Here is a 124,458-nt window from a genome sequence, read left to right on the forward strand (position 1 = left end):
GATTTTTCCTTTCTGCACTCAGGAGTAAGAAGCAGGTTCAGCAGGGGATGAGAGCGACCAGGTAGGATGAGGGATCATCTTTGACGCTGCAGGAAAGAAATGCTACTTGAACATCAGGCTCTAAGGGAAACATGGGCAATCCTGTAGGCCATCAAGCAGCAGAGAAATTTAAAGAAATGACCCTGGCCTCACAGATCTTGAAGGGCATCAGTAGAGCTTGAAAGTAGTGGGGACTGCATCTGGGACAGTATGAAAGAAACTTTGTGACCAATGTTACTTTTGGTATCTTCCCTTAGATTCACACTAGTTTACAAGTACGTAAAGTTTCCCTAAAAAAACATTGAGGATTCTCCTATGAAACACAGTTTGTCTAGCAAGATAAACTCTGCATAAGCAATCACTCACATCCAGTTCCTCATCGAGCACACCAACAGCTTTTCAGTGCAAAGTGCACGGTCAGGGTCGGGGCTGGAATGTGAAGTCCAGCCCTTCCTGGACACAGGGAGCATGCCTGAGAGTAAGCCTAGCTGAGGAAAGTTTAGGGCAGCCCTGTAGTCGCTTTTGCCTATTTCTATGAAATGTGTTAAATGAACGACAACCAAAATAAATCTCCACAGGAGGCTGAAAGCAGCAGTACTCAAGAACAACTACAGCCAAATATTCATAAGTAGTCCCAATTTGGACATATTCTTAGTTTTTAGATGCCTGATAAAGGTGTCCCACCCAGAATCCCCCAAATCAGTTGCCACATTTTAAAAGACTGATTTTCTTACGCTGACTTACCTGCCACAAAAAGTTCTGTGTAGCCATGAAAAGCTCAGTAACTTTATGAAACTGCAGGAATTTCAGATCTTTACATTGTAATTGAAAATTGAGTTGTAGAAGCATTTGAAATGAAAATTTATTGCAAGTATTGTTCTAGTGCTTGTTCTAGTGGTTGTTTATGAGCACTGTGAACAAAACTAATTCTATACTCAGTTTTAAAATGCATGTACAGCAAGCATTGCATTAGCAAATGAAGGAATAGCCAAAGAGGAGCAGCATAAGGCAGAGGCACACCCTTCTGAGACAGAATGCAAAGCAACACCCGTAAGTAAGAAATAAATAATTCATCACAAATTTTATACCTTACTCTTCTCTGTTTCAGGGGTCAATACATAGATATTTTGTAGATGCTATCTACAGGGGAAGCAGGAAAACGAATTAGTTGTACATGATTTTCCTGTAGTAAATAAAACAAATTGGGAAACCATTCCTAAAACCTCATAATTTCTTTACTTATGTTAGCTGTTACAAGAAGAAAAGTGACCAAGGCAACTGTCTCTTAAGCATTTATGATGAGCCAAGAAGAAATAGGGGAAATGTAGATACATGACTGCTAACATCACTGAGACAGCAGTCAAATTAGAAATAGCTTTTTTAATTAAACCTTGATCATAAAACTGAGAAAGCATGATATCCTTGAGAAGTACCACATTTAAACTCAGAGTGAGTAGGTGCTCACAGACCTTACGCTGTTGTACTCTCATTGTTTGTCCAAGGCTGCCCTCTAGCAGCTGAAAACCAGGGCACAGGATTCATGAAGGTTTTTCTCAGAACGCAGGTTGTCTTTTCCTTTCAAAAAGCGTTAGTTGTTTGCCACATCTGTGCTTTAAACTGCATTTTAAAGCTCTCATTTGGTAAATTTTCTACACTAGTTGCGTTTCTCCTGGCTAAAGAAAAACAGCAAAATTGGCTACTTACTTGCAATGGTGAAAGTTAAACATATTTGGAGACAACTGCTGCTTTATAAAGATATATATACCTGACTAATCTTTCCTCTGTCAGACCACCTGATCCCCCGATGTATTAGGGTTCCAGCCCCTTGCTTACTCAGTGCAAACTGCACTACAAGAAAAACAGTCTGGTGCCAGTGAGCTCAAGCAGTGGCTCCACATGCTTCCAAAGACCTAGGTAATACCTTGTCATTTTTTCTAGCGCTACATGTACAAGGTACATTCCAGTTCAAGGCTTGAACGCCAAATCCTAATCACACTAGACCACACTCACGGGGTCTGACACATCCTAGCCCATTCTGCCTCTCTCACACGTTCCCCCATAACTTGTGATAGCTCTCTGCTGCTAACTCAATCCACCTGGGACTTAAGATGCCAATAAAATACATATTAATTAAATCAAAAATTAAATCACTAATTTTTAAGGGCAGTTATAAAACAAATACCGTTTTGTTTCTTCTTTGGCCTGGTAAAACACATTAAAATTCCCAAGGCCTGTGTTGATATTCAGGCCTAGGCTAGCAAGGCATCGAAGCACATCCTCATCTCTCGGGTGCGCTGAATAGTAGCACTAAAGTCAGGATGAGTTAAAGACAGACTTACAGACTTTTCTGAATGCCTGGCCTAAACAGAAGTTAAGATTCTCATCTCTAATTGAGTTGAAAGCCACTGAAAAGGGGCTTCATTTAGAGAATCTTGTTCTGATTAAAACAAACCTAAACTGGCTCCAGACCTAAACTGGAGAGAAACCTAATGAAAAATTCTGATTAAATGGCTTCCATGATTACAAAAAATAAACAAACAAACACAAGTTTTCTGTTAAAAAAACCAAAGCCATCTCAGGGAAAGCACCAGAAATGCTGACAAAACAACAAAGGTGAGCTGGCAGCCACTGGGCTATGGGAGGCTCTTCAGCTGCCTATGAGACCAACCTGTTCTTTGAAATGATGCAGAATTGGAAAGTCATAGCAAAGTAAAGGTCAGGCATCAATAGAAACATACTTCAAAAGACAACTAAATTTGTATTTTACAGAGTATACTCCCTAAGGGCCTAACAAAAGATCACTGCTGTCTTGTGAATTCAGCTGAGCTGAGGAAGCATTGACAGGAAGACATCAGTAAGATGCATTTGACTCCCTGCTTCTCTCCCTACCATTACCCTAAGCTGAATTAGACTGCCACAGGCTAATAGCACCCATAGGCTGGGCGACCCAAGATGGCCATCCTGACCTACATGTCCTTCTTCCCCTCTTTCTTTTCAATGTCTTTTGTAGACAGCCCAAGTGGAGGGGGTATGGCTACCAGGAATAGCACATTTGCCCTAGAAAATCTCAGCTGTGTATTTCATGAGGCTTTTGTGTTGCCCAAATAGGACAGCAAATTGGATCACTAAGTATCAAACATTACATAAACATATGAGGGGCAAAGGCATGGTAATGTATCTGCCTCAGGGAGAACAGGGTACTGAAATTTCATTTTGCAGTAAACTGCTACTTTGCATCTGCTGAGAATCTCATATTAAAACCAAAGTATTTCCACTAACCTTTTCCCCAAAAACTTGAACCTTGGGAGGGGTTTATAACTGACGCTACTGAAAAGCATTGTGCAGTAGTGGAAAAATGTGTTATATGGAACAAATCAATAGATTAAAATCTCCACCTCTATTTGTTCGAACAAATAGTCTTTTCCATTAACCATAACACAGGAATCCTGTACCACAGTCTTTGAGGCTGATTATGTGGCACTGCTTTTAAATATTACTTTCGTGTTTCTCTTTTTAACTAACCCATGGGACATTCTTAAAATACCATCAAATTCTCTCCCTTGCTTAATATTAATAACAACACTTTTTGAAACGTTCAGCTTCTTGTCCACACCCAGTTTGCTGAAAGGTCAGAATTAGATCCACTAGGGATTCATACTGGATAATTTTTCAGTGTGTTATAACCAATAATTGTCAAATAGCGCAGTTAGATCTTGGGTAGGATTCTAAGGCCTCGGGCAAAATTCCTGCTGTAGTCATGAGGATTTTTCTTGAGAAAAGACCAAGGGATTAAACTGTTGAAGGAAAAGAATAATTTTATGGAGCCCTGCTGGCCAGTTTACACATCAGATAAACTGGTGTTGGAACTGGCAGGCTGCTTGGACAGGAGCAGAACTATCTTACCCAGTCAGACCTCAGCTACTGCAAAATCTTGTCTCTGGAAATCAAAAGCTTGGATCTCTAGGGGAAGATGAGAAAGCCCTAGTACTGAAGATACCTCAGAATAGTACTGCTGTACCTCAGATATGAAAATTACACTCAATCAAAAAAAATGGTTAAATATAGTCCTAACATAGTCCTAAATATGGTCTTACTGCAATGTAAACCTAATTTCTGGTACATGTTTCAGTGCTTTCCTGATTCAAGATATTAATGAACACAGTGTTTCCTACAGACAGTACTATCTAAACTGAGAAATACAAAACTTCAAGAGCACATGTAGACACAGAAGATGTCTGACATCTTCACTCATAGAAAAAATACCATGAGCTGATAAAAATACCACTGCCATGGAGAAATTAGATGCAGAGTAAAGAGCTCTGAGGGTCAGAAAAGGTAGCAACAAGTCTCTGAGGTGAAGAGAAATTTTGGAACAATGGTACACACTGTGAAACCTTACTGCCATTGCATTTTATTCCTCTGTATTCCTCTTTGTTTGAGGGTTGGGGTTTTTTAGCTGGTTTTGGACACTACCAAATTTCCGCAGTTTCAAAATGTATCACAAATCAGCTACAGATTCAAAAAAAGCACATGCTGGGGTTCCAGTCTGGATCCTGACATATTCTTCCCATGCAGCTCTTGACAAGTCATTTAACTTCTCTACTCTGTTTGTCCTTTATTATAAAATTGCTACCCTACCTCAGAGGACTACCATGATACTATTTTGCTACGTATACTTTCCCAGGATATTTAGATAGTCTACTGCAGGCAGCTGAGATATAAAAAGTATGTTTAAACAACAGGAACCTCTAAGCCATCTTAGAACAGAATCACTGCACTGGAGACAGATGATGATGAGAAAAGGGAAAGGCAACACAGCAACTGCAATAGTGAATTTTCCCCACAGTCAACATATCAGACAGAATGACACTGATGGGCTTCAGGCTGCAGCTGACTTCTAATGACACCTTTCCTCATTTGTGCACTTAGAGTAAAATCGAGCCCAACAAAAAAGCCCTAGCTCTTTCACAGAATTCCATGCGTTTAGAAACTTTCCTTTCGGTCACTGTGAAGCTCATCTCAAGAAATTATATACCAATTATTTAATTCAACTTCTACACTGGTCTGAAATGTGTATGTAAGTTCAGAAAGAATTATTTGGATTTACAGCTGTACAATGGAGCAGGACCAGGACCATTTTGCTTGCTATTCTCCCTAACATTCAGAATAAAACTTCTGGTAATGGAGTTGTTAGTATCCAGGAGTCAGCTGCTTTGGAGTATTTTGGTTTATACTATTGCAGATACAAAACTGAACAAACATAGTAAGGCCAAATTGAACGCTTCATAGCAGGGGAATAACGGTGGGTTTGGTGGTTGTTAATATCAATTTCTTACTATATTCTCTCACTTTGCAGGCAAACCTGCAATGCTCGGGCCAAGCAGATGCAGAATGTATCAAATTAGTACCTTAGGGCAAGGAATACAATAAAATGTTTCATTATGAACTCAGGGAAGCAAACTATATCCTTGATGTACTCTGCTCCCAGACACTGCTGAGGCAGTTGATTTCTTTATGTCTCATGTGAGGATCACCAGAGAAAATCTCTGGAACTAGTCATTAATCAAACAAAGCATAGCACAGAGTTAGAATTTTTGAAACGGTGCCAAAAGCAGTTCTGGAAATTTGCAATGACAACTGATGAGAAATTCAGTGCCTAGAGGTAGAGCAGGGTTGTGGCTTTCCTCTGTTGTTTTTTTTTTTATTTTATTTTCCACTGATTGTGACAGAATCTTTATAGAGATCTCACAAAATCTTCCAGTTAGTCCTCTGCAGAGAAGAAAATCAATTTTACAAGAAGTTTCTATTATACTGGCACCTTTCCTGTAGTTATACAGGAGGAGACTTCTCCATCCCAACAGTAGGTTTCCAACTACAGAAGAAAACCAAAATACAGGGCAACAGTATGGGTCTGGAATAGAGTATGGTGGGATAAGCCACAATCAGAATGCACTTGGCAAGGGAGATGGGGATTAAAAGTGGGTTTTAAACACAAAGGAGAAAACCCAGACAGTAGGGCAGAAAGACAAAAAAAAGAGAGAATAGGAAAAAAAAAAAAGAGTGAAGAGCTTCTGGTAGATAACAGCAAGTGTCTATGCCTAACTGTCCTTAGCTAGAATAGGAGGAATATAATGTAGCAAGCCCATGTGAATCAGCTGTCAGGTACTGGAAGGGGCCTTACTTTTCAGGTTCCTGTCATAAAATGAGATATTTTGTACATTTTTGCACACTGACTAGATAAACAATGCTAGCTATGGATCGCTGTAGTGAAACAAAGAAAAAGCCAGTTGCAGTAATCAAGGCCATTAACCTCAGGTTGCCCTGTCCTATCAAACCCGGACCGTTCCTGTTGGAACAATTCAGCTAGACACATTCTTCAAGGCACTAACACTTATTCTTATGATATTCCCTGGGAAAATAGTGATGCCTTTGAGGACATAACATAAGGCAAAAAATATCCATATTAAAAATAACATACCCTCAGAGAATCAGTGGCTTTCCAACCAGAAATTTTTTTAGCATATAATACTGATCAACAGATTATTCCAAGATCCAGTGGACCTTATGTTTAGGCTTTTAGATTGGCATTTTCCAAACCACTGTGTTTGAATTGTCACTTAAGATCAAACAAAGCATCTAGGAACATATTACATGAAAGGCATCACAGAAGAAGGTTGATTTGATAACTTGAATGAAATGGGGGAAACCTTTTAAATGCCCCAAGGAACTCACAATTGTTTTGATTCAATAGATCAAATTTAACCCCACATTGTTAATCTTTGGCAGAGATATTTTGGTGTTAATTTAGTGATAGCAAAGTAAAAGCCATTAAAATTGCTCTGAATGCTGATATTTTTCAATTCTAAGTTAGGAAAAAGAGTAAAATAAAATTTCAGCAAATAAAATCTCAAGATTTATTCATTTTGCTTCTTTGTTCCTATCATGCAACTTTCCGCGTTATTTCATAAGAAAAAGCAACACATGAGATGTTAGACAGCTAAATACACCTTGGCAGTGAAGAGTTGGGATTATGCCTGTAACAGTTTCAAACAATAATTTATGGTTAAGGTCTACTCACTACCTTAGCTGCTTTAACAAAGGATTTATAGAAACTACATGTATTCAGCAAAACTACTAAAATTTCACAAGGTACCGCTGAACGGAAGATAGCTGCCTTTATGGGTACAACATAGGTGTTAGAGCTGAGTATTACATTTCTAGCATTTCATGAAAGCATAATATAGTATTTTATTCTTAAGGCCATTAATTATTTCAGCATTAACAGACACCTTCAGCAGATCTTCTCCAAGTTTACTACTTTAATTATGACTTCATCTAGCATCCTGAATCAAAAGGACTTTTCCTATTGATTGCAATGGGACCAGGATTTGGTCGATGTTCCTTCATGTTATTAAAACAGGGATTTTCTCCAACCTATTAGCCAAGGTATTATATTAATTTAATGATTAGCTTGTTTTGACTTCAGAAAACTCTCATATGAGTTTTGGTCTTTCTTTTTTTAACTCCGAGTTACTTCAGGTAAGTTCATCCTTAAAATTTTCATACTGCAGTGTAAGGTATTGTGCTACTTCTCTTCCCACTGATCTTATCAGGGCTGGCATTTGAGGCCTTTTTTTCAAATCACGGTCACAGTTTTGGATAATGCAAAATGTAATTTTTGTACCAACCCTAGCATTGTCATAAAAAGATGATTATCTGTCAATACACTGGAAATTTTCCTACTTCAGTGATTTACATGTGCCAGGCATAATTTTGAAGTTCATGCTCCAAATGGTTCCCTGAACAAGATACTGACTAATAGGAAAAACAATTGGTGACACCCTGCCCCAGTGAAGTGTGTAAAACATTGACCTGCATTTCCTGGTTTATTGTGTTCAACAAGTTTCTGTAACGGAGTTCTCATTTACAGACACAACGGTCTGGTGACTTGATTGCACTGGTAGAAAAAGGACTTTGTTTCTCCAGATCGACCAACACCTACAGGCAAGAACTCTCAAACATTACTGGATGCTGAAATCCAAATCCTGGTGTGCCTACAGACACAACGGCAGACAATTTATTGATCACACTAGACTGTACAGTAGGCTCACAGCTAAGTCAGTCCCAGTGGGATAGCACTTGTTTCAGGTACTTCTCCCCTTCTTCCCCAAAAAATCAAAGATGAAAGCCAGTACATAGCTTAGCCTGGGTGCTCAGGCAAAACTCAAGTCATATGATATTAAAGAAATGACTGAAGTGAAGAAAAGAAGAACAAGAGCATTCAAATATTTATCTGTCAAGAGCATGTTAGATAATTTAGAGGTATCATGATACAAAGCATCATGCTTAGTGGAAGAGGTACTTTCTTCATACATCTATTTGATAGGCACCATAAGCATTAGTGTTTCACTGTCAGAATGATGAATGTATGCTAACATCTTTGTTTCCATGCCAAACCACCCATCTGTTCTCTGCTCAGAATTCTGTCATGCTCTTTTCACTTTTGCCCTATCTTATAGTTAAGTTAAAAAATACAAAAATATGCATTATCTCATATATATAATTTACGACCTAGACTCTCAGTACTAATGAAATTCAACAAAGAGAATGGAACAAAGAGAGAATGGTTCAGAATACTAAGTTTCCAGTTGTTCGAGATGAAGCACTGCTTTACTGTGTTTCATTAGCAACCTCTTCATAACAAGGAGAGACAAAAGGAGTGTTTGAATTAATGACCTCATTTGTGGAGAAAAAACATCTAATTTTTTAATGTATAGTTCATCTGCTAACACACAGACACTAGCCTCTAATGATAGCCTTATGCTGATATATCACTAGCACTGTACCATACATGATGAATTATCCACTAGCTGTCATTATTACTGGCTTTAGGTTTTATTAACTTAGAAAAATGGTGCCTACAAAGCCTTTTGTATTATCACTTGCTGCTTCAAAGACAGGAACAGAGGTTTGCATTAGGAGTTTTTAGGAGATTAGTCATCAGACTTCTTGAGCTCACCATGAAATTTATGAGATAATATATACCAACACTAGGTATGTATAAGTGCTTACTGCCTTTTGTCTGAGAGTGAATGCTGCAACATGAATCATAATTATTTAGGCCATATTTATAATATTCTACATTTCCTTTTGGTCAGCAGAAGTACTTCAGAAAGTGCCTGCTGGGTTATAAATACAAATAAAATGACCACCCTACTTCACGGATTGCCTACTCTTCTGTTGACTAAAACACCACTTATGATCAGAACAGTTAGAACTGTAGATAGACCAAAAGACCTGGTAATGGGCCTTTTTCTCCAAAGCACCTACGAAAGGGAAGGTCATAAGCTAGGGATTCTCAAGCTGCCCTTGTACATGTGCAACTAAAATGCCTATTTATTTTCATAGGGCAAATACTTAGCTCCTTAACCTCACAGAACATCACTGTGAGTGTGAAAATACAGCAACTAGTATATATTAAATACATGCACATACACACAGCATCTTCAAGATAAAATGCTCAGATACTCTTAAAGAAGCTTCGTCACATAAAGTGGACAGTCCTACCAGAATGATTAAGTGATTGCACACCACTATGGTTGAAGCACATTAAGTATTTTGTTCTCCCTATGATGCCATTATTGTTTGGCACATCTTAAAAAACGGTTAAAACAAAATCACATTCTGAAGTAAGGGCAGTATTCAGCTCTTTTCTCAGATGCACAATTGCTTTCCAAAGCAGCAGTTTCTCATAATCCAGTCCCATGTTGCTTGAATCTGACCCAGTTATAGTACTGAAGCTTTTTCCCTTTTCAGTGTCAGTACAAAGAAAAGTGGGGAGTAGCTCCTAGTCCATGCTCTGGCAGGTTTAATACTGTCCTAAATAGGTTACTGAGGACTACTTTTGGCACTGCTTGGGAAACTTAACTGGTGTCAAGCCAATGTACCCAGCTTTGTGCCAACTGCTTCTTGTTCTCTTCTAAATCGGGGAAGTAACATAAAAAAGTGCCAGGGAGCAAGCTGAGGACCAGGGCTAAAGTATGCTACACTCTGGTGATCTATGTAAGTACAAGGAATCCATAGGGGACACTTATAGACCAGAACAAACTGGAGTTGTCCTTAAGTTACTGTAATTTGTTCTGGGCACAGAATAGAGATACCAGTGCCTCCTCCAAGGCTGTACCACTCTGGCAATTCTTCATATTTTGTCCATAAGTCAGCGTTTGCAGAAAATTTCCTGAAGTGTTATGTTATCCTTCCTTCCTTCCTCAAAACTTTACCTGAAATCCCTTTCATTCTGTGGGACCACAAATGCCTTAAAGGGGGTATTTAGCATATAACCCACACAAGACTGAGCTTTCCAGAAGTTAGAACTGTGTGGTTTCCAAGACCTCTGCAAAACACCAGTTTGCCTGACTGCTTTGAAATTTAGGAAATAGGGCAGTGCTATAACATATTGTCACCTCATCACAGATACTACAGTTGAAAAGAACTTTGTTTTGGTCATCTTTCCTCTTCCATCTGCTATTGCAGAACTTTCTTCCATGCTGAACTCTTAAGGGTTAACTGGCATTGGGTGGAGGAGGGGGAAATCAGAGGTCAGCTCATGCTCTGATACCAGTGAACTCACAAGTTACTCCTTAAGCATGTGGTTTCATCCTAGGTTCTTCCTGCCAGCAATTTCTCACTTTAATCATACACCCACAGCAACCCAGATCTTTAAATTCAGCAATTCTTTCTCAGGTTTCAGCAAGTCATTGGCAGCCTGAGCTATTTTTGGGATATTTTCTCTACTGCAGATGCAGCTCAGGAAAACGCAGGGAGCATGCTAAAGACCTGCAGCTATTTGCCTTGTACAATTTGCTCATTTCTCTTTATTTCTCTGTTTTCCCGCACTGATCACTTAAAGGACAATCTCTCTTGCAAACTAAATCCCCGGAGCCTGATTAGAGGGACTGAAGGCTCCCAGACACGGATTGCCTGCCAGCCACAGAACGGTAAGGACATGGACACTTTTGGCTAGCCTTGCATTGCAGCTTTTTAAGCTTTGCTGAATGTTTATTTGTGTCCATCGCTTCCAAATCAACACTGCTGGCATGGCAGGCAGTCTCCAGCTCCTGGTCTCCATTTTCATTCCCTAAAATCCTCAGCACTTGTAAGTAATACATTTATACTCACCGTCTCTTTGTGTGTTCTAGAAATCAATGACTGACACTAATTTTGATCAGTTCCAGGGCTTGGGGTTTTTTCCTTACATTTTAGCATCTTTTGAGATCTGTAATTTGTAAACCTGATTGAAACTGTAGATATTTCTATCGCCTGATCGTCCCTATTTTAGGTATATTGCTAGTCTTATTATTTAGCTCAGCAAATTATTCAAATCAGGGAATGGTTTTATGTACAGTAGATGGAAGCGTTATAAAAAAGACCTGCTACTGCTGATTTACAATTATATACATAGCTTTCTTGTCTTGTGTACCGGCTCTGCTTAAATACCTTTAAGCTGCCACATAGCAGTGCGCTAACACTACAAAGACATATACAGCATAAAACCAATGCAGCAGACCGAGCTGTACTAAAAATGAATAGGTTTTATCATGCAGTTCTTTTTATACATGCTCACAGAAATGCACCAAGTAAGCTCTGCAAGAATGGTGAGATTACAGTTTTACAGGACATACTATTCTATTGAAATACTTGTAAAAATAGTTTAACATCCTCAGGGACATTTTACTTATACGTACTATTGCAGGAAGATGAACACAGTTCATGTCTAACGAATGTACAAACCAAATTCTGGGAATCTCTGGTGACAGAAATTGGAAAAGGGATTCTTTTGGTCTTTTCCTGTACTTCAGGCTTTTTAGAAAAACTGGAATTGCTTTACGTTTTATCCTTTCATGTTCAGTAATACAATGGTTGTAAACAGAAAATTCCCCTGAGGGCTTAATATACCTAATCCAAATATTTGACTGCAACTCTGTATTTGTTGTCCTATTAGGAGAAGTTTTAGAAAGCCTGGCTTTGCGCTAGAGCTAGCTAGGGAAGCCTTCAGATAGAGTGAACCATCAAAAGCTACCTGTGTCTGCCACTGTACAGTTGTAACCCCATAATATTTCCTATCAAAATGCTTAGACATTACAGTCTGCAGCAGAAACAAAAGTTAGCACAGCCTTTTGAAAGAGTATTTTAGGAACTTATTCAGACGTCAGCTTTCACCTTTTCAATACAGGAGAATTTTTTGTTGATTTTCTAGCTTGCAAATGTTTCTTGAATGATTTATAAAACTGATTGGAGGGATCGGAGAAATGCTGTATGTGCACATGAGTGGACTGAAGGTCTTTAAAGCTTAATTTTCAGCATGGAGAAAGTTCTGATGTTGATATTAAAAAAAAAAAAAAGCCATGCAGGATGTCATGATTTAAAACTCAGAGCACTAGAAGAAAAAAGTGAAACTTCAACTGGTATCAACAAATTTAGGATCAGGCTCTGAAAGTGGTATTTTTGCTTCTGAAAGACTCTTATCAATTTTGAGACAATTTCTATGATACGGTCTATGTTGCTTCTGAACATAAGACTGATCTCTGAACCTGGCTCTCTCCTCCCACTGGTGAATCTCTGCCTCAGTTTCACTGAAGTCACTGATACGAAGTTAGCTTAATGAGAAATATGAATCGATCCTTTAGTCCTTAGTTCCATCTTCTACTCAATTCCAAATGTTAGCACTCAGCTTGCTGGAAATCTTGAGACTCAACATGTTTCCCAGAGACCGCAGGAAGAAGGAAATTATTATAGCTGGATGTGTTTTGCTAGAAGTTAGCAAAGCATTTGATTGTTTACTGTTAACAGAGGAACTGATAGTTCATTAGACAAGTTACACAGCATGCATGTAAATCTAGATCCCATATTTCTCTCTCTCAAAAAAAAAAGTTACTCTCAGCACAAACAAAAGTCAATTGAAGGCAGTTCTACCAACAGGACAGTTCTGTGCAGAATTGAGTGTTTGGGGAATTCACTGAGATAAAACTCAATCCAGCAATATACTTTTACAGATAACCATTCCAGTGGTGCTTGCTTGGGCTCATTTTAGAAAATGTCATACTAAATTGTGCCATTGATAAAAATTATTATTGGAAAGACAATGCATGTTATTTCACAGTATGGGCAGAAAGGAAATAATCTGAATAACGAAAAAGCAGATGCCATCTAGGATATATTAACTTTTTATTTTTAAAACAAACTGTGGCATACAGGAGGTCTCTGGAAGTTGAAAACACTGTCTTTGTTAGAGAAGGAATATGGACCACGGGGATGAGCAACTCTCCAGACGTTCCCAACTGAGGATACACTTATCTATGTGAATACACTTTTTGTGTGTGTGTGTGTGCATACACATTAAATCAGCCACACACAAGACACTAAAGATTAACTGACTCCATAAACGTACTAATTTATAATTCAGCATCAGCTATGATGTCAGGCACTCCATAACTCATACTTGATGGTCCTTGCCTAGAGACAAGTATATATAGAGAGAAATGGCTAAAGTGGAACCCATGCTGACTAACAGTAAAACTTGTTCTAGAGTCAGAACATGTGTCAAAACCACAATTATTCCTTCACTTGAACAATCACAGAATTGAGTCCCTCCAATTTTAATGGTATCCTCAGACACACACTAAAGTAACAATAAATAAGTTATTGTGCATGAGCACAGCCATAGTAATTGGCCAGCTATACTCTCTTCACCTGACTTTTTTTTAAAGTTTACTCTTTTCAATTTTAGCTTAAAATTCAGTGAAAACAAGGTTTAATTGGTCCTGCATTACTCTGTAAATAGCTAGACTATAAGCGTCTATAGCCTCAATGGCTCCATTGACATGCAGTAACTTACTACACTGCAACAACCTCATCAGATGGCTGAGCCCTTCATTAAAATGGAAGGAGCAGTTTTATTTTTCCTGGCTGTCACTTTGCACCAAACCAATTCTATTAAATCCAGTTGAGGGACTGGGTTGAAAGAGGAATCATCAACAAAAAGTGAATAGTACAAGAATTCCTCAAGGACTGGGTCTGAATTTTAATAGTCTCATAGAGCGGCACTCTGCAATAAAACACTGACAAATTTTGCTGGTGATACGCTGGAAGGCAGCATCAATTTAGAGGAGGAATATCAGAAATAACAGAAACGAGAGGGAATGTAGTAGAAATGTAAGGTTCCTGAGAGGCAGGAATAAGCAAATGAGGGAGCAGCCTAAAGTGGCAAGCTGCAGACTCGAGTGTGAGGAGGTAGGCACTGGCTTGGCTACTCTGAGTAGCTCAGCTTTGTCTTCTCTGTAGCTGCTGACCCCTGGCAGCACCAGCAGGCCCCAGCCTTCTCCCAGGTGGGAGCAGAAGTGTGGAGATGCTCTGCAGACCATTTCTCTCCAATCCTCCCACCTCCATTTCTTCCCGCGTCACCCATCCCACAGCAGGAGCAGGCCTTGGTCTGCTTCTGGCTCTCACCTCAACCTCAGCCTCTGGTAACAGTTAGAGAAGCACAAGGAGGTAGTAAGGGCTACTTGGGAAGGATGAGAGAGGGGCTACAGGGCCTGGACAGCAGGGTGGGAGTGACACAGGAATGGGGATGTAACAGGACATCCTGGGAGGAGTGTGGGAAGCGACAGGTAGACAAGCAAAGTGCAGCTGCTTCCACCCAACACTTCCCAATATGATACAGCTGAGAAAAAGACAAATCCATTTTACAGTATGCCACTAAAGCTAAAGACAGTAGAGACAGTATAGCACTGATGGCATCCTGTAAGTATGGGTGAGTCCCTAACTGGAATATTATATAATATTAATGCAGAAAGATCAGTAAGTGTCATAACAATGAGCCAGGAATATGAGTGCTATTGGTAAAAATACCATCAGGGAAATTAATTATTTAAGATGTATGACAATGTTGGCCCAAGAACAAACAGATATAAATCAAACATAGCAACTAGAATTAGGAGAATACACTGAAGGAGTGAGATGGGAGCAAGAATCCTAACTGACTTTTTTTTTTTTTTTTTAAGATGAAGCATGATCAGCTACCAAAAGCACTGTATGTTTTTGCAAGTTGCTGCAAAACTATAATCGCTCCAGGAGTTTTCTAGGTCAATGTGATACATGTTAATATAAGTGAGATAAAAACCAGTTCCTGGATGTAATGCATGGATGAATGGATGGGTGCTGTAATTTACTTTAGCAAATGCTCCTCCTTTTGACATCACTTGTATGTCTATACAAAGATTAAGATAACATTGATTCGATAACATCAGCCTCTTTAAGACATACCATAAAACCAGTACTTTGAGTTAGAGAAGAATGAATGGAGCAAACTTGGTTCTTGTTGATATTCTGAAGAATCTAGAAAACCTGTTATGCAGATGCACAGATTAGGGTATACTGAATGTATTTTAAGTGTAAACAAGTACCAAAAAGTTATTTTCATGTTAAGATTTTTCTCTTTGGCTCAAAAACCAAGTTGACCTGGTAGGCCAACAGGCTGCCCTCACTGTGGAGAGAGTGGAAGACTGAGCGCATGAGACCCTTACTTCCTTTTTCCCCAAAAGAAAATGAAATGGAATGCCACATGGATGAGAGACAGAGACTGTAGCATAGGTCTGGACTGATTTGTCTGTCTGACACCAAAGCAACAGACCTCAAGCACCACGGCTAAAATTTTTGTCAAAAACATGTCAGAGTATAACAACTCAGTTTCTACATAGGTTCTACAACTGCCATATAGATCACAGTATGTTTGACTTGCGTACTTCAGAGGTCTTTTCACAGGCTGCAGTATCAATAAAGAGAAGGCTCTACAGAGCCTTCAAAAGAAGTCAGCATTTCTGTTGCAATTAACCTTTAGAAATGGATGGCTGTTCTTTTCAAATTCACTTTTGAAAGATTTCCTTGAAAAATTTATGACTGAAATTCCATCCCAAAAACTGGAATCAGTCACAGCAAATTCCATAATATTAAAGTATTTAAATTATCTTCAGATTGCAAGGCAGTGAGCTCTCACAGGAGGAACAGGGAGTACAATATATCAGAGAGATCCATTTAAAGATGACATGTCTGAGGCTACATAAAACAGCAGCTATAAGAAACAGTTCAGCTGCAGTCACTGGGTAATTTTACCTTAACTGCACTGAAAAGAAATAAATCCATTGGATGAAAAGACTAAATTTCTGGCATTTAATGTATCAAATTTGTTGCCAAAATAAGTAAAATTGTTGAAAAAGGTAAGCTGGATACTTTAAAATGTTACCTATATAAAGACTGACTTAGTTGAATCACTCAATAATTTTCCTTAAAACTAGTTGAGAGAACAAACCATTGTCATTAACGTTTCATGACTTTCAGTGATAATGCTTTGCAGTCTGCAAGATAGATAGATACAACCCCTGATACCATCTTTCGGCTTTCTAGACATTGGCTCCAATTAAACACAGCTGCAACAGACTCCTTAACCTTCCCCATCAAATCTGACAACCTTTCTGTAGTCAGCTCTGGTGGATATTTCTCTAATCTTGCGGATTCTTGATTGACTTTGGTTTTACTACATATGATGATCAGGCCAGCAATCACAAGGAGGAGAGCCATTAGCAAAGGCATCTAAAAATGGTATTCATTCTGTAAAGTTCAAGCCCAAGTCACTAAATCAAGTCACTGACAGATACTAATGAATTACAGCAGATCTTAAGTACGACTTCTCCTCATTATGCAATACCATTTCCTCTGCCATCTCCTGTTAGTACCCCAAGTCACTAACTTTTATCTAAAGCTAGATAAAGTATACTAAGTCAAAGAATATAATACATCAATGCAGCAACGGTCTCCTAAATATAAATACTACTTTTAACAAGGATAACAAATGCAGGCAAAATTCATTAACACTGTCTCTCATTTATCCCTAAATCATGTATGCTGTGACTATGTCTTTCTTGACAATAGACACAGTATTCAGCTGTCAGTCCTCAAAATCTGAAGGTATAAAAGGGTTGAAACAAATAATTTTTCTGTTTGCAAAGGAAAAACAAAGGCCTCAGCTGGGAAAGAGGAAAGAGATTATTACCACTGAGTATGAGAATGACTTCATATAAGATAGTCATATTTATGTCTAATAATTTAACCATTTTAGAATTAGATGGAAACAAATGATATTTCAGCCTTGCAGAGTATGCTGACATCACACAGCCCCCAAATTAAGTTCTTTCATGTAGTTTGCCTGTGCTGGTGTTATTAATAGGCACACTGAAATGGGAACTTCACCCTGGCTCAGCTTTGACTCACTGAATGGCCCTGGGCATCACATAACCTCTGTCACCAGCTCTCTATCTACATAATGCATTTGTCTATCTAGTGACTTCACAGAGCCATGGGGCAAATAAATGAGCCACTTCACAGAAGTTTTAGATTGCAATACACTGGCTTCCCTTATAATCCCTGGGTACTTTTGTAATGTATTTCCTGAATTTTACCGTAAACTTGCCCTTTTCATGAAGGCAACCAAACTGTTTAAGCAGAAGAAAGAACTATTTAAAACTTCCAAATTAAGCCTCCTAGGATTAGTACCTTGAAGTAAAAGAATGGAACCATAGCCACATAACCAAGTTTGTAGTCTCAGAGCCCAAAATATCTTTATTTGGTGGTTTTTAAAAAATCTCTTCTCTGTCCAGGGGAAAGGGAAGAAAGAAGCTTAATTTCTCACCTTGCAAAGAAATAAAGGATAACGTGGTTAGTGAAATCTGCACTGCAAAGTATGGTCTGGACATACCAGATGGAAGAATCTGTCAACCAGTCTCCTTTATTAAACTGGCAGTGAAAAGCGCTATTTTATTTTGGAATCCAAATTGGCTCTGAGTGCAGGACAGTCATACTCATTTGACTGCACCAGAGGACAGAAATCCGTGGTGTAGCTGAGATGATTTGCCCAAAGGTAATCAAGTTATTTATATGCTTAATTTTTTTCCTATTGTCCACTGAAACACCCAATTTTTCTAGCCTTCTCTAGATCATAACTTCTCTGTTCCAAGTCTGACCCTTTCTGTCTCAAAGAGATAGAGACCCCTTCCCATCAAGGAAGCCCCCAAGGGGACTTTTAAGACATTGACATGCAATAATCAAATGTTCATTTAGTTATAATGGAAGCCTAAAGCAGATGCAAAAATAAATTATAGAGCCATCTGGCATTAGTTTAAAATGCAAAGATGGACAAAGCAAGCACATAAATTATCAAAAGTTGAATAGTTCAACACTGATTATTCCATCAGTGAATGCCAGGAGATAATCTCCATTCTGCAGCTTTACAAAGTCCAGACATTAGGCTAACAACTGATGCCTCATTAGATACAAGTGATTGAAACTTTCAAGGTGGTATTCTTGGATGCTCAGTCATCCATCATTTTCTTGTTTTTTCTTATGACTTGATTTACTCTTTGCTTGGACTAGGGTCTAGGTCAAAAATGAACAGACACTAGTGTAAAGGAATATTTACAGTCCTGGGATGCATGAGACATACGTTGAACAGTGTTGCCTTAACTAACTGAGCAGTGAGTTGTTCCCCAAAGTTAGGCCCTCTCAGCTATGCTAACCAGGAGCATGGATCTCCAGATAGCACAAATCCCAGAGAACGGTAAATGCCATTCCATTTATAGTTATATCACTACAGAACAATGAGAAAAAGTAATGTATTACCCACACAGAGCTGCATGTAGATATGTATGAATGCATAACAGATACCTGTTGTTGGAAGTACCTTGTCCACTCCACAAGAAAAAAGAACTCAGAGCTCCAATCTAATTCACAGCTTGTGTCCTCATGGAACTTGGCAACAGGACAAGGAAAAAAACCTCCAAACTGATCTAATCACTAATAATGACATAATTATTATGACATAACTACAAATCTATGATATATCTAGCCTGACAATGCTATTTTAGAATGATAGTTCAAACAAGGATGCAAAAAACCCAAAGCCTAATTCATTCCCAGTGTAAACTGGCAGTATTCCCATTGACTTCAATGAGATTTACTTGTTCACCCCAGTTCTAATTTTGGGTCAGCAGCTTTCCAATATTTAGGGTTGAATTGCACCAGCCTAAAAACTACTCACTCTTAAATCCAAAGTAAGTGTCTACAGGGAGCTGGGGGAAAGGCATATTTTCATGTAAGTATCTACATTTATATAGAACATTTAGATCTACTGTTATTGGACTAACTTACCCAAAGAGAAAAGTTCATTAAAAAGAAAATTTAAAAGCCTCAGAGGCAGAGCAGCAAGAGCCGGTCTAAAATATCTATGTGACTCTCTTATATCCAGATAATCAGAAATCAAGACTCAAAAGTTGCTTAATGACTGAGCAAAATAAAGTCTAACGTATGATTTCATGGCAATGGTTCCAAATGTCAGATGGAAAAAGGTACAAATCCTTAGCAAAAAGAAAATGAAAGATAATGGGAAATTAGGGTATATAAAGCTCCCCACCATGATCCTGACTAGCAGACAGGTTTACCGCAGAGGAAACCTCCGGTCATGTTAGGCTGAAGAAAGAATAGGAGTAGTCCTTGAAATAGAGAATAACGAGGAAGAAAGAACAGGCAGAGCCTTAGATACATGTAATCTGCTTGGGTTGTGTAAGCAACACTAATAAAGTCAAACATTAAATCAGAATGAAATGTTTCTACTTTTTCGTTTTGCAGGAAATGGGGTTTTGTTTTCATTGTGATGCAACCAAATAAGAGTTTCAAAACAGCAAAATTTCCTGAGGAAGGGAAATTTTGAGTTGTGCTATGCAAAATACGTTAGTCGTGTTAGTGTGTGAATTGCAGTAAAACACAAAAAGATACTCCACCCTGCTGCAACCCAAACTGACAGCAATGACGCTAGGGGATCAGTAGTAGCCCACAGCCAAACCAAAAGTATTGCAACAGAAAGTTCTCGATCTTGCAGAAAACATTGCACCATAGGTTGGGCTATCTTTATAATTGCTGTGATGAAAAAGCTTATATTTCGATACGTTACTGTATTATCTGAGGGATTTTGCCACAGAGTAGCTGTATGAAGGGAAAAATAAAGAGACAACTGAGGCAGCCAAGTGGTCCATTATGTCTTCTCAGAAGACACAACAGTGAGTCATTTATAATTAGTTTGATAAGCAAAACCACTGGTTTTAGAGCTTACCTATAAATACATTTTTTATGTGGTTATTGATTTACTATTTAATGATGGTTGGTTAAAAGATGAGGTTGGCCAAGATCTGTATCCATTACCATTAAGGGATAAGTGCCTAGGACTTGTGGATAGATGTTGTTTATTGACTTTGATATATTGCGTGTATATTGTGGCCATACGTAAATGACTCGTGTCAGGGCGTGTTGCTCAAAACTCTCTACAAATGTTGAACATTGTCATAACATACTTAATCAGTATTTTATATGTTGAAACATAAAAAGAAATACGAGTTTTATGAAAGCACAGGACTTGAACAGTAGTGTCTGAGCTGCTAGGCTACTTTCAATAATAATCACCCAAATTTTCATCCACTGCAACTATTGCTTCGCATCAAAAAGAAAAGAAAAGAAATCGACTGGGCTCCCTTGCCTAAATGGCACTGCAAGTTTCTGCCACTAGAGTGTGTCAAAGCATATGTGAGGACTAAACCTCTTCACACTCGGTATCCTTGAATTCAAACGACTGCCATAGCATTGGACAAAGACACGCAGCTTGAATGTCCCATTTTTCTGATTTTCTGCTTGACTCTAGAACTTGTTTGACAAATGTTAGAACATTTGACAAATGTTATACTATTGAGAAAAGTTCTCATCCCATTACTCTGCTTATGCTTGGCATAGGGATTTTCAGATGAATACTGAACAACACAAGCATCCAGAAACAGTCCAGCCCATTTTAAGATCCATTACACTGTGCCTATGTTTACAGTTCAATGTCAATGAAATATCCCTTCCAGGCTAAGACTCTTACTTTGATGCAATACAATAACCCTGTTATTCTGTATTGAAAAGTCAACACATCCAGTCAATGCATGTAAATCTGTCCCTCCCTGCTTCTTTCTCTGCTAGATGTGTGCAGTTGAACAGTTGCAGTAACATTTGGGAAAAAAAACCCCACATACCTATGCAAAAACTGAAAATCTGCTGTTGTGCTGAGAATGGAGATGCTCTGCTGTATTTAAGAAATCAGTTTGAAGAGAAATGATAAAAACCCCTCTCTTTGATAGTAAAAAAAAATCAGAACAGTTAAAATTAGAAATGCGTAGGCATAAAGCATTGCCAGTATCAAACAGAATATGTTGAAACGTACACATTTGGAAATGCTAAAAATCAGGTTCTGCCTCCATACTTCAGTGAATCAAGGCTTGGCCCCTTCTCCATCTGTAAAACTGCACTGACAGCACTCCCTTCCTCTCTCTTTTTGCTCATTTTTGTCTCTTTAGATTGCAAACTCTTATTAGCTGTTTTGATTACAAACACTAGCTCTTAGTAATAGTTTTTCACTGCCCATAGTATCACCCTCTTGCTGAAGATTTTAGCTACTAGATCAACCCTATTAACTTTTCTTTAAAATGCTTTTTAAAAAAAAGAACAGCAACAAACCCAAAACAACCACCCAAACAACTACTGTATGAGAGAGAGGAATCCTACACGCAAATTTGTAGTCACATACATGCTGAAGTGGTGTTCTAAATGGAGACATGTAGCACTTTATTTCATTATCTATTTTACTTCCCTTAGGAAAGGTGTGCTAAGCCTTCTTGGCAGTTGTATCAGCTTTCTGAGCTTCCAAAGGTCCACAGCATTGTAGTGACAATGCTGACTGAGCAAAACATCTTCTGAAATCTGTTAGGATCCTCTCAAGTCAAACACACAGGGTCAATACAAACAACAGGAGAAACCCCCCAGATCTGAAGATTTAGCCTTTGAGTTGCCCAGATCAGCCCGAGAAAGAGAGTCTCACTGGGCACCTGGAGTTCTCATCTCCTGCTCTGTAACTTTACATGAAAATTTTAAACATTGTATTTATTTGAAATGAACTGGCAGCTGACAAGAGAAGGAGGAACATGAAAGACAAGAATAGGAAGACAAGGGGAAAGATCTGTGACCGATAAGTCTCTTTTACCCGGTGTATACTGAGCTAATGATACATTAGGCTGTTATCCCACAATCACATCAGAACTAAGAGATCCTCTTTTCATGTGTAGCCTGCTGAAATCACAAATGTTTCACGCCATTTAAAAAAAATACATTTTTAAATTTAGACTAATTTTGAAGTGGAAAATGGTATTTCAGTTTCAAAAGATGAAAAATTTCATTTTAAGAATGTTGAAATATTTCCTTTAAAAACTGTGAAAATGTTTTAATATTTTTCCTATTATTTCACTTGATACTATTGGTCTAGTTCAACCTAATCTCAAAAATGGTCCCAGTCCTTTCAAACCTCTGTTATTCTCGGAATTTAAAAATCGTTCAGAATTTTCGTCGTGCTTGAATTCATAAATGCAAGCAACATTTTGGCCCTACAATCTTGGGAAAGGAAATATTCAAGAGCCTTTCTAAAATACCTTTCCATTTCCTGCTGCTGTGTCCCTAGTTGATATTGCTTGTATCCTTGAGCAGCAGTAGCTCTACCTCCACCGTGGCAGAGTTCTTCATTAATCATTTTCTAGAATTAGAGTGTGAAGGCTAGAAAGTGAATTTGCTGCTTTTACAAAGAGGGAAGAACAGCCAGAAGAAGGTATTTAAATCATGTCCTGAGGCAGGATGAAGTTGATTTATGTCAGGGATTATTTTTAACTCTCCGGTCAACTAGAAGTTATGCGGCAAAGCCTGCATAAGCACAGACATACAGCACTGGTTTGTACCAGACTCTGACAGTGTTTGAAAATAAAGGAAACTTAACGGCAGGCGGAGCTCTGCCCTTCCGCAGCCCTTCTTGCGGTTCTCCGCAGGAAGGTTTTCCCAGGCCAGCCACCCAGGAGCTGGCTCTCGGCTCAGGTAGGCACCGGATCACCCAGTTTGCACGGCTCAGGCAGTACAAGCCAGACTTCGTTTGCAGATTGCCAGAAGAAGGAGACTGTTGCATTTGGCTCCTGCATGTACCGCTCTACGCTTGTCCTGACATAATGATGATGGAAAAAAGGGATGGCTATGGCAGAATCCCATGCCCCATTCTTCACTCGCATGCTGCCACTAAACATCTCTAATCCGTGCTGAGATGAGGATAGTTGAACCATGAACATCTGGGATCTTTCTTCCTCCTTTTTAGGCTGGCTCTGACACAGGAAAGAATATAGTCTTCCACCCCTGAGACCTCAATCCAAAGCCCACGACCTTTCCATTGATTTCACAAATGTTCAGATAAAACCCTATTCTGCAGAATAACAACAGGAGAACCACAGCAAAACCCCACAACTGTGAAATTACCTCTGGAAGAGGAACGGCTATTTCCGAAAGATCTTTTTCTTTGAAAAAAGGCAGTGTATTTACTGAGTGTTTAACATGTAGAGGCATGTATTCAGTTGGCTCAAAAAATATGATCTAAAACCTTAAACCTCTGCCTTTAATTTCCATGGGTAGAGAAGGAAAATCCATAAAAAGCTGCTAGAACAAAAAATAGAGCAAATGTTTCTGAGCAGCCTACTAAAATAAATAAATAATTAACTTTGATTTTAAAATTCTCATGCAGTGCTCAAAATACAAACATTGCACCACATTTCCAGTGCTTGCAAGCAAGAACAAATTCATTATAAACTGACATAAAACTACATTTTCCTGTACCACTTGTGAACAGTGGTGTGCAAGCTCATAAATAAGAAATTTAAATGCATTTGTATGTTAATAAATGTAACGATGTATATGGCTTAATTTTAATCATCTAGTGAATATAGTTCCTAAATTACAGAGGGTAAAGAATTGGATTCTTCTCATTGTGTCTGTTGGCTTTGAGTAGTATATTGTGCGTTCCCTAGAACTGAAAAAAGACAACACTCTGGAAAAAGGAGGAGTTACATCCAGAGGCCATCAAATAGCTTGAACTTCATGATGGGGAATGTTTTATCTTTTTTTCTTCTTTTAAATTTTCTAAGTAAAAATACCACTTATTTTAAGCAGGGCCACATCCTTTGAAATAAATACAATTGAGAATCAGTGACATATGTTATAAAGAAAAAGATAATTCTCAAAACAGCAGCTAAAAGGAATAGTTCTTAGAGCAACTCATATACTTGAACCTCTTTGAAATTTCAGGCAGCACATCTTCACAAGAGCTAAGATGTGATTTTACATTGTTTAATACAAGAGTAGAGATGCAGTGGATATATATGTTTTCCTAATGAACCTATCTCTGAGTTCTCGACATTTTAAATCAGAGCAGCAAAAAGCACTGGGATGTAAGATGGTGTAACGCAAAAATAAAAGATTTTTAAAAGAAAAAAGTTTCTTTACATGTTTTCTGCTAAATTCACCATATATACAAACTACACTCACAAGCTTCATTCCTTTCTTGGCATGGATTTTTATGGCAACATTACTTGGAAGTAGAACAGAAAGATTATAACATATATTACAGATTTAACACATATAAATAGTGTTCTGCCAACTAAAATCCAAAAAATTTTTGAGTCCTATATTGTACTTGATTATCTTTCTTCCTGTTATGAGAGGAATCTTGTATCATTCCTATGACATAATGACATCTAATAAGAGCAGATGAAATTTGCACAGTAGTTTGCAAGAAACAGAACTATTTTTTAATCTCCATTTTACATAAACAAAGCTGATAATAGCAAACCTTCTGGTGAATAAATTATTAGCAATTAGCCTTAATTTGGGTAGTGTATACTATCGGAGCATTTCAGTGGTAGACAAATGCAATTTGAGAGAGGTTTGTTCTCTCTACAATTGGCAGTAAAATAACAGGCTGAGGTCACTTTAAAAAAATGTTTGAAATGCAGTGTATTATTAGTATTTCAATCACTGCCAATTGTCTTTACTTACCATAATTATTGTTTCATAAGATTTAGAACAAACATGTTTTGCTATCTGCTGCAAGACAACTTATCACAAATTGAGACGATTTATATTGAGACTTGTCTTATTCTAAGCACATTCTGAAGCAAAGACTTTAATCCTAATACAAATTACCCAAATCTCCTCACAACTGTACCTGTTTCCTTTAAAAAATAAAGTAAATTTTGTATTAATTTTGCCCACCCATCTCAGACATGGCTGCTCCTCTGATTCACTTAGTCAGGACTTGCCCATTCCAAGTATTAATTCCTTTCTACCGCTTTTCCTTTCCTAATTTTCCAAAAGGAATCTTAGTGACCACAGTTATTTGATTTTGTAAAAAATAACTAATTTACACCTTTCTACAACCTTCATGAAATGGATTCCCTTTTTCCACAAAAGGGTGATGCAACAGGCCACCCTGTTTTACCTAGCAAATTAAAAGCAAACATTGGAATAATTTACTTTCAATCTAATGCATTGGTAACAAACAGAAAACTATCTGATAATGTTTCTCATGATAATTTTTTGGACGCTGTTGTTGGGGATGACCAGCAGTGGCCTTGCTGAGGGAGCATATGGTTGGGACACTGATGACCAGAGTCATCACGTCAATGACATGACATTGACTTTAGTGACTTACCTAACACTTTTAAAGCAGACTGTCTTCTGATGTCCTAACTTCTAAGTGGTGATAGTAAGATAATAACATCAGATTTTCATAAGTGAAAAGTACATACAATTTCCACTGTCATCTGCTGGAGAGCTATCACAGCATTTCTCTTCTTGTGCACTTCTTTATAATAACAAGTACCTCAAATATTGACAATCATAAATACATTGTAATATTAAATGCTGTATAAAAAAGTAACTATCTTTCCAACAGATGTTAAATGTTTTAAAATGGAAATTTTAAAAGTTACATAAGAAATGCATTCATAATTGGCTTTGCAAAAAAAACCCCAAACAAACCTCCAAACTTTTAATTTATCTTTCAGAGGAAAAAAAGGTACATGTAGGATAGTTAGCACGAGCGGCTGTTATTATCTCCTTGGTGTTGGAATCTGTGAATGTATGAATACAATGGTTCATACCACCTGCTTCATACATCACAGGTTTCCTGCATTGTCCTCAGGGGGCCCATAAGAATTGAAACTCTGTACTAAGGCCATAATTCTAATCAAACCACATACTTCAGCCAGCAATCCACACGACTCAGGAAGGAGTTGGTTTCCCTGATGCACAATTAGTTTTTATCTATTGGATTTAGGTTTGGGCATTTTTCACCTCCCTCTGAAGCATCATCTCAGCCCTAGTTGTCTGGAAATACAACCAAACTCTACCCACCCAGATCAAGTCAGAAGTTCAATCAGATAATGCCAACAGACTTTTTAAATTAAAAGGAATTTAATTCAGCAGTGTATCAATCGTATTCTTCCACTGGCAGCTATGAACTTCTAAAGTTCACCTGGTGATTCTTGTTCCAAAACAGAAAGAAGTAATTTTATCATTTAAGTTTCTTAAACAATTCCACAAACCTTATACAGCACAAACGGCTTCTCTGATATTTTGATTTATTTTTCCCTAATAGTGAAAACTATATAAGTAGGACTACAAAAGTGTACTAATATGTTACAGAATTCTGTTCTGGTTAATATCTTTCTAGTCTTTGTGACTTTTTTCATGACTGTACAGCATGGCCCTCATGCTCCACAATCCTGAGACCCTTCCCTCTCTACTTCCTCCCTAATCTGCATTTTTTGTTTTTACAGACCTTTTTCTCAAGCACACAGCCTAGGTCGGTCATGGAGTCCACCTCATGACTGACTGCAGCTTCAGACCTAGGAGTGAAATACAAATATGATCACATTTGACATGGCTTCTTTTCCTCCTGATACCAGCATGACAACACAGTTGATGGCAACATAGCTGTGTTAGAGCCTGGGCTGCTGCTACGGAGAAGGGAAACTTGGGAAAACATGGTAGCAATGTGACTTTAAAATCTATATGCATACAAGGTTTTTCACACATCTCCTTACCTCTATACTGGGAAGAGGAATACAGAAGTCACATATGGCATTATTTCTCTATTCCTTGGATAACCAAGGAGGGCTCCCCATGGGATCAGAATTCATATAGAAATCACAATCTTCTTTGCTCCACCTGCATAAAGTCTATCAAGATCACATGTAAGATTTGGGGAGACAAGAATTCCGCATCTCTTTAAGTGCTGACAGCACTTAGAAGACTCTTAATTTGATCTACTTCAGATCCCTTTTCTGTTCTTGTCCTTGGTGCAGGTAGTTCGAAGAACAGGATTTTCCTTATTCCCTCTTCTCCTCCTCTGCAAGTCCTTTGTGTTGTTCTCTGAACTTTGTTCTAGGCATTTCATACTTCCTTCTCTGCCTGGCAGACAAGGCAACCTTTGAGACCCTTGTGCTCTTAGTGTCACCAGAGGGTAGAGGTTACAATCCATAGAAGAGCTGTCTCCTGCCAGGCTGTCAGCAGTATGCTAATGTGACAGCTTGGCAAGTATTTGAGAATGTCACTTCTATCAAAATAACTGTCCTGAATGGTATTTGTCGTCTATACAACCACATATCCATCAACAAAAAAGGCTTACAAAATTCAACTCTAATATATATTTCAAATGAGATGCCCACAGGCACTTATAACACGAGTACACGTCAGTAGCCGTATGTGCTGTAATCCTCCTCTTTATACATATACCCAGCATAATCCATTCGTGCACCATATATCTAATCTGTATTCTCTGCTTTGGAAGCAAGATGAATCTAAAAATTTCAGAATTGATTCAAATACATTAAATAGAATATGAATCTTCACTACTTTAGCTACCAAGCAGTTAAAGAATGTGGCAAATGACCAAATCATCAGTCTGCCATTCAGTTTCAGCTATATGCTCTGCTACCATTTCATTTCAGGTTCTTCAAAGCCCTGCAGCTAAACTACAGCCGAGTATTTAATGCAGAATTCTATCTTTTGGGGGAATGTGTTATTTTTAAATGCTTAATAATTATGAATTCATTTGCCATTCTTTTTATAAGCAGGGGATCATAATGAACTCATCTGTTATTCATGTGAATGTCAAATGTGTTCCCACAGGAGTTTTATTCTAATTCACTATTAGTTAGTGGACTCATAAAATAAAATGTTATCCATTTTTTCATCTAAACATTTAACGCTTGGTAATTGTTCATCAAAGGGCAAATGTAATATTTTTCTTTGATAACTCTGAGTTCTGATTTAACCAGGTAAAGAACTAGGTTTAAAGTAAGGGTACATTTAGAAACAGTTAGAAGTAGATTTGATAAGCTGGGAGTGTTCCATTTAAAATGCAATGAATGAGATTATCGTGAGCTAGATTTTAAAAATGTAGCTGTATTATACTATAAGCATATATGCTTGAACTACATGCACTGAACATAACAAGACAAACCGTACCCCAGTAGATAATGCCTAATGATAGTTCAATGCAAGACACATTTTCAGTATTCATGAGGTGATCACAACAGTTTTCATGCAGCTGTTCTGTTGCAATAGAAAATTTACAGGTGAGATACTTACAGGTCACCACAGGATTTGAATGTGATGACACTGGACAGTGAGACTTTGACCTGTGAAAACAAACAAAGCAATAGAAAAACAGAGAATTCAGACTTTGATTTGTTTTTTTCCAGAGTTAAATACATGGTTTTTTTAAATGAAATTATTTCCTAATTTCTTCTTAATCCCTAATCTAAACTGAATGCTAGCTGTAAGGACTTAACTCCATGAAATGACAACCCTGAAACAGTTCAGCACCAGTTCCTTAGATCTGACATGCTGTGCTAGGCTTCTCCTCAAGTATGTCACAATGACTTCTTCCAATCTCAAAATGCTCTTTAGAAATCCTACCAAACTGAATGAATTATTATAAAGATCCATTTTCAAGGGAGATAGTAACAAATCCAGAATCCCATTTGTAATTAGAACCACTAGATTAATGTATTTATAGTTTTACTTTAAAATACACAAGATTTTTTTTTCAGTTGAAGTAAAAGAAGGATATGATTTTAGTGTTAAGGATTATCTCATTACTTTTTCCTGCATGGAAACGGTAATTTCCTCAAATCAAACATACAGTGTTTAAATCAAAATATGTTACCCCTGTGGAATTTCTGGCAGTCAGTAGGTTATTAGAATATTAACCATGAAGAAACCATTGAGAAAAACAAGCATGTAAACCAAAGCTCAGATGGGAGTCTTGATGATCACAGATATTTCTATATGGTACAGATTGTAACTTCACATTTTGTAATGGTTAGCAGAAAAACATAACAAGCAACAGTGCTTCCTGAATGCTATGACTTCTTTCATAGTTGAAGAAATGCTATTTACTTTACTCTTATACAATATTTTTTACTTTATTTAAATAATGATCATGTTAAAAACAAAAGGTCTGTCTCAAATTGCTGTAATGACAGATAGGAGGGACTGGGTTATATAGATAATGTGAAAATAGGAATATCAGGAATAGTGAATGAAAGGAAGAATGCACAAGAGGGCTAACACTACTATGCCAAGAACTGGGTGAAACTTTTTTGAAGCTTGCATGTTTATCAGTCGCTTTTTATTCAAAACATTCTACACATTAAATAACCGTATCAAAAATTATCACCACCAGCAGGGAGACTGAAGGCCCTTCCCTAGAGTGAGAATACAAATGTGGGAGATAAGAAGAATGAGAACACATACAGTTTTGTTTAATGGAATTTATGTGTGTACGGACATGTATGTATATAAATACCATTTTCCTTGAAAGCAGAGGATAGCTCAGGAGACCTAGGAACAGACAAATTCATCAATTTACAAGAGAACCTACAGTTTTAAAAGGCCTGATTTTGAACTTATCATTCTGTAACGGTGAAATGCTATTGACTTCATTGGAGTAATTTGATTTATACCTGTCTGAAAGGACAATTGACTTTTGCAATAGAAAGCACATTAGAAAATATTATGCTGGAGAACATGAATTCTACAGAAAGGAAGCAATAAAACTACGAATAAGTAACTATGAATAAGTGAGGTACCTATTCCACAGATTCAAGCTTGCAGGACTTGGGGTTCAGGCTTGCTAGCCTCCTCTGAAGCCTTAAGGATACAAGAAAGAGTTATGGATGTGGTGCACGTGAGCTGTTTGGCTTTTTCTATCACACCCAGAAGAAAAAAAAAGCATAACTTGCAGGACTGAATACATGAAAGCAGATAGGGTGAGGGTGAGAGGTGACCCTGAAGTACTGTGAGGATCAGCCTTACTGGGGCAGCAAATTGCCAGTGATGAAAGTAACAACTGCAGTGAGAAAGGCTTTGCTGGCACCCCACTGGCTTTTTGCCACAAAGGGTAACATCTGCTATTAATTGATACTCTATTTATATCTCTAGGCTCTTTTAAGATAGTGTATTTAGTGCTTTTAGCAATTACAGGTTGATAGTGCTGGAGCACCAGCACCTTTATGGCAAAACACTGGCATGTGTCAGTTTTTATTTTATGCAGAAAAAGAGAAAGGTAAGTGCACCAAAGTGATATAAATGGTGATTTTATAAAACTAGCCACAGAAAGGAGGATCGACATGACATTCAGGGTGACATATACAGATCAGAAGCACTGGAAGTGAAGGTTAAGTAATTTAGGCATTGAGTATAAAGAATGCTAATACTTCTAGGGAAAAAGGGAAAAATACGTTCAATAAATAATAACGTTACTATATTGAACAAGGAGAAATACTTAGAAAAACATGCATGTCAGTCATAAGCTGCAATAGTCTACTGCAGCTAATGAACATTCCTCCAAAGCAATACCCAAAATATTTCATGAGGTGTGACTAAAAACATCCAATATAAAGTGATAAGATGTTCCCACCTGGAACAGTGGAAGCAGTTCTTGGCAATCTTAAGATTAACAGGTTCTTTTATAGAAGTGAGAATGGTAAAGGGCAAGCAGAAGGATTCACTGATTTTTTTGCTGCTCACAAAGATTAAAGAAAAAAGTTCTTCAGTCTTTGGAGGAAAGAACAGTATATCTCATTTCTCTGAAAGGACTAGAGAGATAACAGCTCCGATGCTCTCTGAGCAGTGTAAAATGCCAGAGCAAGGGAGCATGAACCTAACCTAAGAACTGGCCATTAGAGGAATGGAGGTGGAATTCCTTCACACCGGGCGCTAGATAACATGTGCAAAAAGATAGCAAAAGCAGCAGCCAAAAGAAATTAAATAATTTCACAAGAAAATGAAATAACATCTGAAAAAGGAAGCTCAACACAGTCTTACATCAAAAGGAAGATCAAAATTTTATGCCCATTAGCTTCCTTATACGGGAGCATTTCTGTCACCCTAATCAATTAACATTGTTAACAATCAATTAACATTGCTAACACTCCCTCTCTTCTGAAATTTCTGCTCCTTGCAATAACTAAATTTACATGAAAGCTTCATTTTGGTGTTTTCAGATGAGATATAAAATCAAGTGCTGACCACTTGGGATGGTTAAAGATCTAGTGCAATTCTTAGACACAAACAGGCATGTAGTCATGGTGTACTGATCAGATTTTAATTCTCAGCAATTGCCTTCTATCCTCCTAATTTACTCATTCATTTGAAAATTGATTATCACATTGTTTCCTAGTACACTTCAATTGTTGTGTCCTATTAGATTGTTGCTGGGTTTCATTAGGGGTGGCTGTATGACTGCACTGGTTAAACAGACACCTATATATTGTTCTAAATTTGTTAACGTAAAACTCTTAACGCTAGCACTTTAGACTCTTCAGAAGAAATTATATTAATACATATGGTTGCTCTACAGTTGTGGAAAACATTTTGTGAAGGAGACCAACTACAAACAGCTGTGTCAAAAAAAATATCCTAAGGCTTATTATTAATGTATCAGCTAGCATAAATCACTGTAGCTCCACTGACCTCAATGAAACCATGGTGAATTTGTACTGAGAATATACCTATGTGAGCTACATCTTCTTTTACTACTGTACAATAGAAAAATACATTCAAAAAGGACAGGATAGTGCATTAACATAATATTTGAAGAACATTCCAGCTCACACAATTAAGTGAGAAGAATTCCATTAAAAAGCTGCTACTACTAGTCTCACCTTTCATTTATCGCAAGTGCTTTGATCCTTAGGTTTTTAATTAAATAACTTTTCTGACTCCATTCACACATTTAATGTTTTTATCTCTAGTTAGAAAACTGTCCAGTCCTAGGTATTTAGCTTGACAAATAACATTTTGGTTTTCTTGTTTGTTTGTTTTGGGTGTTTTGTTGTGGGGGTTGTTTTAACAAACCGACACCCAGTTTTGCAGTGCAAGCTCCACGCACAGATGGTTTAACAGGACCAAACCCTAAATTCGCCTAAGAGTGAAAAATGTCTGTAAAACAATGTTAATTTTAAAATAACACAGATCAGAATCACAGTATGGTGAAATTATAACATGGCTTAAAATATGAAACAGGGCCAGTAACACAGCATGTGAGGACCTTTTGTCTGCTGGCTGGTATCACATCCTGAGATGACTTTTTGTACAAGATTTTTTAGAAGAGACTTCAATAGGGTCTTGATATATAGAACAATAGCAGGATATGGCCTCTAACTGGTAGGAACAATTACTGTTCTCTGACATGTGCAAGTTAACTTTCATTAACTTTATTGGATTTTGTGCACACTTTCTGGCCTAGATTCAGAGCTGCATCTAATTTCTCCTGGGGACAGCTGAGGCAGGGAGTGTACTGAAGAACAGTAACTATTCTGTCTAAGCAGAATGTAGTGAGGAAAACTCATATGAGCCTCAAGAGCATGATAGACCAGTTTGGGAACAATGTGAGAAAGTAATACAGGCAAACCCACTTTCTCCCTAGCTACAGCCATAATGCCTTGTAGGCTGCAGGGCAAGGGAAGACGTGGCTAGACTGTCTCCACAACGGGTGGAAACTCCTCCAGCCAAAGGAATTCTCAGCATGTAAATCTTCCAGTTTTACGGCAAGCCCATCCAATAAAGATCATTATGATGGGAAGACACAAAGATAGAATTTAACCTTTGAATTTTAGGAGATGTAAGTACAGACTCTTCTCTAGAATTATAACTAACTAGAGTAATAACTAATAACTTCATAGAGATGCTAGCTGCTTGCACTGTTCAATTTTTAGAGTTTGTTTTTTACAGAATTAACTGTGGTATAATGTTTCCTTTAGTTCTATGAAAGTGGAAAATGTTACATTTTGAAAAGAGGACTTTCCGTTTCCCTTTCTTTCATTCCCTAGGTCTGTCTTTTCTACAGTCTCAAGCAAAAACTACTTCCCTTCACCTTCAAGGCCCTTTGTCCACCCCTTATCTTTCATATCTTTCCTGAACTGGCTTTCTTCACCTATTATTTAGAATTCAAATACTTTTATGATTCCTGACATTTCCCCATAAATATGTGTAATGCCACCTTAGGCTGCATCTTCTAATTTTTAACCAGTACTGTTTAAGCTGCCCAAGGCTATTAATTCTCAATTTATATAGCTACTCCAGTAGGCCAACACAGATTTTTGCACAGCCCTCTGATAAACCAGACTGGAGAACTGATTTGGCTGAAAAATAATCGAGGGAAAAGAAGAATTGTTTTCCAGCTTGATCTTTTGCCTCACATCTGCACAAACAGCAGATGCACACAACAGAATGGGTGGGACAGGAAAGAGAACAATTAGCTGAGGTAGTGCTGCTTAAACCAACATTACTACTACTGCAGAAATGCACATGGAACCACAGCCTAAACGTGCTATTTTAAGTACCCTTGTAAATCCCTCACCTGTCACAGTGCCTATTAAAAGAATTGATACTACTAAAGCAAGGATTATATCACTCCTGCTTACCGATGCAGCCCAATTTTGGCTCATTGTTTCCTTGTTCTGGTTGTTCTTGTCTTATAATTAGATTGTGAGATACTCAGAACATCATCTTTTTGCCTGCTTGAGAACAATCTGACTTCTACTACATTCAGTGCAAATTTTACCTTGGATTCAAAAGGAATTGGATCATGTCTGTTAGGATACCATTTCCCCCAGATACTAGTCATTCTGGGTTTTTTGTTTAAGAAGGGCACTCCTTCAGAGCAGCTTTGGATCACTGAGAAACATCCTTCTGCAAACAATTCTATTTTTCTTATCATAATTTCTCTAACAGCTCTTTTAAAGAATCATGGGTCGTGATTTTTAATTAAAAAATTAATTTCAATCTCTCACTTGTAACAAGTGGCAATTCTAAAATCACTGGGGCTTTAGAACATGAGGTGAGCAATACTGCTAAACAGATGGAGTCATAAAGGAGAGCTACATCACACGTAAATTAAACTGATCTAATTGCACTAACCATACTGACTCCATTCGTACTGCTGAAAGTTTGTTTTTCATACTAAGTTCACTCACATTTGACTGCATATGAGGCACAGCATAGTCATCAACCAACAGGAGAAAATCTGCTGAAGTTAGCAAAATATAGACATACTATATACATGAAGGAACTGAACACATTCAGGGTTCCTTTTAATAAGAAATGTAAAGGTCCTTGAGACTTAACTGAAGCAAAGGGCCAATGAAACAGATGTTGCAGTTAACTGAAGCTGTATTATCCAAAGAATTAACTCTCCTTCAAATATAAATGGAAATTTTCCATTGAGCTATGAAAAACGTTTTGCAAGTCTACAGTTCTCCCTACTCCAAGATACTGACACAAATACTTGATAATACAATTGTGTCTTCCTGATTCCACTAAACAATAATTTCCACAGTTGTGTTCATGTATTTGCTGTTGTCTCTACAAAAGGGAGATTAAAATAGGAGTACAACTATAGGGAAATACAGGAAAGAACATCTGCAGAGGTAGAAAAAGTAAGGTGTTTTTAATGAATAAGTAATATATTTAATTTATCCTTTCATTCAGGGACCCTTGCAATACAATATTTAATCAAAAAGTGATCGCTTTTTTACTGTGCGCTATCAGTAGTCTTGATACCACATAAGGGTATCAGTCCTAGCTCTGAGACTTACACTGAACCTTACAAATATCTGTCCCAGTGGAGCAAACAATTTATATTTGTGTCTGTATCATAAACTTTTGCAATTTATATTTTTATAAATGTTGGTGTTAAATAATGTAGGATGGTAAAAAAAAAAAAAAAAAGAAAAAGCCAGAATTCACTACCTGGAGAAACTATTTTCCCAAAAGCAACAGAAGGTGTCACTGCTAACTGATTTTAAACAAATGAATCCCATAACTGAAAAACACTGCCTTTGGTTTGAAAGAAACTTGAAAGTTGTTTGAGAGAGAACTGGGTTCCCTTCTCAAGTATTCTCCAGCTCCAAACATAAACATTAAATTCTAAAATGGAAAAGACTATCTAATTCTTCTCCTGTTTGCTACTATTCCCTGCAGCTGTTTCACCTCAGGCTATGATTCACAGTCAATGCTAGAGAAGTTTAGGCCAGTATTTGGACAGAAACTCTCCAAGGGCTTTTTAACCCATTACTATTAGAGCTCTAGCAAGTGGGGATTTTGTCTTCATGATAATTCAAGAGCCAGGCAAAAATTATGACCATAAGGATGCTAGAAAAACCACTTCCAACAAGAAATGTAGAACTGAGTCTCTAAGTAGTTTGTGGCAGTGAAAACTTTCTGTAGCCTGCATTTTAGCTTGGATAATAACTGTCTCTCTAAACTTGCGATATCATTTTAACTCTATGTGGCAGTCCTCACTCCCTTGTCTTATGTGATACTGTAGTGTTGCTATTCTGTGTTAAACAGCTGTTACATCCCATGCCAGAGATGGCTGCATAACACTGACGGGTGAGGTGTTATTTTCTAAATATACATACACACAGCTTTTGAAGTACTTCATGGACGTTTGCAAGTCTCCCCATAAATTCATAGATATCTATAAGTGAGGCTAATATAAAACACATTTCCCCTCCCACACCAGTAGCTTGGTAAGCTTAAATTTAGATGCCTGGAGCACTGCAGGAACTCACATATTTTTCCCTCTGGACTTCCCTTCCCTAGAGGTCTCGCCGTGAGGAAGCCTGGGCTGCAGGCACCGAGGGCCGTGGTCCCACAGGGTCATGGCCGCTTGCCCCGTAGCTGAGGGCCTATGCTCTGAGCTACTTATTGGATGTGAAGTAATTGGCAAAGCTGTAATGAAAAAAAAAAAAAAATATGTAAAGCCCGTGGCTTTTAGCCACCACGACTGCATGTTTAATAGCTGCATCCAAGCACTCTCTGCAGGCTCCCAGCCTGACGAGTCCAACACAGCCTCTTGCTTCTCTTCTTTCCCCCCCCTTCCCTTCCCAAGAGAAAGGCATCTCAGGTCACTTGAATTATTCAGCGGGGTGTTTTTAACCATCTCAAGGGCTTTGCTTCTGCCGTGCAGCTCCTACGGAGATCTGGTTTGTGGGTTTATTTTATTTATTTTTATTTTTTTTTTAGCACACGGGGTGGAGTTGCTCCACTTCCCTGGCAGAAGGAGGAGAAAAAGCACGGGGGGGGGGGGAAGGCGAGAGGGGTGGCTCGGCGTGTGGAGGGGAGGGGAAAGGCCGTCAGGCCCCGCCGTGGCCGCCACACCTGCGGGCCGCGCTGCCCCCTCAGCCCCAGCCCTGTCAGCTGAGGCCACTCACCGGGTCGCTCTAACGCAGCTCTCTCTGTCTCTCCCCACCCCTCCATCCTCCTCTCCCTCCTGCTCCTCATTCATTCTTCCCCCTTTCCCGCCCCCTCCCCGTTGCAGGCGGAGCGGGCCCGGCAGGAGGCGGAGCGGGCCGCCGCACGTCCCCCGGCCGGTCGGCCGGCCCCCCCGCCATGGGTCGGAAGCGCTGCGTGGGGGGAGACGGCTCCAAGATGGCGGCGGGTTGCTGCGGGGTGAAGAAGCAGAAACTCTCCAGTTCCCCTCCCTCGGGCTCGGCCGGCCCGGGAGGCGGCGGCAGCGGCTCCCACTGCGGCGGGGCGGCGGCGGCGGGGGGCGAGCCGGGGGCGCTGCCCCCGCCGGGGGGCCCCCGCCTCAACGGCCTTGGGGGTCTGGCGGGGGGCGCCGCCGGCTGCGCCCTCTCCCCGCCGCTGCCGCCCAGCTGCGGCGGGGGCCCTGCCGGCCTCTCCCCACCGGCCGCCTCGCTGCTCTCCTCCCCCGGCGCCGGCTCCGGCGGGCCCGGCTGCAGGAAGATGGTGGTGTCGGCCGAGATGTGCTGCTTCTGCTTCGATGTGCTCTACTGTCACCTGTACGGCTACCAGCCCCCGCGGAGCCCCCGCTTCACCAACGACCCCTAGTGAGTATCGCCGCCGCCGCCGCCGTGCCCCGGCCCGCCGCCCCAAGCCCGCCCTCGTGGGCGCCTCGTGCGTGCCCGTTCCGCCCGGCTCCCCCGGCCGGGTGCCCTGCCGGCCCCCGCCTCCTCGCCCGGCGCCTTCCCCGCCGCCGCCCGGCCCCTGTCCTCGCCTGGCCCCGCACGGCCCGCCTTGTCCCGGGGCCTGGCCCGCGGGCGCCCCCGCCGTGCGGGCGCCGGCCGGGCTCCCCGGCGTGCCCTGGGGGCCGCGCTGCCCTCCCGCGCCCGCCTCGCCCCAGAGAGCGCGCCGCTCCGCGCCGCCCGGCGGCGTGCCCCCCGTGGCCGGTCGCACCGTGAACCCCTGCGGGCCCCTCTTGGCCCGCCGTGCACTGGACTCTCTAGTGGCATCTCCCCCCGCGTTCCCTGACCCGCCGGGCCAGGCCTGCCCCGGCAGCGCCCCGCTCCCAGCAACCCGCCTTTGTGCGGGCGCGTTGTGCCGGGCTCCGCGGGGACCTGGCTTCGCGGCGACACCCAGCTGCGAGCGCTTCACGCAGCGCCCCGCGGTCAGCGCCCTCTTCCCCGCGCCTGGTTTGTGTTCGGTAGCTCCCCAATGGACCCGCTCCGTGCGCGTTTCACCAGGAGTCCTTACTGGGACCCTTCACTCGGCAGCCTCTCTCTGCCCCTGTGTTCTGCACGAGTGTGGGCCTCTACTCCACCGGTGTTGGATGGTGAGTACCCAGTGTAAGAGACCTGTCGTGCGGATCCTGGGTTTGTGAGCACTGGTGTACCAGTACGTTCCCTGTGCCAGGCACTTGTAACGCTACTTAGGTCTCAAACTATGCAGAGACCATGCTTTGTAACGAGCCCTGAAGATTACCCAATGTTAGACATCCCGAGACCCTGAGTAATCCACCACGTCAAAGTCCCAGAGTTTTGAACAGATCACATGCCCACCTGTTACTCTCATTGCCCTCCTCCACCTCCAAAGCCTCCTTGGAAGAGCATCCACCAAGGGCTTGCTTCCTTCCCATCCCTGGCCACTCTTGTTCAGCGTTTGTCTTGAACCCCATGCCCTCCTGCTTTTGGAAGTGACCCACCAGGACGGTGTTGCCCCGCATGTCAGCACCTGCAGCCTGCCTGCACCGGGTGACCAGGCGTGCTGTTGCAGATAGAGTTCAGACACTTCAGGGAGTAACTTTTCTCTGATGGCAAGTTACTTCTTCTCAGTTGGGATGAGCTAATGGAGTCGCTGCATGTTCCAAATCTGCTTGAATGCAAAGTTAATGTAAGGAGTTGTTGAAATTAAGTTTCTGCTGTTTCACTTTGCTTTAGAAGGGATGGAGCTTATGTGGTGAGTTTCCAGGCTTCAGCTGAGACTCGAGTGCATTGGTCCACCAGAGTGCATGTCACTTGTTTCCTCTTAACGTATAGCATGACTATCAAATCTGTGAGAACCTGTACTTTATTGGTACTTAATGAATACAGTTTTTTGTGTGTATGTCCTAGACCTTTGTGCACCCTCACCAATGCAAATGACTATCATGCAGTCTTGTATTTCATTAATGAGATGTAGTATATGCTTCTGTGTTTAAAATACTGTAATGTATTAATGATCTTATTTGGAGTCCTTGCTGTTCTAACACCCAGGATCTATACATCTCTTGCATACTTTCAGCTGCTGTCATGACAACCCAGCTCTGTGGATTCCTACTTAACCTGCCACCCCAGCAAGTCTTCCCTATATGCTCTTCATAACTCCTATGTGATTACATCAGAGTACCAATAATGAAAGGAGGGCAGGGAGACTCCACTGTGAGTTTCTTTACCGAGGTCTTTTGTAAATCCATGTCTGTCCTTTTGTAGATACCAACTGTTTAGGAACTGCTGCTCAAAGTAGCCATTTTGCTTCTCGTTGTCCTGTATCTGTTCTCCATCCCAGACCACTATAGGTTACAGCATCAGCTTTGTGCCGTTTCACTCTTTTGTTGTTGTAAAAGAGTTGAATTCTGTCTGTGTGTCTCTGTAGCAGTATTACCTTGTTCTTACTGTGTTTTTAAATTGTATTGCAGAATGTTTTGTTGAACGGATTAGTGCTATTGTCTCTGTTTTATTAGTGGAGGAAACTGAGGCTGGGGTGAAGATCTCACCACTGCAATGTTTTCCAATAAGCTCTTTGATTCCTCTTAGTAACCAGTAGTTCGCTTCACCTTTCTTCTCCCACTTCTTTCTTTAACAAGAACACAATAGTAAATTAAGTAAAACAATTTGTATTTTTCCAAAATTCATTATGTGTGCTTAAGTGTTCTTCAGATTCAGTTGCTAGGCCTGGTGAAAAGTTGCTGCGTCAATGGACTTCTGAAAATGGCGCTACCATTAAAATTAGTGATATAATTTCCGCTTGCTCCCATGCTTGTGCCAGCATGCACGGTTATACAGATTGAGAAATGATCTAATCATAACTTTATTTTTTTCCCTGATTAGTTTTCACAGAGATTGGTTCTCTCTAGATTGTTGCATGGCTTCACAAACACTTGTGCCTGCACAAGTGTGAGGTGGGAATAAGCAGACAGATGGCAGAACTGCTGCTTTCAGCAGCCTTGTGAACTGATTATGTTTGTGCACTTGGGGAAGCAACTTGGAAAAAGTTCTTCAGTATTACATGTAAAATTCTAGGTCGGTGAATAAACTGCTCCAGCTAGGTGTTCAGAGGAGGCATGACTTCTAGCATTCAAAAGACTTGCAGGCAGGCTTAGTGATAACTGGGTAGCTCACAAAGATATGATGTTGTCTTAGAGGCTGAGCTTTGTCCTGTACTGCAAAAAAACCTGAAGAGAACCGTCATTTTTCAGTGAATGTGTGTTGTAGCTTTCTGCCTGGCATCCTTTTGGAGGTTTTGTCTGTAGACCAAAATACCTATTCTAAGAGTAGGACTCTAAAGTAGGAGTTTGGACGTGAATTCTAGAAATATTTTTTTTAATTATGTTAATTATAGTGAGGATGAAAGACCCATAAGTGGGTATCCTCATACAAGCATGACTCATATTCCTTGCAGGTCTTTGAACAATGAAACTGGGCACGATCAAAGAAAAGCAGGTGGCTGAATCACTTAGGCAAGGGGTTCTGGTGTGTAGTCTTTTGAACAAAATCTGCTTGTGACACCTCCGGATTTTTGTAACTTTTTGATGCCAGGATGAAGAGCACGGCAGGGCTCGAAGGGAAGGAAATTTGGAGCAGTTAGTAGGAATGATATGCCTGTTTTGAAAGGGTACAGGTTTTGGACTCTAGCACAGCCCATACATGGATGAAATAGTTGGCATTTTCATATCCCTGACTAGTTCCTGAAGCACAGGGTATGGGGTGTTGGTCAAGGGTCTTGCTAGGGAGCTGCTGGGTTGGAGAGAGTGACTCATGGAGTCAAAAAAAAAATAGCTGGAAGATACTGAATCTAGCAGTGTTTTGGTGAGAATAGGCTCAGCACATCCTTCCAGGCACAGGCATCCTCTTGTCGGCTTCCATGGATCTGCCAGCATTTTATTCTATCACTGTCTTAATTAAAGAGCTTTCTTCTACCTATAATTTCACTTTGACTTGCTCTCTAAGCCACCCCTTCCCTTCTTCATGGGGTATGCTCTGCAGGGCATGTGCTTTCCCCTTGCTTCTACCAGTGTAGTGGCTCTCAAACTATAGGTGCAGAAGGAATGTAAAAAATTATCCTGGAGGTGTGGAAGCTGATACAAAGTTTGAAAATTGCTGCCCCAGACAAAAATTACCACTTACACAAAGTGTCATTCAAACACTGTTTTTGAACCTGTTTGATGAGTAAAGTTATGGAACATTGCAGTTGATTAAAAGCAGTTTTCTTAGAAGTGGCAACAGAAATAAATTCTAAGGGCATGCAGGAAGAGTTGTAAAAACGTTTTACCTCTCGTTTAAGGAGAAGGGAAACTGAGTAGCCTTTTTTTCCTCTTTTTCTTACCTTTCTGACAAATAACTCGCATCCCTTTATTTCCTTTCTGGTTTGGTCTTGTGCACACACCCTGTGCCTGTGATCAGTAGAAATAATACCATGTCCTGCCTTCCATTGTGGAAATGGAAAAGGGCCACCCACCAGTGTGAAAGGGCTCAAGGTTCATGCTACTCACTACTGTTTTTTTCTAGTAGGAAAGTGTTTGAGTGGAAATGCAAGCATGTGCAAGAAGGTTGTGACAGGATGGGAAGGGTAAGTGTGTGAAGAGGAGTTCAGTTGAAGCTGTGCTGTGGGGAATGAGGAGGAGTTTTTTTTATAAAGATTCTCACATCTCTGCTCACTCTAAAGGTTTCCCTTGGCACACAGAAATCACCCTTCTGAGTTTTTGATCCTGCACAGTGTCTGCCTCAAGCTCTTCAGCTTGCCTACTTAATTTTAATGTCTTCATATTTGCGGGGAAGACATTGTATGGCAATCCAGCAGGTTAATTCATTTGCCAGTTCTTTGCTTCTTATAGTCCCTTCCCGAAGGTTGCCTGCTAATGAACAGGATTATTTCAGTGGTGACCACCCATACTTGACACAATTTGTAAGGAGAATTGTTTGCTCTGCCCCTGTCATCTGGTACCTGGTAACCAAGCACAAGATTTTGCAGCTGGAATGGCTAATGCTGTCCGTGCCCTGCTTCCCATTTGGCTGAGGAGCTCTTGAGAAAGATGTTTACCACGAGTGCCTTGCATCAAATGTGTAGATGATGGCTTGTTCATATCCTCCTCATCTGGCAGCGCGGGGCTGTGCCAGAGGCATTAAATGGTGTGTATAGCTGATCTGCGTACCTGTAGTAGTAGATCTGGTGCTTTAGGGAAGCAGCAGACCTGCTGTGCCTGCACAGGCTGCCAGCGCTGCGTACGCGCGGAGGCTTCAGCCGTCAGACAGAAGCGTTACTGGCAACCACATTCTTTGCTGCAGGAATAATCTGTGTGGCTTGACTGTCTTCTGTGATTGAAGGCCTCTGGATTAAAATACGTGCTAGGCGATATCCAGTCTTGACCTAAAGACTTAGCTTGGAAATCCATCAGTTCTTTCTTCATTGATGACTTTTAGTATTTTGCAGCAACTGTTCCATTTGGCTACAGGACAGATACAGATGTGCTGTGGTGTCGATGTGCCAGACTTTTGTATTTTATTGTGTTTTCAGGTCTAAGATCTGTCAGTTTACATATTGTAGAAGGGTGTGGGGTAGCAGTACTACATTACCTTAATTCTTCATTACTGAAGTTTGGAGACATTGCAATTCAATACAGATAAAAAATGTGGAGCTAGCTAATCTTGAACCCATTAGTTTTCACACTCTCAAAGAAAGTTGTGATTCTGCTCAGAGTGAGTATAACTTGACTGCAGTAAAGAAACGGTTCTAGGGTTTGGTAACTGGCCACCCAATTTTTTGCCTTAGTTACTGTGTCTTGATACTATGTTGGCACTAGTGGTGATGACTTGCTAGTAATTTAGATTGAATTGGTTTAAAATCTTCCCGTACAGTCCCAAAGCTGATTTTTTTCCAAAATGATAAATTACTGTCTGATGCTTTCTTTTAAGGCATTGAGGAAAGATTAGGCTTGTCTGTAGGTGTATACATATGCTTACACATCTATGTATAACACATAAAAATGTTATAGCTTGCAAGTTCATGGAATTATATGCTTTTCTCAATTTCTTGTTTCTTGGCTGCAGCCTAACTTCCTGTTTTAGTCTCTACAACTTACTGTAATGTTTAAAGTTGGAGCCTTGTGCTTGACCCCTTGCTTGCCTTGGTATATTTTTGTTATAATTTTTTAATGTGTTTATATATATTATATATATGTTTCTTTACAAATATTTTTGTGAAACTTTGCCTGGAAGCTTACCAAAGTATGAATTTCATATTGTCTTAAAAAAGCCAACGTCCTTCTTCCACAGTCTCTACTCGGAGTTCAGCTATACCTATTGACATTACTATTCCTGATGGCAGAAGTCTGAAATTTTGTTATTTCTCTGCAAGACTTAGCTGTATGTCAGTGGAGATGTACTTGTGTAGCAGACTCTGTGCAATAATTTGTATGTATTGTCACACTCAGTAACATTACACAACAGCTATAATGATTGCTTGGTCACGGCTAAAGATCAACACCAGTCACACAAAAAACCCACAGCAATGAAACACGCAGACAGGGAAGTTTTCTGTCATGTCTGTGTGTCTGACTTCATTCTGGTTTTCATGTGTATGTCATGTGGTTTTGTATAAACTTCAGTATTTTCTTCTGACTTAACACAGTCTTTACTGTTGAATATTGAATGTTGGAATATGAAGTGGTGGTTCTTTCAGTGGCATTCTATAGTAGACATTTTTAACATACAGTGCAGTAGAAAATGTGTATTTTGGCTGGTGTTGGAAGTACTCAGCAGGGAATTCCCAGCATATTTGAAAGCAGGACTGGTGAATGCATCTTGGTACAGTAGAGGAGGAAAAGGGATGAAACTGCATGGCTTCAGAAAGAACTTACCTTTACCAGTAGGTTAGTCTTCCCATATGATTGGTGAATGGAGAAAATATTACTATCATAAACTCCAAATTAGGTCAACTATTTGAGGGCTTTTTCCTTCACAAGCTCATTTTAGTGATGTCCAAATGAGGTAGTTTCTATTAGTACAGGAGCTGACATCATAAGACAGTCTTAAGGACGGACCTTGGTTTTGTTTCTTCAGCTAAAAGCAGTCACCACGAAGTTATAATAAATGCTCTGAATCACTGCAACACTAGTTTTGCAGAAGTTAATTGTTCTTCCATCCCTTGTAGAGTGAGGACGAGTCAGCAGCCACCTCTCCCTCTGCCATCAGTCTGGTTATTCATTTTTATTGCCTCCTTTATTTTAGTTACATTCATATCACATTTTCTTTTATTCTATCTTGTACTGAAGATAACTTCCTGATAAAGATTGCTGTGGATTTTGCAAATTCAAATTTTGACATTGTTTTTGACATTATATATTCCTATTTAACCTGTCTGCCTGTGAGAAGAATATGTTTTGGGTCTGGAGTTGACTTGCATCTTAACTCCTAATATTATTTGCTAGCAATTCTTGAGAAGCTAATGATTTAAGAATGCAAATATTTTATGTGGAGTTACTAAAAGAGTGCAAAGCTCTGCCTCTTCAGTTGTGAGTTAAACATGTTGTTTCTTATGACATCTTTGTAATCGTAATGTCATCTAGTATTGTATGCTAAAACAAGTGAAATCTAATGTTGGCACTTTTTTGTTATATCTGTTAAGAAGCAAGTAGGCATCATCTAAGTGTATGGATAGTTCTGTTATCAAGCTCTAAATATCCTTTTAACCGTTCATCTCCAGATAGATGAGGAGTAGTTGCTGTTGTTGACAACTATGAGATAACCAGGAAATAAATTTTTGGAAGACCAGGCTAGCTCAGTTCACTTAGTTTACAGATCTAAGCTGTGACCAGTCAATGAACGAAACGTATCTAGTCCATAGTTTTTGGTTCTCTCAAGGCTCATGCCGTAGTTAATGAGGCAAGCTCGGTATGCCAAGCTGTCTATTTTTACGTTAAGTACCTGTTTACTGTTAACTGCAGGTTTTTCCATAGCATCAAATTATTGTCTTCAGAAGTAGAAGTGCTGGTATGCTAACACAGAAGTTTGGCCATATACTACTGGTTTCTGTGGTAAGAGTCTCTATGGAAAGAAGGAAAGATGCAAATTATTTAAAAATAATAGTAGACTCATCAGAGTTTGGCCAATACAGAAACTGTTGCTAAGCTGGAGGCCAAAACAAGTCCAGTCAGGACCTGACCCTCATTAGCCAAGCATTATGAAAATGCTTGACCTCTTTTATGATGTTTATGCTCCTATGGAATGGGGTATTATAGTGGTACTCAGTTTAGCATTGCAAAGTTTGCATTTAAGTAACAAGGTGGGGCAGCTCTACTGCAGTTAATTCACAAATTCTCAAAAACACGTCCTTAATAACAAAGCACCTTAGGGAGTGCAATAGCAGTAGAATGGAATGTAGCTGTTAAGTTGGTCCTAGTGCTGCATTCAGATACCATGTAGTTAGTTAAGAATTTGAACTTGAATTGATGCATTCTCTAGATTTCCGTGCTGTGGTATACACTGACTGACCAAATGCTGTGGTGTTTTTCAGTCCAGCACTGTAAACAACAGTAGGTGTCTTTCCTGGGCAACTTGTATGAGCTTGTAGAAAGCCCTTCATTTTCATAACTGGGGTCTTGGCAAAAGGGCTCAGTGTAAAGGGCTTCATTTAAGTGGGATACCCCCCTGCTCCGCTGGCCATAAACGTTTATTCAGTGAGATATTTGTTGCATTTGTTAACTGTCCTGCTGTCCCCGTAACATATTGCACATATGTTTCTATGCCTTATAGGATATGCCTTAGGTTTTTGTGATCTGACTGGCCTTTGATAGCTTCCTGGAGGGCAGCATTTGTGAGTACATGGATACTGCTTTGCCACACTGAGTACTTGCAGCCAAGGTTATTAAAGTGCTAATTTCATGAGAATGACATTTTATGGAATGCAGAACAGCTCCACTGAGTTGTGGCAAGGTCACTGGGACAGCAGCCATATAGAGATGTGTATGTCTTCCCAGAGCACTTGTGCCTTTCTGTGTTATAGGGAGTGAGTTCTCACAATCCTTAATGCCATAGAAAAATCTCATTTTATGCCCTTCTTCCCATGAGCTTGAACTCTGTGGCATTTTTGGCAAGGTCCTGCTTAGAACTGTGGTGTTTGTAATATATGAGCCATAGACATACTCCTGTAATTTGTCCTTTGCCCCTCTGCCAGCAAAGACGTCTCCTTTCCAGGCTTCGCTGGCACATGATGGGTTCCAGCATCTGCGACACTGCCTGCTTTACAGGGTGGTACTTGGAGTCCATGTTTGAAACAGAAAAGAAAGGAGGGAAGGCTCCTTGTCATAATCCTCTTCTAATCAGCATCAGAATTACTTCTGCTTCATCCTTTCTAGAGGGTTAAATCACTTTCCTTGTTTTCCATGTGGCATTTTTTACAGAGATGAGAATTGTGTGGATGAAGCTCTAGAGTTCGTAAGTTTTAGGTGTATTGGGAAAGGTGGAAAAAAGTGTGTGATCCTCCACTAATGGACAACAGTGTGGGCCAGCTAAGTAAATGAAATGTGGTCATCTCCAGCCCCTTTTCCAGGTGACTGTAAGAATATGGTGTGGCACCCAATCCTTATTTTCCTTACACAGTGAGTGAGCACAAGTTCAGCTGCCAGTGCATGACAAGTTGCAAGGCAGTTCTTTTCTGTAAAAATAAACATGCTAAAAGATTGGCTTTTTTGTAAGATGAGGTGATAGGTAGAGGTCCCTTGTAAGCTTCATGAGGAGAAAAAAAAAATTCTAGTCCTCAGTACTTCAATTTGACTGCCACATTAAGCAGACAGTGAATGCCTGTCAGAGAAGCGCTGCACCGGCCTTCACTAAGTAGTCTTTCTGCAGAGAGAGTATTGGAGGCTGAGGAGGTGGTTGAAAAAAACCACAGAAAAGGTGTAGTCGTAGTGAGGAAAGAAGCCGTCTTCAAAGACTGCCACAGCCCCTGAAGGGAAGGGAGTAATTGCAAGTGATGTATCCCTTAAGCATGAAGGGAAAAAAAACTTCAGCCAGCCACTGGCCCAGATGAAAAACTGCAAGCCAAGCAATGGAAGGCAAGTTCTTTCGGTACAGTGTTGTATGAGCAGTTAATCCAAACTCTGAAGAACCAAATGGAAATGTAATATTAAAGCTAATCCCTATTAACATGCCGATAGAATGTGAAATTCCAGTGATTAGACTCACTCTTCCTTAAGGAATAGCAGTGTAATTCTGGCTGTGGTTCAGTTCAACTGGAACTGAAAAGTAAACAGATAGAGAAGAGGCAGGTGGCAGAAATCTCATGTGGGGTACCTGCCACCATAATATCTGAATTCCTGTAAAATATTGGGAGTAAAAGCTGAAAGAAGATAAATATTGGTGCTGTTCATTTGGAAGGCCCGCTGGATAAAATCAAATATTAAAAATAAAGGGTTATAAAGAAGGATAAATAGAATACAAATTACTTTTATTTCACAGAAAAAAGATTCAAGTGAGACAAGTATTGCTGTCTACGCTTACCATTGTGGTCTCTTTTCACCTCAAGGATGAATTACTGCGGTTTGCTGTGCTTGTGCTATATTTTAACATAGAAATCTTAAGTCACTGCAAAAAGTAGCTCCCAGTAGTACCTCTTTTTGGGAGAACATGAAATCTGTGTTTCAGGTTATTTGGTGCCAGCTGCTTTTTCTTCTTTCTTTTTTCATTTTGGAGGATTTCAAGGTGTTAGGTGGTTTTTTTTTTTTACATATGTAATGTAAGTGGCTTGGAATAACCTACTCAAAGACTGCCTACTACCCTATACCATTCTGTTAACTTGAGTGTGTTTTCTTCCTCTTTAAATGTGTCAGAGATGCTCAGCAGCAGATGAGTCTTATTTGTCAAAAGCTGAAAGTAGTTACACTATACAGGATAGACAAAGATAGGAGGAGATGATGAGCATTCTCCTGCTACAATGTGTCTTATGCCAAGTGGCTGGAAATCAGAAACTTTTGTCCCTGCTAAGTAAGTGGGCTGTTCCTGAATGGTTCCTAGTACGGTTTCTGTAATTTTTTGCAGCTTTTTTAAGAATGTCAGAATTCATAAATTGAATTATGGAGGCTATAGGTCTGATTATTTCTGAAGTTTTCACTGAAATTTTGTCTTGGTTTAAAAACAAAAAAAGTTCTTGTTCGGTGTGTCATGTCCGTCTCGTGTCCCCCCCCCAAGAAAAAGCCATTGAGACATGCTTAGATATGGTTTCATCTTAAAAGTCCATATGCTACAAATTGGACATGTGAGATTTTTTTACTCTTCTTCTGAGCAGTAGTCATCTAAATGTATGGATCACAGACATACATCCAAAAGTTAGGCAACATAAGCATAATATACTTTCTTGGTTGTCATTTTATGTAGAATGTTTAATGGAAATTGCTCTGGAGGGAAAAAACTAGAGCAGTCCAGAGTGGTCTCTGACATTTAGAGGCTAAAGTTTAGGTTTTTGGTGATGCCAGAAATTTCTTGGAAGAGGCTATTGCAGGGACATCAGTAATCTTCAGATGGTTCCACAGATAAGGCCTGCATTTTTTTTTTCAAGTGATTGGATTAGTTTAAAAAGAAAGAGATAATCTTACATAAAAACACTGATTGGCCATTGGACCTCTTAGTGTTTCTAGGGTTTTGCAGGTTCTGTTCAACTTCTCTGTATAGAAGTTATTAGAGGCGGCAAGTGTGACTTAAGGATAAATGACTGCAGTGAGGTTTGGAAGACTTGTGTTTTGTTCCTGACCATGTCATTACGGTGGACACATCTGGATGAGACCCTCAATCTCTCTGCCTTGTGTTCTTACTGAAAAACATAAGGTACCTCAATCTACTTTTCTTTGTTAAGTTAGTTGGAAGAGGGACTACAGAAATTGGCTATTGTTGTGATTGTTCTTTCTCTTGACTGGATTACCCTGCCAGGAAGCTCTTCAGACTCTGCTTAGTTATTTTTGCCTAAATCGGCAACTTGGAGGCATACTCTTCTTTTCTCCCCCCTGCCCCCCACCCCCCAACTGTTATCCATTATATCTGAAACGAATCACAGTTATATTCATGTTAGCTTGAATCCTTCAAAGGCAATTGTTGCTTCTCAATTAAGTCACAGAATTTTCAATAATTTTTTTTTTCCCCAGGATAGTTTTCTCCATTGGAGTACTCTTAGCTGCAGTATTCTCCTTCGTATTTTTAGGCTACTGTTCAGTGCATCCTTTCTCTGAGAATAGCTTAGACAGTTTGAAGTCTGCTAGCACAAGCTGAAGACAAAACCTTCCAAAAATAATTTTGCAGAATTGTTTCTGCTCTAGACATCCTGTTTGTCCTAGTCGCAGGAATGCAATTCGTTTATGGGCATTTTAGAACTGCGAGGAGAGCATGGTTACCCATTTACTGCCCTATTAGAGCCAGCAAACTATGGTTCTGTAGTGAAACAAGATTCCTTGCCTTACTGAACGTTGAAAACTGGAGATGAGCAGAAAGAGAAGGTAGGGTTGCAAGGAAGGTACTATCAGTGACTGTGTAATAGTACTTCCCCAAATATTTTTCTAGTCTTTAGCAACTTGCAGTTTGGGATGTCTTGAGCCAGAAGTGATGTCTTTTATCAGTAATTCTTCCCAACACCTTCCCTTCCCTGCCCCCAGTGGGTATATTATAATGAAACTTTAATAAGGCGAAGTTGGGAGGAAGGTCAGAATGCTGTACAGGAATGACTGAAATACTTTAGGGGCTATACTGTTAGCAATGTGATGAAAATCAGTATTTTATAGAGCAGCTTCAAGTACTTCAGGAGTAATTAAAAACTAATTCTGTAAGTTAGTTTGTTTCTCTGCTTAGTGGTTTCCAGGTATTACCAGTTGACTGCCAGTTGTCTCTTAGCCTTCATTATGCTACAGATACGTAAAAGGCAAGTGGCTATTTTAAAGAGAAATTATTCGTTAAAATAGAAAAGTATTAAATACAATTGTACAAGAAAGTGGCTGAGATCTTCCTTCTAAAACTTTATGGTTCTGCTACTCAAGAGAAAGACATTTTCTGTTTGCAGAGCAGGGCAGCCAGAGTGCCTAGAAGAAGTGTCAGATCAGCTTGCAGAGGAAGATGAGAAGAGCTAGGATGCTTTGGAGGGCCAGGACAATAGCTGAGAGGTACACCATTTGGAGGGCGGTGCATATGTATAATCTCTAAGAACTGTTAGATGAACTCTCTGTAGACAGCTTCTGATAGAAAGTGGAATAACTTATTTTTGAGCAGATTATTTGTTTCAGTTTGAGTTCAGAGATGCCCAAGTTGGTGCTCTGTGACCTGTTTAGGTCTAGCAGGATCACTAACTTAGTAGGTGGGGTTTGTTTTCTAATAAACTGTTTTGCTTTGGCAGAGAAACTTTTACTGTTCTTTCCACCCTGCTTTTGGCTTGAGTAAGAATTTATGTCTTTCTCAAGGTGGAGATGAAGAGAGGTAAATGTTGGTCAATAACAGAGTTCTGTGGGGGTAATGAATTTGGAGAATGTTATGTGTATAAATAATTTTTCACTGAATTGGAACTGAATCATAATTCAGTAATGGTTCATGTTGAACCGGGAATGGGGATATTGCTTTTCTGAACACATTATCTTTGCTGTTAGTAAAAGGCGTTGCCAAAAAAAAACCCACCAAGGAAATTACAATTCAAATGGCAAAGTATTGGTTAAGTGGTAGTTTTTTTAAACTAGTGATACTGGAGACTTTAGTACTTGACTTCAGCCAGCTAACAAAGTGGATTTTGATTTGCACAGCAATTCATGACAGCAAAGAAATGGAGCAGTTTAGGAGCACAGGTTCTACGAAAGGGAGTAACAGGGAGATGAAATGACAGGCTCACCCTGAAGTATCTGGGGAATTCAGGGCTTCCATGTTTACTTTGAGATGTCAGAAGACTTCGAATTGATAGGTTTTGAAATTGTGGTATGTGAACAATTCTTTAAGCAAAACTGGGTTTTGGTCAGTTGGTTGTTCAAAAAAATAAACCAAAAACAACCACAAAACAAGCCCAAACCAGCAAAGTGAGACAGTAGGTGATTATTGCTTCCACGACTGATATATATGTTGTTTATCAGTGTTTTTAAATGGTTGTTCTTCTGTTTTCCCTCATCTCAGTGGAGCTTTCCCCCATCAGCTGAAAGATAGCCACTGCTACCTGTGTTTTGGGCTTGGATGCAGTTGAGGGAGTAGCAACCTCTAAGGAGATAAAACTGGAAACGATGGTCAAAGGAAGAATTTGGCCTCGTGCCATGAGGTAAACTGCTGAGGTTGAACGTGCCACCTCCCGTTCACGTGTACGGTTTGGCAGAGAGCTGAGTGCTATTAGCGGGGTGGATGCCATACCAGTGGCTGTACCTGAGCAAAGTCAAGTAGGTAAATCCATGCTTTAGTTTTCAGCAGAACTTGCCAATCACAGTGTAGACCCACCTGTCACAGGTTACCAAAAGAAAAATAGGTGCCAACCTCCTGCTGTCAGGTCTGGTGAATAAGAATTGCAGCCTGGAGTCTGCTCAATGAGTGAGACAATAGTTGAATTCTTCTGCCTTGGAAGAGGTGAAAATAGGAGGCCTGGCACCTTGAAGCATTGCATTGAGAAATCCAGAAAGGCACAACTTGGACATCTCCGTTGTTTTCAAGGAATTTAGAGCCTTTTTCATAGTCCTTTAATAACAATCTAGCATTATTTTTAAAAGTGTGTTGCTTTTAAAAATAAATAAGCAGTAAGATGGTTGAATCTTTAGTCTTCTGGAATAAAGATACATCTTCAGTGGTTTGGCCTTTAGAAACTTCACTGACCAACCAATGTACCCATTTAATAACAACAAAATAATACTGCCCTTTAGGTCAGTGATTTGGTCCACAGCTGTTTTATTTCAGTTAATTCCCGGAATAATGACTGAATTATGGTTGTATGGGATCTGCTTATGGATAGTGAGTTGTTGGGGGCTTTTTGGTAGTATACCAAATACCTGTCTTTAACAAAACTAGCAACTTTATCCTATATAATTTTGTGACAGAGTTGCAGCATACAGTATTTTTAGAGAACTCCAGTGCTACTTTTGAATGGCAAAATGTAGTTGTAATTTTGTGTTAGCTTCAGAAATGTTGCATAATTTTCAAAGTTAGTTTGAAAATGTAGTTACCACTTTATGAAAGCAAAAAGCTATCTAGTGAAGGAAAACAAAACAGGAACACACAGGTTTTAATGCGTCAAAATTAAAATGCACCCTGGTTATTTTCCAGTGTTTCCAGGCTGATGAGGTTTTTGAAATTCAGTTTTGACATTTGAAGGGATCTTACTGAAGGTGTTCAGTACATAGTTATGAGAGACTGTTTGTATCTCATGTGGTGTTTGAGGAAATATTTAATTTTAGAAAGAAATGTTTGAGCTTTGTTGTGGAAACATTGTAGTCTTGCTGCTTGAGGTTAATTCTAGGTTTTCCAGAATTTTGTTTTCCGTTAGTATTGTTAGCGTTGAATAGCTGACTATCTTATGCAGTGTTTTTCTATCCTGTGAGCCACTTGAATGACATTATAGAACTGGACTGTAGTTCACAATCTGACTTCACATATCAAATCTATTGCAGGCATAATTAGTGGTATGACTTTGGTCTGCTGGTTTGGGGAACTAATGTGAGTTAAATGCAGCTTTTGGATGAGACTGCATGCCCATGGCAAACAAAACATCCTCATACATGTGCCCCACACCCGCACTTGTACTACTTGCATTGATCAGGGTATGCTTGCTGTGCTGTTTCTGCTTGATAAGTCAGCAGCAGATACTCTACTGCTTTTTGTTAGCTTATTTTTTTGCTGAGTCTTTTGATATGTTAAATGCCAGAGCTAGCTTAAGGGATTGGGTCTTGGAGGAGATGGGACCCTGGCAACCAGCTGTTATTAATTTTAGGCTGCCAAGAACTGCAGCTTAAGTTGCTTTACCCTGGATTCATTTTCTGCTCTGAGAATGTAACTGCTCTCCAGGTTGAGACCATTAGCCTGCTACTGTCTCCAGCAGTGCTAAAGATACCAGTGGAGAGAAATACTTGAGTTTCAACCATTTTGTGGACTCATCTCAGTGACTTTTTCCAACTTTTGGCACCATCAGCAGGTAGATTGGTGCCTGCAAGTACATCCAGAAGCTATGGAAGAAAAAGCAATCACATATGACAAACTTCCTGTTGTGTATTTGCTGTTTGCAGTATTGCCAATTGTTTGCCCTACATCCAATTCCCAAGTCGTCAGAGCAAGGCTTACAGGCTGGAATATAAGGCTAAAGAAGGTTATGGGATTTTTTTTTTTTCCCCTGCTGAGTTCATCTGGGTGTGTCATGGTGCTTTTAAGCAAACCTGTGCGTTGTGGTTTTAAGATGGTGAAGTTTACCAGGAGCCTGCAATATGTAGCAGGGGAATGTGCAGGCTGTCACAGAAAGTTTTGAGCCCCTTTTGGGTGGCTGAAGATTACGCTTACAAGTTTTTTCCAAAATAATCCTGATTGAACCCTTCTATAAGACTATCTGGTGTTCAACCCAGATATTCAGTGGATCCAACAGCTTAGTCCCCAAATTCAGAGCGATATGTAAGTTGGCACCAGCTGGGGGGAAGAGTTGTGGTCTTGGGAGGATTTTCTTTCATGGAAGCTGTGCATACTCTTTCCAGCAGACTGCGGTTGTCTATGTGCACAGTCATCTGATCTTCTATTTATTTTGCAGGGATGGAAATCACATGTGCTTTTCTTGTAGTGCCGTTTCTTCAGGGTCTTTTGTGTGTACTGGAGTTACACTGGCAACCTGTTGCCCAGCACTTCTTCAGTTTCAGGTTTAGAACTGTCCTGTAAATGCCTGGTCTAGGTGAACTATGTCTAACGTGTCTATTCAGCCTAATGCCTCCTCTGTATTCAAATTGACTTAGTCCCTGTGACCTATATACTATAAAGATAGCTGTGAAAGTCTCCCCAGTCACTTTACCAGTAAAGACTGGGAACAGTGTTCAGTGAGCTTCTCTGCACTGGTGCTGTCATCCCTGTACCTCTTTTTCATCTTGGTCTGCAAGAGATCCCACTGTTTTTTCTACTTGACTTCCTGATTTTGGTGCAGTTAAGAAACTTTGTAGGTGCTACCCAAACATTTTTAGTTCTTAGTTTTGACCTACCATGTGTAATCTCTTCTGTTCTCATTAGGCAAGCTTTCTGTTTTTAAAAGCTGACCTCTCTCTGATGCTTCCCTATGCCTCCTTAACTTCCCTATTCAGTCATACGTGTAGGCATTTGTTGCTGGGGCTGAGGTATTCTTTTGACTGCTTTTGTTTTTTCTACTAACTGTAGTGGATGTTTTACCTGGTCTTTTAATACAGAATTTTGTCTGCTTTGGGTTTGGTTTTTTTTGTGGGGGATAGTGGTTTTGTTTTCTAATAGCCTCCAAGCTGTTGCAGTCTTTTTGCTGTTTGGATTGCTCCCTTTTAGCCTTGTGTGGTTTTGGGTTGGTTTGGTTGGTTGGGTTTTTTTTGAGGGGGAATGGGTTAGGAGGATTACTAATTACTTCAATTCTTTTACATTGTTCCCTTTCTTGAAATTCATTATCCATGTGCCAAATATTTTTATGGCCTGGTGTATTCAACTACAATGTTGAAATACAACTGCATTGCAGGCACAGTTACAGAGCAGCTTTACTATCGATATCCTTTAATTAGGTCTAGTGTACCGCTCAAAACCAAATAAAAAATGGCATCTTTTCATGTAGGTCCTAGCACTAATTTCCAAAGAAGCAGTCATTATATGGGAAAAATAAAATTCTCTACGTGTCATTCTGATGAGGCATAGGGTCCACTTTATATCAGGAGATTTCAGTTGCCCGCTGTTACTACCTTTCCTAAACCTGCAACTTTATAATCTCCCTGAACTGGTAATGCAGTTGATGATACATCTTTATTACTTGATTATGTGACTCCTACCATAAGAAGTTCATCGGGTTTCTCTTCTCCTGTAATACTTTATGCCATGAAATGTTTATATGTACTTCACATACAGTGCCATTCCCACCTGCCTGTTATTTGTCATTCCTGTTGCAATTGCTGAGTAAGTTGGTGGCCTCTCAGCATTACACAGTATTGATTTGTCCTCCTTTCACCAAGTCTTGGAGATGCTTGTTACTTCAAGGGTGTTGGGTGAGGCCAAGTGTTTGGGCTTCCCATGTGTTACTTCTGAAATTTCTAGCAGTAGTGTAGAAGTGTTTGTAAGTTCCAAAACTCTTATTAGCATGCCAGTCTGGCTGACTCTGGCATGACTAATGTGCATGCCTAACAAGTTCTTCCTGTTCCCATCATGCCTAAATCCTTTCCCTCTGTATCACTGACTTCCTACCTCAGCCTTCCTCTCAGGCCTCGTGTGTGAGGCAGTGTTTCAGAAAATAACACCATGAAAATCCTGAGGGTAAGTCTTCTGCCCAGTGACCTGAACTTACTCTCCAGAGCATCCATCCTCTGTTTCCATACACTACTGTTACTAGTGTGAATCCCGTGGACTACTGTTTTCTGTGCTGAATCACCAAGGAGTCAGTGTAGATGCCCTGTGAGGTTGCTACCTTTGCATCTGATGGGCAGCGTGCCGACTGATTGTCAGATGCCACAAATACAGCCAGTGTGTCTAGTAAAGTCCTCCGATAGCCCCGCCTGCTTCTTCCTAGTCTTGAAGTCTGTCTGCTACAAGGAGGATCCCTAGTTCAACAGGACACATTAATAATCAGATGGAGGGTAGATTGTTTCTAAGAGATTAGCTCTGACCCAACAGCAGAAAACATGATGAAGCATGGGAACAGAAACCAAGTAGGCAACATGAGAGCACCTTTTCCAGTGGCATTGCTAGTTACGGATTATAAAACTGCAGTGAGCTTCATATGAGGCAGTGTTTTGTGGTTGGTTTGGGGATTTTTGATACTTTTTAGATTTTTTCCTTTGTAATGAAAGCATAACCCTAAACTTGTCAGTCTTAAAATATAAAAGTGTGGTTTTTGGAAGCAAAAGTACTGTGTTGTAGACGGCATCTCTGTATCTGTGTGAACTTGTGTTTGATAAGAGACAGTGAAAGAACTGATGTCCCAAATGAGGTTCCACTTAGCCCTGTATGTTGTCTCCCAGGGGTGGCCAATGGCAGGTACTGGTGGAAGAATGTAAGAACAGGGAAAGCCTGTAGAGAAGCTGCTGTATCCTCCAGTAATTTCCTATACTAGAGCTAGTGTCTTTGTGTTTATTGGTTGTCTATTTGTATGGCTAGTGACAGTGTGTAGTAACTGGTATGATAGTTGCTCAGCAAATGACGCTTTGTCTGTTATCTTGGTGTCTGAGAGTAACTAAGGCATGTCTGCTGCGTACTAAAAATTGGGGCCTCAATTAGAGACACTGGCTGTAGGTATTACTGCATCATTCTATCACCAACTGCAGTTTATGCCTTTTCCACAGGGACCAGTGACTGGTCAGTTGTCCTGTTGGTAACACACTTCTCTGTTGCCTAAATGCTAAGTGCTTTTCTTTGTTCAAGGTTAGCATGGTTACATTTACATTATGAGCAGTTTTGTTCTGTCTTGGGCTTTGCCTAATCTGCTAAAGCAGCAGTGTGTCTGAAAGCTCCTCTGCTTTTCCTAGCAGTATAGGCTGGTCTAAGAAAAGTAATTATCTTTCTTTAAAAATCTTACTGCTGTTCCTTTTTGTTTAAGCTCTACTGCATACATTTCTTCTTGTGGGGTGCCAGATGTAAGCAGTCATCATCCTTGCCCTTTTTCACTGCCCCTTTTGCATCTTCCTTTCTTTTTGAGCTGACATCCCTGCACATGCTCCTGCGCAGTGAAACAGAGCAGAGAAACAAACTTGGTCTACGTTAAACTGGCAAAAAGGAGAAAGAGGTATTTTTAACCAGATCAGTTCCCTAATCATACATGTTTGTTCCAGAACGAGAAAGGAGGCTGTCTGGGGATGGGACTGTTGGGTGAGGCTGTTTTTATTTAAGCAACAGCTCTGAACTTCACTGTTACTCAACCATCTAAGCAGTCATTTGTGATTTAAGGGGTGGAAATACACTGAGAAGATCATCTAGTTCACCTCAAGGCATGATATCTCTGTATTTTATACCTATGCTGACTGACAGATGTCTGTCTTTGTTAAAAACATCCAGTCTCCATAGCAGACATTACTTCCCAACCAGTGAGAACTCCCTGATTTTGAATCATCTTTGTCAGTCTTAAAAGCACTGTCTTTGGTATGTCTCTTTTGTGACAAAAATACAAATTCCGTTTGGCTGTAATTCCAGCACTGTATTTAGTCTGCCTTTGAACTGTTGTCTCGTTGGTTAAATTACATGGCTAAGTTCTATACAAATAGTGCAATCTAGAGTGCATTGATTTAATAGTAATTCTTGTGATCCAAAAGATTAATTTATTCCAGCTGTAGAGTTAGTAAAGTCTGAATTAGAGGGCAAATTCAAATTCTGATGAGGCTTGTTTTTTAGTTCATCTTGCAGCATTGTCCATGAGCTTCTTAAAACCAGTACCAAAATAAAAAAGTGTTTATTAAATTTTTGAATTTATGCATTTTAAAAAATATTGCAAGTATACTCTAATATATCTTGCTATTGTATAGTTCCTAGTGTTTCAAGTCTCTTGCAAGCTACTGTTATACAGTGGACCTTTAGAATATGTAGTTTAACATGAAGAAGGATCAGTGGTTTTTAAAGGAATCATTTTGAATGTTTTGCTGAATTGCAGTCTTTCCTGTCAGCTGACACTTTGGCATATAAGTTTTGTAACATATTACTGCTATAAAAAAATCCTGTGCAGTTCCAGATTTTTCTTAGGTTTCTTCAAATATTTCTCATTCCTTTGAACTAAGTTCCATTTAAGCCGAAAACTCCTCTGTGTGTTGATTTCTCACAGGCTTGGTAAATTCTCAGTTATTGGCATAATTTTTTTGTTCAGCTGTTTATGTTATGCCCCTAGGTGGTTATGTCTCAGCATGCATTGTGCATTTGGCAACTAACGAAAAGCATTTTAAAGGTCCAAATGGATGCCTTTATCACTGTATATCTAGTGTCTCATATGTATAAAGTGTGTGAATTTAATTAACAAAGTTATTTTCCAGAACAAATTGCATACATTTCTTCCTGGTTCTACTAATTCATCTAGTATTTTGAAAGAATGTTTCTCACAGTTAGCTGAAATCATTAAAACATAAGTTATGATTCACCCATAGCAGCAGAATCCCACTTACAGCTCTAACAAAATCTTGTGTGACCTTTTAATAACTACAACTCCTGGTTTTCACTGATGTCTTGACAAACTGCTGCAGGTAATATTTCAGCAGAACAAAAAAAACCACACAAAAACAATTTATGAAAACCGAGCATCCCTGTTGCTAATGGTCGCTGACAGTTTGGGTAAAACTGTCAAGTAATCAGAAGGAAGAATTTAGTGTCTTTGTTGGCAATGAGAACAGACCTTCTTTTAAAGTAGCATGTGTACACTTTATGGGTAGGTGTTGTGTGTTAAGCTGCTGTCTGAAATCTATGCAAAACAATATTCTCTGGCTTCTGGTTTGTAGTTAATGTGCAGCAACTTCTTGCAAGCATGGAATTGCTTGCTCTCTTGTAAGAATGGAAATGGTGGTGTGCTGCTAAACTTCCAGACTTTTAGTGCCTAGAGAACGCTTTTTCTCTATCAATTTTCGAAACTGATTTTATGCCTGAATCATCCTGCTAGTGATAGAAGGAGAAATATTATACTAGTGCCTCAAAACTAATGTTTGCTGCATTTTTGTTAGTGACTTCTAAGGAGACTATTCTTATCTGATCTCTCTAGCATTGTCTTCACTATTCTTTTATAGGGTAGAAGTTCTGGGGGCCTTATGCAGCTTTCTAAAACATTTTTGGATGTGGTGTTCTTAAACATTTGGTTTTGGATATATTTTACTTCCTGAAATTTTAGGAAAAGGTTCTGCTGAATCCTTTCAAAGCATTAATGGGGGGGGGGGGAACACAAAAACACCCACAAAAAAACAAACAAAAAACCCCCAACAAAACCCAAAAAAACACTATTTGAAGGGAAATGCTTTCACTAGAAATATTTTGTCTCAACTGCAGTTACATGAGATCTTTGGTGGTACTGAAATTGTTTCAACTTTGACTTGCAAAGCTTCCAATTGTATGTTTTTAGGGTGACTGTGTTGCATCCTTTAAAATGTTTTTCTTTGACACCAGTATCTCTAATTCAGGACTGCTTGCTCCTCCCTGAGAGGAGACTGCATAGTGTTGCTGGGGGAGGATAAATAGTGCCAGTCCTCTTAAGTGCTTGTTCATTTGTTAACGTGTTTTTTAATCTGACTGCACTTGAACATGGGGTACATGGGGTTTGAGCTCATTTTTAGATATGGGAGCAGCATGTGGTTTTAAGTTGCTTGCTTTCTCTGAAAATTGGGTGGGGAGGTGATAGGCTGCAAACTATCCAGTTCAAAACACTTAAAATGTAGCCAAAGTTACTTGATGTAAACTACTTACCGGATCACATGCAGTATTTTCCTGGTTTTTCTGCCTACTGATACAAAAGGGCACATCAAATCATTTAATGTGTTCTGGGGTATGAGACAGTTAGGAATATACCAGGGAGAAAATACCAGCTTTGCTTTAATAGTTTTTGTCAATAGTTTTTGCTAACAAACCAGTAGTTTCAATGTATAATCTGAAGTTAGTTTGAGTTGATTAAAAGTAGCATAATGTATGACTAATAATAAATGTTTCAGGAAACAAAATTACATTTCTTAGAAATATTTAAATATGCCCCATAGAAAGTCATAATCAGGTGAGTGCATGCTGGAGTAATAATGTTAATAATCTGTAATGACACTGAATTGATTTATTAACTTCATAAAGTCTGATTTTTCTGCTCTGGTTCATAATTGTGCAATTGGGGAAAAACAATTTGTTTAAGTAGGTCAGAGCATAAATGTGAATAGTTTTATAATCTAACTATATATTGTTATATAATTTTATTAAATGTTACAAATGATGGTGTCTTAGTAACCTAGAATATGTTCACACTTGTTCTTGGTTGCTTTTGACATTTAGAGCAAAAGTTTATCTGAAGGTACAGTCGTTACTGTGGATGCATCGAATAAGCACGTGTACTGCCTTGAAAGACTAAGCATGATTTTGATAAGAGGAGTTAAGTCTTCATGTTTGCATTCCAAAATTCAAAATCCATTTTCTCATAGCTTTTTACTGAGTTTTTGGAACATACTGAATGCTCCAGAGATTTTAATCAAAATGAGAGCTCCAGAATTTATGAAAGCAAATAGCAACCCTTTTAGGGAGAAAGGCCTCAACCCTCACTGGCTTGTAATGGGCATGAGGAATGCAATTACTTGAGTATTTATTTCCTCTCCCTCCTTTTCAAAAGCTGGTCACAAAGGGAGATAAGATTAAGTATGAAAAAGATGGATGGAGGACAGAAATGGAAAAGGAGGTGGAAGGGGGAGGGAGAAGGGAAACAAAGGATAAAAATACATGAAATACAGAAATGAGCACAATGGGCAGAATTAATTTTGAAGCTTTATGAATTTGGAGTCTGAGGGAGGCAGGAGTACACACTTAAACTGTCAGCTGCCAAATAAACAATTGTTATTTCAATTTGTATATACCAATGGTATTTGGCATTGACGATGTGTAAGTGCCCTGCTACTTCCCATAAGGAGCTGTGTACAGATGAGCTTCTGTGGCTTCTCCATCCCTGCCATTCTGATGCTGGGCTGCTGAGAAGGCTGGAATCTCATGGGCTGGAGGGCTCCCTGGTTTGGCAAGAGATAGGAGCTGGCAAGTCCTGCCTCACACCTTTTCATCACCTTTACCTTCAGCAGTATCAACAGTGCCCGTTACTGCTGTTGTGATTTTTTTGGTCATTTATTTCCCATTAAGTAATACCTTGTCACATCTCAAATTGTGTGAGGCTGGTAATGCTGATCAGAGAGATGTTATGTGGTTATGGCTCTGTTACAAAACAGTGTACAGTTCAGCAACTCCTGATGTAGTGCTTAATAAGAGCCAGAATCAACTAGGCTGAGTGCAGAGCCAGCCTATCTGCTTTCACACGTATGGCACTGTACTGCTCAGATAAGTGTGCTTGCCTGGAAGTAGCTGAGGGATGTCTGTCTTCAAGCTGCATTGCTCCCCCTTGACCTGTACTGAGACACTTGTATAGACAGAATATATATAAAACAATAAGCCTTTTAAAAAAGTAAACCTGATTATTTATTCTCTTTTGTGATTTTTGGTGTTGAAATAGACATATTTTTTTTTTTGTTGGTTGGTTGGTTTTGAGGAGCATGTTCGTATGTTTACCTTGCTCGTCAGGACTTGGATAGGATTAGCAGAAGTTTACAAGATAGAAGGCTAAACCGACTAGTCAGAGGTAAATATGGAAGAGCAGGGGATCATCGTGTGCATGATCACAGAAAGTACTGTGATAATGCCCTGGTGAGGAGCCTTGGCATCATAATTGGTGTGTTTTAAAGAGGATGTAACCCCTTGTCCTATTCTGGTAGTTCCTTTTTACATCATTAACTTTTATTATTTAAGACTAGCAGACTTGTTCTACTCAGCATTCAGAGGAAGATGAAAAAACTCATCTCTTTCCCAACTGTTCCTTCACTTCCACAGTCTTCTGGAGAAGCTATGAATTTTCCATTTTACTTCTTGGTTTTTTTCTTCCTCATGTCTACTTCTCAAATCATGTCCTCCCTCCCCTCTTTTGTGTGGGTGATGGCTTCATGCCACTGTTCTTCATCATTGCAAAGAGTATTTTAAATTTGAAATGACTAATGGTTTCCCTGTTGCATGTATGATTCTGACAAGAAATAGTAAACATTGAGGCTGTGTTAACACTGCTGTTGCTAAGATCAGTGGCCAAGGTGCTGGAATAACCTTGTGATACTGCATTGGCTAATGCTTGGGTCATACTTGGAAAGCTGTCTCCACAGCTGTATGGGCTAGAAATATTTTTAAGGTTTGTGGCTTTTTGTTTTGTTTTTAAATAAATTTAAATAAATTTAAGAAATAGAGCCATGCCTATACCCTTTCTGGCCTAACTGTATAGGATCTGTGTTGGACCCTCACTTAAACTTGATCTTAATGTCTTGGAAATACAAATGACATTAGTGGCTAAAGTACAGCCCTAGGGATTGATGTTCTGAAGATACTCAATTCTAGATGACTTAATTTAACTTAATAACTTAGCAGCTATCCAGATGTATAAACCTGGTATCTGCTGACTGAGGTATAAAACAGCTTGATGATCTTGAAGTCTGTGGTGGACAAGAACTGCAGTTGGAACATTGTTGAAGCATTGTAATTTGAAGCAGTATGAGCTGATTAACCGGTATGTCCTCTTGGTTAGTGTACGCACGCTCGGCTGTGTGTCTGTGCGGACACCATGATGAATCAGTCCCTCATACAAACTCAATTTATACTCAGTTGAGGTTGTCATTGTGGGAATTTGGGGAAGAAATATTCAATTTTAGAGGAAAATTCAAGTGTCTCACCCTAAAACAAGAGACATAGACTTAAAGATGCGTCAGTAACTCTAAGCAATGACGCGAGTATCTGGATGACCTGAGGAGTTTCCAGGTGCCCTGCTGACCTGTGGTGCTCTGACATTGCCACCCGTACTGCTCTGAGGAGTATCTCTGTGGAGGATGTTATGACTTTGAAGATGGTTTCTTGAAAGTGCAGTTATGTCATGCTGCAAGTCGTTATGTTCAGTATCAAACACACTTGTGAGCTGGCAACATTAAAAACTGTCTTGAGTGTAGAAGTGGGTAAAACAAGTTTTGTCCTGAGCCGTGGTTCTGTGCTTGTGTAGAACGTAACTTTTACTGTCAATTTTGTTTCTCTGAGGAACTGTAAATACTCAAATCTTTTTTAGCAATGCTAAATAAGCCTACATAACCAACTTGTGTGATTTCTGAGTAGTTCTGGATTTTGTTACATGTAAATATTTATTTTAGCAAAGTGAACAGCTAACTTGGGAACATATGTCATAGAAACTCAGTTTGTTTCATGCAGTTGATGGATTGTCTTGTAAGAGTTAGAGGGAGAAGGTGAAAAAGAATGACTTTGTAAATACAGAGTAATGTCGGACTGAGAATCCAATCTGGGCATACCTCAAAATTGCTGTCGTCCCCTTATAAATTGTTATTTTTACCTTCTCTTTTCTGGAATGCTGCCCGTATTCCCTCAGCTTGGCAAATTGAGTGTACAAGAACAGCAGCACTGGTCCTGCAGCTGAATGAACAGCCACATCATCTGGCTGTATTTGTGAATTTATGGCCATTTAAAAAATGAGTTGTAATATATTGAGTGCAATCTTAATGAAGGTGTTGTAGGTTTACTTTAGAAAATGACCTACCAGTAAGCAGTCCTCTTATTTTTAACCCTGATTATGCTGTTGTTTAAACTAGATTTTCTTAAAATAGTAGCTACTTTCTGACCTTCCTTAAGATTAGCTGCTTAGATAAGCAGAACTTGATAACAAATTCATACCTAGCCGCTCAGGTTTTGATTGTGAAGCTGATCTCTCTAGGGCATGTGATGATTTGAGGAAAACCACCAAATATACTGTCTGTTACATGGGTAAAGAAAGAAATCTTTAAATGTTGGTTTCTGAAATACAGTAGTTGGAAGAATTGCTCATTTAGTCCTGAGAATGACTGAAGGAATATGCTGTGCCCTCAGAAGTGTTTAATAACTTTTTCAGTAATTGTATAGTATTTTAAATTTAAAAACTGCAGATCTTTCTTCCAGCTTCTGAAGCCAGTAGATTGTGGTGATTGTCTTCAGATCATCATGTATTGCCAATAATGAACCTTCTTCATTGACTAAATGTGTTGAAAGAGCAATGCAATATAGACTGTTTTTTAAGAATCTCTTTCCCACAAGAAAGAAGAATGTTGTCACAGAATAAATTTCCTCCTGTCGTCTTTAGATGTGCTCCAGTCTTTATGAATTTTGTTAATTAAGTCATTACCCTAGTAAGTTGGGGGGGTTTTGTGTATATGTGTGTAATTGGACACAGGCAGGGTAATGGATTTCAGACACTTTACTCAGTAGCTAATTTTCTTCTGATTCTGGAAAAGTAGTCAAGCAAGTAGTGCTTTTTTTAACTCATGTCAAAATACATGTTAAGTGGAACTGTACTGGAAGAACTAGCTTTTTGTTTGTGTCTAGGCTAACTAGGCTGAAGGAGAAGCTGAAGTCTTTAAGGTGAGCTAATTGTAGAAAAAAAGTTATCTTTAACGTTTCCCCAAAAGGCTCTGTGTATGTTGGCTTTCAGAATAGGAAGAATGTCATCCGTGGGCTTCTCTACATTTTCATGTCAGAGCCCACTTTGAACTTGTAGATAAGTTGCTGAAGAAACTTGCTTCTGTTCCTGATTCAGAAAGTGCTTACGCACTCAAATGTTGAATAGCACCTTTAACCTTGCTGAAGCTACTCAGTCTTACAATCTTTGAAGCAATAAATAAATGTTTTCTGATGTTTAGAATATGGGTAATGTTTCATGTCTCTTTACTGACTTTTGTAATACTGCTACATAGAAGGAAACATACAGAAGTGTAAGATGAATGTGTGTTTTCTCAGATTTCCCCCGCACCCCTGTCCTGGAGGTTTGTAATGACAATTGTCTCTCCCACAATTTAACAGTTAGTTTAATGTATGAATTGTCCCTTTGTTCTCTTACATTGCATCATGCAAAATCAGAAAAGGAGTCTGCAGTAAACATCAGGAGGCCATTTGGTCTCTTCTCGTGTTAAAGGGCGGAATCAAATATATTTACAGTATTCCTGACAGTGGCCTGTTTTTGGAGGCCTTTGAGGATACCCTGATGATGGCAGCTGTGAGTCTGCCCAGGCTGTCAGTCTCACCATTCTTATTTCTTACCGTTAGGATTTTTTAAATGGAACATTTTACAGTTTGAGTTTCTTAGCATCTTCTGTTGCCAGATGTTCCCCTAAGTCTCTGGGTTAAGTAGCTGGCCAACAATTTCCTTCTCTTTCCCTTCTCATAAATGATAGTTGTTTTTTCTTTACACTCATTAATACTCATGTTGCGAATTGATTGTCTTCATTGTGCCTCTTTTTCTTGTGCTTTACTGTTTTTCTGACTTTCTTTTCAATAACTTGATATATTTCCAATTTCTCCAAGTGGATCTGTTACTGTGTTGGTCTTTTTTGCACTTGTGCTCATTTCCTTTGAGGAAATTTCCTTTGCCGTGAGGAGCTACTGACTTTTTCTTCCTTTTCTTGCTTCTCCTGTCTTCCAGAAAATTTTATGTATTACTTGTCTACATTTATCAAATTCTGTCTTTATGAATTGGGATGTGGGTGTCTGCCATTCTCTCTTATTCCCCTTGAGAGGTTCCTGAACTCTTGTCTTGACTTTTTTGTGTCTTACCAGATTTTTTCCAGAATATATCTGGTAAGCTAAAATGTCCTCGCACCATGTTGTGTGCTTGTATGGCCATTGCAAAAAGGCACTCACCAGATATTTTTTTGCTGTTTTTGACCAGCTCCGTAATATCATCCATCGAGTTTCCCCTTTCATCACGAACTAGATAACTTTCAACATTTCTGGCCCCCTCCCGTGCCTCGGAGCGTATGTAGAGATGCCCTTGATAAAGCTGTCAGTGTATACGTTCCCGCCTCTTTCATTACTAAGCTGTATTCTCTTACATTGAGTAATGTGAATTAGCTCACTGGATTGTGACATCTGGAAATGCCTGGAGTATAACAAAGTTCAGAGTGCATCAGTTAGCAGGGAGGCTGCTTTCCTGAGATTCTGAATAAGGCTGGCACTGCTTGTGCGAGGGATCGCGGCGTACTGTTCTAACGATAAACTTTAATTTCTCCAGATGCTTCTGGTTTGAAAGAGTGTTTTGGGAGGGTTTAGCATTATTTGAAGGTGTAGCATGATCCCAAATAAGATAGAGTAAGCTTTATGTTTAAAAAAAAAAGTTAAAATTTCTAGAATTTAGGAAGAATAACTTGTTTTCCTTTTTGTTTTACAAAAGTGAACACTGCCGTTGCAACTTTGGTTGTTTAGAGTACTTTCTGGGCATGTTGTAGCTTGGAAATCCTCAGAGCTGAAGTGGAAGCACCCTGTTCTTACAAAGGGATGAGTGTGCTGACTTTTCAGTGTCTGATCCTACAGCCCTGGTGTCAAGTAACATTAGGGCTATAGAGACTTTCTTCCCTTCTCTGGTTATAAAAGATGGTAGGTTAAATAACTCCAAAATCTCTGTCTAAATATAATTTTACCTCCCAGTTCATCAAGTTTAATCCTTTTCACTTCAAAGCCCTACAGTTTTTTTTTTTTATTACTTGGAAGTCTTCAAGTGAAACAAAAAAAATTATCTTTTTATAAAAGTAGCCAAATATTCTTGATCAGTTACCCTCCCTTTCCCCTGTTCTTCCCATTTTCCTCCCCTTTCTTCTTGTTACGGATAGGAAGGAAGAGAAGCTTTTCATGCTGCTTCTGATGGTACCAGAAAAAGACCAATGTATTCACACTTATTGCCTTCTCCCCCACACCCCAACTTAAAGAATCCCTTTGCTTTTTTATTAAGTGTATTCACAAATAAAAGGCAGCTTGTATCCAGTGCTGCTTTATATTAAAAGAGGATATTTTTAACAGTGCTTTCTACATGATGTCAGTGTATGTTATTGGCATGCTGACTCTTACTGTGATAGCTGACTGATGACTAAAATAACTTACACACTTTTGCTTTCAGTCTAAATATTTTCAGTAGCATATAGTAAGCAGCTCAGTAATTGGTTTAGGTGATTTTGATTATAAAACATTAATAAGAAATATGCTTAGGGCACTGGTAAGCACTGTAAGAGACTTATATAAGAGACTTATAATAAGTCTTATAGTATAAGAGACTATTTTGATACTTTCAATGTTTATATAGGTTTATACCTTGTGACCTTGATGTGAAGTGCGCCAATTCTTCAGAACCTGTAACAGATTAATGCTCAAGTACAGGGCTGTCCTAGTTTCCTCATTAATGAAAATAGTGTAGTAGTAGCTGAAGTGACACATGGGACAGAACTCTGATCGCATGACCCAGGCTCCTGTGCTTCAGCCACACATTTTCTGGCTAGCCTTTAAGGTCAGTGTTTAGGGTGTTGGATGCATGCATATATTCCAGTAGTCTGTCGAGGAGACAGACTATGTATGCCCCTTTTGATGACAGCAGTTGTATATAAGGAAGCAATATTAGTTTGAACTTTTACTGTGTTCCAAGTGTCTCTTTAATTCAGTTTTGCAACTGAAAGTAAGGAAAAACAATATATATCATCAGCTGGTTTTCATGGAGTAGTGCCTGACAACCTCTATAGCAAATAACTGAAGCAGTTGCCTGCTTTTTAGATTAGGGCTGGGCAAGATTTTTCAATAAATAGTAAATTAGGCAATGGCTGGATGGGAAGTTTATAGTCTTCAAGTAACTTGTTAATTTGCTGTGGCACCTGTAAATAGTTTTAGATGGAAATACTGTTTCAGTGTCTGGCTCACAAACAAACAAACAAAAATCACAAAATGATGACAGAAGAATGATTAAGATATTTACAGATGCTTCTAAGGGTCTGGATTTGGTCCATTCTGCTTCTGTGCAGTTTGAAACATCTTCCACCAGGTTTCAGCTACGGAGTATTCGGGATGCTCTGCATCACTCCTGTTGTTAACATGGTCAGCAAGGGTATGTCAGAGATTCCTGGCACCATGATGATTAGCTGGATAACCCACCAGGCAAGTACATTTCTAAGTCTCTTGGTTCTAGAGGGCTCACTCCCAAGCTCGGAGCTGTTTTGCTTTTTAATAAGATGCTTCACCGTAAATTAAGTAGGAGAACTACTTGAAGCTGATCGTTAGAGCCCTCCCAAAGAAGCGCAGCTTCGGTTTGGTGAATGTTTTGGTTTTTTGTTTTTAAAACAAAGAAGCAACAACAAAAAAACCCCCCACCTTTCATACTACATCGAGAGGGAGCCAGAGTCAGAAAGGTGAGCACATTCCACCCCAATGTGCTCTGCTACTCTTGTGGGATATATGGCTTCAAAACCTCTTTAGGCAAAAAGAGGAATCAGTTCTCCAGCATGCAATGCCTATCCTTGCTGTATGTCATTGGATAAAAGGGACTCCTAGCATCACTTTTGCTGCCTCTTCTGCTTCTTACTGAAGATTTTATCTTTTTTTTTTCTTCAAGTGCCTGGAGGTACAAATTTTCATTTTAGGTCTAACAATGTGTTGGTCAAAACATACACCCTTTTTATCCTAAGAAGAACAGATAACAGATTAAAATAAGGAATTTTTCAAGTTGAAAATGTACATCTTTACTTAGCTTTTCTTCACATTGGTATCTGTGGAGTTTGGCACTTAGCCTCGGATCTCGGATTTGCAGTTATGTTGGATGGCAAGTTTATTTGTGGGTTAATGGCATTAAAACATAAGAAAAGCATTACAGGCTTGGAGAAAATAGGCAAGCAGCCGAAACCAAGGATGGAAGCATTAAAGCAAGTGTGAGAGCTACGTCTATAATTCTGCCTACAGTTCTAGACACTGATGTTCAAGAAAGCGCATTTAAACTGGAAAAAGGTGTAGAGAAGAGCTGTGATGGACAGAATGGAAAGAGCCCCTTTGAGAGGAAACTTAATGAACACAACCTGTTTAGCTCAGCAAAGTGAAGTCTGAAGAGGCAAGCAAATTCTTTCTATAAATACTTTGGGGAATAATAACCAGGAAGGGAAGAGAACTATTTAAACTGAAGGACAATGTTGGCACAAGAATAGCTAGGCCCAAGCTGACTGGGAAAACATTTCAGCAGGAAATCAGAATGTTTCCAGAGGTTCTGAACTTCAGTGAGGTTTTGAGGCAACCTTCTAATTTTTCATTTTAGGGTTTTATCCCCATTACTTTTAGTAATTTTTAAGATGGAGAATGTGGATCATTTATGAACAGAATTATATAATAGAACTATTCCTTACAGTAGCAGAAGCCCTGAAGGTCCCTTTCAGCCTTATTTCTTGAATCTTAAGAGGTAGAATCCTTTTGGGTCACTGACTGCTCTGAACTTTTAGTCCATATTACACTTTGAAGACATCTGTGATGGTAATGAAGAAAAGTAATTCTGTTCAGGAGGCTTACATCTTCTGTGTAGACTATGCCACCTTTAGTGGCTACTGAGGAACAGGAAGGCAAGTGTTGGGGAATACAAAAGTTGAGAGGTTAGAGAAACATCTCTAGTCAGATTTGGTGATGTATAGCTGCCAGTGGTGGTTCATTTACCCAATGGATAGAGGTTTACATTGGTATGGTTATACTACTACTACCACTAGTACAAAAATATATGTATATAACCTTTACTTTTCCTGTCGATACTCATTGACAAGGAACTTCAAAGCATATGCAAATGTTTCAGTAATCTATTTGACATTCAGTGATGGTCTCTGGACATTTTCTTCTGTTGTCCATTTGAAGTAGCAGTAACGATGCATCCTAGAAGGAATTCGGTTTTGACAAGAAAGTAAATGCATAGATGTTTCCCTGAATAATAGTCCTCCACTAAGTGTATTAGAGCTAATAAATCTCATAATCCAAAGATAAAGGTCAAAAGAATAATCCTAAAGTCCAATTTGAATCTGATTCAGGCATGCTTGTGTGCAAGGGGAGAGAGTGTCTTCAGTGCCATTGCAATCTAATAATTTGGTTGATAACATTTAAGGGTGCCAGGATACCTTTCTTGAAAATGTTAGTAAAATGCCACTCGTTGATCTGAATGGAGAATAAATGTTAGGTAGTAGTCCTTTATGCTCTTCAGTTTTTATCCAACAACTTGGGGTGGGGGGGAGGCAAAAAGAAGTAAAAGGAAATCCAAATCCAAAAGATATGACTTCAGCTTCCTTTTCTATTCATCATCATTGAAAGAAGGGAACTTGTCCAGTTTAATCAAATAAGGAGGAAGTTGCTCTACCAGCAGGCGATAACAACAGGTTTTGGAAAGTTATGAGAGGACTGGATGCTGCTGCCTTGGTGCTGTAGAGACTGCGAGGCATACCCTTTTCTGCCAGCACATGATGAATATCTTGTGCCACACCAGACAAAGAAAATGGGATGGAAAGAGAAAAAGAATATGGGCTATTCCTTGAGAGTCCAAAACCACACACATACCTATACCCCAAGTACGGTTACATCCATCTCTTACACTGTGTAGCGATTCATGCAGTTGTGCAATGATGGATCTGCTCATATAATAAAGCTCTTAGCCTTAGTATATTTTAAGAATCTCAGCATAGCTAGAAAGGCAGGTTCTGTTTCACAAAATACAGAGGAACTTGCAGACTGTATTTTTACCGATTCCTCAGATGAGGAGTCAGACAAGACACAGATATCAAAGGTGGTCTTGCAGTGCAGCAGTTAACCTTACAGCGCACTGTTGTAAATCTGCTTGTTATTTGCAGCTGGTAGCAGTAACAGAAGAAGATTCTTATTTTTTGGTGCAGTCAACTTGACCTTTTGTGAACTTTTGACTGTACCTATGCTTCTGGATCTGCTCCCCTCCTTAAAGGCACACATCTGGTAATTATGGTTGGTTTGTAATCTCCTGCTTCTCAGATGCTAACCTGAGGAAGGTTACCTCATGTTAGACTTCTTGATCTCCATAGCAATGGACTATATACTAAGGACACTGTGTAGGAAACAGCTATAAAAAAACCTCAAGATGAATCCAGCATGATGGTTTGTACATGTGTGTAACAGTGAAGAGCAGTGCCTGATCAAATAGCGTTGGAGAGAATCAGTTGCGCATCCTTAAATGTGCTTGTGGTGCTCGCTGGGGCTCTGAATGTCAGCGATGCACCTTGCTCCTGTCGGCTTTCCTGCAGCGTGGCTGTAGTCTTCATATCAAGAATTAGATATATTTATGCCTGAATGGCCTATGCTTTTCCACAAAAATTTAACAACAGATTTACTTCAGGATTTAAGGGGGAGGTGCTCTGCAGTTGGGGGGCAGGGTGGGGTTGCTTGTTCTGCAGAAATGTGAACCTGTTTGTGATCAAGAATGCTCTGTGTCAAGTTGTTTAACTGAAATGACTTTTTTTAAGTCCTATTTTTTTAAAACCTAACAGTAGGGGAAAGTGCACTCTTGTTTGTGTAAACCACTTTGTCTCCTTTCTAGAAAAAGACTAAATTTATACGCTTTTCATCTCTATACATTCCTGTTCATCTCAGGACTAGAAATCTTTGTCAGAGTTCAGAGGACTGGGTATCCAGGAGCCATGTGCACTCCCTTCAGAAAGTCAAATTTGTGTAGTTTTCTGTTGCTTTCGTATTGCTGCAGTGCTCTAGAACTGCGAGGAAAACCTTGGTCCCAAAAAGCTGTATGGTTTGTCTCCTCCTTGTTAGCTTAGTGTATAGACTGGTACACAGTTGTTAGTTACAAAGAAGTACTTCTACTATCAATCACACCCATATAACTGAGACATGTTCAACTTGCTAGAGATTTTGCTCCACTCCTGGTCATTTTTGAGATTCTTAAATACTAACTTGAGATCCACGGAGAAAATATCCTTTCTCAAGCAGTTCTTTGGAGAATGTTCCTAACTCTTCTTGTCTTCCAAGGATTTCTGGTAGTTTCTTGCCAGCAGTGTTAAGGACCAAAGTATGTGTGTTCAGGTGGAGGGGTGGCTAGTGTGACGGGGGTATTTTTCCCCTCCCCTGTAAAGGGTTCCTTATGTACAGATGTCTAAGGCGAGGCTTTTTCCGTTCACAGGAGAAGTCTAATGAGTAACAGTGAGGGACACTGAGCATATCCTATCTGTTACCAGGCAGTTTCATTCTGTCCATTAACTATTCCAGTAGTCTTATTTTCTATTATATCATGTGAGCAATCTTTCTAGAACAGTCGAAAGAATTGCAAAGGACACTTCTAAATACTATGGCCTGCTCAGATACAGGTATTTTTTGAGATTTGGCCCCCCATTGCCTGAAATGGAAGGGCACTGTCGCTGAAATTTCACACTGACTGTCAATATTGCTTCTGTGATCATGTCTTTTTTTCTTCCCTAAAACAGCCCACTGTTTGTAACGTGGAAGATTGGTCGAGATAAACGATTACGTGGATGCATAGGTACTTTTTCCGCCATGAACCTGCATTCAGGACTCAGGGAGTACACACTTACTAGGTAAGATTTTGTTTTCTGTAGCCTTGACTTCGTATTTAAATAGTCTACTGAGGAGATGATAGGTGTGCTTTGGTTTGTTTTGGGTTTTTTGGCTGTGTCACTGTACTGATCAATGAAAACTTGTATCTCCTTTTGATGCTAAGTGTATTGCCTGGTTATTTGACTACCGGTGTCATGAGGCTATGGTTTCAGTTAAAAACCATAACTTGAGCCTTCTTTCTTTTTATTGGTCTGGAAAACTACTCTCCAGTAGCTTATTGTAACTGATTATTACAGTATTTTTTCCGGTGTTCAGACAAATTTTAACCTTAATAGTTAATGGCAGGGCAGAAGACCAGAAAGTCAGGTTTGGGGATTATCCTATTCACACTTCTAAAACAGCAGGTATTCTCACCTCTTCTCCATCAGGTGCTTCCAATCAGATGCAGTTAATTTAATGCTACAAATTTCCATTACATGTTACTCTTCAGATACATCCCAGCCCCTGAGTGGGAAGCTTCTGGATGAGGGAGGTAAGTGATGATAATCCTTCACTCCCTGGCAGCATAATCCTTCCATTTTTTTGATCTACACCTAAATTCATTCACCTTAATATTGTTCCATTTCCTTTGCATAGAGTGAAAACTAATAAGTTTATCATTAGAGCTAGTAGCAAGCTTTCTTCTTGTTTTTTCTAAGAGTTTTCTTAAGTTTATTTTCTAAAGAATCAATGGAATTTTGTTTCACTCAGTTACAATAGACTGTTTATAGTGCTTTAAAATAGCAACTACATTCTGGCATGTGTAGACCTGTAAAACTGTCATCACTTAAAATAATTGGTGCTTCCAGATCACTTAGATTTGAGGCTTTCCTCCATTAGAGGATCTTCGTCTTTGCTATTAATACTGGGATTGACAAGGCTTTTCAAGTAATATTAAAATGAGACATGTTCTTTCTTACACGTCTCCCTAGTTTGTTGCAAGCTGAAGTTCGTTTCATACTTCTCTGCTCAGCTTCAAGAAATCAACTGCTCGTCTCCTGGAGTGCTTACAAACTTCTGAAAGATCCAGTTATCTTTATTGTATTGGTTTTATTTATTATGTGGTCTGAAATGTTTCTGGTTGTGTCCTTTAAAAATGGTCATTGAGAAGAAGCTTATAATAAAATTCAAAGCAATTTATCTGTTAAAGGATAAAAGCATTAAAATCTTAACCATTAGTGAACCAGACTGGAGGACAAACAACTTGCCCCCTCGCACTGGAGAGTGTTTCATTTAAGTGTACATTTCACAGTGCCTGATCGAGAACAATGAGCTTGTACAGAAAATTACCCTGTAAGGGTAGGAAGAAGGTGATAGCCAAAAAAGTAGTCTTTGTTGCTCATAGATTTTTCCATTCTCACAAATCAAATAGGGCTGTACTCTTCATACCCTTAAAAATGCTTATAAGGTTCCTGTCACTGCATTTTAACTCTGAAAGCTGAAGGTAAAATATATGAAAAGTGATGCAAATTAAAGGGAACTGAAATATTTTCAGGGCAGTATTTAAACAATGGCCACATGCTGTGGAAGTTTATACTAGGCTATTCAGAGGATAGATCAATAATTTTCAAGATGAGAGAAACGAAACTATATACCAACCTACTTCTCAAAAATCTTTGAGATTATCAGTTGTTTTAAAATAACATATTACATTTAGTGGCCTATTGGATTTTGTTACCTTTTATAGGGAACCTTTTTCATGTCTATGGCACCAAAAATGTTTCCTGTTGTTTTTTTATCACAAACTTCAGATGTGACCACTGAAATGTAAAGTTCATATCTGAATGTATGAAAAAACTTGTTCCCTTCTATCAATCATTATTTTATAAAGGAAGAGAGGGTTACCTGTGATCAGTTTCCTTCGTGGCGTTGGCGTTAGTCTTTTCAACTACAGAGCTTCCAGAGGAGACCACTTGAGAAATAACAGAAGCACCTTTGAAACGGCTATGAACTTTCAGAGTTTGGAGCTCCACAGGTCTCCCTAGGAGGGATCAGAAACTAGGACATTATGGCTTGATCTAGCAGTATGTGGGCAATAGGCTCCTGCAGAAGATATGACAATTCCTGAAAGGGGTGGGGGGCATGGGGGTGGTGGAATTCTTCAGGGAAGGCAAAAATTAATCAACAAAGTAGGTAGAATGAGAATGGACTCTCCATTTTAGAAATTGGAAGAAATTTTCCATTTGAGGATACAGGCAGATATTCTTCTGACTGTATTTTACTTAGACACTGGGATGCACTTTTCTTCAGTTATTCTGAAGATACAATGTGGATAAACAGAACCAGGTTGTTTGTCTAGTTCATTCTTTTTTTCAGCACTTTCTGTGGAATTGTTGCCCAACTTTCAGTGAGTAAAATCGTACAGAAGAACAGCTGCTCTTAAAATGCCCTGATGTTTAGTGATCAAAATATCCTCAATTTCCTTCATGCATGATTTTACAAATATGCTGAGTAGTCCTTAATTCTAGTAGTGATCTCTAGTTGCGTATTGTATACAGTGTGTAGCGTGTACATCTCTGTCTGCATACAATAGTGTAGTTTCTTCAAAATAGCATAATGATAGCTCATCTAGGAATCTGAAGTAAAGAATTTCTCACCTGCACCCCTGCGCCCCCCCCCCCCCCAAAAAAAAACCCCACCTTTTTGCGGTCTATAAACAAAAATGGTGATAATGTGTGACCAAGTGAGTTTCTTTTCCCCATTTTGAGCTCTAGGTTGTTACGCTGATACTGCCAGTATGTTCTAAACAGGAAATATATATAGAATGATTCATCATTAATTGGATGCATCTGCCTAAATTGTGAGGAGGGATGAGAATACCCATAGTTAAAAATGCTAGTACTGTATTCCTAGTAAAATCTACGTGTTAGAATTCAGTTTTCTCTGCAGTTATATCGGTGAAACACAGGGGAAAGGAAGTGTATTATTAAAATCTTCTGCAGAACTTTATGAAAAGATAAATTCAGATATGATGATTTTAATATAATTTTACTAGGAGGTTAGTTGGGTAAAAATCCAACCTTGTCCAAAATGTTTTACAGTATTGAATATTGTATATTAGGACATAAGGAGTTTATCATGGGCAAAATAGTCCTTTAGACTGAATGTGTTAATTGAATATCCCATCTGAATGCGTAAAAATAAACCAATCCAGATTATGAAAAATACCTTGTGTTTTACAGCTCCTTCAAGAAAATACAGTGAACTTGGAAGCAGGTTACCACAGAATTTCATAACAGGTTGATAAATTACTTTTTCATGTATTCTGTTCAGCATTAAGACTTAGGTTTTGGCATTGAAGTTTTAAACGCCTGCTCTCTTAGACTTAAGATATTGAATGAAATGGTTTCATTTATTCATTTTAGTTTAGTTTTTCTACCCATTTCATATAATTTGAAGTCTTATTTTATGCTCGGTGGATATAACAAGTATTAGGTATATAAATGAAGTTTGAGCTGCGTTGGTTTATACTGTCAAGGCTGGAACATGTATCTGGGGAGGGCAATAGTAGAGAAGAAACAGATAAAGGGAGATATTATGTGACAGAGCCTTCTGTCATAGAAGAAAGCAATGAAAAAAATTGGAGGACTTAAAGCCTTAAGTGGATTAGCACAATGGCTGAAACCTGGATTTAAATTTTAAAATAATATGTAACCCAGCGTCCTTAAGTAGCATAGGCCTGTCTCCACTGACTGTATGATATAATCAGTCTTTTTGTTGTGTGTTCTACTTGCTACTCCACCTGAGAGAAATATGACTGCTGTCAGACTTTCAGCCTAGATGTGGTTGATCAAGAAAAGAAAACAAAGAGGGAAGCTTGAGATGAGAAGCACAAGATTGAAGGAAATGAAACCTGCAACCCAACTTTCTCATAACTGAATTCGGGTGTAGATTCCATGTGAGGATTTGGCTACCAGTTTTGTCAGCAATTTCAAGAGGCTTAGTCCTTGTTGCTGCCATATCTCCTGCCTGCTCTCTGAAAAACACTGACCCTTTCCTCCTGTTCCACACAGTAAAGTTAACCGTTCAACTGCAAGACCACAGTATGGCAAACTTATTTAAGAGGTAAAATTGAAAAATATTGAATGACTGATCACATTAATATTGATGTTGGCCTTATTTACTAAAGACTGGAGGCAGGTATTTGTGCGGACAGGGCAGCTTCCCTCTTGTGTTTAGCTGGGGTTGCTACTCTGTTTAATTCCTGTTTCTTTTTACTAATCATAGACTTGTTCAACCTTCCCTGTAATCAAGCCCCTACAACTCCGTGCTAGCTTCCTAAAGCCTTTACTAGCAGGCAGTGTTGCTATGGGTGTAGATAATCATTGCCATTGATCCAGGACAAAGCATACTCATGTATCAGACTGCAATTTTTGATTGGCAAAGTTGGGGGAATTACTTATGTTTTTGACACTTGTGACCTTCACTGTTCACAGACATCGTAGTCTGAATTAATTCCTGCAAATAGCATTTCGTTTCGGTTGGACTTGATGATGTTGAAGGTCTTTTCCAACCTTGACGATTCTGTGATTCATGCTTCTGTGTTGCCCACTGGTAACACTTTGCAGACTGTCTTATTTTGCAGCCTTGATTTATAGTAGACCACTACTGAAAGTCAGCTTTTTGTATTCTATTACTACTCTGCATCTGGTGGCCACCAGTGAAAACTGCCTGATAATTGTGAGATGAAGCTTACACTATGACTGTCAAAATTAAACTCTGCAGAGAGCAATGTAGACTCTTGACAGCCTGAAGTCACCAGTGTTACGCTATTCTTGTATGTTTAACATCGTCTTTAAAGCCAGGGAGCATCACATTGCTTCCTTTTCGTTTGTACGTTTCTATGAAAAGCAGGCACCTGCTGGTTGCCTCTGAGTTTTCAAGGTCATCTTATAGAGGCAGAGGGCACAGATTTTGAAGCCTTTGACACTGCTTCCCACAGCATTCTTCTGGAGAAACTGGCTGCTCATGGCTTGGACAGTTGTACTTTTCGCTCAGTAAAAAAAAATGGCTGGATGGCCGAGCCCAGAGAGTTGTGGTAAATGGGGTTAAATCTAGTTGGTGGCCAGTCACAAGTGGTGTTCCCCAGGGCCCAGTTCTGGGGCAAGTTGTGTTCAATATCTTTATCAACGACCTGGACGAGGGGATCGAGTGCACCCTCGGTAAGTTTGCAGATGACACCAAGTTGGGTGGGAGTGTTGATCTGCTTGAGGGCAAGAAGGCTCTGCAGAGGGATCTGGACAGGCTGGATCGATGGGCCAGGGTCAGCTGTATAAGGATCAACAAGGCTCAGTGCCGGGTCCTGCATTTGGGTCACAACAACCCCATGCAACGCTACAGGCTTGGGGAACAGTGGCTGGAGAGCTGCCCGGCAGAAAAGGACCTGGGGGTGTTGGTCAACCGCTGGCTGAGTATGAGCCAGCAGCGTGCCCAGGTGGCCAGGAAGGCCAACAGCATCCTGGCTTGTATCAGAAATAGTGTGGCCAGCAGGAGTAGTGACTGTCCCCCTGTACTCTGCACTGGTGAGGCTGCACCTCGAATGCTGTGTTCAGTGTTGGGCCCCTCACTACAAGAAGGATGCTGAGGTGCTGGAGAGTGTCCAGATGAGAGCAGCAAAGCTGATGAGGGGTCTGGAGAACATGTCTCATGGGGAGTGGCTGAGGGAACTGGGGTGGTTTAGTCTGGAGAAGAGGAGGCTGAGGGGAGACCTTATCGCTCTCTACAACTCCCTGAAAGGGGCTTGTGGTGAGGTGGGTGTTGGTCTCTTCTCCCAAGTAACTAGCAACAGGACAAGAGGAAATGGCCTCAAGCTGTGCCAGGGGAGGTTTAGACTGGATATAAGGAAAAATTTCTTCACCAGAAGGGTTGCCAAGCATTGGAACAGGCTGCCCAGGGAAGTGGTGGAGTCACCATCCATGGAGGTATTTAAAAGACGTGCAGACGTCGTGCTTAGGGACATGGCTTAGTGGTAGACTTGGCAGTGCCAAGTTAATGGTTGGACTTGATGATCTTCAGGGTCTTTTCTAACCTAAAGGATTCTATGAATTGAAAGCAATTTTTAGTAGGCTTATTTTTAAAACATTCTAGCATGACTCGGACATAATGTGCAAGAGCTAAAGTTACGGCATCTTTAAGGTTCGTTGTTGTGTGGCCACAGGATTTGTCAATTGCCTCAGCTGCCAAAATACAGAATAGTTGAGGTGCTCCTGTTCTATTTGGTGGTTTTACTCTTCTGTAAATTCTAGGTCCGCTGTCCCTGTCTGCTGGCCTTTGTTGCACCTGATTTACCTTTGTGTAGAAATAATTTGCAAAAGTAGCTGTAATTTTTGCTTTTGCTAACAGGATTAAATGAGTTCTGGTTTTTAGTCCTCAACAATTGTTATATCTGGGCCTCGTGCTGTTTCTCTCCCCCTGAACAAAGTACAGTGCAGGAAAGGGAGGAGTGTGTGGGGATTCTATTGCAAATGAGTGTATTTCAATTAAAATCAGTAATAGGGGCAGAAGTATTGCGAGCGATTTCTATCAACACAGTTAGACATAATATTTGTTAGAAAATGCAGTCTTTAAATTTCTCAAATTGGTGAGTAAAAGCAATTTAATCGGGTTGTTCTAGTTCATAAGTGAGACAGGATGTATAGAGATGTAATCTGTTTGGTTGGGCTGATGGAGTGACATAAAATTAGATAAGTTTTTAGCATACAAGCCTTTCTGTAAGTTGTTAGGAAACCTTTTTTAAGAAGGCAAGTTATCTTGAAAAAGCTTCTATCGCATTTAAGTTTTGAATTTTTTTAATTATTATTTTTATTTTGGTTTGTCCTTTAATTTACATTTCTGTTCCCTTCTGATTATCTTTTTGAAGTTACAACTTTACATGTGAGATGTACAGCGTTTCCATTGGTGCTCTGGACATTTAATTCTAGTGTTAGTAAAGATAAGGTACATTGCATTAACATTAGTTTTATTGTAAAGCTTATAGGAATTGCAGCTGACTTAATAGAATTGTCTCAAACTCAAAGTCAGAACTGGGCCAAAGGTAGGTTAAGACAGTTCAGCAGTAAATTTTGCTTTACAAATTAGAAGATGTATAGATCTGTAAATATTTATGGTGGTGTTGACCTCCAAAGGTATTAGTAATAATCTTAGAACGTCCTTTTTGTTTTCCAAAATGCTTCTGGTAAAATATACAATTAAGGTATTAGCACCTTAATTTTTAAGTGATGACTGATTACCTTTAATAAAACTGGGGCAAAATTATTTTAACATATAGATATTTTGTACAGGCTCATGTGTTTTGCCTGCCGTGTCATCTGTGTAGAGAGGAGACTTTACTAAAACTTGGAGCTGTTCATATTTCTGAATTTCATCTAAGCCAAAAAAAGCTTTTTGCTGTAACTATTGTAGACATTGATTTTACAAATAACACCCCTTTAATTTGGGTAAATCCTCAGGTCTGTTATAGTGGAATATAACTGTTTAGTAGTAAAATGGATTGTGATGTAAACTCACAATACCAGAAACTCTAAATGAAGTACAGAAATTTGAATTTATTGAGCCAGGCTTAGTTACTCTGTGAGTTAATTCAGTAAGTAGGTCTGTAATGATTTTGTGCACACAGTGCCAGGTCATTATTTCAGGGAACTGTTGCTTAACAGAATTGTCTACTGCCTTTTCTCAAAGGGCAAAGCTAAATACCATACTGGCTTTAGAAGTGGAAAAAAAATCCAAAATTCTGATTTTATGATGGGTTAACTGCTTCTCCTTGTTTCATTAAGAAATGAAAATAAAATAATGTTTAGGAGAGAGAAGGAACGTGCCCTTGTGAATATATGTTTCTTGCACATTATGTGTGTTGGGGATGTAGTAATTCTGCCTTAATTTTTATTTTACTTTCTTAAAAAAAAAAAACAAACTGATTTTGTAATTGTTGGTCTATTTTTCCTAAGAAAAACCTTGCTAGACCCTTGGACCTAATGGTAGATGATAGTCTGTTTCCTTAGCAACTCTTCCTGAAAGAAAGCAAAGGAAAACACTACGAATGGAAGGACAGTCCTTAGATTATTATCTTTATGAAAGGAGGAGTGCATAATGATGCCCTACCAAAGCTTTTTAAATAGGTCCAGGGTTATCAAATATCGATAATAATTTTATCATTTTGCTGCGAAAACTGACTTATAGAATATGAATTCTCTGGCACAGGGGAATGCATTACTGCATTTGGTGGAATAAACTTACTCTGTGAATTGACTGTTTATGAAAGGTAACTGCAAATCTAGGAAAAACGGAATTTTAGAATTCAAAATGATTATAAAATTGCTATATTTGTATAAAGTGGCTCAATGAAATTTAGAGGGGCTTTTCCTGAGACTGTCACAAGTCTGAGGTCTCAGCAGTGGAATTTGGTGTAACTAAGGAAACTGTCCAGAATGAAAATACTTATTTCATTATCTTATTTTAAAAAACATGCATTAAAAATTGGGAATTTCAAAAATATGAATCTCATAAAACGCATGCTTTGCCATGATCAAGCAAAATAACTTGCATTAGCTGATGTCATTTGTGGTAATTCGAATAAATCAGATATTCTTGAAATTTGATTGAATGTGAATGAGTAACTGGGGACACCCAGCAGTTACTCAGGGTTTCAGGGAGGAGCATGTCATTTGTGACTCTCATCTTTCCCACGATGCTTCCCACACAGTCTCCTTCTGTTATGCTAAGAAAACGGTGCACACCCTGTAAGTTCAAAGGCAGACTTCTAGTTGAGTTGAAACACTAGTTTGGTTGAAAGTCAGATTTGTATTTGTCTCTGAATATTACTTGTTAGAAGTATCTGGGCGGGAGGGTGGTGTCGGGGGAGCTGGCTGCCCTGCGTTTCCTTTGCCGCAACTCTCGCTTTTCCATTACTAGTGTGGATAGTTGTTGGTACTCTGTGGTTTTTGGTCAACTTTTTAATCTTTTTGCATGATACTCTTAAAGGGACCGTCTTCACAACATTTCCTAAAAATCTTTTAGAACAGAATTTGCTTTCATTTGAGACTTTTGGTGACTAGTTGATTTCTTAAGCTCGACAAAGACAGACTGGGCTATGGGCCAGTGCTGAAGAATACAAGGTAGGACTGTGTGCTCACACAAGAGGGAGACGCAGATCAAGTGTGTCTGAGAGCACTTAGGTTTTTAAGAAAGGTTTTGCGTATTTGGAAACTCTTAGCTAGGACAGAATGGAAGAAGTTGGCATAGAAGCTACCTGCTTCTGGGCAAGTTTCTCTGGCTGTTCTCAGCTTAGCAGTAGATGTTTATTTTTAATATAGAGTAAGGGACATTTCCCACAACTTTATTGCTAAGACGGGGCGGGTGAGGTTGATGGAGAAAACGTCCCACTGCACATACTGGCCGGTGTTTATATGTGCTAAGGTTTGCCCCTCACTTCCTAAGAGGCTGGAAATAGAGGTGCAGCAGTGGTATATTGGATACCTCGCCCAGTAGAAGTGAATTTAAAGGCTTTGTTTGGCTCAGGAGATAATTTTTTGTGAAATCTGCTGTTTTAATACAAATTATCAGGGATTAAGCGAGGTCAGAGGAAAAAATTCTCTCTTATGCTTATAAGCTGTTAAAATCTTTAAACTCTGCAGCTTTGTGTGGGAGGCACTGTGGGAAAGGAGTCTCAATTAAAGTTTTCAGTTTGTCAGCACCTCCTCCATTTAGGTGTTTTCTGATGCTTCCTTTTTAGACTGTATAAAGAAGAAATAGCACGAACTGGGTGTGGGGGACCAGGCTCTAAAAGCCCTTTAACACGAAGATGAAGCTTTTGAAATTTTTACCATTTTCCGTAGACCAGAGTAATGAGAATTAAAATGCTCGTGTAAACCGTAGCAGAATTTTCTGGTGTTTGTAAACAGGACCAACAGATACCTGTTTCTAAAAATCATTCCTGTTAGGCACCAGGGAGAGAGAAGCTGTGTCCTTTACAGACCTGTACAGTTGAGATAGTAGAAAAGCTTTTGGAAGAAGAAATAGCGTACCCACCTCTGGTGGGACATAAGCAGCCATAGAAAATGCTGAAGAATATCTGAAGACAACTAAGCCTACGCATACCTCAGATTGAGGTAGTCCTTACAGGTCTCAGCACTCTGCACTGTTTCACTTCATATCACATATGGATTTGTGAGTGTGTGTTCTCAAGGCCGGGGGGGGGGAGTTGACCTGTCTTGAATTTCATTATTTACAAATAATGGAAGTTTTACTATTCATTTGATGCATTTTAGGGGGGGAATGTGTATTTACCTGAAAATAACAGGTTGGGTTTTTTTTTTCCTAACACTGTTTTAAAATATAATGTTAGGGACAAAAGCAGTCCAGGTTTGTATCTCCCCTTTGGATTGCTGATGCACTTTTCAAATGCTGCCATCTTCAGCTGTACTCCAGGGAAACGTATGGAGTGATATATACACTCCATACAAGTGTATGTTGTTGATAGCCTTTATTTTAGAAACAGAAATTCAATGTCCTTTGATTTCTTAGCTATGTAAATGACAATGTATTGATACAGTTACAAAGCATCTAATGCTGTGAAAATATGTAAAAAAACAGTTCCTTAAAAATATTTGATGTAGATCCAAAAAATATTTCTAACCTTACAGATTTCAACTTTTATGTGAATTTTCAAAACTTTTAATTAAAACTTTTCTAAATGTAGTTGTAATTAACACACAGAGAACTTTTTTTGGCCACCAATACCAATTTCAGTAGGACTGATAACACTCAATTCTTAAAGCAAGGATATTGGGGTGGGGGGAAGGTGACATGTGCCTGTGTTTTAAATATGGTATGCAGGCTACAAAGTCTGTCAGCTCAGATGCTTGAATTTAGGTTTGCTGTCCCAATGCAGTGGTATCATCGTTGTTTCTTGGTGCCGATTACTTGTAATAAAGGGTCAATAGTCAGGCCAGCAGTCTCTCAGGCTGGAGACGTTCAGTATATAAATAACTCCCACAAGAACTTAGGGAACTTGTACAGATGTTAAGGAGTGCTGTGATGAGCCTGAGCACAGCTCTTGGGAACTTCCCCATCTGTCAGGAGCTGCAACCCCAGCTTCACTGAAAAGGGCCTTTGTGATAATGGCAGTTACTAACAGTTGTGTAAGTGTATGCAATCAGGTATATCAAACTCTTACCAGCAAGGAAATGTGGTTTTGTTAAAGTGAATAATGTTATGCCATTTCATTTTTACTGAATTTTTCAGATGAGTAAATTTTACTTAGTTTTAATTTGGTTTGATTTGATAGGGGAAAAGAAAAGCTCTTGTTTTTTTGAACAGTACAACTTTTTGATACTTCTAGTTCAAGTAATTTTAATGACTTCTACTACTATAATATCACAAACTGAAGGTGGTCCCAGGCTCCTGTAACATGCAATTAATTCGCCACTTTAGATACCAGCCTAATTGCCAGTAACGTTTTCAGTGTTTTAGTCATAAACAAAAGCCAGAGTAGAAATGCTTGCACACTGGTACATTCAAACAGTATTTCTCAGTTTAGACTGAATTAATTTTTTTCTCTATGAGAAAAGTTGCTAAAGCAAATGTTTTAGAATAAGAATATATTTAGTATGTAATAAGTTTAATGCTTTTTCTTCAAATAGTGGCTTATATCCCATTCAATTGAAGTGTCAATGTAAAGCCAAATGTAAAGCCAAAAAAGTCAAAATATAATCTGTATGAAGGTTGAAAGATATCTGAATGTCTGCATTAAAAAAAAAAAAAAGTTCTGTGTGCTTATGTGTATTTTTGACAGCTTTGGTTCTTAGGAAAGACAATTAAAAGAGCTGCTTCTGTTATCTCTAGGCCAGTTACTTCCAGATGCTATTGTTAAAGCCCCACAGATAGCGTGTTGGTTTTGCCATGAAGTGCTCATTATATACATGAGCACAAAGAGAGAAAGGGGAAATGTAATTTTAAAATAACTGAAAGGTCATTGCAACCTCAGTCCTCTAACAGGGCATCGCTGCTTTTCACATTTTGTTTCTGTTCCCAGAAGCTTCTATGCAATTTGCAAGCTGGTTAGATGGCCCTTTCTCATCTGTGCTGAGGATGCATTCTGCAGTTTGCTCACTTAGCTACAGAGAGGCTTTTTTTTCCTTTGACCTAGACTGCTAATCCCTCATTGCAAAGAGCAGCAGCTGTGCTTTGTCTGTGGAGGTCTCTGCACTGCATGCAGCCTCATTCGTTAGAGCAACCCCTTCTTTGTGTGTTCTGCTTTTTCAGTTACTGAAAGGGTGACTTTCTGTTTTCTTGCTTGGAAAACCCTCTTCAGGTTTGTGGAAGTCTACAATGCATGAATTTTTTTTTTTTTTCCCAAATGTAGATTTCCAAGAGCTGTTACATACAATTTCACAAAACTGTGTGTTTGACTAAAGTGTTCTGGCATTCAAGAGGTGAAACATTTCTGAGTTGCTTTTAGAAAGGTGGTGTGAAACCTATTTCCACTTAAATATTAAACACTTTAGGTAGATGTGTTGAACTGTAGCTGTAATGGATATAATTAGGAATAAACCAAATTTTTGTGTGTCCATGTTTGTATCCTCATTTAACGCTGAATAATCAGGCTTCAGTTGCTTTTGGTTCCCTCAGTTAAACATATGCAGCAATGTAAGATGTTAGTGGTAGTTGAAAACTAAGTTAACACAGGAACAAAACAGATAGTCATTTGCTGGTTTAGGCTTTACTACAGTGAATGGAAAAACTGCTGCCTTCAAGGGGAGAAGAATTTGGCCTGTAGTTTCTCTAAGAAGATACGATGTAAGATAATTAATTAGTAAAGCACAAATTTCACATTTCAGTTAATCTCATAGTCGAACATTCATGTTTATATTTTCATGTTTTGTAATAATCTTTATTCTGTAGCTGAGCAGAATATTCAAATACATGTAATGCTGTTGAGCTCAATGCATTGCTTGAATACTTAAGTTACAGTTTCTGAGGCTATTGACAGAGGTAGCCTAACCTGAACCTTTTGCCTCTTCTTTATTTCAGAACTTCCTTTTCATTCCACTTCAGCTGTTTTTATTTGCTACTCAAAACCTGTTTTAGAGTGGAAAACATAGACAGAGGGACAGCTGGCAGAGTTGGAACTGAACATACTGTTTAGCTGAGCTTGCAAAGGTTCTGTTGCTTGGGCATCTTGACCATAGATACGGTGATTTGTGAATGCCCCAGCCAGTCACTTCCATAAACTGAGTAACTTGCTGGTAGCACTGAATGTGCCACCCCCAGTAGACAGAATTGTGGCAGAAAACTAGAAGGAATACAGGGATGAAAGGGTGACCTGCTCACATGAGAGAGAGAAGTGGCAATGTTGCTAGGAGAATAAGAAGGCATACAGACAACTTGTGTGTGGAAGAAGATCAAGAGAAGGAAATGCAGGAAGCAAATCTTCCAGCTGTATAGAATATGTTCATGTATCTAAAACATAGTCTATTTTTTTAAAGTGGTGATCTGTAGAGGTATTGAACAATCATACCTTAATGTGCTAATGAGATTCATGTATAAAGTAAAAACCTACACACGCACAAAATTAAGAGGGGAAAAAAAATGTTGAGAAGCCTTGTTTGTTGCCTTGAATCAGGAATTAAGTTTTGTCCTGATGCAGCAATTCTCATGCCTGCATTCTAGGATGGCTTCAGGATAGTGGGAAGAGTGTCTAGAAACTAAAATTATTTCTTTTGTGCCTACAAATTCTTATGAAATAAGGAGTGGCTATTTCTTTCCCTGAGGTCTTGTAACATATGACGTGCCACAAGGGATTCATCTTGTGCCTGTCTTTTTTACTATATTTATAAAAACAGTGAGAATTAGTAAGATACCATGAGCTCATATACCAACCTTTACACTGACAGCACTCAGATGTGCATCTCTTTGCAGATATACTCGCAGTATGTGTAAGAGATTGCACTTAGATAAAAACCAGCTGGTTTAAACATAATCCAAGTTGAGTAGTGATACTGATGAATAACTTATCTTAAGACAAGCCAGGATATTATTCAGGACCCTGTGTTATGAGTGGTCATATCCCAGTCTGTAAGACAGCGTGGACCCTGGGTTATTCTCAGCTTAGGCACTTGCTCAAGATTTTCAAGACTGGATTCTGTCACCTTTCATTTCATTTATCAGACTATATTAGTCAGTATCTTCATATTTCAGAATATTTTATTGTCTTAATCTTTTTCTACAAAACATTTAATGCAACACCTCAAGTAAGTGAATATGATCTTTTTCCTTCTCAATTCGGTTACTGCATATTCTACCATGCTTTTTCCTTTCCTTATTCTTAACCTAATTATACTTAATTTGTCTATCGTTGTGGTTTCAAAATCCTGACCATAAAACAGTTTCTGTATTTGTGACAAACAGTATCAAAACTAAGCTTAATTGTAAAATTCCATCCTCAGGATTTACTGTCTTGGTTTTGAAGTGAATCATATTGACAACTAATAAAAATTCAACTACATGCTGTTTTTATATAAAAATATAGTTTACAGTATTTCTGGTGACAAAAGGAATATTGACAAAATCAAATATTCTTTTGTTCCAGACTTCCAAAAGTGTAATAAAATTAAACCCTTTTTACAAGGCGCAGGAAGTCAAACATGTAAATGTTCAAATTATATTCATGTACTTATATATCATTGCATTGCTGAGATATTTAGGAAGCTTTGAAAAGTTCATAAAGAATTAAAAATATTTCATGTTGACTTGTACTTTTTTAAAATTACAACTTAAGTGCATCTTTAGAGGGGAGTAATGTTTTGTGAATTGATTAAATGAGGGTTGCACTCAGAAATAAAGTGGCCTTAAAGATTTGTAGTTTGGGTAAATTCGTGATCTTAAGGCCAATATTGAGAGAATTCCTGGAGATGTAAAGAATTCTAGAGACTTCTTTTTAATGCTTCTAGGGATTTCAGAGGTTAGAGTTGCTCAAGCTGTACAGTTCTAAATGCAATTGAGCAGTTCATTTTTGTTAATTATCTAAACTTTGCCATCTGCTGGAGAGCCTTTTAGTGACATTATAATTTAGTCCAGTTGGAGCTCAGTTAGGGTTTTCTGACTAGTCTGTTATCGTGTGTTCACCAAACAAAAACCTACACACCAAACTCTGGTCAGTTTTGTTGTTCAATTTTTAATTAAGCATCTGGAAGGACTGTCAAGCTTACAGTGTGATGCTGTGAGACTGTTTTAAGTGCTGTCGATTTGCTTTTATGTATCAAACCAGGACACTTCCAGGGCAATTGACACCTTTCAGCTTCCTGAATGTTTGCAAGAGCATGACACACAAATTGTCACGCCTTTTTGAACTCCATTGTCCTCATTTATCCCAGCATGATGACAGATGCAGGGAGGGGTGAGGGACAATACAGGAAAAAGCAGAAAGGAAGCTGCGACCTACGAAGAAACTACTGCATACAGCTGCTTTACCTTATGTTCCCCTGTAGTTAAGAGAATACTGCTCCAGCTCCATGCTCAGCAATTCAGAGCACACAGCTGTTTTGCATGGATATTCTGAACTGACTTTGTTCAGTTCTAGAGGTATGGAGTGTATGGAACATAGCAGTTGCAGCTTTTTGTGCTACACCTGGGCAAATGCGCAGTAATTGCGTGCTTTGTGGTGTAATTTGCTATAAGCTGTACCTCTCACTTACTGACCTGTTACATGAAGACTTTGGATTTAGCGTACCTTTTGTGAAGGCGTACCTCTAAACTATTACTGGAGCTCTGCGACATCTTAAAGTTACGTTAATTTAAGGCTTGGGGGTGTTTTCTCAGTGTAATAGGACATACTGTATCGTAATGCAAAATGATCCCCCCACGCCCTGCAGGATTAAAACAATATGAGAGTCTTTAACTTGCTTGCTCTTTCTTCATATTTAAGGAGAAAAGTCAGTCCTTTAGAACCACAAAAGTGATATAATGTTAAGATTTCTGGCTTCGGGAAACAGTAAGGAACTTGAAGCCATAGAAATTTGACTCTTATTAATGTAATCAGGACACTACAATATTATTTTGTGAATTCTTTTAGTTCTAACAACTGCATTATATTTTCTGATGGGAGCAGATTGCAGGAAATGCAGCTTTTGTGATCACACTTTTCCACTTGGAGGCCTTAACAGCAGGTACACAAAATTGTCCTAAACTTTTAAGGACCTCTCCATACTTCACTATTTCCTTGGTACATTACAGCAGTAAGAGACATGAATTTCAGGCATTATGTCCACACAGCGTAACATTATTGTGGCATAATGAACTGGGTTTATTTGGAAGAATCTAGTGTGATGGAATATTTCTCTGGGTAATTCAGAGCTGTAGAGAAAATGTCTATTCATTTTCTTCTAAAAAGCTCTGTTTAAATTTATAGAAGCCTTAGCTTTTACAGCTTCCATGGTTATGAGCTTTCTTTTCTGAGGAGAAATTTTGTAATAGTGAGTAAGTGAGGAGTTTGATCATTTTCATCCAGTATTTACATAAGACTCACGGACCCAGCTGAAGAACCAGCAGTAGTTGAACCTCCAGGCGTTTCAGACAGTGGTCATTATGCAGATGCACATTAGCTCCGTGTCTTAACAGATACTCACCTTGACTGCAGATTCACTGAGACCACATCAGCCATTCCATATGTGCGGTGGAGTTGATCTGTGCATGTACCCTGAGTCAAGACAGCCAGAGTAAGAAATGAAGGTTAAAATAGGGATTTGTCTGGAAATATTCTGTAAATACCCTTTTTGTTCATTTAAACAACTCTTGAACTTGTTTGGGGAAAAACAAGGTCCCGGAACCTTATCAGCAATACCAGTATGGTTTGCTTTTTGATTGTGTGTATGGGTGGCACAATACATGCACACATGCACAAAAATACTGTTAAGGATATAATTGAAGCCATTAAATCATTTTCCTTTTGTGACTGCAGTCAGTATCAAACTTGGTATGTATTAAAGAAGTTTTTTTAAGATTTCCATAACCCTTTGCCTACACACTATGATGCTTTAGTGACTATTGTATTGCCTGCTATCTAATGGAACTGCACAAATTTTGCCAAATGCAAAATCAATGAGTTAATACAGCACAAGGAACAGGTGGTAAAAAATGCTTAACATGATCAACGACTGAAATAAGCAGTGATGTGGAAACATTTGAATGCAGTATACCGAAATTGCCTCTGTTCAGGTTTCAGGAGTACTCCAAACAAAATACCTTAATTATTCTCTTTATTACCCCCCTCATGTATTTGACTAATATTTAAGTTAATATTTTAATAAATATATCTTTGAAGAATTTCCAATTCAATGATGAAGTGTTGACAAAAATCTCTGATTTACAGCCATGAAGACATACGATTTTTAATACAGCTTTTGTTAACTTTACCTGTGTTTACAATTTCTTTTTTTTCGGCATTCTTGAAAGTAGTCCCATTAAGTGGGGATTGTTAAGGTTTTGCTGGGTTCTGTCAACACCAGCAACAGCCACTTCTATTTTGTTCCAGACCATGAGCTATTTTGACATGGCTCGCCCAGCACTGTTAGTAACACGCCCCACAGCTGGACACCTCTGCCACAGAATACAGAAATGATGGTGTCCCATGTGGGAAGACACAAATTGCCCCTGCTTTGTTCGTCAGGAAGCTGCAGCATTGGTTCGGAACCTTGCCATTTTATTTTCTTTTTTTTAGCCTGTCCTAGATTTAGATGAATAATTTTACCAAAAAGTTTAGGTGTCTTGACTTTCTCAAACTCCCTAAACGTGGAGTTTTTAGATCTTTTGATGTCTGAACTAAAAAAAGCTGTGAAATGTAGTTGTTCTTGTCCCTGTTGTCACTGTTAACTGACTGGGAGAGAAGCTCAGGAAACTACTGAAGTGAGTAATGGTTCCCCTCTCTTTGGTAGATGGGTCATCTTTTGCCCAGAGGTTCTTTTCTGCCTTGTCACTCAGCAAGTTGAAACTGGTAATAAAAACTCGGTAGATTGGTTTGTCCTTCAGGATATTGTGAGCAAACCGAAGTGTTCTCTTAGGGAAATGTTTGAAATACAACAATGTAGACTTTTTGTTACTGCTTTCCAATTCTGGGTCTATCTTAATAGATAATATGTATTTTTTTTAATTGGTGTATTACATTAATGTCTTTTATAGCATTGTTTTGTCTTCTGCAAGAAGTCTGAAAATATCCAATCCTACACAGTTGTTTAAAAAAAAAAAAAAAAGCTGAATGACTCTTGGTAAATTCAACTCAACCAGGTGTGTTTGCTGCCTTAGTGTATTGCATCCTGTACCTACTGCAGCCTTGCTGATACAAACCAATTAACAATTTCCAGACTTACTAGAGCGTTAAGGCATTTTGTAGGACATATAGACAGCTTATTTTAGGCACCTCTGCCTAAAATAGAGACTTAATTGTCTTATCTAGTCAATGAATGGAGGTTGCCTTTTCTGATGAGCCTTTCTAAACAATTTATGTACATGCTCTGAGTTGTCTTTTAGAGGAATGGTGGTTTTTTTCAAAGCTAAAATAACTGTCTAAAATAGAGTATCAGAATATTCCTTCTTCCTATTAAACTACATGTCTGAATCCAGACGGAGACTGGGGGAGAGAGACTTTCTGGCATATTTCAGTTTTGTGGAGTTAAAAATAAATTGAAGAGCCAAAATGCCAGATCAATATTTTATTTCTCCCACTGTTGTCATTACCTGCTGCACTCTGCAAACAAAATAGGCTAAGAACTTGAGAGGAGAATTTCTGTGCCAAATGTCAAGAAGTGAGTATTTCTTTTTTTACCCTGTGACTGCCACTTAGCAACATAATGTGCAGGAAGTATAAATGTTGTTCTTTCCCTTTCTGTCTCCCAAATGTAAGGGAGGGTTCAGGAAAAACACGTCATTCACAGTTGTTTGGTTTCCTGGAAATTTTTCCAGTCTGACAAAAAAATAAAGACAATATAAATAAATTATTTTTCCTTGCATTCAAGTGATCTGATGATGCACTCCTTGAAGTCTCCATTTAAGTTGGCAAAACTCCACTGGTCATAAATAAAAGTTGTTAGAAGCCTGTCATGTGGGTTGTTTTAAGCTGTCTGATCTCTTACACTGAAAGCTAGGAGAATTTTATTCATAATACTTGCAGTTTCTGAAGAAGAGCACACTCTGCTCTGTTTTTCTGGCTTAAAAATGAATGGCATATCGTGACTTGGAAACTGCTAGTTTTTTCTGGTCTCTGCTAAACTGAGTTATGGTAGCTGATTTTCATGGGGAAAATACTGGTGATCTGCTTAAGTGTTCCTTAATTTCTTCCTATTTAAGTTACTGAATGAAAAAGTAAAAATCTTAACTAACTTCACTGACCAGTAACCCAGCAATGGCAAAAACATTGAATATTGACACATTTTTTTCCTGAAACCCTGGCATCAAGTGTCTCTTGTTGCTGTCATCTCGGTGCTGTTACCTAAAATCCAGTGAGTTTGCCAATCATTAATTTCAGGATGTTTTGAATTAATTGAAGAACAGTATCTAGGCCCTTTGGGCTCAGTTCATTGCCGTAATGCCATTTCTTTGTTAAATGCATTTTCTAAGGTAATTCTACGAAGCATATTTTGCTCAGTGAAAGAATCAAGAATCTCGGGGTTATACTTACTGAGCTAAATGAAAAGGAGTTTTCAGAGCAGATAGAATTTAAGTCCTTTGCCTACCATCTAAAAGTAGTGCCAATGTGCTGTTTATCAGAAGGGGGTAATAGTTCGTAAAATGAGATCTTCAGCCTATATTTCATAACTCTACTGATGATATTTGAAGAATTGTTTAGATGCCAAAAAATTATGGTTTGGTTTAGCAGTGTTCAGTATTGGAAACTGGTTAAGAGAAAACTGAGTATAGCAGTGAACTGAAGAAGTAATAGGAAATCTATTTGATTAATTTGATTAAATTTATCAGTTGTATTTTGATTAATCCTCTGGGAGCTATGTTTCTGCATGGTACACTGAGCAGATTGTGAAAGAGGGGCTGTCACAAAAAGTAGATTTTTAGGAGTCGGGGATCTTGGGTTCCATTCCTGATTCTGTCACTGACTCACTGTGCAAGCCTCCTAAATTGCATGAGTCACTTCGTGTCTCTGCCTCATTTACGCCTCCTGTAAAAGTGAGTATTACTCGTATCATGCCCAGCGTTTGACAGTTTTCTTTGCATCTCCTTCCCCTGTCATCTTTAAGGCCCCAAAGTAATTTCTAGTAACGTACAAAATTGTATCCAATTTTGCCTAAACTCTCTATCCAGTTTGGGTCTGTAGATGTGATTGTCCCCCAAAAAGAAGTTTAGTGAGAAATTTCATTGTGAATAATTTTCATTAAATAACAAACAATAAAATATTAAGAATTTAATTAATTTAATACCTTCATTCATCTATACCTAAATCCTTCTTTACTATTTTTGATGCTTATATGCTATCAAACTTTTTAAATTGATCATTTGAATTCAATCACAGAGATTTTCAGGCACTTCTAAACTGAGTAACATAGCTCCATTACTATTTCTTATTTCCCCAGTTTATGTCCTCCTGTTTGTTACCCATCTGCCACATCACATTTAAGAGCCATCAGTTCTTAAAGACTGAAGCTGACTTTTTTTTTTAAACATTTCTATAACCTACAGAAGTTACAGATGGACAAGACAATGATGTATTGCACTTTGGTTCACCTGCTCACGCTCTTATTTCAGATGATTCCGAGGGCTTCTCGGTGGTGCATGGAAAATGAAATTATTGAAAAACATTTCTGGAGAGCTTATGGCCAAATAAACTTAATTTGAGGAGAAGCTGAGATTTGTATAGCATGGCTCAGCTGAAGAAAAACTGATAGTTGAGTAACACTTTAGTAACACTTTTTTTTTTTTCCCCTGACTGACAATGACTTGATCTTAGTAGGACACCCAAGACTGCATAAATAAAGTATATTTAACTAGAAAGGCTGTGTGTGTGTGTGCATGCATTTTGTGTCTAAATATAGTTTTCTTTGAACAGGATTCAATTTTGACTTTGCCTGCCTTCACTTTTAACATGGAGCAGAACTCCATGTGGGAAAACTAATGTCCTTTTATTGGCCAGCTGGAATTCCCCTTGCTTGGCACTGCTTCAACTCTTCACTACCATGTACTTCCGTTTAGTCAGCAGCAATATGTGTAAATTGGTTCTGGGCATTAAGGAATAACGAACAGATGGTTTAGAAAATGCTTTTAAAATGAGTATTTTTTTTCTTTAAAAGTAGTTTTGAACTCTGCCTGAAAAATTGTGGAGTTAATATTTTTTAAAGCTGGTATCTAGTATGCCAGATTTTGTTCCATAAGAATCCTTTTGTCTTTCTAACAGAAGAATTAACAGAAGAATATGGCATGGAATAAGATTGTAAAATTACATTCTGATACTACAAAGATAATGCTTCCATCTTATAAACAGAGCAAAGTCTCCTCTGCCTATCTACCTACCAATCTGTTGACACACAATTATGCAGTGACTTTTCAATCTGAACAGTTCAGACCAGTAACATGCTTTTGAGGAAGACAAGCATACGTTATCTTGTCTGTATTTTATGCTTGCTTTGAATTGGTCACCGAGAGCCATACCAGCATGACAAGCGAGGCAGAAGTCTGAATCTGCCTACATACATCTTTGTACAGTGTATGAAGCGTATGGTAAGTGCCAGCCCGTACCTCTAGAAACCTCTGTTCTTTCCTCCCAGACCAGGAACAACAACAGTAAAAGCTCATGCAAGCTGTTTGATCCTTGGTAAGTGGTGAGATCTGCTGACGCCTCCGGGGTGATGCCAGTCTGTTAACCATTGAGAGCTTCGGTTTCGTGCAGTGTGGACGGCTGCCCCTGAGGAACACTACTGGACCAGCCTCTTGTTTTACTGACATCAGAACAGTCAGTAGATGGTGCTTTATTCACTACCCACAGAGATAAAGTTTAGGCTTAAGGATAACGGCTGAATTCTGAAGGGAAGCGTCTCTAATGACTTAGGTCTCCTGCTAACCAAGAATTAAAAAATGCAAAAATGAAAACAGTTAATCTGTGAAGAGATGATACAAAGCTGGTCTGCTCTTAGGCTTTCAAAAGGTGTCTGGAATTTAATTTCAACCATGGTAGTAATAAAAAAATGATTGAGAAGATGACTGATACTCTAATATACAGCACTTAAAAGGTAAATGTTTTCTGGTTTTAAAGTAGTGTATGATGTACCTAGATAAAACTCATTAGGGCAGGGTTATTATGTTTTAAGCTAGTTATTCTAAAACTGGCACCTGATGTAATTGCTGGACTATTTTAGTTTTATAAATTTTGCATTAGGAGACAATATTCCATGTGTAGCTAACCAGTACAAATAAATGCTCTCTTGTTGGCATCTCCCTTCAGTATGTTTTGTTCCAATTGCCGAGCGTCAGCACAAATTTCTTCAGGTAAATTTTGATTTTTCTTATATAACAACAGAGACAAAGCTGTTCTGAAAGATGAAAACAAACTGTAATATGGGGTCTGGAGACAGGGAAAGGAGGAATAGAATAGCAGCAGTTCTGTATTGACCTGTCACAATGGTGTCAGAGACTGTTACTCAAATCTCTGATCTTGCTCTGCCAGGTATCTCCCTTACCTTCAGCAGCATGAGTGCTAATACAGGGTGTGTGCACAGGGGTGTATAGACATGGAGGTGCTGAGGAGCAATTTTTCAGCAGGCTGTACAGGTAAAATAGCACCTAGCAGTTCTGAAGGAACTAGGTATAGCTGAAATGGCACTATTGTCTGATAAACAGTATTTTAGTTATTGTGAGGTAGTTGTGTGAAAGCAAGGTATTTGTGCCAGTGTCATACTGAATAATGGAACTGGCCTGCTAAGTTGCTCATAAGCCAGCAATGTTTGCTGCCTTGCTCTGCTTTTGCTAAAACTGAACTGTTTGGTGTGCCGTATATGCCTGAGGGCTTTGTGCCTTTGTGTGCCTTTCTGCTTCCACTGTCTTCACATGAAGGTTTCCTATATCAACTTTTTATCAACTTTTATATTCAAAGTTGTCACGATTCACCCATCTTGTTTCAAATTATTATCTCAGCATTTGAGCAGGCTAGCTGAGACGTGGCTTACGCGTGCATTGTATGATGCTTGTTTCTGTACAACTTAAGTATGTTAAATTAGGCTGGTTTCTCCTCCAGTAATGCCAGTGCAGCAGATCTTCAAGGAGTGGGAATTTGCCTGAGACTTTTACTGGTAATATTATTGGGACCACAGCCTTTGCTTCAAAAAGTTACAATTCACATGTGCATTTTGGCAGGTTTAGGAGGGGGAACTGAAAGTTAGGTAAACTCCGAGCATTGAGTTGTGCAAAAAAAGTATTTTGAAGGTTACAAATTCTTACATTATGGGAAATGTTTTGCATGGTAAGATTGCTGCATAAATCATGCAAATGAGGTTTAAACAAGTATTGGCAATATCCATGCATACAGTTGTTTTCTAAGATAATCAAGTTTATTGTTAATGAAATAATGCTTGTGTCTCGGTGCTTTTCAGTAGTGTTTTCCAGTGGATTGGTTCTATGGTAGAAGTACAGCGTACCTCAGGGAAATGAGAAATTTGCATATAAGCAAACTTGTAGTAGTAATGAATTTTAAGAGGATTGGGGTTTCTAAGCATAACTTTTTAGTTTTTAGTAAAAGGTGGGGTAAAATATTAAAAGCGTGTATGCATGTGCTTATTAAATAAACCCTTGAAGAGCTTTTTGCAGAGATACTGTCTCTGGCTCAAAATAGCTAAGCTATAAGCAGCTGGATTCCTGGAGAGTATTCCAGGAAAGCACCCCATAGTATTTACCATGTTCTTATATTCATTTATTTTGTTAACTGCTGTTGGTTATTAATAGTAAGCTAGATGGACTTCTGCTTTGAGCTGTCCCTGTGTTCAGAGTATCCTCCCTTTACATATATATATATATATTTCCCCCCCTCCTCGTGTGGAGGGATGAGGAAGGCTGAATTAGCTGTTTGTATTTCCGATTGTTGCTATTATGCTGTGGCTATGAGTTGATCTCTGATGTTGCTGAAACACCAGGCAACAGAGAATGGTAACTTTGTGTGGTTCCCAACAGCTGCAAAGCTAGCTTTGCAGATCCCGTCAACAAAATCTTGGAGAGTACCGTCTTTAGATACATTTTCAGTGAAAGTCATTAGTTAAATATCACAGGCATTATGCTTTAAATCTCCTTAGTTCCCAGTTCGTCACAGGTCTGTGTAGGCCTGTCTGTCCCACATAAATGTCAAAAGATTTATCTTGGCTAGTTACTTACTGGCCCAGCATCTTCTCTCGCATCTATGGCAACTTTACCTAGAGTGGCCTAGAGTTACTCCTGAACAATGGGTAGCGTAGGCCTGCTAGCTGTTACCTCATTATATAATGAATTTTTCTTCATAATGAAAATCTAAACCTCTGACCTATTTTGTAATGTAAAAATACTGAAGCTTGGAGAAGGGCTTCTAGTCTAAATTAAAATATTGTGTTCTCTTTTGTAATTGCAGCATATCTGGGAAAAAGGCCTGCCTTCCCCCCACCCCAGAAAAATAAACTCTTCCGTTTATGCTATTAATTCATGATGGAAAGCTATTTCTGGTTATACACATGATGATTTCCTTTAGCTAAACTTTATTATTTTGTTTATGCGTCCTTATTTGGTCTGCTTTAATAAAGTTACACTACTCCTTATATAAAATGGTGGTATCTGATGCAGAGACTTCAGCCATCTTCTAAATACTATAGCCATGGCTATAACTTTATCAGCTAATGGCAACCACTGGCTGTATGCCAAGTAAAAGGAATGAGAATGATCTAATGGTTAGATGAAACAATGAGACACGTGAAGAACTTGGTAGTACTTTAGTAAGCCTCTTAATTTTGATCTCTCTTTACTCCTTATAAAAGCTCAGTTAGCAGATCACTGTTTTTGCTGGAGATGAGCATGTTTGTATTCATACACGCTGTATTTCAACTCTTAATAAAAAGTTATGAGATACTATACTCACTTTAACCTTCCCTTTTCCAGTTTGACTGGTTCTTAACCAAACTTGCGTAAGTAGGCTTTTACAAATGTTCTTACTCGTGGTACTGCTTACTGCCTGTTAACCGCTTTGTTTTTCAAAGCGTGCTGGAATGTGCACAGATCGCTCCTCTCTGTATTGAATTTTACCCCACTGGGTGTATGCTTGTCTATAGAATGGTTCGTTAGCCTGAGGATTAGCTTAGCTGTTTGCAAGCTTCCCTGTTACTAATCATTGCCTCTGCTTTGCAGAACATCTTCAAGTCCTGTAAGTTTACAGGTCTCTACACCCCTTAGATGTTTTCACCTTTTTATATTTACCTTTGCCAGTTAAGCATGAATATTACTCTTTTTTTTGGAGAATATTCTGCTTGTTTTAATTTTTTTTCCCACTGAATAATTAAGTTCTACAGTTTGATTACTGTATTACACATTTGATTATTGCAGGCTATAGAATTTCCACCTCTACTTTATGTTGTATAGCTTAATCCATTTTGAAAGGGATTTACTAAATTGCAAGGAGAAGAGCCATTGCTTTGCTAGGTTTTTCCCAATTTCCTTCATTAATAAGACTGTGACAGTAGCAAAATCAGCTCGGGAAGGAATGACCTTCAGACCACCACCTGACTGGCCAGCCAAGAACTGAAACAAGGAAAAAGTTGGGAATGTTGGTCAGTGTGTTACGCTGGCAACTGGGTTATCAAACTGGTCATTTCATCAGGAATTTTTTATTCCTTTATACTTTTCAGTTGATTCATTAGATCCTTGAACTTAAAAAAAACCCAAACAAACAAAAAAATCCTTTGAAATTCTGTTTTGTCTTCAACAGTGCCCTTAAAGATAGTCGTTTCCCCCCAATGACGAGGGATGAGCTGCCACGGCTTTTCTGCTCAGTGTCTCTACTCACTAACTTTGAAGATGTATGTGACTACATGGACTGGGAGGTAAGGATGTCAGATATCCTTTAAGAAGATTACTTTGGTACCATGAACATCTATAGCAGAAGTCACACCATTTAAATTATCTGCATATATTTAGTGCAGTTGTCACTGTTTTGCATGCTATACACATTGTTTTGTCCATAGATTCAAAAAATCCTTTTTGATAGAACTGTCATCACCTTAAAAGTCTGAGCCATGAAAATGGAATAAAGTTGTATTCTTGCCCACTTAGGCACTCAAAGTAAGAGTGGTCTGCCCAGCTGTATTTATGTCTAAGACTCCGTCAAGCAAGGTATTGTCTGAGTGATGGTGTCCTGAGACCTCTTTTGCAGCATAGCTAACTGCAGAAACATGGTAGATTGGTCCATTGATTCTGGAAGGAAGATGTTCCAGTATGAAAGTTAATAGTCTGATGTTTGCTTCCGGAAACAAGCACTGCAAAAAAGTGCAATCCCAAAACAAGCTGCCTTCTTTAGCTTGCAGGAGTGAACTGTTTATCTTTCCCAAAACCTTCTTTGCTTTCAAGAGCGAGTGGCCTGCACAGACCCCACAAAGCCCTTGTACAATGAGGCCAAGTAAATCATTGCTCTTGTTTTTCTTTGCTGCTTATGCATGGAGCTGAATCTATTTTAAATGTTAGGTTCTAGGAAACCTGCATGTATTTCCTAGGAACAGCAGCGTAAAAGAGATTAAGCAGCAAATGCCGCTTTTAGAATTATTTCTGGGAAGGTACACTGAAGGAAGTGTCATTGTGTATTCTTCTGCGTTTTCCCAAATTATTTGGTATTAGACACTTGCAAAAAACAAGTTACTGGACTTAAAATGAACTTCTTAGTCAGTATGACTGTTTTGTTGCTCTTTGAGTGTATATTTGAGTGGACATAAAAAAATTCTTGAAATTGTCATATATGGTAGCAGGCATATTATAATGCCAGAGACACCACACAAGTTACAGTATTTCCCTTTAATAATGACTTAGCCCTATTAAATATTTAGGATTTCTTAAGAGAAAAAACAGGCTTTCTATCGTATTCACACTTAACAAATGTATATGGAATACAAATTTAATTTGTTGTTATGAATGGTAAGAGGCCCTACTGTATCAGAATGGTGGTATCCAGCAGTAACCTCAGCATTAGGAATTTTACAGTAGCGGAAATTCTAAATAAAATGCGTTTCCTGTTCAACTCATAATGACAAGGGCTTCTTACCTTCTGATAGGTAACTCTGAATGAGATGAATGTAAGTTTCCTTTGGAGTTTATCAGCATTTTCACCATAATCAGAATTACTAATTTTTTATCTAATGTTAGACCAAAAATAAATGGTAGCTGAAATTGTGTGTGCATTCTCAACAAGAAGTTTTTTTCAAGTAGTAGTTTCTCTTCTTGCTGAGCCATTAGAGTACTTTAAATAATGTTGTCGAGTAATGAAAACTGTAGTGATTTTTATTAAACCAAGCTAGAAGTCAAAGTTAAAACTGGTAGAATTTTTGTTGGGAGACAAGTCATAAAGACCAGTTATTTTTAAACACATTTGATACTGATAGCAGTCGTTCCTTCCCCACGTAAACTCGGCTTTATTCATATTTCCGTTCTCCTTGAGCTCATCTTTTGGATCTGTCCTTCTACCAAGTCTTTTCTTTCCTGCACACATTTGAATTCCTGCCTCAAGATGCCTCCAATTTTGCTGTTGATTCTTAATGCAGATATACTTGCATCTCATGTTGCACTGGGAACTGCGCGTGTAGTTAGCAGCACCCCAAAAAGAGGGAATAGAAGAGTTTGAATAGATTACTGTGTAGTATCATGGCATCGGGTCCTTCAGAAAGAGCTCCTGCTTGGTTTGCGAATCCTGTTAAGTCAGCGATTTGGACAAATAAGCCTACACTCGGAGGGTCCTGTGAGTGGATTCAGATCCCAGAAATGGCATATCTAAGGTGTGATCATGTTGTAGCTCTTGCAATTCCAGCTTTGGTGCTACAGGCTCTGCCTCCTTGAGAGGGTATGGCTGCAAGGTACGTTACAATGGCAAATGATTTCATGTATCCCCTGCATGCTTTTCTTCCTAGAAGTACAGAAGAGAAAAGCAAAGTGTCTCTACTCATTCCCTCTCTCTTTCATGTTATAGCAAATGAACACCTTTTTCATTTATTTTCTCATTACTTTAAGAATCTGTGGAGGTTTTTTGCTAGAAGGTAAAGCCTCTCTTGCTACTTCAGACCTTCTCCCCATTTTTTTACATTAAAACATCATAAAACATTATGATTGTATGTAATTATAATAAGAAACTTTTTTGAAAACATTATTGTAATTCCAACAGGGTAACAAATAACTAGAATTGACCGGTGGCTCTTCCTTAAAACACCTTGAAAGAAATCTTTGTCCTGAAGTTGCTGTTCTTCAGTAAAGTAAAATCTGCAGAATTGTACAGGCTTGCCATGTTGATACAAAAGGCCTTTAGCCTGTGTGCACTCGTTTAAGTATTAGCTTAAGTAGCTGTGGCCAATAATGTTGACTGAAAGGTGGCTTTTCATTGTTGACAAAGTTAGCACATTTAAGAGTTGTGGAAGTTCTTTCCTTCTTGCAAGTGCAGCAGCACCAGCAACTCTTGCAGCTCATATTCCATAGAACAGAGAAGAATCTTGACCTCAGTATTTTATTCTCTGCGGACAATATTCAGTGACTTCATGTTTGTAAAAAGTGGGGTCAGCTTCTAATAAGTAGCAATAGTCGCTTAACCTGAAGCATTCCATTTGCAGACAAGATTGTATACAGCTAATTCCATAGTTGTTCTTAGGTGAATAAAGGGGAAGTTACTATGTTATGTGGTATCGTAAGGAATACTGTACAAGTTATAGGCCAGCTTTTTTGTTTGAAAATATTTATAGCTTGCTGCTGTTTAAAGATTGAGACAACAAACTGTAAGTCAGGAGAAGGATTAGCCATAACCTAGAACAGCCTCATCTGGTTCATCGTGTGGTTATGGAATGCTTGTACTGGGAGCGCTGAGTGGCAGGCAGGCAGAGTTTGTTGTAGTTTAACGGGCGAGCTGGCAGTAGGGATTGTACATGGAGCCATGTTTCTAGTCTCGAGCTGGGGAGAACAGCAAACAGTGAGTGAACTCCAGGAACAGGCGGACACTTGTTTCTAACACCAAGGAGGTGTTGCACTATTCCAGCTCTGGGGTGTTCCATGTGGATCCTTTGTTATCTGCTTTAATGTATTTCTGAAAAAATGTTTACAGTTTATTCATCTTAAACTAGCTAGTGATATTTGCATGCAAATCTCTTACAGGTTTCAGTGCAGTAGATAAAACTGAACAGAATTATTATCTGATGATAATTTACTGCTACTAATGTCTACTCCACAGTGGACTAGAAGCTTAAATTTCAATAAGGCTTGATGTTTTAGATGCTTATCCAACTTCCATGTTGATAGTCTGACGAGTATAATGTTATTTCTTCCTCTCAGTATGGTTGGAGAGTCAGTACAAGAGGAACAGATTTGTAAACTGTGTTTGCAACTTTGACTCAGAACAGTCAAACAGGAGAGTTGCTTGAACTTCAGTGTCGGGGTGCGTTTTGGAACAATTTTTTCTTAGCCTAGCTGAGATAGATATATGGAGAGAGGTGTTATGGACAATAATCTAGCAAGTGCCAGAAGCGCTTGGGAAAACAATAAATGTAGTGTATGCATATTTTCCCCCATCGCGAGGTGTATGTAAATAAATGATTCATTAAAAGAATGCATATGAGTGAATATAAATGCATATAAATACACCACAAAGTCTGAAGTTCTGTTGAGGTCACTTCAGAAGTAAAATAAAAAATGTTGTTTAATGCAATCCTTAAATTTAGTGAAAGGTCTGTGTTTTTTAATTAATATTTTTACTGGACCTAGTTTTAGGTAGCCTCTGGCCACTTACACAGTGGGCTAAAACGTTTATATTCACAATTATACATAGTATACAGTACTTCATGCTCTAAAACCCTATAGAAACATTTCTATTAGAGAAGACTGGTTTGTTGCCTTTCTAAGCCTCTCTCTGTATCTCTCTTCCCTCTCCCAGTAACAACAGTCTAAATAGATTCTGATCCATTTGGGAGGCTGATACAGAAATTGTGTGGCCTTTCTGCCGCTCAAGATACCTGTATGTAGTCATTTCCCTAATAGATGAGACAGAACTTAATCTCCATCTGCAGAAGATGATTGTTTGGTTTGTTTTTCTGAACTGCACAGATGTCATTCTACAAAAACGTGCCTGTATTGTATCAGTATTTTTAGTTTGAGAAGTGTGCCATAGGCTTTGTATAAAGTTCTGTGCAGAGCCTGGCAGGCAAGCCAGTTACAGGCCAGTTAATGCCTTCCAAACATGTACCTACCCCTTACCTCCCATCTTGAAGAGGAATATTTTGGGAAATTTCACAGAAGTTTTCATTGATGCAGGACTGTTGGTCTCTTGAGGAAGTGAAAATAAATTCCTAACTGTTCCTGTGCCAGTGTGGATCATTCTTATTTTGCTTGTGTGTAGCTTCCATTAGTTTAACTCAGCTCTGTCTTTGATTAACTGGAGCTGAACAATAAAAAGCCATTTGTACCGGACGAAGAGTACTGCTTAGCTGTGCAGTTGGAATTCATGCTTCACAGAATGCTACGAAATGTTTCCAACCAGAGGAACTGTGGGTGCAGTTGTGTTGCCTTATTCATTTTGCTCTACATTTTTTTTCTTCTACAGACGTGGGCCTAAAAGTCCATTAAAATGGTTAACGGGAAACATCCAGTGCAATGCAATTACCTACTGCTTGAATGTTGCATCATACTTAATACATCACTAGTGCTTCTGGTTAGTTTCTCACAAATACTGCATGATCACTATTACGCAAAACCATTGTGTAGAATTTAGAATCTAATACTCTGCAGGATTTGAAGGTGTGCAAAACCTGAAAATATTTGATCTTTGTGCTTAGGCAATTGAATATAGACAGTTACAAAATCACCAGCTGCAAATACTTACTCTGTTCTTGGAATGAACTCAGTAGGCTCATTTCAGCCTCTAACACGATTTCATTTTACTTTCAGGCCCTTTGGGTTCATAATTAGTCATCTGAGTACACAGATTTGATCTGTCTAGTGATTATATATCCATGTTATGAAAGTTAGGTTTAGGAGTGTTTGGTAATGAAGTATCACGTTAAAATTTGCAGTGAATTAAATTTCTTAGAATCAAAGTAATTTTTCCTATTTAAGAAATGTTAGGTTTGTGGGGAAAAATTATTGAGGCCACAGGAGAGACTCTTCCTCCTGTTTCCCCAGGCTTATGTCCTATTATAAAAGATTTAAAAATATAATATTAAAATAAGCAAATATGTTACTTGAACAAGGGGTAGAGCTTTGTAAATATCCCTTGTTTTTTGACTGTCATGCAGTTACAGTAAAATAGGCTGTCACTGGAAAAACTGTTACAACGTTTTCAATTAATTTTGTGTCCAAAAAGAAGTGCCATACCAAATAACATGATACCCTTTTAAACATAAACGATTCATTTCCACATACAATGTTGGGAACTTTTGGATTTAAATGGAAATAACATCTTAGTTATGTGGGCATGAGAAGAAAAATGTCCATCTACTAATGCTTTGTGTTTACGCACAGAACTCAAAAGCAACTGAAAACTTACTGGCAATGGAATATCTCTTATGGCATGCCTGATCCAAGTGCAGGTACTCTCAACAGAATTATTGTACCTTGAAAACAGGGGTGCTTAAAGAATGCCCTGGAAAGGTGCCTAGACTCATTTCATTTTATTTTTTCTTTAGTTGTTTGGTTTTTTTGTTTGTTTGGTTTTTTGGGTTTTTTTTGCAGTTCACTTTATATACATCTAACTCCTTGGTATTAGTAATTTTAGTTTCCATACTGGCATTTTGTCATATTAGAGTAGTTAGTAGCATGGAAATAGGAGTTTGAAGCTGAATGCTTTGGAATATGTCCTTTTCCTCATCATACATTACCAGAAATTTTCAAGTCTCCAGGCTCGAGTTTGTGGTGTGACAAATCTTTCATTATTCAGTTGTTACTTTGAACAAAATTAATGCTCTTAATTGAAGCATCATTAGATTTGCCAGCTGTTTGGTTACCTGCAGAATTTATCTGGTGACCAGGTGATTTTATCAGCAGCAACATTGCTGACAGTGTCAGAGGGGGACAGTAGACTCAGAGACAGAAGGACTGTTGCATCTCAGCTGGCTTTCCTTCAGACCACAAATGAAGCTATGTGGTGGGGAGCTGAGGACCCATGTTTGCACTGCTACTGACCTTACGAGGCTGTAAGGTGAACACCTTTCAAAGAGATTACATTCACTTCAGTACCACCTCTTCAAACTCTTTGCAAAATGGTATTAACCACTGAAAGGTTCACATTTTGGGTTTTGTCATGTTAGAAATCTCTTGTATCTTTTTCTTTTAATGTACTAATAAAGCTGCCAATTTCTTGCAGGTGGGTGTACATGGCATTAGAATAGAATTCATCAATGAAAAAGGATCAAAACGCACCGCCACCTACTTACCGGAGGTTGCAAAGGAGCAAGGTCATTGTTGCACTTTATTTCATATGATCTGGTGAAGAATTTAAACATACGTATAAATCTAAAATGCAATATTTGACCTTGCACTGATGTCAGATGATGGAGCAATATTTAATTGTAAGAAGACTCTTATATAAAATGCCAATTACATGCCGGTATCAACCCCCTTACAGGGATTCAGTAAACTGTAGCTGTTGTTTAAACATGTCATGAACACAGTGTAGCTATAGGAAAATAAAATACGGAGGGGTGGTACAGTGCTGTCAACCAGCTTTACAGTTCTTAAAAGCTGTCAATTTTTGTATGCTTGTTATGCTGTGACTATGTTATGCTGGTCAATTACATGAACAGCTGATTTATTCCTAAATTTGCAATGATCAAGGGTTTGGGGTTTTTTTTTTTTTTTTTGTTAGGTACTTTCTGCTAGTACTTAATTCCTTTTATAAACGCTGACTTCCTGAGGTTTTTGATGGATGGACAGGAATTACTTCCAATATGAAAGTCCAAAATAAAGTAGTTAAAGTCCCTTTTAATAGAGTCACAGACTTAAGTTTGTGGATTAAAAAAAGTGTAGTAGATTTTGTTGTATAGTAATCTTTTGGACTAAGCCCCTGACTATGACTACTCACTATGGTTTATTGTTTTTCCAAGCTTGACACTGTGTCTCAATCCTTTACATTTTGCATTGCTGCTGCTTTTTTTTTTTTCTTCCTTTTTGTATTTGAGTTAGTCTACTAAGGAATAGGATGAAAACTTTACTGACTATCATCTTATTGATAATTCTGTTTCCAAATAGTCACTTAAGTTTAGAGGCTTTCCAAGACAAGTTTTTTACCTTTGTAATCTAAGGTTGGCTAGTTAGAGAAGTGTTTTTTTGTTGTGACCTTTAGTGATCACTTAAAAAGTTTTTTGAAATTCAGGAACTGTGGTGGTGGTGTTTAAATTTTGACATAGTTCTAGTAGACCATGCATTGCAGTCTGACTCTTTAAAGTAGTCCAAACTACCCATTTGTATTTATGTACTTTTTTTTTCTAATGTAAAAACGTGACTAATCTAATTGCATCTTTCGGAAATACCATGTCTAACAGCTACTTTTTAAAGGCTTTTTTAAATCAACAAGTAGGAGTTTTGAATAGCATGAAGACTTTATTGAGAACAATAACGAATCTGTATTTTTAATCCATCACTTTTTTTTTTTTACTACTTAGCCACCTATAATACAGTGGTTCTGAAATTAGAAATGTCACTGTAAAGTTAAGTAATATTTATGGAGAAGTCTAATCTCTGAAGTTCTCTGCACGTGTTCAACTAATAATGCTTTTAAATTTTGTTGTATACAGAAATTTTTCATACTGTCATAGCCATTTATAAAGCGATTGTGATACATGATCATACCTGAACGTTTCAGAAAGTTTAATTTTCTATCTCACCCCCAATCTAGGACTCCTGGATATAGTGGGTCCACTTTTAGAATATTTCAGCTATGAGATAAAAATGTATGTTTTCTTGGTGGAGTGAACTCTGTGTGTAAAGAAGTCCTATATGTTATATTTCCTTCGACTGTTCTTAAAGTAGAGAAGAATGATCTGTGTTTTATACAGAACTTCAGCAGAGCACTTCTATTATCAATAGCACTATATACTGTACTGTATTTTTGCAATATCTATTCTTATTGCTGTATTTCTCACTAATTTTTACTACTGTAAAATTCAACAGGATGGGACCACATTCAAACCATAGATTCCTTATTGAGGAAAGGAGGCTACAAAGCTCCCATTACTAATGAATTCAGGAAAACAATAAAGCTAACCAGGTATGCATCATGGGATACTACAGATAAGTCCGGTTTCTCTAATACTGTGATGTGTTCATTCCTGGTAAGTGCTTATTTCAGACATTAATAGTAAAGTTTCCTGTATATGTTACTAATGACTTATTTCTTTTCACAATGCCAGTATGGACTTTTGAGAACATCTGTGCCTGGCATAGGGATTAGTGGCACTAAGCAAGAAAGAAAAGGCTGCTGTTAAATATTGGGGTACCTGCATATTTTGTTTCATAACCCTGAAAAATCTTAGCAGTCTATTAGCTCTTGCTTTTGCAGTGTGTTCACTGGCTGTTGTTAACCAGGGTTACTTGCCGTTGTCAGTTTGTATTTGAGCAGACGGCGCGCTATGGGTCTGCTGCTGTGACGTCACGGAGGCCCCGCAGCACTCGTAATCTGTTCGGTTCTCAAAGAAAGCGTTGGGGCGTTTTTATCTCATGTGGAGTATAGGTTTCCCCTATCTCACAGGTGTTAGGTATGCAAACTAGGTAGCTGATTTGACAGCCAGTGTGCTAGTTAAACTGTGTCAGGGTATTCTCAGGAGTGAAGACAGGAATTTAGTGTTTTATTTCATACTCTGTCAGTCTCACGCACTAGGTGGATTTTGATTTTGCTAATTTAATAAAAAGCGTTCTTAGTGGGTGGAAGCCAAAATATTTTAGAATTCACAGCAGATATATGGGCAGAATCTGACCATAATATTGTAGTTATATGGCAAAGGGTGGGAGGAGTAAATGTCTGTAAGAACGCCTCTAAAACTATAGCTTTTTATAAGTTTGCAGTATAAAATGACTGCTCAACTCTAGTTATCTATTCCATGCTTAGAGAAACAAGAATTTTTTAAATGTTACATCATAGGGAAGTATTGACTGTTCATCCTCTTCAGCGAGGCCACACTTGACATATTATTAATACAAATAACGAAGTTGGAATCCTTTGTCCAAAACTGTTATCCTTCCTATCTTTTATCAACTTTTAGGGAGTCATAGGCTCACAAGACTAGTACTAAAATTGTTGTATGTATTACTCTCGTTTCTGTGTCCTGATTTATTTGGAAATTCTTTCCTTCTTAGTGCAGCTAGGTGTAAGCCAGACTAGACTTCCTTGTCCATAACTAAAACCCACCCCTTTCATTTCAGACATTTGAAAATACTTGGATTCTCCTGACTGTTTATGCACTTTTATAGAACAAAGACACGAGATTTTGGTTCTTTGCAGCTTCCGCATTTGTCAGCTTCATCTACAAATCTTGCTATTACTTAGAAGTAGTTTATGTTTAGACCAGATAGAAGACAAAGCATTTCTTACCAAAATATTTGTTTTTCTATTAGAGGAATTACTTGTTCAGTGATCTTGTGGATGAAGAATAAAGACTTTGTGCCCCAATGACTGTTCAGAATTCTGGATTCTTGCAGGAACCTGATTACTGTGGAGTAGCTGTGACTAAGGAAAACGTGCTGTTCTGAAGGTTAAACTAGGGAGGGACGATTTACAGAATCCAGCTAAATTTCCAGATGCAGAACCCCAATCTCCTTTTAATTTATTTCAGCTGTACACCTTGCTATTGTCTGTTCAGAAACAATATATGGAGATAGCTGACGGCAGGGCTAACACTGGAATAGCTCTTAAATGACAATTTCTGTACACCTCAACAAATAAGGAAAATATTTTTCCAAGAAACAAAAACCCTATAATAGCACACACTTACTTCCAGCTGCATGATTTTGCTTGGAGCAATGACATGTGAGCACAGAACAAAACAAACAAGCAAACAAAACCCTGACAAAAACCCCACCACCACCCCCAAAAAAACCCAAACACCAAAACCCCCATGTTTAGTGCATTTAAGTTCACAACATCCAAACTGCAAGCAAAATCACTGGCCTGGTAAGTGGATTAAACAAAGCACAATTTTTAATGTTCAGAATTTTTTAATTTTTTTTGTTTTGTTTTAGCTGCTTAAAAACTCATCTTCTGCTGACATATTATCAACAGTAGTATTAAAATAGTAACCATTTCCCAGCATCAGACAACCTTTTTAGAGCCTCATTAAAACATTTATTGGAAGAGTAGAAGAAGTGCTTGTAACTTCTTTTTCAAGTCTCTGAATGAAAGTAAATGCCCTGTGTGTGAATAAAGCTTTAAGCTGATGAAAACTTGTCTATCGCTAACTACCTCCAAGTTAATACCTGGTAGCTCTGGCCGTGTTTTGAAGAAGAGAACTAAAAAGTGGAGCTGAAGAAGAGTGCTGATTCTAGGGGTCTAGAATGCCTAAGGACAGTAAGTGCATTTTCTCTTCCATCTGCTTAAACGAGCAGATGTGATTCTAGCCAGGCTGCCTTTGGCCTGTTTTGACCCACTTAAAACCAACTTCATTAACTGTCAAGCTTGTAGTTTAGTTTCCCAGTGGTGGGGGATTTCATTCACAGACCAGCTCACTTGCCAAGCGCAGCGTGCCGCACACCAGTCACATTAATTCAAGAAAAGCTGCAGCTAATCTCGCAGCAAGGACCAGCAGCCATTTGTTAAATTACTACATCATTAACAAACACTGCTCTATCAAGTAAGTGTGGGCACCTTTGGTGCTCTGAAACATGTACACTGAAGCAAAAAGCTGCAAGTGTAAGGTGTTGCTCTGTTCCTCTGGCAAAGAGGCAAGAGAAGCTAATGTGGTTGCCACCTGAATTGCTGCAGTTGGTAACTCAACAGTAGTTTAAACTTTTGTGTTGGGTTGTGAATGCAAGTGGTTGAGCCATCTGTTGTGTTTTTTTCAGACCTAAAAGAGGAGAGAACAAGAGCAACTCCAGAAGAAAAATATGATAGAAAAGAGAGGTGGCAGTATTTTAAATCACTGTAGCTGGATTAGTGAAATCTCATCTGTCAGATCTCTTATGCAAGGTCTTTCTAAGTAAAACTTGTGGGAATGTGGAATAGTGTTGTTTTTGTGTAGATTTTGCACTTCTACAGATAAGTGTAAATGTGGCAATATGTTCCTTGTTGTCAAACAATACTGATGCAAGTATATCCAAAATATTTGTTGTCAGGGCCTGGATTCTGCTTTTTGTTACATATAGCTGGCTGATGTTATCATGGGGCGTCTGCATTATCTTTCAACGGTCTTGGGAGTCTGAAGAGGTCCCAGTTGACTGGAAGCTAGCAAATGTCCCACTTTTCAAGAAGGGTAAGAAGGAAGGCCCTGGTGGTTACAGGCCTGTCAGTCGCCCTTCAGTGCCTGGTAAAATTATGGAGAAGGTTATTCTGGGAGCTATTGAAAAACACTTGAGAGAGAACACAGTCATTGATCATAGCCAGCACGGCTTCACAAGGCAACGTCCTACTTAACCAAATGAATTTCCTTTTATGCCAAGGTCACCCATCTAGTTGACCCAGGGAAGGCAGTAGATGTGGGGTTGGTTTGTTTGTTTTTTTAGCAAAGCTTTTGATACTCTGTCATGGTATCTTTCTGGACAGAATGTCCAGCACACAGCTAGACAAGTCCATCATACATTGTGTGAGCAATTGGCTGACAGGTTGGGCTTGAAGAGTTTTAGTAAATGGGGTGACATCAGGCTGGCGGCCAGTGGGGTTCCCCAGTGCTCAATTTCAGGGCCAGTGCTCTTTAATGTTTTTTATAAGTGACCTGGGTGCAGGAGTCAAATGTAATTAAGTTTGCTGATGATACTAAACTAGAAGGAGCTGTGGACTCTCTCAAGGGCAGAGAGGCCTTACAGAGAGATACGGATAGGCTAGAGAGCTGGACAGTCAGTAACCGTATGAAATTTAACAAGAGCCAGTGCAGGATTCTCCCCCTGGGACTGGGTAATCCTGGTTCTATGTACAAACTGGGGCACGAGAGGCTGGAAGGCAACCTCGTGGAAAGAGATCTGGGGGTTTCGGTCGATGGCAAGTTGAATATGAGTCAACACTGTGCCCTGGCAACCAAAAGGGCCAGCTGTGTCCTGGGGTGCATCAAGCACAGCATAGCTAGCTGGTCGAAGGAGGTGACTGTCCCACTCTATGCTGCACTGGTGCGGCCCCACCTCAAGTACTGTTGCAGCTTTGTGTGCCTCAACATAAGGAGGACATCAAGCTATTAGAGTGTGTCCAGAGGAGGGTAACCAAGATTAGGTTAAGGCCTTGAGGGCAAGACTAACGAGGAGTGGCTGAGATCACTCAGTTTGTTCAGCCTGCAGAAGGCTGAGGGGTGACCACATCCCAGTCTACAGCTTCCTCAAGGTGGGGGAGCAGAGGGGGAGGTGATCTCTGACCTCCTCTCTGTGGTGACCAGTGACAGGACACGAGGAAATGGAACGAAGCTGCGTTAGGGGCAGTTCGGACTGGATATTAGGAAAAGGTTCTTCACTGAACTGAGAGAGTGGTTGGTCACTTGAACAGGCTCCCCAGGGAAGTGGTCATGGCACCAACCCTGTCAGAGTTCAAGGAGTGTCTGGACAATGCTCTTAATCATATGGTTTACTTTTAGGCAGTCCTGTGAGGAGCAGGGAGTTGGACTTGATGATCCTTATGGGTCCCTTCCAACTCAAGATATTCTATGTTTCTAGTCCAAAAAGAATGTAACTATTTGATGTAGCGAGGATTATTTTAAAAGCAGAATTTGGCAGACAATTGATACTGACTGTTTTATGAACAGCCCAAAAATCTGTAGTGCTTGTTTAGTTTTTCGCTTAGGTTTTATGTAGAGAGCTGGCTGAAGATATGGGACATTCTCAATAAATAATCATAGGTTTCTGTTCCCTCTACTTTGAGCAACATTGTGGACAACAATTTTTAGCAGTTCTGTTTGCTTAAAATATTTTTCATAAGCACTTGTGTTGGGATTTGTCATGTGATTCAGGAATAACCCTGATAACTGTGGCGGTTCCCTCCCTGCCGTTGTGCAACTGAAGTTAGTCTTATTCCCAAGATCAGAAGTACAGAGCTGTTATCATTAAACATACCAGTAGTGCAGTATTTTTAGTGCTACTTACAGCTTCCTGGAGCTTTCAAGAGTTCTTGAATTTGCTTCTTTGCTCTTTTCTAGGTACCGTAGTGAGAAGATGACAATGAGCTACACAGAGTACCTTGCCCATCGCCAGCATCATCACTTCCAAAATGGTATTGGGCACCCCCTTCCACCATACAACCATTATTCCTGACACTGAGCCGCATGACCAGTCACTGGACCTCTCTGCAGACCTCTTCCCAGGAGACCCTGCCCCTTCTTGGTCTAGCTATCTCTATTACTGTACCATTTTATGATGATAGTTTCCGTTGCCATGTTGAGGCTTCTTAGTTGGTTAAGCTCCTCATGGCAACGGGAGGGAAAACTGCATTACTACAAAGATCCCATACTTTTTTTATTATTGAGTCACTGCAGATTTTTTTGCAGCATATATAGCCCTGGGGTTTTTTATGAAATTTTAAATTTCTACTTCATTTACATTGAATTATGTCAATCAAGGCTTTCTGTGACTGTGGATGGAAGGAAGAGTTTAAGGATTAGTTAGGGATGCTTTGCTTAGCAAAAAGGCATTCATGGCTTTTGCAGTAATGGGTGTGACAGGGAATGAAACATATCAGATTAAGGTATTATACTAGGCAATGAACTGCATTTTCATAATGTTCTTAATAATGTTGTGTGTACAGCATCTCACCCCCACAGTAAAGATTTCATGTAGCTATATACATGGTCTTCAGATCCAGCACATATAGCCAAAATGTCAAGGCTGACCTACAAAATCCTTTTTTTTGGATGGAGAGAAGCAATTACATGTACAATGAGAGGTGACGTTAACACGGCAGTGTTTTCAGAATCAAGTGGTCTAATAGACAGGGCGTGAGATAATCCAGTAAGCTACCAGATACCTGTGTCTCCCATTCTGTGCTGGGAATCGAGGGCAATCCAGCTCTGTCAAGACTAGTCATAATAATGGATTTGTAATGAGATGATGCCTTTCTAATGATCTCAAATTAGGAGTGACATTTGGTTTTAAAAACAGGTTGGTGAGTAGCAGATGTCATGTTAGGAAGAAAATTAATTTAGATTTTAGTGCCTTTGACTATGATGTAACTATACACTTATATATAAAATTCATAGACAAAATATAGCAAATATGCCAGACATTCTAGCAAGCTATATTGAGTCTGCTCTGGCATCAGGTTTTTGGGGATTTTTTTTTAAAGTGAGACTTTTTTTTTTATAGCAAACCTATTTTGGAAAAGAAAAATCCCTGTTTTGTTCTTTCTTCTGGTTTTGAACTTGTTGAGTTTTATCAAGTCATGAATAGTTAAAGTTACCTATTGTTTAAAAAAGAAAAAAAGATTGTTGTGAAAGAGCACAGGACAATTATACCATAATTTACATGTTTTCATCTATTACAGGAATAGTACTTGAGAGCTGTAAGTACTGTGTATTAATTCTGATACTCCTCCACACGGTAGAAGAAAGAAAACCGATTGGAACTGTTTCCTGCTGTAAAAATAGGATTTAGTAGAAGGTATGCGTGGTATATTTGCAAGCCCAAGTATATGGTAGGAGCTAGCTCCTTGCTCACGTGCCTGTAGAACTCCCACTAATACCTGTTGAAGTTCAGTGCATATTTTAGGGGACAATACATGCCATCTATTCTAGAAATTAACTTCCTAATATGAATGAGTAAACCACAGTAAGCAGAAATTCCAGTTACTTTGAATAATGAATGTTTGTAAATAGATAAAATCAATTAAAATTCAGTTGTTAAAAATCAGACTAATTGTAAAAATGTTTCAAAACCAGATATGGGTAAGTTATGCTCATCCTTTATGTGAGGTTAGCTTTGCCACTTCATTTCTATAGAGGTTCTTGTAGAAGGTCTTTGGTATTCCTTCATCCACAGCATCTGATATCCAAATATTAACATTTTCAGTTGTGATGCCTTAATTTATAAGCAGAGGGCCTGAAATTTCAGGAGCCAAGAGATGCCAGCCAGAAGCTGCAAAAATTAATAGATGTTTATACAGAGGCTATTTTGGATGATACTTGTTGTCTTGTTTCTACTTGGGGAACACTTTTAAATGAATTAATCTTCAAGTGGAAATTGTGAACAAGTGGCTACCTGATAGAGTTGTGTTGGGTTTTTTCTTGCCCTTATAGGGAAACTGAGCACAAACTGAATCATTCTGCTGCAAAAAAAAAAAAGTCATCCAACCCCATCTTTATCTGTCATCTCGTTACAGCATGCTCATGCTTCTGTATGAGCTCATTGTTAGAAGTTTTTTAAAAAGATCTATTATATATAAAAATATATATGTATTGAAAGGTGCTAATCAACCTCAAGCAGGTCACGTGACTGGTCATGCGGATCTAAAATCATATCAGATTTTTTAAAAAATCTTCGATATATGCAGATGTTATACAGAATTTCTTACCAGTGTAATAATGATATACTGATGAATAAACAATCCTGCAGGTTTTTAAGGACAAGGTCAGCAATACTTCCCACCATGGCTTGGGGGGGAAAAGGATAGTTTTGTCTCCTTTTTGTATACAGCATAATGCACAATGCATTTTTGTCTATCTCTTAGTAGCTGTTGCTTAAAAATATAGTTAAAAGGGTGTTATACAAACTGTAAAGGTGTGCTTTTGACATGAGTTAATGCCAGACCCTTCTGGACCAGAGTTTTGTATCACTAATTAAACTGTTACAGAGTCTGTGGTCAATCAGATTGTATGATATTTTTTTTAAAGTTTGGAATAATCAGTCTATCTACAGTGTTTCTAGGGCACCTACCTCCTCAGCACGCAAGTGCTGAAAATGCTATGGATTGTTTCTATGTAATTGTGGATTTATTTGTACAAAGCGTGCAGTTCACTGTGACATGCACTGGGACAGAATAGGTCTGTTTGCTCAAAGCTGATCAACAGTTACTTTCACAAATGTCATTCCCTCGTAGTTATGTTTAGTACCCTTTTAGATATATTGCTGGTTTTAGATGCAGATTTTTAAAGTTGGGGTTTTTTTAATTTGGGGTACTTTATAAGAAGCTAAGGTACAACCGAGTAGCTTATTTCACTGTTTTTTTAAGTTGGAATGCTAATTTTTTATGAGCACTACTCAGTTTGCCTTATTCATTAAAGAGATTGTTGGGGGGGGGTGGTGTTAATTCTTTTGCTTAACGTTCGTAAAAACCCTGTTCTGTAAACTGAGTTAGACAAGAAAACTGTAGACTTGACATGAAACTATTACTTAGTCATGCTTCAAGTGGCCTTCCTTCTGCCTAGACTGCTGTAGCACTGACTTTTCACCATCTCAACCCCAATGCTGATCAGAGCAGGGGGAGGGCACACTAGAGTGCTGACCTCAGATATACTATTAAATCAAGGCAGTCAAATCCATTTGCACACCCTGGTGTTTGTATACGGACCTCTCTACTTGTCTTCAAATGTGCGGGTTTTTAAAACTGTTGTCTGGAGTAGGTTACATCTCTTATGTATGTTAGATCGAACCAAAGAAGCCTCCAGCCATGCCCAAATGCTGCTCCTAAAGCCTGCCTTCCAGTCCTTACAAAATCCCTGCAGGATTAAATGTGTTAACTTTTTTATTTTTGTACAGTTTCTAACTGATTTTTGCTAGTGATGTTAATTGAATTAAGTTTATTTGGGGAGTCTGAGTATCTCCTCCATTTAAATAAACTGGTGACTTTCCTTTTATGTTTAAAAAAAAAAAAGAAAAAAGTTGGGGGGAAAAAAAGAGAAACCCAAAGTGTGCCTCTCAGATTAAAGGGTTTCTGGTTACATTTATTCTTAAGACCAGCAATGATTCTTTATATACAAAGATATGTTTTCCTCGTTTTTTATTACTGTTAAAGAAAAAAATAAAAAATAAAAACCTCTTTCTTTGCTCTGGACCCAGTAATTGTGCTGGTACATAAACGCACTGAAAAAACAAACTTTTGTTTGAAACTTTTGTAACAACTTATGACTGTTTTTGTATATCAAAGTTGATTCTTTTCAAGATATTTGGATCTAGTTTCTAAGTTATTTTAGTGTTTTATATGTTACAAAAAAAATTACTTTAAATTTTTCACCAGCATCTTGAGTTATCTTTAATGCAATGGTGACACACAACAGGCTTAGAGCTACCTGGAGTAGCTTGTAAGGCCTCTGTCTTTTCCTTCCTTCCTTAGTAACTTGATTGATTACAGTAATATCACAGATTACCTGAACCCCCTTCCTTTATAACTAGATCCTCCTTCCTTCCACATTTAATTGCTATTAGTGTGAAGAAACTGTTGAAATGGGCATTTTAATACAAGTACGGCTTCAAAGGAGAAAAATGAGGAAAAAGAAAAAAAAAAAAATATATAGAAGGTTATCTGTGGGTCTGTGAGATATGGCTGTGGAAAGATATTGTAGTAGTTTTAACACTATTGTTATTACCTTTTAAATCATTTACCCAATAAAATAAGGAAAAAGAATGACCATTTCTTTTCATGTTTCTCTGCTTAATTGTGCGGCTTGTGCGAATGCTTAAATAAAAAAATTGACCTTGGTGTAAATGTTAAAGGCTAATGATGTGTTAGAAATACTTTCCAGTGATTAAGTCTGTCTTTCCAGTTTGCCTACTGTAGGAACAGATTGTGGACAGGTGCATGCAGCTTGCAGTCTAATTCAGAAGTGAGTCACTAAGTACTCCAAGTTAAATCAGCATTTGTATCAGTTACATCAATTATATTATGATTTATATCAGCATATTTAGCAGTATTTACATCAGTTATCAGTTCAGTTTTGTACTTTTTATGTCTAACTTTAAGCATGGAATTTTGTCCAGGTTTGGGCTCCTTATTCCCCGAGAGGCGGCAGTGGTTTCAACCTTTTGAAGCAAAACTTTGTTGCAGAACCAGTTATACTGGTGTAACCAATACATTGCCTATACTACTTGTAGCAACATAATTCAACTGAATTATGTGGCAAACTGTGTATCAAGGAATATCTTGAAGTATCACCTACAATAATTTAAATACTGTCTTTGTACTACTCTCACAGTAGTAGACTTTAAAAGAACATCTAGGCTTGCTTTGCCATGAGGGATTTCTTTACCTTGCGTGTCATACCTAGCTCTGTGTAAACTGTCACCTTGACCAAATCTTATGGAAAAAAAAAAGATAGTGTAGCATTTGCACTGACTTATGGGGTTCTTGCAAAGTATGGAGGGACAGGAAAGAAGTCTCTTCCCTTTCCCCAAAAGCTTTTAGTCTTAACACAGTGGGGCCTTTTTTAAGTTGTGAGAACAGCACACCAGAACCTTTAGTTCATTAGCAGCTTGAACTGTCAGCACCAGTTTTCAGTGTAGCTGTAGTAACGCTTGCTTGGTAGCAGAGCTTCCTGGGGTATTGGTCAGTGGGTGAGGAAGCCTTGGCAAACCTCTACGTTGGTAGGCATAGCTGTGCTGATACCAAAGAGATGTTTTATTTGAGAAGGGAAGGAGTGTGTTCCTGTGAGGCAACAAAGCCACAAGCCAGCTGATGATAAAACAAAGGTAAAACTGATTTGGAGACTTTTTTTTCCCCTGAGCTGAATTCTTAGTGCCCTGAGGGACATTTTCTACCAAGTCGGAGTTAAAAGGAATGTATTTCCTCTGTAGGATAATTCCTGAGAGAAAGCAAGAAACTTCTAACACCTTCCTGGAATTCAGATCTGATTTTAGAAGTGGTTTTTGTTTACCCTTGACTAATTCAATAGTAATAGATGTAGATGTAAAATCTTTGAAAACAAACCTACAAAATCTATGCAACCTTTAGATGTTGAAGATTGATTGATGCAGCCATTATTCCACTTGCTTTGAAGCCTTGATTTAGAAGATTAAAAAATAACAAACATCTGAAGGGAAAACCTGCCTGAGTAGATGTTAGCTTCCATTGTTGTTTCAGTATCTCACCAATTTGGTATCATTAGTCTGAACTGGGTAAAGCCTACCTAAAACTCATAGTCCATTGAGATGTATAGCTAGTTAAAACTTCCTACCAAGAGTTTCATACCCTTCTTGCTACTTTAGCAAGCTATGTAGTTATCACGCTATAAAAATCAAGCTAGCAAAATAGTATCAAGTATTAAGGATGTTTCAGAGGTGGAAATGTTCTTACTCTTACATATATGTTGGTATTAAACAATGAAAGGCTGACTTAGAGAGAGATGCAGAACATAATTAGCAGTGCCTGAAAAAGGAAATTGCCCTCAGGTTTCCCTAAAGTACTTCACAGTAGATTTCTACTTAGGCTGTTGTATCAGTCTTTATACTTTTCAAGAGCAATTAAGCTGGAGAACTGGTTCTGTTCCCCAGTTATGTGGAAATTGTAAAACTTCTACAATGCTTATATAATAATCCACGTGGGCATATCTAGTGTGTTCTTTTTCCAGGAACAGTAGTTGCCAGGAGCCTTACACAATGAAATAACTGCTTGTCTGAGATGTACTGGGTCACAACATTTCTGAAGTGCATTAAAACTACTTTGCCATCAGCTACGGTGTGAGATTGTCTGAGTACCTGAATTACAGTAGGTTTCCAAACAAAGTTTTGAGCTGAAAACTTCTGTAGAGAAGGCATCATAACACTACAACACTGTTTCCTGAGCTCTTTACCTGAAAGACATGGACAGGGAATATTTAAACAGTGAGGAAAGGATTTAAGTTCTACAATGAGATCTTCCAGTAAACTCCAGCTTGGCTTGTGTTGATTGACAGATAACAGGCATAGGTCATACTTAAATGCTTAAAACTTCCAGAAAGCCCAGTAACCATTGTTCTCCCTTACTTACAGAAACTGCTATGTGCAAGGTAGATGACATCTAGCAATACAGGCTGCTTAAGACCAGAGAATCCATATTCTTTCCTAATTTGATGATTAGCAATCTAATATTAAAGCCCCTCTGTGACTCTAACGGTTAATATTACAAATTGAAGTGGAAAGTCAATTTTGGTTTTCTTAGCTGGTTTTAAAAAACCTTTAGCAAGACAGAGTCAGTGCCTGGCACGATTAGAATGATAACAAAACTGTATAGTATCCATTAAAATGCATTTATTTGTTTTAATTCAAAGGTTTAACAACTATTTGCCCAGTGATCTGGACTTAGGGCACAACAACAAAAAAGCCATCAGGCCAAAATACAAAAACAAGTACAGAAATCACCCCTTATTTGTAAATGTTACCTCATAACCAAGTTTTAGCACATTAAAAAGTTTACAAAATTTATAACACCCTTACAAAGTATTCAGAACCAACAGCATGTGTGGCAGTTGAGCCTCTCCACATCCATCCTTGCCCTTGCCATACCATTCTGTGCCTGGATAACGTCATGCTTGAACTAGAGGGTTGGGTAACTGGAACTGCAAGTTTCCAAAGACTGCTTTGTGCTTCAGACCAGTGCCTGAGCGACTCCAGCTCCCTAGCACAGTTTGGTTGGCGAGAGTGGTGTGGGTATACTCACTGTTCTGCCTGCTGCCTCCTCTGCAGCATTAAGATAATGACTCAGTAAATGCAGAAATAATTTTTTAAAGTACAAAATTTACCCTGAAGAAAAATAAAATCATTTAAAAAACAGCTTGGCTTTGACTAAGTTACACTAAAAGCTGCATGACAGATTTACAGCAATACCACTTTGAGTACGAGATCATAACAAATCTGTTGATTTTTTAGGATGAGTCTTGTCACTGTAAAAATGAAAACATCAAAGTTGACCTGTCTGCCTGTAGAAACCTTTCACCTCCTAACGGAAGGGCTGACGTACACCCTCTTCCTGGTTTTTGGCCTTTTCAGGGCTTTGTTAACTATTGGGACCAATTTAATTCCCAAGAATCCGCCACTAGTAAAACAATGCAACAGCAACACAACCAGCACATCTATATTTTCCGTTAGCTATAGATGCACAGAAAACAAATGCGTGTGGTTTAGGTGCAAGACTTGGGACATAAAATTAAAATACAGCAATTTAATGGTGGCAAATAGCCATTTCTGAAAGGAAAACACAACTGGATTTACAAGATGATATAAAATACACAGAAATATCAAAACCCTGATTGTGGACAGAAACAGATGGATAAATCTACAATGAGGTACTCTATAATCTTAAGGTATGCAAAATGGACTGACTTTTCATGTCTCCCAACTTCAGCAAGGCAGCATCTGCTTAAGCACAAGTAGGCTCTGCTTATAAGCAGCATTTTTTAAGCCCTAAGAAGCTGAACCAAAACCAGGTATAGGTGTGTATTCATAAACCATGACTTTTCATTGATTCATACAAGCATGGTCAAAAACTGTTAATTTTTGCCCTTCAAAAGAAACAAGATGAAAATTCTTCTTTGGTGCTTAAATATGAGAAAGTTAAACAAATAGATAACAGCTCAAATGCTGCGTACAGTGTCTGAATCCTTGAAAAATAGCACTGCATGGATCCTGGACAGCTAAAGCCTTGGCATAATAATCTCAATATTCACAGGCTGAATTGCCAGATGTTATGGTGGGTGCAGAAATTTTACGAGGTCACTTTTCTGCTTTGGAGGGCTACTTTACTTAGTCTAAGGCTGCATAAACAAACCCATCAGTAAACAAGTTTATTATAGCTAATGCTTCACTTCTGTGTACATCTGGAGGCAAATTTAGATGTTCACTGGCAGAAAGAGTAACCAATTTCATCGTTCCTTGTGTTTGAAGTGTCTACAACTATTAAAAATTGGGAGAGTAGAGGGCTCTGTTCAGACACCTTAATACATACCAACTTGGCAGTTGAAGTCTAGGCACCGCTGCTGAACAAGAATTTTTTCTGGTATTGTGCCTGACTTGCTAATGGACAGCAAATCAGCCGACTTCAGGGTGAGACTCTACAGTCAGCGTAAGCTAGTGCTGAAAAGAATAGTCTGTCTGGCTATATGGTCCACCTCCTGCTTTGCCCCATAGCTACTGCTAATGTTTTCATAACTGTTAGTACTATGATAAAAAATTTAGGAACCTTTGACCAGGGAGGACCAGGACTACCCTTTCAATTGTGCACTGCACTGCTACAATGTAAAATCTCATCACCAGGTACTGGGCAACAGCTTCAGGTTACCTTGCTGTAGATTGTGTGCATAATAGCACAGGAGAGAATGCCAATTAGCTTTCAAGAATAGTACTATAGTTTTGATCTGCAGTTTCCAGCATAAATAAGCATAAAAGCAACTAAAGAAATCATCCATATAGCATAACTGCCTATAAAATAAGCCATTCAGGGAAAAGAAAAATCAGCCTCTGCCAGGGAAGAGAATAAATAACCCCTATAGACATTAAGTATTCTGCTTTCACATGCAAATGAATACACTGGCACATTGAACAAGCTCTGCCTGATGCATATTCCAAACAGATACCAGAGACAGCTGAGGACTAAAGGATGTGAAGTTCATGACATTAACTTCAGAAGTTCATTCCCTTTCTGCTCCCATTCCGACCTGTTCACCTTCTGTGAAGCTTGTGTCTCAGCTGTGCTGATACAGTTTCCTGTGGTGCCATACCATAAGCCAAAATGAAATGCTAAGTTTAAAAAGCCTTCAAAGAGAGGCAAGGGCAAGAAGAGAATAATTTAACTTTTGGGCTCCTCACTACAAGAAAGACAAGACAGACAAATCTTTTGAGGAGCGGCTGAGGGAACTGGGGTTGTTTGCCTGGAGAAAAGGAGGCCCAAGGGAGACCTTATCGCTCTCTACAGCTACCTGAAAAGAGGTTGTAGTGAGGTGGGTGTTGGCCTCTTCTCCCAAGTAACCAGCAATAGGACGAGAGGAATAGGCCTCAAGTTACGCCAGGAGAGGTTTAGATTGGATATTAGGAAAAATTTCTTCACCAAAAGGGTTGTCAAACATTGAACAGGCTGCCCAGGGAAGTGGTTGGGTCACCACCCCTGGCAGCATTTAAAAGATATGTAAATGTGGCACTTAGAGACATGGTTTAGTGGTGGACTTGGCAGTGCTAGGTTAACAGTTGGACTCAATGATCTTAAGGGTCTTGTCCAACCTAGATGATTTTATTCTGACTCAGCCAGCTTCACTGATACTGTATAACAAATAAAGAAGCAACAGCTTACCATCAAAAAGAGGTGAAGGTTCCACTGCCTCCCCACCTGCCTGACTCCAGTTGCACCGTTCAACTCTTTCACAAGTAGCTCCAATGCTTCTAAAATCCTTATTGAGTGTAGTAGTTGTTTTACCTCTCTGTTTTTTTGCTGAATTACCATGTTCAGGTAGCCATTTCAGCAACTTAAATTGGCATAGAAGAGTTCAACAAGCTCCAGAACCTGCTCTGGTAAGGTTTGGAAAGGGAGTATGAGCACCCCATTGGATTTGATGAGCAGTTCTGTCAGCATACTCCCATGTTGTAAAATTATGCCTGAAATGTCTAGTGTGACTCAAAACAACTGGACCAGCGTAATAGAGAAGAAAAGCATGAGTCACAGCACAATGACAGAAGGAGACACCTATGATATGGGGAGGGATGGCAGGAGCAATCCCTTACAGCAGCTCTGCTATCAAAGTCAATGGTGCAACTACACCAAGAATCCTTTCATCCAAGGATTTCCCTCGTTAGCTATATTTAATATTGCCATTCCTGCTACTGAATTTTCAGTCAGTCAGAAGGGCTGACAAATTTCACATTCCAAGCAAACAGCCTGCACTGAGACAGACACCTGAACTTATTTAAATGCTTCTGCAGTCTTAATTGACATGGGGCAGTCAATGGTGGCAAATAGCAGCTGTTTTATACTTGTTTAGAATGCCCTGAAGCATGTGACCATAGGTAAGAAATGTCATTTAAAAAAAAAAAAAAAAAAAAGGAAAAAGGCTGCTATTTTCACATAACTCAGAAATTCTTCCAGCAACTACAATATTCTGAAGAAGAAATAAAGAAATGGGAAAGAATCTTTAAAAAAAAAAAAAAAAACCACACAAACAAAAAAACCCAAAAACACAACCAAAAACCACCAAACCCAAAACATAAGTACAGTTAAAGAAATAATAATGCTAAATAACATTTGCAAAATTTGGCTAAAATCATTCTATTTTAATACAAAACATTCATTCTAAACAGGACTGAATCCAACATAAGGCATTTTGCCAAATTCTTAAGTAAATAAATAAACCATGGTACACTTGACAGTAACTATGGGGAGGGAAGAACCACTGTGTATTTCATTCGGCTATTCATAGGAGATGAAGTATATTAATGGGGCGCAAGCTTTAACAGCCGGCACTGTGCACCTTCGCATCTCCCAGCAACATCCTGTACTTCATCATGAAATACTGAATCTGCTGAAATAAACAGCAAGAACTTCTATCACTTCAGCAGCTAATTAAATGGTCTTCCACAGACAGATTCAGGCCTTCAATACCAACGTGTTCTGTCCCAAATACTTAAGCAACATATGCGCAGCTTTACTGAGGCAGCAGTGAGACTACTCAATCAAATTCATTATGGACTTTGACATTTGCAGGATCAACAACTGACAATTAACTCTGTATGCTGGTAGTCCTTATTATCAGGTGCTTAGCTTTCTCAAGTTGAATTCTGATTAAAAACACAAGGAGCTGTATAGTCTGTATAACTAAGACTAGCTATCCATGTTTGATGGATAGTTTAGGTATATGCCGCATGTTGTCAAGTTGTGAGAGTATGGTATATATATTATGTGTATATATACATGCACAGAAAGGCATAGAAGAAAGCCAGAAAGTAGTTTGTAAATTAGAACATCGGACAATATATTTCTGATTGAGATGAATTTTCTTTTAATCTTAAGGAGTGAAAATATTTGAAATAGCCATTTGTCCCCTCTCCAATGAAAATTTTTTTTTAAGGCGGGGGGTGGGGGAGTTAACCACTTCTCATTATTACTTTTCCTTCTTGAGGTATAAATGACGGTACCTTAACTTCAGAATATATCATCAGGTGATCCAGCTGGAGGATGTATGATGTTTTTGTTTTATCTTACAAGTCACAGCTTTTACAACACAATGAATCTATAAATTGCAACAAACTTTTGTACAACAAAATTCCTGCAGCCCTAAAACACAACAGTCTGCATAATGGACTCACAGTTAACTATCTGGAGGAACACACTCAAGATTTCCCATCTTTCTGCCCAAAGGTTTCTCCTCTAGCCTTGGAAAACTTGAACACAGTTCAATATTTATCATTCTGCCTATCTACATCCTGTTCGCCAAAAGATGTGGTGACAGGAAAATTTAGTCAGACTAGTAAACTGGGACACTTTCTTTTCAGTAGAGGCCTGCACTGATCTGCCGTTCCTTTGTATACCTGTATTTTAAAATCAGTATACAGAATGCATTAGAGCTGTAGAGAGAGAACATAGTTTCATTTTTGTTTCTTCACTAACCACTCTGCTGGGTGAGGGTAAGTGCAGAGCACAGAGGAGGAATGTTTCGAAAGCTAGTAAGTAAAAAAAGAAATCTCTTATGTTTATATTGGACTTTGTATCTCCACTCCCTCTCCAGTCTAAGCTAAGTGAAAAAAACATTTTGTTCAAAGTCAGGTCAGAACAGTGGATGAAATATCTTATCACAGCTTATATGTAACATGGGCTTTTGAAGTTATTTCAACATGGTGTTTTTCCACTCAC

The 124,458-nt window shown here is 38.9% G+C and overlaps 1 protein-coding gene across 1 annotated transcript; it reads left to right on the forward strand.

The window, feature by feature from the left end:
* Positions 1–10,637: 10,637 nt before the first annotated feature.
* Positions 10,638–111,980, forward strand: AMMECR1 (AMMECR nuclear protein 1; the record flags this gene model as incomplete). The annotated part of the gene is made up of 7 exons (XM_082004363.1): positions 10,638–11,036; positions 36,926–37,457; positions 72,257–72,367; positions 98,305–98,419; positions 104,911–105,001; positions 106,716–106,812; positions 111,866–111,980. The coding sequence occupies exons 1-7, from the start codon at positions 10,865–10,867 to the stop codon at positions 111,978–111,980; spliced, it is 1,233 nt and encodes a 410-aa protein (XP_081860489.1). The 5' UTR covers positions 10,638–10,864.
* Positions 111,981–124,458: the final 12,478 nt, after the last annotated feature.

Source organism: Phaethon aethereus, assembly GCF_964289735.1.
Source record: "Phaethon aethereus genome assembly, chromosome: 10".
NCBI lineage: Eukaryota > Metazoa > Chordata > Aves > Phaethontiformes > Phaethontidae > Phaethon > Phaethon aethereus.